Source organism: Cololabis saira, chromosome 10 (assembly GCF_033807715.1).
Source record: "Cololabis saira isolate AMF1-May2022 chromosome 10, fColSai1.1, whole genome shotgun sequence".
In the NCBI taxonomy this organism is placed as follows: Eukaryota; Metazoa; Chordata; class Actinopteri; order Beloniformes; family Belonidae; genus Cololabis; species Cololabis saira.
The window spans coordinates 28,470,914-28,605,726 of NC_084596.1; the positions used below are offsets into that span (position 1 = coordinate 28,470,914).

The 134,813-nt window shown below is 40.6% G+C and overlaps 6 protein-coding genes across 8 annotated transcripts in view; 1 reads left to right on the forward strand and 5 right to left on the reverse strand.

The window, feature by feature from the left end:
• Positions 1-1,644: 1,644 nt before the first annotated feature.
• On the reverse strand, positions 1,645-9,801 carry LOC133452792 (serine/arginine-rich splicing factor 11-like). 3 transcript variants are annotated; one of them, XM_061732436.1, is made up of 12 exons: positions 9,504-9,801; positions 7,995-8,128; positions 5,559-5,674; positions 5,017-5,097; positions 4,870-4,907; positions 4,636-4,769; positions 4,245-4,323; positions 4,051-4,164; positions 3,871-3,963; positions 3,565-3,651; positions 3,090-3,255; positions 1,645-2,275 (listed from the first exon to the last, which is right to left on the reverse strand). In XM_061732436.1, the coding sequence occupies exons 1-12, from the start codon at positions 9,623-9,625 to the stop codon at positions 2,084-2,086; spliced, it is 1,356 nt and encodes a 451-aa protein (XP_061588420.1). In that variant the 5' UTR covers positions 9,626-9,801; the 3' UTR covers positions 1,645-2,083. The 3 variants fall into 3 exon arrangements, with proteins under 3 accessions (XP_061588420.1, XP_061588421.1, XP_061588419.1); XM_061732437.1 differs by having other exon boundaries at positions 1,645-2,179; positions 4,045-4,164; XM_061732435.1 differs by having other exon boundaries at positions 4,045-4,164.
• A 2,817-nt stretch (positions 9,802-12,618) lies between these two features.
• Positions 12,619-16,405, forward strand: rpe65a (retinoid isomerohydrolase RPE65 a). The gene is made up of 14 exons (XM_061732430.1): positions 12,619-12,760; positions 12,890-12,972; positions 13,138-13,288; positions 13,586-13,693; positions 13,829-13,970; positions 14,078-14,225; positions 14,558-14,639; positions 14,737-14,869; positions 14,955-15,094; positions 15,173-15,302; positions 15,385-15,499; positions 15,594-15,688; positions 15,766-15,877; positions 15,989-16,405. Exons 1-14 carry the CDS (start codon positions 12,750-12,752, stop codon positions 16,132-16,134), a joined length of 1,596 nt encoding a protein of 531 aa, XP_061588414.1. The 5' UTR covers positions 12,619-12,749; the 3' UTR covers positions 16,135-16,405.
• Positions 16,406-18,325: 1,920 nt separating this feature from the next.
• Positions 18,326-27,400, reverse strand: LOC133452811 (RING finger protein 11-like). Its single transcript, XM_061732463.1, has 3 exons — positions 26,815-27,400; positions 21,124-21,293; positions 18,326-20,276 (listed from the first exon to the last, which is right to left on the reverse strand). The coding sequence occupies exons 1-3, from the start codon at positions 26,935-26,937 to the stop codon at positions 20,105-20,107; spliced, it is 465 nt and encodes a 154-aa protein (XP_061588447.1). The 5' UTR covers positions 26,938-27,400; the 3' UTR covers positions 18,326-20,104.
• A 2,835-nt stretch (positions 27,401-30,235) lies between these two features.
• On the reverse strand, positions 30,236-104,302 carry LOC133452776 (voltage-dependent R-type calcium channel subunit alpha-1E-like). The gene is made up of 44 exons (XM_061732401.1): positions 104,207-104,302; positions 102,050-102,189; positions 69,825-69,928; positions 68,651-68,809; positions 67,612-67,802; positions 67,417-67,520; positions 67,209-67,324; positions 64,379-64,432; positions 63,996-64,076; positions 62,143-62,352; positions 61,934-62,046; positions 61,591-61,703; positions 61,326-61,457; positions 61,003-61,072; positions 60,479-60,596; positions 59,700-59,767; positions 59,514-59,581; positions 57,025-57,792; positions 55,619-55,839; positions 55,278-55,410; positions 55,021-55,150; positions 53,751-53,810; positions 53,547-53,653; positions 52,422-52,518; positions 52,159-52,319; positions 51,567-51,704; positions 50,882-51,083; positions 50,625-50,789; positions 50,005-50,115; positions 49,821-49,901; positions 49,471-49,590; positions 49,306-49,371; positions 47,820-47,911; positions 47,536-47,710; positions 46,614-46,741; positions 46,255-46,351; positions 42,622-42,727; positions 42,406-42,513; positions 42,221-42,321; positions 41,754-41,860; positions 41,572-41,671; positions 40,084-40,219; positions 38,626-38,774; positions 30,236-31,634 (listed from the first exon to the last, which is right to left on the reverse strand). Exons 1-44 carry the CDS (start codon positions 104,297-104,299, stop codon positions 31,110-31,112), a joined length of 6,318 nt encoding a protein of 2,105 aa, XP_061588385.1. The 5' UTR covers positions 104,300-104,302; the 3' UTR covers positions 30,236-31,109.
• A 4,109-nt stretch (positions 104,303-108,411) lies between these two features.
• On the reverse strand, positions 108,412-117,507 carry LOC133452218 (voltage-dependent R-type calcium channel subunit alpha-1E-like). The gene is made up of 2 exons (XM_061731438.1): positions 117,425-117,507; positions 108,412-108,709 (listed from the first exon to the last, which is right to left on the reverse strand). The coding sequence occupies exons 1-2, from the start codon at positions 117,481-117,483 to the stop codon at positions 108,412-108,414; spliced, it is 357 nt and encodes a 118-aa protein (XP_061587422.1). The 5' UTR covers positions 117,484-117,507.
• An 8,221-nt stretch (positions 117,508-125,728) lies between these two features.
• The window catches only part of klhl14 (kelch-like family member 14), a 13,166-nt gene continuing 4,081 nt past the window's right edge, over positions 125,729-134,813 (reverse strand). The window contains exons 3-8 of the mRNA XM_061732427.1: positions 131,593-131,682; positions 130,677-130,755; positions 130,274-130,464; positions 129,843-130,001; positions 128,643-128,800; positions 125,729-127,141 (exon numbers count right to left, since the gene is read on the reverse strand). Of these exons, the coding sequence (XP_061588411.1) occupies positions 127,001-127,141; positions 128,643-128,800; positions 129,843-130,001; positions 130,274-130,464; positions 130,677-130,755; positions 131,593-131,682 (818 nt within the window). The 3' untranslated portion in view covers positions 125,729-127,000. The remainder of the gene's footprint in view (positions 127,142-128,642; positions 128,801-129,842; positions 130,002-130,273; positions 130,465-130,676; positions 130,756-131,592; positions 131,683-134,813) is intronic.

Here is a 134,813-nt window from a genome sequence, read left to right on the forward strand (position 1 = left end):
ATGTACTATCTATTACAATACAAGTTGACAAGTTAGGCGTTTTCCAGAGACCCAGAACATGACCCCCAAGAAATGATGACATAAACAATGGCAGGCAAAAACTCCCCTAGTGGGAGAAAAACCTTAAAGCCAAACAGTTGCAAGGAAAAACTCCCCTTTATGAGGGAAGAAACCTTGAACAGGACCAGACTCATAAGTTGGGACCCTCCTGCCGGAGGCCAGCCGGGTAAAAAAGGGAGATCAGACAGAAAATGAAGAACAGAGAGGAGAGACAAAGACACAATGGTGAGTTGGTGTACTACAGGGATGACTACATAAACAGATGTAGACAGCAGACACTGGGATGATCAGAGGGGGGGACTGCAGGGCAGCATGCAGCTCCTGAAGCTCTGGCCTGCAAACATGCCCAGAAGAGAAAAGGAGGGACCAGTACAACAAACTACAAGAACAATTATGGTGAAGCGATACTTCTAATTAATATCTGAGGGTTGATCTGAGGAAAGGAAAGAGGAGAGGAGAAGAGTGATTGGCACCATTAGGTGGATCATGTTGGTGTCCCCCTGCAGCGTAGGTCTATAGGGAAGCTTTGCGTTAGTCTTGACCTGTAGCTGCTGCGATGACTACTGGCCCTAACACATTAAAGTTTAAACTAACTACAAGCTTTACTAAACACAAACATTTTAAGTTTGGTTTTAAAGGTGGAGGTGGTGTCAGCCTCATTAACCCAAACAGGAAGTTGGTTCCATTGTAACGGTTTCTGATAGAAGGCCCATCCTCCAAATCTACATTTGGAAACTACGAGTAAACCTGCACTCTGAGAACGTGGAGCTCTATTAGGAATATAAGCTACTATTAGGTCTTGCAAATATTGTGGGACTAGGCCGTTATGGGTTTTATACGCAATCACATTTTGAATTGGATCAACTGCAAGTGTTCAACTGCAGAGCTCTCTTTGGACATCTTCCATTCACTCAATTTATCTTTAAACAGCAACAAAGCGGTCCGACACTGATAGACCTTGGCCTTAGAGTTCACGTGAATCTCTGGAAAGTCTTCTGGGTTCTTTTGTTGTCATTTGTTTCAGCTGTCTCTTCAATTTGCCATCAGTTCTCCTCTTACATCCACATTTATTGAGGTTGGTTACAGTCCGGTGGACCCTAAAGTTGTGATTGAAATTTGCAACTGTAATCGCAGGAACAGGCTTAGGAACCGTTTGTGTGCTGCTCAGTGTCAGTTTTTTTTTTTTTGTTGAACCACAATTCAAAAGCAGTGTCTAATTTTAATTAATCAATTTTTAGTAAATAATCCATTAGTACTTATCACCAGGCAGTATAAGTAGCACTTGAGTGTACTTAAAGGCATGTCCCACCATCCTTAACAGGAAACGCTGAATATTTTAGAAATGTAGGATTCTGAGCAGTTTTTAATGACAATTGATTTAGAGTCGGTATGGTGTACTGATGCAAAATTAAACTCTGGTATTTTATTAATGCCTAATTTTTCATGCAAAATTCAGAAAAATCCAGCCATCCTTCAAACATTCTCTTCTGTCCGTCTCTCTTGCTTAATTCTGTCTATAGCTATTACCATTTTTCTACAGGTCTTGTCACTTGAGATAAAAAAAAAATTAAAATATCAAAGTCATTGCTCTTTAAACAGGCTTTATTATATAAAAAGGTATCCTTGATAAAACACTTCCACATGAGCAAGATGCAACTTCTATGTGAAGGAGGGAAAAAAGACCCGACATAACAGCAAACACATATGAAAAAACACAAGATACAATACAAGAAGTGACAAAGTTTGATAACGAGCTCGACAGAAGCAAGTCCAATCTAATTCCAGTTTTTACTAATCACAGCTGTGGTGGCAAAGAGCCACTGAATACTTACTATGACAAACCGAGAAAAAGTCATTAGCCAAACAATTCTGCAAAAAACAGTATTGTCATCAGCACAATTAACAGTTTTTTTTTATTTCTCCAACACTTCACATTTTAGATTTTTGGAAAAAAAAAAAAACACATAGTATATTTACAAACAAACTGGAGGGATAATGTGGGGGGTAAAGTGGGGCAGACCACTCAGTCACTGACATCCATGTCCTCTTCATGGTGATCATCTGCACCGTTAACTTTGGCCTGCTTCACGAGCCGCGACGTGCCGTTACCTTCTACAGACTGAGGAGACAAAGCAGAATCGTCTGAATCCTTCCTGTCCTCCCTCTCCTTCTCGCTGTCATACCCTTGTTCTTCTTCATCATAATCTCTGGTGATCTGTGAAGTTGACACCAGTGGGTTATGTGACATTTTTAAGGTGCACAGTCTAGAGATCGTCAGAACAGTGACGCCCTTGCCGTCTAAGACATAAGTGCACAGCAAATATGAGGGGTGCACCATATCATTTTTCTTTACGGTTAACTGCTTCTGTATGGCCCGGTACCGATAACCACTAAGTTCATATTTTTATATTTGATATCTGCAAGCGATCTGCAGTGTGTGCATCCAGGAGAATAAATAAAAAAACATTCTAAGATACAGTTATGAAAAACTAATATTTTAGTAGCTATGGCCAAACAGTAAGTGAATACAACTTACAAATCTTTTTTATAGTTCTCAAAAGCTGCTGAATGGAAATACCAATACTTCATGGTATCGTTTCAGTCATAATACTATAAAGCAGCTAGTTCAGGTTCTTTCAATACAGCTTTGCTGCCATGATGACCGTTTGTGTGAGATTCAAGACTGGTTGTGTGTGAAAAGAAGGCTTTCTTTGAAATCAGCAGCAGTGTTATCTGACAAAAACAACCAGACTGGTGAAGACGTGTTAGCTCCAGTATTGTGATGCCAACGCTCATTTCCAGTCAGGCAGATACAGTGCCATACATGGGTCCTACCAGGGAAGCGCAGCTCACGATGTGATGAGCGAAACAGCCCGTTTTAAAAAGGCACTACCTGCTAGCCAGCAATGTCACCATTATCATTACTTTATTAGATCCATGTGTCAGATTTATTTATCCAACAGATAAAAATGTAAATTTCCCACAAATCTACCCATAATTTACATCCTCTGAAAATATAACGAACCAACCTTCACATCTGCTTTATCTCCATCGGATTTCCTTTCTCGCTCCCGTTCTTTGTCTTTACTTTTCTTTTTCTTGCTGGTGGAACGCTCTCGTTCTTCACGGATGCGCTCTTTATCACTCCTGCGGTCCCGTTCCTTTTCCTTTTCCCTCTTCTTTTCCTTCTTATGTCTGTACAAGGTGAAAAAGAAAACATTTTAAAATTAGACATATTAGGAAGAAAAAAATAAGTAATTTCTTTAAGGTTCGAGCATTACGGTTTGGTATTTGGGGCCTTGCCAGAACATAAGAATGTCTTTAGTTTCCTTCGGGATGAATAAAGTATCTATCTTTCTATCTCATTAGATCACTCAAGAGTACGCTGCCCCAGTCAGGAGGAATGGTAGAAACTGAGCACGTCAAATTTTGGTCCCGTTTCTACTTCACACTAGGATTTTGTTATAACAACCAATACTACCACTCAATAATGGACACACAAACCTCCGAGGAGATGGAGTTGGAGAGGTTCTCCTTTTAGGAGACTTCTTAGGAGGAGATCTGCTGGCACTGCGACTTCTCCTGCGTCTCCTGTGTAGCAAAATAGGAAAAAATATAACTTATTCAGACCAAATGACTGAAAAACAAAATACTGTTCTTAAAGCAGGGTATACACAAAAAAGTACTCCACATTTGACTTTCATAGCAGTATGGCCAAGTCAGTATTTATATCGTCTGTGTGATTAAGTTCACCACATTTAAACTTCAATGGTGAAATAACTTGTACTTGAAGACATGATCTGTACTCACCGGCTGATGCTGCGAGACCGCCTGGCTGTGCTGTAGCTTTTGGGTGGTGTTTTGGATTTTTTTCTCCCGCCACCATCATCCTTCTTCCTTTCTCTGTAGATTAACCCAGCACTAAAATGTCAGAAGGCTTTAATCTCACAAAGCACAACTCTTTCAGAGTATAGTTTAAACTACCTGGACCTGCTTCGAGATCTTCGTCCTCTGTCTCGAGAGTGGGTATGTCTCCTACGTGGACTTCTGGAGCGCCTTCTGTTTCTTGAGTTTGATCTACGCCTTGATCTGCTCCTGGTTCGCCTGCGATTCGACATTCAGAGCATATCAGTTAAACGCACATTACAAAATATCTGCATACAAGTTGTTCCAGTTATAATTACCTGTGTCTTGAACGAGACCTGGATCTTCGTCTTCTGGACCGGGACCGAGAGCGAGAATGCTTCTTTTTGCTGTCTTTGTCTGCAGCATATCAAAATCAAATTTGCTTAGACAATTTTTCTGGGTACATTGATGGATCTTTAACAATATCTGAACATCAGGAATTAAGAAATAAATTAGAAATGTCTAAATGAATGACAAAGTTGTGTGTGAAACTTTAGAACCTATCACACAATAGTGTGTAATCTTTTACCCATTATGACCAGAGCTACATGCATGTTTTTACATTTCAAGCTTCAAGTCATGCACATGTGCATCATCATTTTTAAAGACATGAAAAGTTAAAAGTTAGAATTTTAATTAAGTTTTTTATGAATTTATACTTCCACTTACGTCCAGGTTCAATAGCAGCAGAAATGAGCGACTGGGCCTCTCTCACTCTCTTCATGGCCTCTTCAATCTCTTTATTAGATGCGTCAGCTTTCAGGCTTGCACTCAGGTTTAGACCAGCAGCCAAGGGATTAAGTCTTATGGATAAATATTAGTTAGTTGACTAATGATAACTTTTAAAAAACTGTCAAATCTCCCCCCAAATTGCAAGAGGTAAACATCTTTGCAGAAACTTACTTTGGATCCGTCATCATTTTTAACAGTTGGTCAGCAGCCTGTATGGAGACAGAAGGAAAAAGATGGTCACGCTTAATTCCACAGAATATTCAGGAAATTTTGACAAACAAAAACTGTATTTAAAGCACAGCGATAAAAGGTTCCAACCTGGGGGTTCATGTTGGGTCCTGGGAATCCAAATGCTGCCATTGGATCAATGCCTGGACCACCAAAGGGGTTCTGTCCAAGCTGAAATGAACAAATAACTTGTTATTCCAACACAGTCATGGTTTACATTTCAAGTTAAAAGTCGCTTATTCTTCTCAACACAAATTATTAAAAAGTATCTTGATGCAAACTTAATCACTACCGTTTAAAACTTTTTAATTCCATGAACTCAATAAAATGGATGTTAGCTTCACCTATTATGTTAATTAACAACCTGCAACACCAAAGTTGCTCCCTGGTGGACTTTTCAATTAAAGCAAACTTATTCCTGGGTCAAGTGTTGCTCTATGCAACAAGTTGTCTTGATCAGCAAAATTCTCTTAAATTATTTTTTAAAATATATTTATTTCTTGTTTGTAGCAATAAATCCAATTTTCAATATGTCCAGGTTATAAAGACGTTTAAAAAACATGAATAATGTGTTTGCTGATAAAGAACATGTTGTGATCAGAACATGTAATAATGAACATTGAGCTACTTACACCTGGATTAGGCATGGGATTCGGTGTTGGAAGAAGGCCGCCTCCAGGCAGAATTCCTGCAACAGCATTGGCCGGTGCCAACAGGGACAAAGCTTTAGCCTCATCTGGAATAGATCCTATAGGAAAATACAAAGCAGGTATTAAGAAGGGATGTATAAACACAACATACACAGAAGACGCTGTGGAAAAGTCAGAAAAAAAAGTCTTCTCACTGCATTTCTTGAAATTAGTTTCAATAAAATGGTTACCTTACAGATCAGAGTTCCCTCTATTCAAAATAATCATTGCAGTGACATAACTATTGCTGGAATAAATCAGACTACTCCAATGAACACTGCCAAAAATGTATCACCTGAATGTGTTTTTTAAGTCATGAACCAAACGTTAGCAAGAACAGCTGCTTCTCCAGTTGGGTGAGCCCTCAATTTTCATTTAGATGCTTACTGAAACAAGCGACTCACGCTGGCGGCTTCGCTACTAAAAGCACACAGAGAAAAATCGAGATACAAACAACAGAGAGAATTTTAGGGAATTGCCAGGAACACTATACAAGCTATCAGTGTCTACTTACCAGAAACACATTTCGGAGGGTTAAATGGTTTGTCTGCTAAATGGAAATAAATTTCAGGGTAGGTAGCCTGCCCGCTGTGCATCATTAGTTTAAAATCCTTACTTCACACTGCATCAATTGACTTACATATGTGTCACTTCCTTTTTTGCAACCCTTTTACAATAAAATTAAACTTCAGAAGAAATGTGCACTACCTTTTGGTTCTTTTATTTTTCCCCCCAAAGAGAGACACCTCGTAATCATTTCGCCCATAATCTTATCCCAATAAAACCTTTACACAAAATGAAATGACCTAAATATGGACAAAACAGTGACAACATTTAAATACAAATGTACACTGGAGAGAGAAATTGCTGCAGGACACAAAACTGTTGGATGGTATTTTCAGCAGGGCCTGGTATACAGGACTGGCTGAGCCAGGAAAAAGAACTGTAAAACACAACAACAAAAGGAGACCACTGTTAAAAGAGAATATGGCACCAACACTATATCATGTCGGTTGGCTATCTTAAACAATTTATAACAATGAGTTGTTTAATAATTTGCCCAAAACATGAAAACCATTCATCTTTTTTAAGTCCGAGATTAGCTCATACTATTAAGAAAATAAGGTGATTTTTTGTTAATATAGCCTGAAGTGTAGGCTACCTAAACACTGCAATTTTTGTAGTCTTTTTCTACAACCCCTTGTCACTAGACTCAAATAACTAGCAGTATTTCAAAGTTATTTTTGTCAATCCCTTAAGAAAAAATATTAGACAGGGAATCAGGTCACAGAAATACAAATTAATTGTTTATCTTAGGAAAAAAAACAGCTAAATCCTAAAAAAAAACTAAGTAATGTAGGAGGGGAGGAAAGGGGGAAAATACAGGGATAAAAAAACAAAAAAACCTGATGTTTTGAGGAAGCATTTCAATTACAGATTTTTAAGACATTTGGTTCTCCAAATGTCTAAGAATCCAAATATGTTGTAGTTTCTAGTCATTCTGTCTTTGAGAAACTTTACATTTAAAAAACAAAAGTAACAATCTTAATAAAAATCACTGGCCACCCAGTATTCAAGTGTTTGAGTAAGCTGCATTATAAGCAGCAGATCTGAATAGCCCTCATATGTAACATTTTTGCTTTAAATAAAATCACCTAGGAAAGAAAAAAAAGAAAAAAGGAAAAGAGAAAGACCAGGCAGAGACAGAATAGAGGACAAAAGAGAGGGATGGGGCTTGAATGCTTGTTGGCCCTTGCAAATGTCTACAATTCCCTGTTGGCAGGCAGAGGACCACTTTCAGCCATCAACGAGGGACCTGCTTTTGCCTTCTTCACTATAAAAGTCACACACACACATACATACACACACACAAATAACAAAGAGAGGTTTAACAGTGGATAGTCCAATACGGGGGAGAAAATAAATATGCATCTGGTTAAGTGCCTTTCTACTTCACCTCTGAACGCAGAAGCGTCTGTGCCCAATGATGGGGAATATTCAGCTTCTCACATGTAAAGCACATTTTGTGTACATTTTGAATGTAATCCAAATGATTCTATGCTAAGGCCAGAAAAAAGGTCTGTTGTATTGCTCCAGTAAAGTAAAATACACTAAATGATAAATGCAAAGTGATGCATATAAAATGTGTTATCAAAAAAAAAAAGAAAAGAGTATACACTTCATATAACCAGGAGGAATTACACTTGTAGCTTCCAATCAAATTATCTTTAAAAAATGTAGATGTAGACTGGGGTGTGCTGGTGTGAAAAAAAGGGGACAAATGGAATATATAAACATTTTTTTAAACTAATTTACACTGTCACAGGTCATGCCATTCAATCAAATAAAGAGCACAACAGACAAAACGATGAGACAAACCTTCAGCAAATGGGACCACGATCAAGGCTCTGTCCACAAACACAGTGTTAGTCAGATGCTGAGACACTCCTACAGACTCGGGCTCCTGGAACTTCACAAAGCAGACCCGCGATGTAACTGGCATCGGAGAATCACTGTTGAGATGGATGAAAGTAAAATGTCATAAAAATTACAGTTACAAAAGCCAAACGACAAAACAGTTGCCATATCTGTAAATTGGGAGTTAAGGGGAGTTTTTACTTGCCACTGTTTGGCTTAAGGATTTACTCCAACTAGGGGAGTTTTTACCTTCCATTTTTAATGTTATGTTTATGTAATAATTGCTCGGGGGTCATGTTCTGGGTCTCTGGAAAGCGCCTAGAGACAACTTCTGTTGTAATAGACGCCATATAAATAAAATTGAAAATATTCTGATTCTTTAGCTTGGAAAAAAGCCCTCTTTAATGCAAAATCTGGTACAGACTGGAAACAATAGTGTCAAAACATTATCCAAAGGTCAACAATTTGTGTGGCTGCCTGTAGTAGAGAGAAACTGCAAAGCAGCCGAACAAACATTGTAAGATTCTTGATTTAGAAAAGTGATATTTGTGTTTCTTCGCCAATTAAAATATTTAGATTTTGCAATCTAGAATACGGTATGCTTTATCTTTTCTTTTCAAAAAATGATTTATACATCAAGTAATGTTAGAACACTGAAATGTGCATCAATTTGCGCCCAAAACAAGATGGGGGAAGTTGGATAACAAGAAGATCAACTTTTAACACGTCTCCTCTCTCAGTTGTCTGTCTGTGAGTATATATATATATATATATATATATATATATATATATATATATATATATTGTAGCGATCCTCTCTGCCTGTCACCGGGAGGTTTAGAACTCCGGGGTTTCCTTCTTCTGTTGTTATTGTTAAGGGGTTGTTTTAAGTTCTACCGGAGACGTTAGACGTTAGAGTGTTAGTCTGCCGTTGGGATTGTCAGAGAACCTGGTTGTTTGTTTTCCTGCTCGGTAATAAACTGGCAAGAAAGTACGAGCCGTCTCCTCCCTGTCTGTCACACATTACAATATATATATATATACACACACACACACACACACACACATGAATATATATACATATATATATATATATATATGTATATATAAAAACATGGTTTCAACCTTTAACAGTTGATCAGATACTTAATAACTAAATATAGATAAATTCTAAGAAAAGTATAAGTTAATGGTGCAACACGAGACTACGTCAGGTCCAGCTCTTAAGCCTGATTTATGGTTCCGCGTTACACCAACGAAGAGCCTACGGCAAAGGGGCGCGTCGACGCGTACCCTACGCCTAGGGCTCTGCGTCGATTTAACGCGGAACCGTAAATCAGGCTTTAGCCTGGTTAGCATGGGCCTGCCCTCCGCGAAAACAAGCATGCGTTGCTACAAAAAACCGTAAAACCAACCACATCCTATAATTAACGTCGACTTCAAGCAACTGAGAGACATTTTACTACTCACTCTGGAGGAAACAACTTGAGTTCTTCAATGGTTCCCAGGAAACCGAACAATGTCCTCATCTGCTCGGACGTGGTGCTCGGCGACACATTAGTCACCTGGACCACCTTCGTAGTGTAGCTCATCTTTGCGACAGAAACCGTTTATGCAACAACAAATTCAGAAAACGAGAATTTTTAACTATCGTAGCCGATATCCGTTGGTTATTAAGTAGGTTTTTTTAAGTAAATCGTCTGGCTAAGCTCTGTTCATCGACGACAACGACAAACGACGGTTGAGCCTCGCCGCCATATTGGGTAATGCCCGAGGAAGTGCGCATGCGTAAAACTGACCATCGCTCTGAATCTCTGGTCTGCTTGTGAAGCTGCATCAAACATTGTTGTCATCAAAAGGTGTATTTTTATTGAGTTTTTAATGTGCAATGCACCTTTAGTTGTTGTTTGCTTGAAAACGTGTTTCATAAATAAATAGAGTAAAAAAAAAATTAAAAAATGTAATTATTTCACGTGTTTACGAGATTATAGACGGCTAATTCCATGGGAAAAGGGATTTATTTAAGAAGGAAGGAAGGAAGGAAGGAAGGAAGGAAGGAAAGAAAGAAAGAAAGAAAGAAAGAAAGAAAGAAAGAAAGAAAGAAAGAAAGAAAGAAAGAAAGAAAGAAAGAAAGTTTGGCCCCCAATAACCATAAGAGGTCGCCCTCCAGGTGACAGCAGGACCTATGATCAGGGCACATAAACCTTGCAGCATGATTATCAGAGGTGTCAAAAGTGTTCACATTCATTACTCAGGTAGAAGAATAAATACTAGAGTTTAAAAATACTCATGTAGAAGTTGAAGTATCAACTCAAGTTTTTTACTCGAGTAATAGTATAAAAGTACTGGTTTCAAAACTACTTAAAGTATAAAAGTAAAAGTAATGTAAGGGGGGGGAAAAGCCATTAAGTATAATGCAAATATATTAAAGAACCATATATGTGTACTATTGAGCATTAACATGTGTTTCAGAGAGCAGGAGATATGATGACTAGTTGCCTATAAGTATTGTAATGGTGCAAAAAGTCAAACTTCAGAGGCATGTTATCATTTATCCTAACCTTTATTGGAATGTACATCCAAGTTTAGTTGCAGGAATCTGAGGGAACGGATGAAAGAACAAAACTGGACAAGAACATCTGTGCCACAACCACAACCAAAGTCCCTCTATCCGGATGGAGCAATTTAACTGGATAGTTTTATTTTAAAGGCCGAAATGAAATAGAGTAACAAGGCTGTTTTTAAAATGTAAAGAGTAAAAAGTACAGATAATTACGAGAAAATGTATAAGAAGTATAGATAACAGAAATTTCTACTTATGTAAGGTAACGAAGTATTTGTACTTCGTTACTTGACACCTCTGATGATTATTGATTGAACAATTCCACATCTATAGATATTAAAAAATGGTCTTTTTAAGTATTCTGGTTGTTCTTCTGCATTTATCTCACATCGCTTATTGTGTTTTGCATGATCTGTTAAGGGGTATATGTATGCCCATTGGACTTAATATGTTCACGTAATACATAGCCTGCTTTGGGCATTTTATTTACTTTTCTTTTTAGTTGAGGCAAGGCAATGGCAAGTTGATTAACGGTATGTAGGACAATTGATTGATTGACAATTTAAATCAATTGATTGATTTATATAGGACAATTGAGGTGATTAAAAGTGCTTTACTTAAAGACATTAAAACATCATCACATAGCCGAAAATCAAAAGCATGATTTAAAATATAAACAAAAAAGTAAGAAAGAAAAGAACAATAGATAAAAACAGCAGTTAAAATCTGAACATGGTATTAGGTTTTTTATGTATGTCTAGGGATTTTTCTTTCCTATTTCCATTTCATTTTACTCATTATACATTTCATGAAATAGTTAAAATGAGAATCATGTGAGCCAAATGCAAAATCAAAGTAATAAATAGTATTGTGACAATACTCAGGGTTATTCTTTAAACCTAAGCTAGTACTTTTTATACTGGTTGATTATATTTTAAGACTTTATTTCTAATAGGTAATGTAAAGTGAGGCATCTGTGTGCAAATGACGATGATAATAATAATAATAATAATAATAATAATAATAATAATAATAATAATAATAATAATAATAATAATAATAATAATAATAATAATAATAATAATAATAATAATAATAATAATAATAATAATGGTTTTGATACATCCTCCAAGGATTTGTATGATAATAAAGCCAAAAAAAAGTGAACTTGTCAGTTCACTTTGGTCAGGGATTTCTTTATTAAACTATGCAAACATTGTTGTCTCAAGGACCTGAATTTAGTTACATGTAAGCTTTTGCATGCCAACAACGTCACAAACTGCTTCTGGTGAAACTTTCTTTTCTAATGGTGTTTTTTTGCAGCAGAAACAATGCAGAGTCTGTTTTCAGGCTTATCCCTGCACCTAGATTATAGTGGCAAGGAGACAAGTAAGTCCAGGCATTTTGAATTGAAAGCAGCCAAAAAGCAGGGCACATCTTATCTAACTAGCTTTACATGTAACAGTCATTGTTATATATCGCCTAATTATAACGGTGGCAGTTCACTGAGAAGAGATATTATAATATTTATTCTATAAGACATTTTTTATTTTATTTCATTTATTATTTATGTGGATTTGTTTTCAACAATTCCTTTTTCATGTTAATTCTTTAAAGGTCTAAATGTGTTGATGTCACATATGTGAAGCTAATGCTATTCATTTCTATTGACTTTCAATGCTGATTATACAGATTATAAAATAATTCTGCTTTAAATTGTCTTAAACATTGTTCTAAATGCTATTTTGTATCCCATTATCTGAAATCGATTTTGCTATGTGTGATACAACATAATCATACCTTAACAGAGAGCCCTAAACAAACAGTTGGGGAAACAAACAAACAAAAAATAATCACATGCATTATTGCAACATTTATGCCAAGCACTATTTTCTGCAGCACGAGTTCTCCTCAATAAATCCGGCTTCAGAGGGGCAGCCATTGAGTCATCAAGGCACAATAGTATTCTTGTTCATGTGACATGTGTGACACGATTGGCCAGAAGAGAGATTTACTGTTCAGAGCCTTACGTTTGAGGGGGACGGGACAAATAAATACCCCAAAGCTACTGGGGGACTGGAGACTTCCATTTCAGAAGTGGCCACAGGCTTTTCAACAGTTTCAATTGTGTGTTGCAACAACAACAAGGAAACATGGTCAGCCGGTGAGTATTAAATAAAGAAAGTCCTAACATGTCAAAGATGCAGCTTCTACTTAAACTAGCAGATATGCACATTTAACCTACTGAAAATTTGTCAAATTCAATGCATGTGTCCTTACTATTGGATAACAGGTTTGAGCACCCAGCTGGTAACTACAAGAAGATTTTTGAGACCTGTGAGGAGCTAGCTGAGGTTCTGCCAACAACGATTACAGGTTTGTTCTTTCACTCGGAATTAGACAATACAGTTATTCACACTGTGGACTTTTCAGTGTGTTTACTTGGGAATTTAGTTACCAGTCTATTCTAATCTATTATTGAATGTGTTTTTTCCGTGTAAAACATTCAAAACCTTTTTTCGGTTTGTGTCTATTCTGCAGGAAGGATTCCTTCTTTTCTGAAGGGAAGTCTTCTCCGTTTGGGTCCTGGACTTTTTGAGGTTGGAGATGAGCCCTTCTATCACCTCTTTGATGGCCAGGCCTTTATGCATAAATTCGACTTCAAGAATGGCCAAGTCACATATTACAATAAGTAAGATTTCAAGGATAGTATTTCAGCTTTGTTGGTTTCAGGATGTGCATAACTGACAATAATTACAATCAAGCTTCAGAAATTGAAACTGCATGAACAGTATAATTCAAAACACGCTTATTTAGAGAGAACACACTGAAAAATGTTATACTTGCTGCATACACATTGTAGTAGTCATTTGAACAAATTACCTCAATTTATAGGATAAAATCATGCAAGATTAGTGAGGAATTAATTTGACTGCATCTTTTTGTTTCTCATATTTTGGGATGAAAATCTTTCTTTGTTTTTTTCCAGGTTTGTCAAGACAGATGCGTATGTACGAGCCATTACAGAGAAGCGTGTGGTGATAACTGAGTTTGGTACATTTGCGTACCCAGATCCCTGCAAAAATATCTTTTCCAGGTTGGTTGGATATGGAAATTTTTCTATCACTGTTATTTGTTCAAAACAGTTGAAGTGTATAAAATTGGTGATTCATTACATATGCAATTTGTTGCACTGATCTGCAGAGTATTTTCGTTTATTCTGTGTTTACAGGTTTTTCACATACTTCAAAGGAGTTGAGGTCACAGACAACTGCTTGGTGAATGTCTATCCTATTGGAGAAGATTACTATGCGTGTACAGAGACCAACTACATCACTAAAGTGGATGTCGAGACCTTGGAGACACTCAAGAAGGTACATCAGTACAATAGTACAATTTGAGGAGGAAGAATGTGATCTAACTTCTTTAATTCTCAAAAAATGTACGTTTGGAATAATGAAAGCCCTTTTTTTCTGTGCAGGTTGACATGTGCAACTACGTCAACATTAACGGAGTGACAGCACATCCTCATATTGAGGAAGATGGCACCGTATATAACATTGGAAACTGCATGGGAAAAGGTGCAACACTGGCCTACAACATTGTCAAGACCCCACCTACACAGAAAGGTTTGGAATAGCACTGTATCAAACTGAAAACAAACGCCAGGCTGAATGTGCTTACTGTATATAAAAAGACAGTCAATCAAAAAATGTGTACTGTTTATGTCACGTTCAAATGAAACACAACTGTATTGCAACTTTTTATTTTCACTTTTGTGTGTGTACACAATATCAACATTTTATACAGGGTTGGAATTGACTGATACTGTTAAGACAGTGAGAGACAGGGATTTTAATAAATGTCATGCTCTTTGCAGGTAAACGAAGGGATGGAAGTGCATTTTAAGAGGCTTTAACGCCACAGCCATGTCTTCTAAATATCCATATTTCTTTCTCAGATAAGTCTGATCCCATTGAGAAATCCAAGGTGGTGGTGCAGTTCCCGAGTGCTGAGAGGTTTAAACCCTCTTATGTTCACAGGTGTGTGTGTTTTTTGTATTTTCTTTTTTGTGTGCAAATATGTCACAAATACAGTTGGATTAAGTCTTCAGTTCTGTTGTCTTTTCTTCAATTTCAGCTTTGGTATGTCAGACAACTATTTTGTCTTTGTGGAGACTCCAGTGAAAATCAACCTCCTGAAGTTCCTGAGCGCCTGGAGCATCCGAGGCTCCAACTACATGGACTGCTTTGAGTCCAATGAGGCCCAAGGAGTAAGATGATGGGCTAGATCCACTTTGTTATGCATTATAGCCACTCCAACCAAATTTAACATCTGTCTAAATGTGCTTTTCGTAGACCCTTTTCCACATTGCCAAGAAGGATCCAGGTGAATACATCGACCACAAGTTTAAAGGAGCCCCCATCGGCATGTTTCACCACATTAACACCTATGAGGATGATGGATTCATCGTTTTCGACTTGTGCTCATGGAAAGGGTAACTGAAACGGTTATTTTTTTCAAAGCCTATTGAAGATCTGTTTAATGTAGACTCACAACTCTCTCTTCCTCCCAGTTTTGAGTTTGTTTATAACTATCTCTGGTTGGCCAACCTGAGAGCCAACTGGGATGAAGTGAAGAAGGCAGCCATGATGGCACCCCAGCCGGAGGTGCGCAGATATGTCATTCCCCTGGATGTCCACAAGGTGAGTCACCAGAGGCATAAACCTGCCTCCTACAGAACCAAAGTCCCTTATCGTCACTCACTTTGTTGTGTATCTGATGCAGGAGGAGCAGGGGAAAAACCTTGTGAGCCTGCCATACACTACAGCTACAGCTGTAATGCATGCCGACGGGACGATCTGGCTGGAGCCCGAGGTGCTATTTTCCGCGCCTCGCCAAGGTGCCAATACACCCACTCATGAACACATATGAGTTTTTGATAAATGCTGTGGATGCCTTTATTGTGTGTGTTTTTTGTATCGTTTTGTTTGTAGCATTTGAGTTTCCTAACATCAACTACAAGAGGTTTGGTGGGAAGAATTACACATACGCCTATGCCCTGGGTCTCAACCACTTCATACCAGACAGGGTAAGAAAGCATAACCCTGAGTATATAGGAATATACTGTAGGCTCTATTGCTGATTTATTTTCTAACTCTCATGTAGATCTGCAAGTTGAATGTGAAGACCAAAGAGACCTGGGTATGGCAAGAGCCCGACTCTTACCCATCAGAGCCCCTGTTTGTGCAGAGTCCTGATGGCATAGATGAGGACGATGGTAAGTCAACAGAAATTCAAGTAAAAGGTGGTACGCGGGAGCCATTTTAAGGTAAACTATTTTGAATTTGGGACTATTGTTAAGTGAGTCTGGTGTATGGTGTTTGTGCAGGAGTGCTGCTCACCATTGTGGCGGCTCCTGGTTCCCAGAAACCAGCATACCTCCTCATCCTCAATGCCAAAGACCTGTCCGAGATTGCCAGAGCAGAAGTGGACTGCAGCATTCCTGTTACTTTCCATGGGATGTACAAACATTGAGAATCCAGTTCAATCTTATCAACTGTCAAATAGTATTACAATGATGATAAAGATTAAAAAAAAGAAAAAAAAGAACTATCAATCTGCAGAAAAGATGAAGTTTTTTTAGTTGAAAAGGTATAGTATGTCTTCGTTTACTGTACATTAAGTGTAAGTTAAGTGCATCCTGAAGTATAATTGTATGGATTTGCTCATAACATCTGTCATATAAACAGGTTGTGGTTGCAAAATATAATGAATCAATATCAATAAATGCTGCTGTTCCTAACTTGTTATCAGTGTATCTACATGAGGAGAGATCCTAAATGGCATTATTGTTTTAAAATGATTTAGTAAATTACAGCAGTTCCAGGACTGCACAGTGAGACACAAACACATTTGTTATTTTATGACGAGTAAGTAGTTTATTAGCAGAGGTATTTCTTTTGAGAAATGATTGATCAGCTGACACTAAGGCAAATCCTCCGGCCTAAATACTTGACATATTTACAGAGATCTAATATGTAGCTGCACAAAACCTCATCAGGGACATATTTCGACCAATAACCTTTCAACACCAGACCTCTCTGGATCTAATCTGAAACGTTTAAGCACACACATCATGCTGCACTGTAAAGCTGATTAACTGCATTGGTTTGTAATCTGAAGAAAGGATGAAGCAAAGGCCCTGTTGAAATCAACTGTTCTTTTTAAGTTCATTAGAATGGATACAGCCTCTTATGCAGGTTCATAAGTTTTGAACTGTGACACAAAGGTTTTATGTATTAAAATAATAAGAGAATAATAGAGTTTAAGAATGATGGTGTCTGACGTCTAAACAGGCTGGCGGTCCGTTTTACAAAGTCCTTTGAGTTCTGACCACCGTAAATACATTAAAGATACCACTTTTCCCTCACATTTTCACCGTACTATCACCACCAGCACTGCCTAACAAAAACAATAATAAAGTGAGGAAAGGTTTAAGCAGACCATTCACCAATGCCACAGAAGGAGGGAGGGTTGGTTCTTGAAAGTTCCAGGGCAGGTGAAAGAGGTCAAACAAAACAGGGATAGAACTGCCAATGATCCTTTTAAGATCCTTTCAAGATCCTTTCAATTATGTTCTCTTGTCAAAATTGTTTTACTCTGTGGTTGAAACTGGCTAAACAGGGTTTTTTTTTCTTGAGTTACTTTCTTTGTATCTACTATCATGGAGGCATTAAAACAAGACACACGCAAGAGTGATGGGAAAAGTATGTAATAGAACTGGAAGTATGGCATATACTCAAACAGTGCAATGCCTTAGGAAAGCAAGGATGTTTATGGGACTAGGTCAATATTGTTTGATGATGTGACTGTTCATGAAAGTGGCCAACAGAATTTGTAGAAGTTTTTTAAAATATTTTTAACGGCCACTTAAAGCAAAGTAATGCAATATTCATAAATGACGAGCTAAGTCATCAGACCTCAGCAACTGAAGTTTGGTTTTCACTGACTGAAAACAAAGACCCACAAATAAGCATCAACTGCAACAAAGGTATGGTATGAGTGCGCAACATGACGGTGTGAGCTCAACAGTGGTTGACATTTGAGTTCTGGATTATACACAGTATTTATTCATCAAGTGAATGAAGTGACAGCCCAGTTGGAAATTTTACTCTGAGATGTCACAAAATCTTTAACATTATTTATTTGTAATGTATTCTTGCATATTCAATTACACTTTATTCAACAGAGCGTGTGAATGTTTTGCAACCAAAAAAATACTTAATACAATTATTTCTTATACTCTTTGAAGTAAAGCCGAAAGTTAATACAATCAGATCTTCAATTATTCATTTCTAAGCTGATGTGGTGATATTAAGCATACATTCTTAGATTTTGTGTCTTTTCTTTACAAACGATGATTATCTTTTATGTCTTGACATTTTAATGTTGAGAAGATAAACATATGACTTGTAGGCCCTACAGCCGGACACATGAAGAAAGGCATTTCCATTCACGTGTTTCGAACGGCAGAACATCAATTATATAGTCACACTTTAAACTCCAATGCAGGATAATTCATTAAAAAAAGGCTTTGAAAATGTTGGGCATTCACACATTCTGTAATCACAAAATTTAGAAATGATGGCAATAAATCTCTGTGTGAATTAGTGCAGTTCAGTGCCAGACTGGAGATATATTTATACAGTATAAATAAAACCACATATAACTCTCCTCTTCTTTATTGTTTACACGAGGGCTTAGCCTTGAAAAATAAAAGAAATAAAAACACAATTACATGAAATATTAAATGAAAAACACAACATAAGGACATTTCAGTGGAAACTATATCATCTCAGGTTTTCTTTTACACGACAAGAGATGTCTCACACAAATGGGACAGAGGTTTGCGCAAGTTGAAACAAATGCAGTGGATTAACATAAATGTAACAATGTGTAAAAATGTGAAGCAAAATCAAATGAGACCAAAAAAAGAAAAAAAACAAACAAAACACAAAAAAAGAACACACCAGAAAAACTACCAACTAATGCAAAAATTAAAAAGAAAACACTGACTGTTAGCTACTGCTATAGTGAAGTGGAATAAAATAATGCTAAATCTTAAATAAAAAAACGAAAAATTAATACAGAAAACAGTTAAATACAGGAACAGTTCCACTCGCCAAGAGCTCTCACAACACAGACAGATGAGATAGCTTGTGCAGCTTTGTCCAGAGTTCAAAAACATGTGAATGTGTTGGTAATAAACATTAAAAGCATCTTTCTGACTTTAAAGAGAGCCAGCTCAGTTTTTTATCCTTTTGCTGCCTAAAGCCCAGACTTGAGTAATTTTGGGGTCCAACTCTTAAAACCAGACAAATGCGAAAAGGGTTAAAATATTCCTTTAACTCTGAGCTAGCCTCTGTCCCTTCATCTGGGAGAATCAAAAGCAATAAAAGAAAAATTGCAAAAAAATTAAAAAAAAGAAGCAGGTTTTCACACTACTCAATCACAGATCTTGTGAAATGCATCATCAGGCTTGCCTCAACGTGTTAAATGACTACTGACAATTTGGGAAAATATCTTTTATCAGTTACATAACTTTTGCATCTCGGAGAGAAAGGAATGAAGTCTTGATAGTGCAAGGTTATAAGGTACATATATTAATATATTGTTTTACATAACATCCTTTAAGTAAAGTGCAAATTCTGGATCAGTTGGAAAGTTGTGCAAGCGTTTCTAATGTCTGACTGACCCATCTGCCCATGCACAAATAAGCCCTTTATATTGGCTGGCAGATAGTTTACACATCAGGTGAAACATTCATATAACAAACAATTTTTCCCTTCAACTCAAAAAACTGGCCATGGAAAATTATGCTGTTCTGATATCCATGATATAGAACACTGTATACTTTTTTCCACTTGGGGTGATTTATAGCATGGGGCAATATTTCTTTTGTAACGCTGACCAAAAGGAGAGTTATAAGGCGAAGTTTTTTTCTACACAAAAAGTGTAAGTATCAGCTGTGTATTATATCACATAAGCAGAGGGCTGTTTGTCTTGAAGATTATTGTTTTAAATTGCTTTGATTACTGTGGGCACAGGAAAACTTGAATGTCAGCCAGAATATCTAGCATCATCCCTCAGCAAATGTTTCATTTGATTCATGATCAACTGGAATTATGGGAACTGCATTCATAAACACCACCGAGACCAGCTCAAATGGAAATGCCCATTCACCAGGTCTTAAAAGATTCAAATATAATGTACTTGGTGTTCATGGTTTCTTACCGACTCATAATTGATGCTTTAAGACCAGCTTATAGAGCATCAGAACTGCAGGGGTGGGGAAAGAAAGAAAGAGTCCAAAGTTGGACGAGGGGAATTTTGAAACTTGAAAGTGCAACACATTTTTAGCTCCTCTCAGTCAAGAGGGTAGCTGTTAGGTGTGAGTGGTGGAGGAGCTGAGTGTGATCTAAGTACTGGGGAGGAATTGGAGGAATCAGTTGGTCTCATAGGTGGAGAGTAGGGCAGCATCCACGGGCTCCATGCAGGAGGGGCAGGTGAAGGATCTCATCAGCCAGTCGTCTATACAGTCCATGTGGTAGATGTGCATGCATGGCAAGAATCGAATAGGATCCCCATAAACAAAGTCCAGCATACAGATAACGCACCTGAAAGTGGATGAAATAAATTTGATAAATACACACGATTTCCAGCTGACAGATGTCATCTTAATATGTATTTAAGATTTCTGCTCCCTTTTTGTGCTTCTAACGGCTGCAGGACAACACAGCTGCACTGACTGTGAATGTCTTCTAATCAAAAACCAAATATATCCAATGTAAAATAATGTAACATGGATTCTAAAATAAAAAACTATAAAACTTTGTAACATCATAAAAGCTAGAAATGTAATTTGTCAGGCATTTTTGCTTGATAGTCAAGTTACTTTAAATCATTATGCTCAAAATCAATTCAGACTAAATAGATTACCAACTTGTTTGATTTTTCTGTTATTGAGCTTCTTTTGTCATGTCAAACAATAAAAAGGTTAACTGCAGCTTAACATTCATGCCTATAGACACTGGGAGGCATTATTAAAATCTATGGAAATTTGTAAGATGTGCACATAAACACACCACCTTACTAAACACCTACTCTGCAGTCACAACTGTTGTGAAAGACTTGGGAAGGGTTTGATATAAAAGTTGAATACAAAACAAAATGCATTTCTCAATGTCAACAAAATTCTCTGCTGCAGATCTGTGTTTACTATCAGAGAGAATTCTTTATCAGGAATCATACAAAGTAAGCTTATACTGGTTACATTTTGTTATTATAATGCTATGCCTTGTGGCAGCTAAGGGGTGTATTGCTTTTATCACACATCTGAGGAAATGATTGGTAGGAATAACATTTATAACTCATTAGCTAAAATTCTATCAAGGAGAAGTGTGTTGGCCCACAAACTTTGATCTATTGGGGCATTATGCAAAGCTAGTAAGTTAAAATGCTTACTCTCTGATCTTCTTCTCCGAGCCATCTTTCCCTCCATCATAAACGCCCTTTGGGAGGTGCTGGATGAGGCCAATGCGCTGAGCTATGCGGATCTGCTCCTCCTCTGTCAGCTGGGTGGCCAGGCGGGCCTGGCTGGGTGTCGGGTGGAACATGGGCATGTGAGCCTGCTCCTGGTAGAGAGCAAACAAGCACCAGAGTTATGATCTCACCTTGACCTCACAATGTGGTCTGACTGGTAACACTATGTGGAAATGAAAGAAAAACAACCACAGAAACAGTTTCCCCCACAGTCAAACCTGACACTTTTCAAAACTTTTTATAATTACGGCCCGAGCACTGACAGTGCGAAGGCCCTATTGTATCTGTAGGAATTTTTTTTTTCTGGTTTTCTTCCGATGAAATGAGGGCCTTTTTGCCCCCCAAAACGTGCCCCAAAAGTCACCAAATTTTGCACGCAAGCCAGGCCTGGCGAAAACTCAACAGCGCCCCCTAGAAAACTTTGTGCCTCAATCCCCACAATACGGTTTGACGTACATGCACGAAAATCGGTACACACCTGTATCATGTGGCAACTTAAAGAAAAGTCTTTTGGCGCCATGGCCGAAACTGAACAGGAAGTCGGCCATTTTCAATTAATCGTGTAATTTTGGCGCAATTTATGCCATTTCTACAGCCGTTTCTTCGCCCGAACCGTAACGTGCACCCAGGTGTGTTATACATCAAAATGTGTGTCTCGATCCTGCGACGACGGGTATTACTTTTCTCAGTCAAAAGCGTAACCATAGCGACGATAGACGCCAAAAAGCGCGCCCCCACCCCTTCATCTGATTGGTCCATATTTGATAGTTCCTACTTTCTTCCATAATTTTTCAATGGTTTGACATAAAGAGTCATTGGACTCGGTATTGAGTCCTTGAACATAATTGGTGCAAATTAGCCCCGCCCCTTCTTCTGATTGGTCAATATTTGATAGTCCCTATTTTGTGCTGTAACTTTTGAATGATTTGACATAGAGACTCGTGGGTGGTGTCATCGGACTCGGTTTTGAGTCCTTGACTTTTATTGGTGAAAATTGCACGCGCGAGGGCCTGTTTATCGCTGCTTGCAGCTTTAAATAAATTAGTAATTATTATCAATATTGAACATCTGAATCAGATTAACACCTGAGCTCTCCAAATCAGAGTTTGCACCATCTTCCTCATGGGTGCAGATCCCGGGAGGGACGGGGGGGACATGTCCCCCCCAATTTCTGAAAAACACGAATTGTCCCCCCCAATAAAAATACCCTAAATTATTCAAAATTGAACAAATGTATTTTCACTTAAAGGTTGAATATGTAGAATATTTATTAAAAATATATTTCTAAAAAAATGTTGTTGTGTCTACTGGTCAGATTGATGATAAAAAGGGCAACATGGGTACATTTAGTTGATAAATTTCATGATTTTGTGGTCTTTTCTCTAAACGAATGACTATATAAATGAATGAATATGAATTTATTGTCAAGTTGTATTATCCATGAGTTGTCTAGATACAGATAAGAAGATTTATACAGACAAGAAAAGTTAGCCTATTAAGATACAGGATCTCTTCTTCCAGGGAGTCCTGGAAAATGAAAGATGAAAACAAACATGGACATTTATGTAAATAAATGTGATGTTGGGTCAACTTGTGCTGTGTTTATTGTGGTCTTAGCAATTGGTCCTTTTTTTCCTTTTTTGTTTTAGAACTGTTTACCACCATAACTGTGTTAAAACATGATCAGTTAGTTTAAGCAACTTGTTTAGGGCTCCATATTTCATCCATATATCTATTGATCGTGCATAAAGTAGTCCCATAGGATAAAAGGAAGATGGTGAGAAGAATTTGAGATGAGTAGACACTACATGCCCACCCTTATAATAACATTATAATAACAAACCCTTAAAATTATGATTTACGAATATAACAGTTAAGTAAGCAGTGACACACACTGTAGGCTGTTTAGGACAAATAAACAAGAAAGGTAAGCACAATAAATGATTCCCTGTGCAGTATTTTTTTCCTTTAAGATAAGATAAGATAAGAAATCGTTTAATAGTCCCACAGAGGGGAAATTTCCAGATTACAGCAGCAAAGGGGATAGTGCAAAACACAAGAGGCATCAATATCACACAATGATAATAAAAACACTATAAACAGTATATACAATAATAATAATAATAATAATAATAATAATAATAGGAAGAAGGAGAATAAAAATAGTAATAAGAAATACTAGTATATAAAAAGAATAACAGATGGATATTTGCAGATGTTATTTACATAATTGCACGTTGCAGAGAATAAGATGAGTAGACACTACATGCCCAAAACCCTTAAAATTATGATTTACGAATATAACAGTTAAGTAAGCAGTAGGGCTGTTCGATTAATCGATTTTAAATCGTAATCGCGATTATGTAATTAGAACGATGTTAAAACGTGAAACTCGTAAAATCGATTTTTCACTTTTTTTTTTCCAATTATTAGGGCCCGAGCACTTGCAGTGCGAAGGCCCTATTGTATTTGCAGGAATTTTTATTATTAATATTATTATTATTTTTCTTCTGACAAAGTGATGGCCTTTTTGCCCCCCTTAACATGCCCAAAAAGTCACCAAATTTTGCACCCAAGTCAGGCCTGGCGAAAAATTTGATATTTAATGGTTTGCATTAATGGGCGTGGCAAAATGGCTCAACAGCGCCCCCTTGAAAACTTTGTGCCTCAAGCCCCACGATACGGTTTGACGTACATGCACGAAAATCGGTACACACCTGTATCATTGGACAACTTAAAGAAAAGTCTCTTGCCGTCATGCCCGAAACCGAACAGGAAGTCGGCCATTTTGAATTAACCGTGTCACTTTGGCGCAATTTATGCCATTCCTTCGGCAGTTAATTCAGCCCGAACCGTAACGTGCACCCAGGTGTATTATACATCAAAATGTGCGTCTCCCTCCTGCGACCACACGCATTACTTTTCTCTTTCAAAAGCGTTACCGTGGCGACGCTAGACGCCAAAAAGCGCGCCCACCCTTCATCTGGTTGGTTCAGACAGAAAAAACTTTGCGCCTCAAGCCCCATAATACGGTTTGACGTACATGAACGAAAATTGGTACACTCCTGTATCATGTCGCAACTAAAAGAAAAGTCTCTTGGCGCCATGGCCGAAACCGAACAGGAAGTCGGCCATTTTGAACATTCTGAATTAATTGCGTAATTTTGGAGCAATATATGCCATTCCTTCGAGAGTTAATTCAGCCCGAACCGTATCGTGAACCCAGATGTGTTATACATCAAAATGTGCGTCTCCATCCTGCGACTACACGCATTACTTTTCTCTTTCCAAAGTGTTACCTTGGCGACGCTAGACGCCAACAAGCGCACCCCCCCTTCATCTGATTGGTCCATATTTGATAGTTCCCCAAAAGGCACCAAATTTTGCACGCAAGCCAGGCCTGGCGAAAAATTTGATATTTCATGGTTTGCATTAATGGGCGTGGCAAAATGGCTCAACAGCGCCCCCAGGAAACCTTTGTGCCTCAAGCCCCACAATACGGTTTGACGTACATGCACGAAAATCGCTACACACCTGTATCATGGCACAACTTAAAGAAAAGTCTCTTGGCGTCATGCCCGAAACCGAACAGGATGTCAGCCATTTTGAATTAGTCGTGTCATTTTGGCGCAATTTATGCCATTCCTTCGGCAGTTAATTCAGCCCGAACCGTAACGTGCACCCAGGTGTGTTATACATCAAAATGTGCGTCTCCATCCTGCGACAACACGCATTACTTTTCTCAGTCAAAAGCGTTACCGTGGCGACGCTAGACGCCGAAAAGCGCGCCCCCCCTTCATCTGATTGGTCCATATTTGATAGTCCTCCAAAAGGCACGAAATTTGGCATGCAAGCAAGGCTTGGCGATAAATTTGATATTTCATGGTTTGCATTTATGGGCGTGGCCTAACGGCTCAACAGCGCCCCCTAGAAAACTTTTCTCTGCCATAACTTTTGAATGGTTTGACATAGGAAGTCGTGGGTGGTGTCATGGGACTCTGTAATGAGTCCTTAAGCTTCGTTGGCCTTAATTAGCCCCGCCCCTTCTTCTGATTGGTTGTCCCGATTTTCTGCTATAACTTTGGAATGGTTTGACATAGAGAATCGTGGGTAGGGTCATCAGATTCTTTATGGAGTCCTTGACCTTCATTGGCCTGAATTAGCCCCGCCCCTTCTTCTGATTGGTTGTCCTGATTTTCTGCTATAACTTTGGAATGGTTTGACATAGAGAATCGTGGGTAGGGTCATCAGATTCTTTATGGAGTCCTTGACCTTCATTGGCCTGAATTAGCCCCGCCCCTTCTTCTGATTGGTTGTCCCGATTTTCTGCTATAACTTTGGAATAGTTTGACATAGAGAGTCGTGGGAAGTGTCATCAGATTCTTTATGGAGTCCTTGACCTTCGTTAGCCTTAATTAGCCCCGCCCCTTCTTCTGATTGGTTGTCCCGATTTTCTGCTATAACTTTGGAATAGTTTGACATAGAGAGTCGTGGGGAGTGTCATCAGATTCTTTATGGAGTCCTTGACCTTCGTTAGCCTTAATTAGCCCCGCCCCTTCTTCTGATTGGTTGTCCCAATTTTCTGCTATAACTTCGGAATGGTTTGACATAGGAAGTCGTGGGTGGTGTCATGGGACTCTGTAATGAGTTCTTAAGCTTCGTTGGCCTTAATTAGCCCCGCCCCTTCTTCTGATTGGTTGTCCCGATTTTCTGCTATAACATTGGAATGGTTTGACATAGGAAGTCGTGGGTGGTGTCTTTTCTGATATGCTTATGGGGGTGGTGGCCGTGAGTGCGAGGGCCCGTTCATCGCTGCTTGCAGCTTTAATTATTATTATTATTTTTTTTTTACCTTGTCTGCACACATAGTAATGATTGATACCATATTAATGATTGATGGAAATACCTGTCAATACCTGCGACAAGTGCCCCATGGGAGAGGCTCTTTAGTGTAGGAGGGGGCGTTGTAACATGCCACCGGGTAGACCGGCTCGTGTTCCTTGCAAAAAACTTGCAAATGTGAACAGCAAATGTAATGAGTGACATTACACACCTCTACCTCCTTCATGGGTTGATTATTATTTAGCATGCAAAGACCCAGTTTAGTTTAATTAGAAAATGTCTTGTTTTATTTAATTGGAAATATAACTTACTGTATGTTTGCAAGTGCTGATTTGCTGATTTTTTTTTTCCAGAGATAAAACTTTATATTTTATTATATTTTTTAAAACTTTTTTTCAACTTATTTTACAGAGTTTTGCACTTTATTCATTCATTTTTGGTTTAATAAGAGCAAAGTTTGCACTTAAAGCCCAATGGGGCAAATGTTCAATAAAAAACAGCATATTTGAAATCATTTCTTTGCCTTTTGTCAATTCACAAAATAATCGTAATCGAAAATCGGATTTTGAGAGAAAAAAATCGAGATTTTATTTTTGGGCAAAATCGAACAGCCCTACTGTGCAGTATTTTTGGCGAGCCTTTACCAATTTATGGCATGGTATGAGTTGCATATTGGCTAAAAATTAAAATCACGTTGGTGTCCCCCCCGATCCTGACATAGATCTGCACCCCTGATCCTCCCCCAGCAGAGCCGTGTCGGGTCTCTCTCACCTGGTAGGGCGGAGGCGGCTCCAGGTCCGGGTCCGACCCGTCCCCGAAACTCGCCCTGTCAGACGGAGACTCGTGCAGCAGAGAGATGTCATCGGAGGTGGGAGATTTCAGGCAGTTGCCCATATCTTCTGCAGTTTTCTGGCCCGAATCAAAACACCCAGAAACCCAGTGGTGCTGAAGTTGCTCTCGGCAGCTAATGTTTATTTAGGTAAGGTTTAATAAACCTCTCTTTCAGGATCTCCCACAGAACACGCAGCTGTATTCACGTCTAGGATCCCACACGCATGTTAGAGGAGCTGGTAATGTCCACACTAGTTTGGTTTCATGGTTGCAGCCCAGCTGGGGAAGAAAACAAAGAACTGCTAACGCCAGTTAGCAACCCAGCTAACTGCTTTTTCCTTATCTAGTTGAGGGATTTCATCGATAAGTAACAATGATTCCCTCCTAGGTCGAACAATGTTTACACAATGTCCACCTCAGCATCAGCTTTGAGCGTTACACTGAGCTGTCTGAGGAGGAAAAGGAAAGGACAGCTCCGCATTTTAACTTCGTGAGTAACTCACAATTTACTTCCTTACTAGCTCGCTGTTCATCTTCTTCTTAATGGATATGCCTTGGTATCAGTTTTACATTATGTCAGAAGTGCATTACCGCCGCCAACTGGACTGGAGTGGAATGGAAGATACAAAACAAAAAAACCAACATTTTATGTAAAGGTTTATCCCTTTTTAAGACCATTAACTTAATTTTCTTTTGTACACGCATGCCAACTCCCGCCTACACCCCCCCGCCCAAAAAAAGCACAAAAACATACACAAGAAAGAAAGAAAGAAATCAAAATAAATAAACTGGGGAAAAAAAAAAAGAGTGAATAAAAATAGGGAAAATAACATCAGTAAGTAACAGTAGGGGCATCAAAACTCGAATACCTACAGATACATAAAATACATAAAGTAAATGACAGCAATAAAACAGCAATCAGCGTACAATGAAGTTCTCTAAACCAGAGAATAATGGGAACCAAAATTCTTGAAGAAGATGGCCACGGTTATATTTTTCCAATGTTAGTTTTTCTAATTGTAGAAATGCTGTGAGTTGATCTATGAAAGTCTTATAAGATGGCAGGGAATCGTTCTTCAAAAATAAAACATGCTTGTTGACAGAATACAAATATTTGTCCTGTTTTGCATTTCCTGATACAAGAGTATCAGTATTTCGCTCTTCACAGGGCCCTAAGCAAATAGTTGGATTATAATCCACATTCAGTCTGATTAAGGAGAGACCGAAGAAAAGCCTAATACATTTACTATCCTTCCATTTTCTATACTTGCTTTATCCTTTGCAGGGTCACGGGGGTCTGCTGGAGCCTATCCCAGCTCATTTCAGGCAAGAGGTAGGAGTTCACCCTGGACAGGTCACCAGTCTATTGCAGGGACACATAGATACAGTATATGCGGTTGTCTGTTGGGGTGGCAGCCTGACGTTGGAGGACAGGAACAGGATTAATAAACTTATTAAAAAGGCCGGATCTGTCATAGGTATGAGCCCTTCTTCTCTGGAGGTCATAACAGAGCAGAGGAGGACTAGGAGGAAGCTCAGAGTTATCCTGTCCCAAGACGATCATCCCCTGTACAGCTTCTTTTCGAGAAGTAGCAGAAGTAGACAGCTTCTTTTGCCCAGATGCTCCACAGAGAGATTTAGGAAGTCCTTTGTTCCTGCAGCAACCAGACTTTTTAACTTGGACTGCTGATGTCATGTCTTGCTGCTACTGTATATTAACCCTTGTTCTGCACATTGCACTTTAAACTGCATCCACTCTTTTAGACTCTTTTGCTGCCATATTCTTTTGTACAGTGCACTTTAATTGCAGCTATATTCTTAGCTGTTTAATTTAATTTAATTCTGCCACCACAGAAGAAGGGCCTAAGGAATGGACACTGACAGTCTTAGGTTATATACTACAGGATGTATTCAAAAAAGTGACCTTCAAAACTCCTGCAGCTCAGTCTGACTTGCTGTATGTCAGTTTCTGAGCTTCATCCTGACTGATCAAGGTCTATTATCAATGTGATCATAATATGTCATTTTTTGTTTATCCACTCATAATTTTTTTTCTCAGGCTTGACCAATAGTTCATTGAAGGGGATCCAGTTCCGGGAAGTTCCTTGACCACGGATCCAAAATTTCAGTGGATTCATTTCTGAAGCAGTTTGTGATCATTTTGGCTCTGTGATATGGTGATTTAGTATGCGTGAAAATCCGATCATCACACAGGACCGCTGGTCAAATTTGCTCCTGGAAAACATTATGAAACCATTCTTTATTCACGCCAGTGTTTTGGGGAAGTGATGTTAACCCGTCTACGTCCTCAGATTAGAAGCAACCTCAACCGTGGGTTATCTAAGGTTTTTTCCACTGCTGGCATGATGCAGGGCTCATGTTAACGTTTACATCTTTGTCTTTAGATGACTGAAATTAACTTTGTGCTCTTCAATTTTTGCATTTTCTGCATGATTTTCAACCTGTCCTGGATGTTTTTTGATGGTGAGGAATGCTACCCTTCTCGACACTAGGTCTTTGTTTTAAAGTTTTCACCCCACTGATGTATTCACAATCACCAGCTGCCACTGCAGAGGAAACTTTTCACTGGTGGTGACACAAGTCCTTTGCATAATCCTCTCAAGGAAACAGTTCTGGATCTTGCTGTAAACTCTTGGACAACCTGAAGCTTTCTTCATTGCAGGCTTGAACCTCTTTCTTTGAAGATCTTGACGACGTGGTCAATGATTCTTTAAGGTGCAGTGAAGAGTTGTGGGATATGGGACCAAAACTTTTAAGCGCAACTATAGAGTAAATGCAGATATTGAACGTTCCAATGTCATTGTTTTGGGGTTGTTATCCCCAGATCCAATGATTTCCCAGCTTTTTCACGTCTTCCTGGGATTAATTAAAAAACACCCCAACAAAACAGACATCTAATAACAATGGCAACTTGAGGACACCTTTATTAGTATTTACAGCTATTTTACACATAAAAACCCACAAAGTATTTGCATTCCTGGAACGTATGATACAAATCTCCATGTTTTTGGTTAAGTGAGTTTCACAGATTTAGCCTACTGCAGGCAAATAAAACAATTACACCAACCTTAATATCAATATTTTCATAATCCCTTCACTGTTAAAGGTCTTCAGCTGATATACTGTTATTTTTCCCCTCTCTAAATGTTACAAACAACATATTTTCTCTGTACATTATTAGCAAGTGATAGAGTAATGAGACTTTCATGGCATGTCCGCAGTGTTTCTACAGTAATCATCCATAATGGTTCATAAGATATTCACAACTTTGGAAGTAAATAAAAAAGGAAGAAAGAAAAATGAAAACAATAAAGATCTCTTTGAGTTGATGGTAAAAAAAAAAACACTCTGAAAATCAAATCGCTGATTAATAATAACTGCAGGGAACTTTCTTATTTAAAGGGGTTTGAGAGGTGACAAATAAATCAATCAAAATGAAATACCGTTCAAAGGATAATTAAAAATGTTGAAGGTCTGTAGTTTGGTGGAGGCGTGTTTTAACAATAATGTTGGGTGAAATCACAAATAAGCATCTTTTCTATGTTCTATTATAACTGTAACCATATTTCACAACTCAGTATGCTCAATACCAAAAAGAAAAATGACGAGGGGAAATCAAGCAGTTCTTCCCCTGCACATTCATTCATACTGTAGAAAAATCCAGCATTGGAGAGAATCCACATTATCTGGTAAAGCATCAGATTTGCCTCTTCACGATGGCTTGTATTGGTAAATGTCAATGGTGAGATGATCTGAGTGTATTTACAAAATGATTTCTAAGAAAATGTAGTTACATATTCACACACCCCGTGGATAAATATTGCTTAGAGCAACACCGAATCTTTTAAAAACATCTTTCGAAATGGAAATACCTAGTGACACACATGACATAATCTGGTCATTCATTTCATTTATTTTCTTTATTCAGTGACTACTTGAGACACATTATTACTCTCTATCATCAAGTACAAATCAGGAAATAGACCTTATTGATTGTCAGTGTTCTGTGTGAATTGGCAACTACAGTTTCAGGAAGTATCGATCTTCATCATTTTGGGTTTTTTTCCAAACATCCGGAGCGCTTGGAGCCCTCTGGAGATGCAAAAAGAGTCAAATGAACTTTTTTTTACTCTGGATGCTGTCGAAGAGGGTCCTCCAGTGGCTCTCTGGTGTTCACCTTCCTCTAACCGGTGCTAAGGACTTGTTTCCCATCCCTAGCACCTGTCGTCCTCCTCTGTGTCACTGAGGGGGTCGCAGGCTGCAGCCGAGGCCGTCTGCACCAGACGCTTCCGAAAGTGTCCGTTGGGGACCTGCCAGCCGGACCGTAAGCGCGGGCGGGCTGTGCTGATGGTGTTTGAGCGTCCCAGGCTGCAGGCCACAGCCGCCTCGAAGGTTAACGTTTCCATGGGACCAGAGGGGTCCGGGCTGTGGTCGTCCTCCTGTGAGGTCAGGAAAGGCTCGGAGGGGTAGCGCCGAGGCGGGGACGGGTGCAGGCCGGTCTCGGCCCGCCTCTCGCCCTCGACTCCCTCTTCTGTCTCCCACGTGGGTTTGCTCCGCCTTATGGCCTCTGGGCTCCCCTGCTCGTCCTCGTCTTCGCCGGCGGAGGCTTGTGTGCGACACACAAGCGGGGAGTAGGAGATGTGAGGGCGGGAGCGGGTCGGGGTCTGCGACAGAGGCCGACGGCCACTGGGTGTGCTGGACTCGGAGGTGGAGGGCACTGGGCTCTCCGAACTGTTGCCCTGAGAAAAAAGAAGTAAACTTTCAGTCACATATTATCTTCATCATTTGGTAAAATGTCCCTCGTCATGTAACTGCATAAGAAGTGGCTAAAACGCCATGATTTTATGATGATTTGAGAGACCCTCATATGTCGACAAAGATTATGCAGCTGATCAGGGCAGCTGACAGTCTTGCCTGGGCCCCGGACAAAATAATCTAAGATGGGCCCCCCTGCGCCCGGATCTCTCCTTCTCCCTCTTCCTCTCCTCTCCCTCTGCTCTTCAGGTTTTTATACAAGCTAATGGACGTTCTGTTTCATTCCTTCCAGACTGCCAGTGGCAGTAAACAGAGTGGATATGTCTCCTCGCGCTCCGCGCAGGTCGAGATTTAATAACAACAGTGTCACGTGAGTGACGTGTAGGCTACCTGTGCGTCTATAAATACCGCCCGGTAGACTACATCCAGCCTCTTGAATCTTCTCGCTGTTAACCTGACGTACATCGCTGGTTAATCGCTCCGTAGATCCGTGTTTCGGATCTATATTTTCTGCAGGTTCGGGGAGGTAAGCTCAACTCTGGTTGGTGGTGTTTGACAGCCTGCCTGTGACTCTTGGTCGGAGCGCACGTTGTGCCCTCTAAGGCTGTGGCTGTCAAGCCATCTTACCTCTCCCTTTCTCCATCGGGAGGATCCGAGCGCCCGTGTGTCGGGCTGGCTCGCTCCCCAGCCACACAAACGGTCTTGAATTGTTTGTGCTGAGCTGATTCCTCCACATGCTAGATGTCCCAGCCGCGTTCAGTGGTCCGCCCACTGCTCTCGTCTGTTGGTTCCTAGCCTGGCTTGGTGAGTATTTTTTACTTAAGCTTTAAAAAAAAAAAAAAAAAAAAAAAAAAAAAAAAAATATATATAAATTTTAAAAATATATATATATATATTAAAAAAAAAAAAAAAAAAAAAAAAAAAGCTAGTCCAGAGGTTCCGGACGCGTTCTGTGGCGGCCACAGTTCTCGCTTGGATTGCCTGGCTCCACACTGAATTGTTTGGATTAAGAACAGTGGTGTGAGGAGTCTGTTAGATGTTCTGATCGAGTCTCGGTTCTCGCCCAGATTTCCTAACTTGACCCTTTTATTTTTTGGAGGAAGCGATGATGGCTTGTACATCATGTGGCACTCTACTGTCGGTAGAGGATGGCCATGAATTGTGCCCCCAGTGTCTGGGGGTGGGGCACCTGAGGGAGGCCCTCTCCGACCCCTGCATCAACTGCAGCATTTTGCCGCTCTCGGTGAGAGAGGACCGGCTGCGTCAGGTGGAAAGCCTCCTCTTTAGGAGCGACCTCCCACCCTCTGGGCCCGCTCATGTCAGTGCAGGTTCCCGCAAAAAGCACCGGGACAAGCGCAGAGCGGGGCCCCATGACGAGCGCAGTGGCCCTACGCAGAAGAAGACGAAGGATGCTCCCTCACGCAGTGAGATGGAGGATTTACGGGCTGAACTGGAGCAGCTTAAGGCCTTAGTGAGGGAGCGGGCTCTGCCCTCCCCACCTCTGGCGGTCCCCTGGGAGTCAGATTGTGGAGACGATGCTATGTCTACCAGGGCTTCAAACTCCATGTTTCAAGGCCGTGACAGTGTGTTTAGCTCTGGCGAGTATCCCTCCCCTGAGCTGCCGTGTCTGGTGGTTGACCCAGCTAGCATACAGGCAGAGGCTGGCTCGGAGACGTCCCTCAGGAGCTCTGGGAGCACTGAGCTGGGAGAGGGCCCCTGCCCTTTGCAGGCAACACTGCGTGCGGCCCTGGCTAAGGTCGGGCTGGATGATGCGCCCGCTGCCCAACCGGCGAGCAACCCATTCTTTCGCCGGACTCCTGTAGCCCCGCCCTTTGATGTCCCGCCCTCGCCTGCTTTTTTGCAGGAGCTGCGGCGCTGCTGGGCAGATCCAAAGGCGTTTGCCTACCATGGCAAGGATGCGAGGACTTTGGCCTCCATGCGCCAGGCGGAGCAACATGGCCTGGTTCACATGCCTCCCGTGGACCCGTGTATCGCCTCACTGGTCCTTTCACCAGATGAGGCGCTCAAAGATAAGGCCCGCTGTCCTAGGCCTCAGTGCCGGGTAACGGATAGCCTTCTCTCGACGGCTTATGATGCGGCAGGCCGCATGGCTCGCATTGGGAACTCCCTCTCCGTGCTCCTCCTCGCCCAGTCCCAGATGTTGCAGTCGGAGCATGAGGGCGGGGAGTTGGGTGACACTAACGACGCTGCGCTCCAAGCCTTCGGGCTGATGACCAGAGAGCTTGGCCGCCTGATGTCCACCCTGGTGGTGACGCGGCATCAGGTGTGGCTGGCGCAGGCACCCATGTCTGATGATTGCAGGCAGACGCTACGGAAGCTTCCGGTAGTGCCGGGCCAGTTGTTTGGGCCAGAGGCAGAACAGGCGTTGGAGCGCAGGAAGCAGTCGGGTCAGGCATCAGAGGCCTGGGGTCGTCGGAGTGCGAGCATGGGACCCCCAGCTCAGCACTCCAGGAGACGGGGCGCACAAGACCTGCGCCGCTCACATCCCCCGAGCCCCCCTCCGCAGCCCTGGCAGCACAGCCGGGTTGCTGGGGGTGGTGGGCGTCAGCCCAGGGGCGCACACCCTCCACCTCGCCGGTCTCAGCGGGTGCAGGGGCAACACCAGCGTCCCCCCAAACCCCCAAATAATCCTCGAGGCACTCTATGAGGGCCTCGGGCCGGCAGTGGGCAGGTTTTCACATCAGCACCTGGCCTATTGGGCAGCCCATTCTCCAGATGTATGGGTTTTGAGAACACTGTCCCAGGGCTACAGGTTGCAGTTCCGCCGCCGGCCCCCACCACCCTCCGGGTTCAGGGAAACCTCGGTCAGAGACCGCGGGAGGGCCCTGTGTTTGTCACAGGAGATAGCCAAACTCTTGGACAAAAAGGCCATCACAAGAGTTCACCCACATACACAGAGCAGTGGGTTTTACTCAACATACTTCCTCATTCCGAAGAAAGACACTTCTCTTCGGCCTGTGCTGGACCTTCGGGGTCTGAACCAGTACCTGAAGGTCCTCCCATTTCGGATGCTGCGTACACGCGACGCCCTTCAATCTGTCACTCCAGGGGAGTGGTTCACCTCCATAGACCTCAAGGACGCCTACTTTCACGTCCCAATACACCCAGACCACAGACGGTTTCTCAGTTTTGCCTTTCAAGGCCACGCCTACCAGTTCACCGTCCTGCCTTTCGGCCTGTCCCTGGCTCCTCGCATCTTCACCAGATGCATGAGGGCGGCCTTGACATCGCTATGCCTGTCGGGAGTAAAGATTCTCCCCTATCTGGACGACTGGCTTATATGCGCCCCCTCGCTCCAGGAGGCGGAGCTGATGACATCCAGGGTCCTCACACATATCGAGGCTCTGGGCATGTCGGTAAATTGGGAGAAGAGCTTGTTGCGTCCTACGCAGCAGACCACCTTCATCGGCCTGTCCCTCGATTCCGTGTCAATGCAGGCACGCCTTACTGCAGAGCGGGCACAGCGGATTCAGGACCTGCTACGGTCCTTCCGCCTCGGGATGAGGTTGCCCGTCCACGCATGGCTCCGACTGCTGGGGATGCTGTCGGCGGCCTCGGCTGTGACACCTCTGGGGCTGCTGCACCTGCGCCCCCTGCAGATGTGGTTCAACAGCCTCCAGATGGACCCTCGCCTTCACAGGTGGGTCAAGGTCAACGTTACCCACCAGTGCCTTATTCATCTCCACCGGTGGCGGGACAGCACCTTTCTATTGCACGGTGTTCCTCTCGGCTCAGTCCCTTCGAGGCGAGAGGTGGTGACAACAGATGCCTCACCTCAGGGTTGGGGTGCGGTATGGCAGAAGAGGTCAGTCCAGGGGGTTTGGGGCCCTCTGTGGCGGGGACGGCACATCAATGTCCTAGAACTCCGGACTGTCTACTTGGCGCTGAGGCACTTCTTGCCCTTTCTCAGGGGCAAGCATGTCCTCGTCCGGACAGACAACACTTCGACAGTGTTTCATGTCAACCACCAGGGGGGAACCAGGTCGCTGGACTCCCTGAACGAGGCCCGGAGGTTGTGGATGTGGGCTCATCCTCAATTGGCCTCCTTGAGGGCAATGCACCTCCCTGGCAGAGCCAACGTGGTGGCGGATTCCCTCTCACGCCGGCAGCTGCCCCCAGGGGACTGGCGGTTGCACCCCCAGGTGGTGCGAATGATTTGGGATCGATACGGGGAAGCCCGTGTGGATCTGTTCGCCTCGGAGTGTACGACTCATTGTCCACTGTGGTTCTCCTTGGCAGAGACCAGTGCCCCGCTCGGGATGGACGCTCTCGCCAACACTTGGCCGAGAGGCCTCCTTTATGCGTTCCCTCCGATTCCCCTGGTGATGCCCACGCTTCACAGGGTGAGATTATCGGGTCACAGGGTCCTCCTGGTGGCGCCCAAGTGGCCCTCGAGGATTTGGTTCTCCACGCTCCTCAGCCTGTTGGACGGGGAGCCTTGGCAGCTCCCAGTACGGTCGGACCTCCTGTCCCAGCTGGGCGGGGAGGTATGGCATCCCTCTCCGAGCCTCCTTCAACTCTGGGCCTGGCCGTTGAGAGGGAAGGGTCATTCTTGACGCACCTTGAGCCCTCGGTATGTGAGACCTTGCAGAATGCTAGAGCTCCTTCCACAAGAAGGGTGTATTCGCATTGCTGGGCCGCTTTCTCCTCCTGGTGCAGGGACGGGGGTTTTGACCCGATCTCCTGTCCGTTACAAATTGTACTGCGGTACCTGCAGTATCTGTTTGAGGCGGGCCGGGCAGCCTCGACCTTGAAGGTGCACGTAGCGGCTATTTCTGTCCACCATGGCCACATCGATGGTAGACCAGTTGGTGCGCATTACTGGGTGGCACAGTTTCTGCGGGGTGCCAGGAGACTGCGCCCCCCCAGAGTGCAGCGTGCAGCAGCATGGGACCTGCCGCTGGTCCTGCAGGCCTTGGGCGAGGCACCCTTTGAGCCTATGGCAGGGGGGTCCTTGAGGACGACGTCATGGAAGACCGCCTTTCTGTTGGCTGTTACGTCTGCCAAGCGTGTGAGCGAGCTCCACGCCCTTTCAGTCAGTCCTACGTGCCTTCGGTGGAAGGCAGACAGCTCAGGAGTGACCCTGTGGCCAAATGTCGCTTTCCTGCCAAAGGTGTTACCCCCTGACCATGCCAATCAGGCCATAGAGTTGGCAGCATACCATCCTCCCCCGTTTGAGTCCCGGCTGGAGGAGCGGGCTAATTTGCTGTGCCCAGTCCGGGCGTTGCGGCTCTACCTTCAGGCAACACAGAGCTTTCGACGCTCTGAGCAGTTGTTTGTGTGCTACAGGGGGGCGCACAAGGGCCGTGCCCTGTCGAAGCAACGTCTCTCCCACTGGATTGTTGAAGCAATCAAACAGGCTTATGACGTGGCAGGTAGACCTGCCCCTTCAGGCGTTGTCTGTCATTCCACCAGGGGTGTGGCCACTTCCTGGGCGGCAATGAGAGGGGTACCGTTGTCTGAGATCTGTGCAGCGGCATCCTGGACGGTGCCGTGCACCTTCTCCAGGTTCTATCGCCTTAACGTGGCCTCTGGGTCCACGCTGGCTTCGGCCGCTCTGCCCTTGGCTTCTGCGGCTGACCACTAGGTGGGTGTTGTTCCTCGTGACAGTGCTGGTATGAGTCATCCACTCTGTTTACTGCCACTGGCAGTCTGGAAGGAATGAAACAGAACGTAAGTTACGGATGTAACTATGGTTCTGTGAATTCCTGGATGACTGCCAGTCACACCGGTCACTCCGAACTTCCTGCGAGAAGATTCTGGGAGGCCGGATGTAGTCTACCGGGCGGTATTTATAGACGCACAGGTAGCCTACACGTCACTCACGTGACACTGTTGTTATTAAATCTCGACCTGCGCGGAGCGCGAGGAGACATATCCACTCTGTTTACTGCCACTGGCAGTCATCCAGGAATTCACAGAACCATAGTTACATCCGTAACTTACGTTAACATTAGAGCTAGCCAGTTAGGTTAAGTTACAAGGTTGGTAAATGTTGGCTGCGCTGTTTCTTACCATCTACGCTGACTTTATTCATTCCAGCTTCACCGTCACCACCCTTTTTAAAATATTTGTGTAGAGAATCTATGAGGCCTCTATTTTCTTCTTCTCTTCTTCTCTTTTCTCTTCTTTTCTGAGCACCGGACTTGTGCTGACCGGACATTTTATGAATATGAAAAAGCTTTAATGTCCCCGAAGGGCAATTTGGTTTGCAACCACAGGACAACATACATATATATCCCACTTCAAACACACAATACAATAAATAAATAAAAACAGTCATCACATCACATTGTTCCCCCTATAGGCTGTTTAAAAACTTTACCGCAGATGGGATAAATGACCTGAGGTACCTGTTTGTTTTGGCCCTACAGGGAAAAGTGTACCTTCTCTTGGAAGGTAGAAGCTGAAACTCAGCATGAAGAGGATGGTGAGGGTTCGCCAGAATTTTGACCATTCTAATGGTTGAATTAAATGATAACATCAAATTTTGATCAGCGGCCAAACGGTTTTTGTGTTGGGGGTTCTTGACCACAAGGACAATTAGGAAGAAAACAAATAACAAGCTTTTATGTAACTCAAATACTACATATTTTTTCCACAAATAGGCATATTTTGAAACATTTTGAAAAATTATTCCATTATTTAATGAGAATATATATATATATATTTTTTTTTTCAGTTCTGGGCCCCCACCCCTACCCTGGGCCCAGGACAACAGACCCGTTTGTCCCACCATATCGGCGGGCGTGCAGCTGATAATTACCAGCAGACATGGGAGCTTGTATGTTAGCGTTTTGCTTAAAAAATACAATAAAGCTGATTTAAACGTTCAATTTGACTGATGGGAAAACATTAACGTGCAGCATCTGTTCTCAGTGGGTTTTATGGCTCTCAAGGGGTATTTGTGTTTTACACGTGTACTTCTGTCTTCTCCGCGGGTTTCTGATCTACCTGCTTGTCCTGGGGCTGTGCTCTGTCTACGCTGGACGAGCGCGACGGCTGCAGGCTCCTTTCCTCTGAGTTACAGCGAGACGTGTCTGGAGACAGGAGGTGGCAGCGCTCCTTGGACCGGCCGCGCTCCTTGTGCTCGGAGCGAGACACTTCGAGGAATCATGGACAGGAAGAAAAGAGCAAATGATGTTACGATTTTTTTTCAACCATTTCTAATCACCAATTTATGAACACAGCCACTTTTCTTCACAAAGTCTTTCAGTTATTTGTTCAAAAACATATCTTTTTGAGCTCATTTTACCTTAGATGAAACTGCCTACAGCTCTGCACTTCATAATCAAAGGTGTTAATTCCTTTAGAATCACATTTACTGTTATTTCAAAGATATCTTTCACATGTAAATGAAATCCAGAAAGGTTTGCTTTGGTGTGGTTTGGGTAGTAAAGGGGTGTTCTGATTTAACTGAGAAACTGAGGCTGAAGGTGATTTTTCATGCACAGGAATAAAACTTTGCTCAGTGTACAGTATGGGCCTGATTTACTAAGATCCTAAATAAAGAGTACTAAATTGCGTGTGCACTGAAAAAGTTTGCACGTGCTGTTGTTGTGTGTTTTGCGGGTGATCTCCTAAGAATGCTTGCGCAATTGATAACAGGCGCAAACCGCAGTATTTAAATGAGGTGTTGCGTGTCTTACGGTTTGCGCCATGGAGAGTCTGGATGGAAAGCAGGATAGTCGCAAGCCCAAAATGAAATTTGACGAGTTGGAGTTAGAGATATTAGTGGAAGAGGCAAATAAACACATTCATGAACTACAGCAAAGAAATTTAAACATTACCAAAAGAAACGCAATATGGGAGAAAATCTGCGATAGAATAAATGCAGTTGGTAAGAGAAAAAGAACGGCAGATGAGGTTAAAAGAAGGTGGCAAGATATAAGGTGAAGAACTAAAGAAAAAGTGGCCTTTAATAAAACTTGTGCAACCATTATTAAAATAGCATGCAGCAGAATAAAGACTCTCTGCGTATTCTTTGATTTTGGCGATGTCGCCTCCTTCCCACAATAACAGCAGCCATCGGTGCGTAATGCTGGGCAGATTAGCACCTTCCTTTCGAACTTATTAAATACAGACGCAATCACAATCCACGCAAAAACTTTCAGGCTTGGTAAATCTCATTGCGTGTGGTAAATTAACCTATTTGCATTTTCCCCTCCCAGTATTTAGCGCTTTCTGGCGGGTACGCCCCATATTGATTATTCATCAGGGCAAAAGTACTAAATGAACAGCGTGTGCTATTTTGCTCATTTGAGAGGCGCAGTCCTCTTTGCACGCTGTTAGTAGATCAGCTTGCACATTGGTTTGCGGGTGATGTCAAGTTTGCACACGTTTTTACGCACGCAAACCTTTAGTAAATCAGGCCCTATGTGCACAACCCAGTGTGCTCACAACAGGACCAACCTGCGGCCTTGTAGCTTTTGTGACGAGGCCGGTACACTCGCTCAGGACTTTTCTCCTCCTGCCAGAGTCCGTTCACACGTTCATCTGCAACTGTGGAGACCGAGCGCTTCATGGAGCCACTTCCGACCTCTGCCTGCTAGTGTGTCAACACAAAACCAACACAAACAAAAAAGGAAACAAATGTGCAAGTCACATTCAGATGATTTAAAAGAGCAGTGAAGAGTCTTTTTGCATGCTTTAAAAGCAAGCCAGAGAAGTGCAGGGAATCCTTAAAGACTTGTAGGTGTTTGAGCTGTCTCGCCTCTATTTTTGTGGATGGAGAAGTGGACATAACAAGAAAAGGGTTGGCATTCAAGGACCACGGCCAGTTCGAGCAATTCACTGAACCTTAGTCACACTCCAAGAGGAGCAAATGTCAAAACAAAACTACTAAAGGAAACCTGTGAGCAACCCATGCCAGTAGGGAACAAGACTTTGGCTTGACAGCCCATGCAGCCACCGAGGCCCGCCAGGTTCATCCCAGAACCCGTGTCATGGAAGATGTGTGTACCTGCAACTCTACAGCCAGACGGGGCATGGAAGAGGCCCGCAAACACAGACCCCTCCCAACAGGAAGGTCCAGTGGGGCTTCAATCCCCCAATTGGACTCGCCCACCTAGGTGTGTACAGAAACAAGAGAGGAGGGCAAGGAAAGACAGAGCACCCATCAAGCTCATCTTTGCTCGGACCGTCTCTCTATAAGGATGCCCACTCGGGAAAGGGGGGGGGCAAACAAAGCTTATCATCGCTAAGTGTCTTCTATCAAAGCCATCTCAGTTGCCATCCAATCAGAAGCCATTCCAGCCAAGAACAAACAGATTTATTATAACTAACAACAGGAAAATTGACTTCGAGGAGGAAAAAAAACAGTGAGGTTGGAGAAGTGGAACACTGAAGGAAGGAAAACGGGAGGAGACGACAATTTACAGGGAAACATGGAGCTTATATTTCAATCTGGATGTGCATTCATTCATGCATGATCAGGTCTTAACAGCTACACAAACAGAGCCAGACAACATCTGGCCAGGTGCTGAACAAGATTCTTCTGTGCACTACCACCCGAGTACTTCAGAAATGTGATATTATTCAACCGGCAGGCAGTGTAGACCAGTAAAACCAGACAGCAAAGACACAGTAACACACCAGCGGTTTGACAATCTGCCTCCGCTATTCCAACCTCCACAGGACTAAAAGACAGGAGCACAGAGAGCAGCGATGCAGTGCTCTGCAAGGTGCTGAGAGAACCATGTCAGTCAGAACTTATTTGTAACATGCCATGTTTAAAGCTTTTCAAATAAAAATCTTTGGAGCTCTAGACTCTGTAGAAGTAAAAATATAGGATATATAACATGAGAAATGTGCTGTACTTATTGTGAATTCTATATCAAATACATTCAAAAGAATAAAAATGAATGAATGATGTGGGATCATTTCGGTTCTCTGTTTCACCGGATTCTGCTGCTGACTGGCATCCCCCTCTGAGCTTATGGGCTGCAGAAAGAGCTCCCCCGGAGAGATGGGACTCAAAGCCACGAAGCCTCCTCTGGTCCTGCAGTTGAGGGTTAGAGGAAAACAGTAAGTAAATACGTACGCCCATTGATATAGTATTTTTTAAACATTTGGGGACTCACAGGGCCGAGCCAGCGCTGTGGGCCATCATTGGCAGCGGCTGGGTGTTTGACAGAATGTCCTCGGGGAGGGTGGAGGCATCCAGACGTTTAAACATCAAGTTACTCCTCTGAAATGAGACAAACACACACAAGAGTTGAGAGAGAGGACAGATACAGTAGCTGGTTATCAGCACACATTTCAAAAGGTACAGTAGTTTCTAATGGTATGATGTTGTAGCAGCCAGCATGGCATGGGAAATGCTTAATCACACATATTTACAATATACACAAGTCCTGGTCGAAAATATATGCTGATGTCCAGAACACAAGGAAGACTTTTTCTTGTGAGGAATCCATATTTATAATAAACGTTTATGTTTATATCAGTCACGCCTGTAATGAGCTGGGACAGGCTTCAGCAGACCCCCGTGAGAAAACTGGTGAGGAAAATGGATGGATAGATGTTTATATCAGCATGCCAAGCTGACCTGAGCTTCCAACTGTTGTCTGAGTTTCTTCGCTTTGTTCTGTTTGAAGTAATCCATTATCATCATTGAAGCGTAGATCTTCCCCACTGTCAGGTCATCATCTGGGAGGGCAGACACAGTACATTACGCGCACCGCTTGTTTCTCAGCAGCACGCTGAAAATTGCTTTCACAGTCTGAGCCAGACCTTTGTTGATAGGTACCAAGAGGTCCAAAGTCTTCTGGGGCAGATACGGCCAGATGATACTGATCTCCTTCTGGAGCTCTGTGTCCAGAGCAACTCGATCCTCGCCACCTGCAACAAACATCCACGTTCTTTCACTTTATATATTATGCTGTCGAAACAAAACATCCCTTTGTCTGTTTTTTGAACTGTCCTTAGGACAAAATGTGAAATGATGACCTCGAGCTATTTTGATCTCCAGAGCTGTGCGGATCAGTGACATCAGAGTGGAGGTGAAGTGGACGGTCATGTCCTCATCCACAGGCATGTTCATCAGCACCAACCTCTGAGAGGAAAAGAGTGATGTAAAAAGGGACATTTAGCACATAATATGGCCATGCCACTCTGAAGTTTCCATATTTATTTAAAAATAACAATATTTGACATGAATAAGACAAATATGGTCCAGATTGAAACATGAAGTAACTTTGGTTTCATGGCGTTGTGGACTTTTAGAGTATGAGAGACCTGCTGCATTGAGCGCACTAAAACTAATTAATTTACTTTATCTCAGTTAGGGAGTGTTGCTTCTCCTGCCACCATGTGAGATGTATACGTGTGTTTCTCTCTCATTTATATAAGTTCAAATAACAGGTGCAAGAGACTTCCAGTCGATTTTCGTAGTCCAGCAACACACACAGCGAGTCTCCAGTCATATCAAAGAACAGAGTGGCGTCATCAGGAAAAATGAACACAGAACAGAGGAGAGTGTTGATCTTTTGAGGAAATTTGGAGCTATTTCAGATTTACAATTTTAAAAACATAAACACGGTATGGAAAAAAAAAAAAACTTGCATGTTTTCTTAGAGATAAACTGTTCTGATGCATCGACAAAGGTGGAAGGATTAGAGTCAGGAAGAAAGCCAGAGACTTCAAATGGCAGTTTCCCCCTCAGCATTTGCTCTTGAGAGACCTATTCTGATTATTGCCCCTCCAATGTGAAATGCAATTTCGGACCATGCTTCCAACAACATTTTAAAGCACACACATAAACATTGTATGTTTATACAAAGTCAAAGTATTATAATTTTACACTTTTTTTATGTGGTAAGCTTGCTTAATCTAAACTTAAGCTATGTTTTAACTTTAAAACTGACTATAAAAAAAAAAAACAAAAAAAAAAATCAACTTATATCAGCTGTTGTGTTTAGTTCAGAAGATAAGAACCATAGGAGGAAATTTGATTTTAAACATCCGTTTGCACGCACCACTTTAAAACAAATGTGTATTTCCGTATGTGGTGTAAAATTATGGAACTCCTTAACAACTGATTTAAAAGATTGTAAAAATATTCAACAGTTCAAGAAATTGTATAAAGACCACACAATTAGACAATATGAATTTAACGGGTAAAATATAGGTCCGTGTATCTTTTGGTCATTGGATTTTTCCATCATGAGTGGGAATCAAAAAACAAAAAACGATTGGTTTATTTGATTTTCCTTTTAAAACAAAAAACAAATATTGAATTACACTGCATTTTTTCTTTTTCTGTGTTAATATGATTTAACAAAGATTCAAAATACGCTTTTATTTTCGTTTTCTATTTCATATAAGAAAAATGACATCACTAGTAAACAGGAACGAAAAACGAACCAAAAACAACCGTTTATTCATATTCAGTGCAGTGTTTGGCGGGTGTGCTTGTGAGAACTGGGGTCCCTGGAGGTCCTGGAGAGCCAATGTCCCCGTAGCGCGAGGTGTCCCCGGCGAGCTGCAGTGTTTGGCGGGCTGTCTGTGAGTGTCCTGGGGTCCCTGGAGGTCCTGGAGAGCACAAGTCCCCGTACCGGGAGCTGTCCCCGGTCCTGGCCGGGATCAGTGCAGTGTTTGGCCGGTGTGCTTGTGAGAACCGGGGTCCCTGGAGGTCCAGGAGGCAAAGGGAACGCCCAAGTAGCCTACCCCCCGTACCGGGACGTGGTCCCGGTCTTGGCCGGGATCAGTGCAGTGTTTGGCGGGCTGGGTGTGAGTGTCTGGGGTCTCTGGGTGCCTGGGTCCTGGTCCCGGGACTCGTGGGTCCCTGGGTCGGGTCCCGGGACTCGTGGGTCCCTGGGTCGGGTCCCGGGACTCGTGGGTCCCTGGGTCGGGTCCCGGGACTCGTGGGTCCCTGGGTCGGGTCCCGGGACTCGTGGGTCCCTGGGTCCTGGCCACTTTCGCCCGATTTTCAGACACTTTGGCCGGCTTTCGGCTTCCTTCGGGCCCGCCTGTGCGGCGCTGCTCCCCCCGACCACCGGGGGGTTTGCAGCGCATCCCTCTCGGTAGCGAGACCGAGTCGACCCGTCCGCCCCAGGGGTCCCCCCACGGAGCCCCGCCGCCGCCGGGCAGGCCGACCTCCGACGTCGGCTGCCGCTCTGGCGGTGGTGTTAGTCCTCCGGGAAAAACAATGTTTCTCAAACCCTACCACGCCGCAGACGGCTGAACCGGGCCCTGGATTGCCGGTCACCCCCAGCCCGAGCGGACCCACCCGCCCGCCCAGAAAACGGTGCGTCGAGGCGGGGCGAGGTTCCGGCCGCTCCCGAGGTCTCCCCGCACGGGGCTGCCGAGACCCGAGTCCCGTTGCTGGTGGATCGGAGGTCGGCCTGCCCGGCGGCGGCGAGGCTCCGTGGGGGGACACCTGGGGCGGACGGGTCGACTCGGTCTCGCTACCGAGAGGGATGCGCTGCAAACCCCCCGGTGGTCGGGGGGAGCAGCGCCGCACAGGCGGGCCCGAAGGAAGCCGAAAGCCGGCCAAAGTGTCTGAAAATCGGGCGAAAGTGGCCAGGACCCAGGGACCCACGAGTCCCGGGACCCGACCCAGGGACCCACGAGTCCCGGGACCCGACCCAGGGACCCACGAGTCCCGGGACCCGACCCAGGGACCCACGAGTCCCGGGACCAGGACCCAGGCACCCAGAGACCCCAGACACTCACACCCAGCCCGCCAAACACTGCACTGATCCCGGCCAGGACCGGGGACAGCTCCCGGTACGGGGACTTGTGCTCTCCAGGACCTCCAGGGACCCCAGGACACTCACAGACAGCCCGCCAAACACTGCAGCTCGCCGGGGACACCTCGCGCTACGGGGACATTGGCTCTCCAGGACCTCCAGGGACCCCAGTTCTCACAAGCACACCCGCCAAACACTGCACTGAATATGAATAAACGGTTGTTTTTGGTTCGTTTTTCGTTCCTGTTTACTAGTGATTTCATTTTTCTTATATGAAATAGAAAACGAAAATAAAAGCGTATTTTGAATCTTTGTTAAATCATATTAACACAGAAAAAGAAAAAATGCAGTGTAATTCAATATTTGTTTTTTGTTTTAAAAGGAAAATCAAATAAACCAATCGTTTTTTGTTTTTTGATTCCCACTCATGATGGAAAAATCCAATGACCAAAAGATACACGGACCAATATATTTTGTTGTTTTTGTTTTTATATTGTTGGTGAGTTAGTGTGTATGTTTTCTTATTTTTTTGTTTTGTTTTTTCATTATTTCTTTTTTTTGGTATTATATAAGTAGTGATTGTTGAACAGATGGACAGACCATCTTCATACGAATTGTTTTATTTTTTTTGAGAAAGGGGCTTGGTATAAGGCTTTCTTCTTCTTGCCCCTTTTCCATCATGGAATGGAACATATGTGAACTATTTCCATGATATGGAATAAATAAAAATGAAATGAAAATGAAATGAAAAAATAGATCAAACATATTCACTAAAATGAGCCAGCCTCCTTTTACAATAAATAATCTCCTATTACTTTTTTCATTCCAACTGTCAGTCTATCTGGTCCTGTTGTTTATAAGAACACGGAAGTGATCAGGTTGCCCTTACCTTGTAGGCAATCTTAGCGGGACATTTCTTCCCCAGGCCCAGGGGAGGTGACATGTGTGTCAGCGTCTCATACATAGCCGTGTAGTGAATACGCCCACTTCAGAGGGAAAACAGTGGAGACAGAAAGTAGAGTGGGATTAATGAAAAAGGGGATTTTAATTGTCCTTTACAAGCGTTTGCTTTTAGCATGCTGGGTTATTTTAATGTTGAACTGAGCTCTACATGATCGCTCTCTGCACGGAAAGTTAGGAGTTATCATTTCACGCTCTTTGGCCGCCCCCTGCTGGATAAGGACGGAATGAACGTTGAGGTCAGTCAAAAACTGACATGCATGCAGTATAAAAGAGGTCAAGGCTCACCACGCCAGTCGATCATACTCCCCCCAAATACGGACAAACTCATCCAAGTGATGGGGACCAAGGATTGAGGAGTCTCGTGTCAAGTACTCAAAATTATCCATAATCACAGCCACAAACAGATTCAGCATCTAAATGGACAAAGATACAGCTCTGAGAGGAGAGGTAGTGTGCAAGACAATCTGCAAAGACAATTTAAGTAAGATGAATAGATGTTGAGGGAATGCATTTTTATATATATATATATATATATATATATATATATATATATATATATATATATATATATATATATATATATATATATATATATATATATATATATATATATATATATATATATATATATATATATATATATATATATATATATATATATATACCGTTTTTTCTGGACTATAAGCCGCTACTTTTTTCATAGGTTTTCAACCATGCGGCTTATACAAAGGTACGGCTATTCTGTGGATTTTTCTTCCACCGCTCGGGGCGCTCTAACCGGAATCAGAATCAAAACTAAGACAAAATAAATGCAAAGAAAAATACGCTACTTCTTCTTTAACAGATAGAAGTAGGTAGAAGCAGATTTCAAACAGATAAATAGATAAATAAATACCGGTTATTTTCTCTTGGTTCTGTCCCGTTTTAATCAGCAAAGTTGCTGCTGTGTTAAAAGACACTGTTAGGAAAGGATCTATTTAGGTACAAACATGTACATCATTTACAGTTCAAAATCCTTCTGTACATGTAGTAAATATCTAATCTAACAACATAAATATCTGCGGCTTGCATATCTTTTTTTTTTTTTAAATAGAGCAGATGCGGCTTATATACAGGTGCGGCTTATAGTCCAGAAAATACGGTATATATATATATAATATTATATTATTAATATTTGATATATATAGATTTTTTTTTAATGTCTGACCAGGAATGAGCTGAAGAAAATGAAGGAGACAAAGTAGCAGTAAGCAAAGTCGGTCCCACATCCTCCTTCATGGTCTGGAGACATGGTGAGGGGGGCGATGGAGGGATCTGGCTCACATTCCTGTCCAGACAGACAGGAGAGCATAATCTCCTGCCAGGACTCCCCCGTAGCGCTCCTTGAGGTTCAATCACAAAAGAAACAGTCAGCCTCCCTCACAAAAAACAAGCATTAAAACAGACTTCTCTGAAATAGCAGCTTTGTCCACACGATTAGAAGAAGCTCACCTGAACAGAAGCATCAGTGCACTGAAAAAGGTCTTGAAATTGTTGTGCTGATTGATGTGACTCTCATCATTCAGCTTGATGTTTCCAAACACCTGAAGAAAACAGGCCGCTTCAGTGAATTTGTTATTTTTACAGGTCAAGCAGGTGCTAATTCTCCAGGGTCCACATGGCAAACATATCACAAAATGTCCAATAAAACCTCAGAGCATCATAAAGAAAAACGGATAACAATTAAAATAGACAAAATACTTGTACAAATCACAATACAGATACATTTACAATCTGTGGAAAACATTAAAGCATAAGTTTGATCACATTTCTTTCTTAAACCTGTGCACACTATTGACTCTTTCACAGTGTTTGGTAACTTATTCTAGTCAAATGGATTCACATAAGGTGTCTAAAATGGCTCTTTTTCAAGGAGAGTTTGGCTGTTTTCAAAGTACATACTAGCACAGCCGTCATCATTAGTAAGTAGTCTGCCACCTTGAAAAGTGACTTAGCTACTTTAACCTGGTCACAATAGTCACATAACCTGCTTCAAGTGGCCCCATGTGATGAGTGGCCACCCATCATGGTGGTGACAACTACTCTGGTAATGGACTGTAACAGTATGCTGGTCAGGACAGTTATTACCAGGTTAAACAGGAGACCTGGACCATGATACCAAGAGAATGAGAATGATGACAACGATAGGTTGCACGCTGTCCCTACTTTCAAGTCTTGAAACTGAGGCTTGAACATTTTTCTGAAGTGGCACGCCGTCCAGGCAATTTTTGCAAGTTGTGGATTAGGCAATTGTTTGCATCCTGCATACCAAAATGTTGGAAAAGTCAGTACGAACTAGTAGTATAACACATCATTTCAAAATATATCATCTCTTATGTTGATTTGTTTTATCCAAGTATTACCTCGCTAGAGAATCATAAAGAGAGATGGTATAATCAAATTGATTTTTTCACCTTTTGCACTAATCACAGATAAATGCTTATTTTGTTTACATTTCAGTTTTCCCAAATACAAATCAACTATGTAAACTAATTTGTCCTGAAGAATAAATTATCCCTTTTTATTGGCAAACACAAACGTTATAACTTTTTTCCTTCCCTTTTGGTTTGGTTTGGACTCAACTCTCAGTTTCTCATTTCACATAAACATAACCACCATCCTTAACAAAAGTTAATACATGGGGGAATGTGTGTCTATACAGCTGTTAGTCTGATATACTTGTGAACCTGGGGATGCATGCAAGAGCAGCATTGAGTTTGAGGGCATTTGGAAGTAAGTTTGTATGATTTTGAGGCTCGTTGAGAGTTGTTAGCCGCTGTCACCTCTGTCACTAGGCAACATGAACACCTATGCTTGATGAGTAACCTGATGGAAGTTAGGGAAAAAAATACATCTGTGACTACAATGGCATGCAACAGAATTCATAAAAATCACATTTAACCGCAAAAAAGTAACTTTTCCAAGAGGAAAATTATACCTGCATTCCAATTATGGCATATATGAAGAAAAGCATGGCGATCAGAAGGCAGACATAAGGAAGAGCCTGTTAGAGAAGAGACAGAAAACACGTGATCAAAACTTCTGATAACGTCTTACCCTAACACAAATACTTCATCATCCTTTCAATTGTAAAATGTCGAACCTTGAATGATTGCACGAAGGTCCACAGGAGAATGCGGATGGTGTAGCCCTGCCGCAGCAGCTTGATCAACCGGGCTGCCCGGAAGAGCTTCAGGAAACTCATGTTGATGGTGTTCACCGACTTGAACACACGCAGTTAGAGAGGGTGACACAGACACAGAGGGAGAGCGTGGCAGCCAGACAAGACAGACAGGATGTAAATCACAGATGGCCAAATTTAACACAACAGCACTTAAGTTGTGTGTGCAAGTACAGACTGAAACGTACGAGGAACCTTGCAAAGAAAAGGATGCTGCCTGTGGGTCACAACATTTTTTCTTTTAGAAAAGAACCATCTACACTACGTCTTACCTGCAGATCCACAATTATTTCCGAGATGCTGCCAAGAACAGTGATGAAATCAAAGATATTCCACGTGTCTCGAAAATAGTTCTGCAGGGGGAAAAAACAATAGCTGTAGATGAGCAGTGGCAAGAATTTGCAACTTTAGTTTCTAAATTGCTTCAAAATCTTTTCTGCTTGCAGTCACACTCACCACGAGACCAAATGCCAGGATCTTGAGTATACACTCCAAGGAGAAGAGCACGGTGAAGGCCGTGTTCAGGTGTTTTAACACTGTGTCGTAAGCTGTCGGGGCCGAGTGATACTGAAAAAAAAACAAACAGATGAACCCGGTCTGACATTATAATCTTTCATTTGGGAACTTCTTGTTAGAAATCAAGTTGAATTTACAGCATTTGAATACGTCTTACAAAGAGAAAACTCTGTTCAAATGTTAGATTACAGGAAACAGTTGCTCTCCATGCACTTCCATTACTATAATACATGTTTATAGTATCTTCTAGTAAAAAACACGTTGACCCAATCTGCAGATTATCTTCTTTCCCATGTTTACACGAGTCTTTTCCCCCTGGAGTGTTCTCAAATTTTCACATGTATCAACACCATATTTCAGTTGCTCATGTGGTGGATTTTCTTCCAACAAAACACTCCCCTGCTTTTACCGTGTGACCTCCCCAAGAGGGTGCAAGTCTCTGTGAGCCGATTTTAAAATGTCACATGAAATAAAAACACGGGAAGGAAGTCAATCTAATTTTCCAAAGTAAAGAAGTGATTCCAGAGCTGAATGTTTAGCTGCGATTTGAAATGAATTACCTTCATCATGAGAACAACAGTGTTGAGGGCGATCATGATGAGCACGGTGTACTCAAAAGAGGGCGACGCCACAAAGTGCCACAGTCTGTACTGGAAGGTTTGTCTGTTCTGGGGCATGTAGCGGGTCATCGGCTTGGCGCTGATTGCAAAATCAATGCAGGCCCTCTGATGGGGAGAAATTTGGACAAACAAGGCTAAAGATGATCCTTTACTGCAAAAGAAATCTGTTAGTTCAGGAGTGTTTTACTGCTCCACACCTCATTCTTCTCCAGACTGCACTCCTGAATCATCTTGTCACCCTGCTCCTGGAAGGTGATGATGATGAGAGCCACGAAGATGTTGACGAAGAAGAATGGGAAGACCACGAAGTAGACCACGTAGAAGACGGACATCTCCATTCTGTTCCCGCGACTTGGCCCCATGTTCTCCTCTGTAACATCAGTAGAGTGCTGGAGGACCCTGGATGAGAAAAAGGTGATGAAACAGATGATCCCTCATAGAAAAGAGCCAGATTCCCAGAAGCATTAGTGACATTTTAGTATATCTTTGTGTTTATTTGGCATCTTCTAGTGGGTGTACGCATTATTATCTTTAATCAGTCTATGGTGTGGTTGTGCATGCTTTGCATTTAGTTGAAACCGTTTTACATCTCATTATGGTTGATTTTGATTTGATCATAGTTTAAGTCTCATTTTGAAACTTGTTTAATTTTTTTTAAGCTCGTTTTGGGTATTTTAATTCTCTTTGTGGAGGCTGCATGGGTAACTACGTTCATACTGTAAAGATGATGGTCTATTTTTGTGTCTTTGCGGCTCTAGTGGATCCTGTTTTCTTCTATTTTTCTGTGCCCAATTGATTCATTTCATCATCCATCAGCTGGTATTTCATAGCAATGTCAGCATGTGTGGACAATCAACAGCTTTAAATTCCATTTGCACGTACTGAGGCCATCCTTCTCCAGTCGACACAGTGAAAAGTGTGAGCAGGGCCCAGCAGACGTTGTCAAAGTGAAACTCATGTCTCCTCCACTCTCTCCTCTTGACCTCCTTCTTGTCTCTGCTGTAGTCAATGTAGAAGCCTCTGTAGGGAACAGAACAGACTAGAGGTCACCATTTCACTTAATTCACAGATTAAAGCCACACATTTAATGAAAAGAAAAGTTACTGAAGCTTTGGTTACAACTACAACTGCACATTTTTGAATGTAATTAACAGATTTATCGTACAGAACAGAGCCGACAGCTATTCTGCTTTGCTTTCAGTCATGGCGTTAACTAGAAGATATGGGAGCTGTGGAAGGTTTTCAGAATATATTGTCAAAATCATATAACTCCATTTAAAAGTAATACATATAAAAAGAGGGGGTTTGACTGTTCAAACTAAGGTTTTATGTTGACACTTCAAACATTATATAGTGTGACAATATATGCTCACTTTTGAGTGACAATGTGTTGGAGGACTTTCAGACATTTACAGCGAATATCTATTCAAAACATCAGTGTGAGACTGTGAAAGTGCTTCAGATATTTACTTACTGACATTCCTTCTCTGTATTCATGGAGCTGTCAGTGCAAAAGAAGAACTTCCCCTTAAAGAGCTGCACGGCGATGACAGCAAAGATGAACATAAAGAGCTGATACACAATGAGGATGTTGAAGACGTTCTTCAGAGACGTGACCACACAGTCAAAAACCGCCTTTGGAGGAGAAAAGGCGAGAGAGATGATCAAAGCGGATAAAATAAGCCAGACATCTAAACAACAAACAACAAACAAAAAAAACACTTGTTAACATCAGACCTTGAGTTTAGGAAGCCTCTTGATGGTTTTGAGAGGCCGCAGAACTCTCAACACTCGGAGGGATTTTATTGTCTTGATGTCCCGGCCTTTGTTGTTACTGTTGACATTTCAACACAAAACTAAGAAAAGCCATTGTACAAGAAGATTTAACAAAAGATTGGAATAAACAAGGACACAGTGAAAGCAAAATGCCAACCACAGTGTATAAAGGGGGTACATGATGAGACACAGAGGTTCGACTTGAGAGTGTTTCTTTGGAGGCTGGCAAATTTTAGGAGGAAGATTCCTGCTAATTTATGCAATGTTATATCCTTAAATTAGCTACCTGTGTATACAGAGGCAATGCATTTCCATTAACAATGCCTGCTCTGCTTTTTACTTGCCATACTTTGTAATTGCGTTAAACTCGAGCTTGATCTGTGACAGAATGTAGTTTGAAATAATCGTTTCATTTTGAAGAACATAATTGCTGCAAATAAAAGAAAAATCAACAATGAAGTGTCATCTAATTTCTGTGGTTGCTCGATTATCTGTAATTTCACTCCTGATGTCTGCCAGACTCCTCAGCTCTGTGAACCAAAAACAACCGGACAAAAAAAAAAAAAAAAAACATGTTCAGTAAAAAATTGGGAAATCAAGATGCATGGAGGTAAAAGAATGACGTGGGAAGTTTATGGGAGTTTACATTGAGTTTGACTGAAATTTTTACCCCATCACATTCCTGGTAGCCCCAACAGTGATAAAATCCACAGGAACAACAGAGAAAAAAATTCAGGCATAAAGAGAGTTATACTCTGAGCAACACAGAAAGGATCACAGATATATTCACAACAGCGAAATCAATATAAAACAAGCTGCACAAGAGGATTAGTTAGGTATCTGCCACATACATACCAGGGAAGATAAAAGAAAAAAGAAATAAATTAGTGACAATATATCTTTTTAATATTAGTCATGACGCGCTCCAGCCCTGTGTAAACCCCCAAAGTCACGCAGAACTCCATCTTTTCCTCTGGTTTGTCTTTGAGGGAGGGTCGTTTATAACGGTACTGTATGTTAAGACAGTTATCTGCTGCAGTGAGTCAGCCATTAGTCATGGGCAGGCTGCACTGTATAGTGACTCACGTAAGAGCAAAGGCGATCAGAGCCCCCACCACTACAATGAAGTCCAGCAAGTTCCACATGTCTCGGAAGTAGGAGCCGTCATGCAGAATAAGACCCTGGTCTATCATCTGGAAAATGAATATGGAAACAATTCAGTTAAGTACAGTAAGTGGCAAAATCTCCTAAATCTTGAGTAAAGTGTCTCTCTCACACACACACACACACCTTTATGATCATTTCAAAAGTGAATACTCCAGTGAAGACGTAATCAAAGTATCGCAACACCTGAAAAATATAAAAAACATGTTGAAAAATGTCCCCGCACATTTAAATGTTTTTGTTTTTACAAATGAAGGCTTTTCCGATGCTGCACTCTCACTCTCAGTTACAAGTCCACACAAATGGGTGGATGATTTGGTTGAATTATTTTAAGAAAGGTGGTGATGTGTGTGGTGAATGGTTGTTGTTTCAGCGTGGTTCAATTGTTTTCGGTCTATCATCAATTTAAGTGATTCCTAGCGCACTAATGTGTGCTCTGCGTACTCCTGCCACACTCCACAACACCGCGAAAAGGGAAAAGTTGTGAAAAACAAACTGTGCAACGATTTGCCAAGCAGAGCTACTGATTCTCACCTTGCATGTGCGTGAAACCAAATGTGTTCTGACACATTGTTGCTGACACTGTGTCATGTCAACTACAACTCAAACCTGACAGTCGCTGAGCTAAAACTTCGTCTGTAGTATTGTATATTGACTACGCTCTGACAGATAAAAGCCTGGAGCTGTGGCAGTTGAACCAATCTCCACTCCTTAGGGATATATCGGGGGAGATGAACATAAATCGTCCTGCTCTTTCATAGATTCTGACCCCACAGGTGGAAGCTGGAGAGGAGGTGGAACTTCAGGAGCCGCAGCAAGCTCAGTGCGTGACATCACAAGCTATGTGAGGGAAAAATAGCTCTAAAAGACGTATACGTGGGTTTACGTAACTGCAATAAAGAATGGAGAGGGGTGAGACGGAGGACAAAACGCTACCTGGAGACGCCTGCATGAGCAAGCACCCAAAGGGTCGCCTCACTAATCAAATTAGCTGATTACTTCATCAGCAAGTGGTTAGCGTAACATCATTATCACAACCCAGCACATGTTAGTTACTCTCACTCAAAGCATGTTTATTATTTACACTGACATTGTTTTAGTGATTTTAATAACAGTTGTGTGTAGCATTTACACTTTATTTTAATGATTTTAATAACAGATTTGTGTAGCATTTACACGGTACCTTATCAGACCTGCGTAGATTAGAATTTAAGCAGGGTTTCTACTTTACAAATTTCGTTTATTTCAGTTCCTGCGGCACTTTCATTCTTTCATCCCCAACGAACAGCTGTGGAACCTAAGTGTTCATGGGAACAGGGCAACGTCAACCTAACACAACCTATAAATCCTTACCCGAACCTCAAAAAGTTCAAGGAAGGGTGCACGCTGAGCTCACCTTGTTTCTGTCTGAATTGGTGCACACGGGGTCCTCGGCCGCCAGCGCAATGCTGCTGGCCACGATCACGAGGAGGATGGTCATCTCAAAATAGCGCATCGTGACCACATAGTGACAAATCCTCCTGATACTGTAGTGCAACAAAGAATATGGGGTTTACTAGTCATTGGTGATTTTTTGGATGCAAAAACTACAACAAAAGAGAAAGAAAACTCTTCATTAAATGTGCTGCTTCATCATTATGTATAGCATCTTACGGGTTAGAAGCCTTGAAGATGAACATGCTGTCTGGAGCTACAGGTTTAGGAGGTATCGGGGGCTCCTCATCCTCTGTCTCATCCTCTTCCTCCATCTCGTCAGACTGGTATGACTCCAACTCCTTACTGTTCACTGAATCCCAGACAGAGGGGAAAAAGGATAGTATTTTAGATGTACACGGACAGCTATGACAAAGACAGAACAACTTGAGTCACCGGTACGTCAGCAAGATACTAGTGGCTGCCAGTAGCTTTTAGAGACACCTACACAGGGCAGAACAGCCGCGCTGACACATCTTCATGACGTGCGGTGCCACAGTACAGGCGGATCATAGAGCTACCTGTCATGGGCGTTAGCTCCAGAAGTGGTTGTGCAGACATTTCGATCGCCACGCTGCCCTCCAGTTTGGACTTTTCACGTTTGATGGAGGCCTGGTGTTTCTCAGATTCAATGGCACACACGGTGAACTCCGTGGCCTCTAGAGCCGGCTCCACGGGGCTGAACTGATCTGTGTGGCCGTCCTCACCCTGCTGTGACCAGTCACCGTCCTGCACTGCATCTCTGTCACAGGAAATAAAAAAAAACACTGCCTTTAAAGGAAACCAATTCAGAATCAGAATCAGAATCAGAATCAGAATCAGAATCAGAAAAGGGTTTATTGCCAAGTTTGTTAACACACACAAGGAATTTGATGTGGTGATTGGTGCAATACAATACAAATATAAAAACAAACAAATATATAAGAGATAAGATAAAATGTAGAAACAGAAATGTACAATATGAGGTTTTAAAGTGCCGGATATGAGTCTGTACAAAAAGTGACTTAGGATGACTTAGGACAGATAAAATGTATAAACAGAAATTTACAATATGGGGTTTTTAAAGTGCCAGATATGAGTCTGTACAAAAGTTACGGGATTGGAATATTTACTTAATATTTATTTAATTATGTAAATCTTAGAAAATATTTACACTGATAAACTTGGCAGTTACTTAATGTTACATTGTTGAGACTGCCACTGTAAACCCCTCAACATACCCTATTATCAATTTGTTGCTAATTTATTTTCATTTTCTTTCTTTTTTTTCTACACTGATATTTCAGCAACGGTATGTAGAAGATATGCGGGACAAGACACACAATGCCTTCCAAGTGTTTGACTCAGTTGCTCTTAAGGTAACTGGACACACAATAACAACAAAACTTTTCTTGGCAGAGAGATATGCAAAAAAACTACAGCTTACAATTTGCAATGTAGTTCCATTGGCAAAGCACTAAGCCACTGTGCTGCCTCCAATGTACTTATTCTTAGTAATTCTTCACATTTTTTTCATTTTTTTTTTTTTAAATATGGATTTCACGTTTAACAGATATATACACAAAGAAACAAGCTCCAAAGCTAATTATCTTCTTTGTAAATATTTTAGTTCAAGAGTCCATAATGTGAACAGTGAGAGCCAGTCTTGATGAGTTGGCTGAATGGTTGAAAATGGCAGAGTGTGAGGCAGCTGCTCTCTTTAACAGAGTGTCAAATTAGTCTCTTTAGGCGTTATGCAAACATGCGACACAGGGTGAAAATAAAGGCCTGAACTATAAAAACGGTATTTCAGGCTATATCTCCCTTTTTCTTGTGGGCCTTGTAACTTTTGAGACCTTTGACGTTGAAAAGCAACATGAAACACTGTAGGAATGGAAAAAAAAAACAAAACATGTTCTGTTTAAGAAATACATGAAAAATGCCTTACCGTCTACCGTCTTCTCCAACTTCTGCGTATGGATTTGTAATGCAGGTTCCTCCATCATCTTGGACTGGTCCTCCTTCTCCCTCTGCTCTCTCTCTATCCTCTCTGTCTTCCCTCTCCTCCCTTTCATCCAGTATCTTCCTCTCTTGGCTGAGCGACCGCCTGACATGCAGCACTTCATGTGGCGACTTGGTGAAGTCCAGACTCTTGACCTCAGTGCGAGCCTCTCGGTGACGGTGACGTCTGTGCCGGGCGCCTTCTTCTGGTGCCTGACTGGACCTGAACTTCCGAGCCACCCTGTGTCTGCCGCCGCCGGTGGTCCGGTGGTTTGCTCCCGCTGCTTTCTCCTCACTCAGGTTTACCAGAGGTTCAGCCGCCGGAGGCTCAGGCATGGGAATGGAGATGGACATCGGGGGTTCAGGTATTGGCATCCCTACTGACATGGGGGACTCCGGCAGGTGACCTGGGCTGACCTCCGGGGAAAGGGCCGGAGCGTGGTGGGGGATGGTGGGAGTTTCTGCCGTGTCCTCAGTGGGGCTTGCAAACAGCTCCTCTCTGCTCGCCATCTGACGACGTTTGCGCAGCTGGTTGGCTCTCTGCTCCCACACTGAGGACTTTCCTTTCCTCCTTCTGTCGCGACGGTTGGCAAAGGCATTGCCAACCGGTGGCTGCTCGTCTGCGGCGGCCATTGCACCGTCAGCTTCTTCTGGGAAGGTTGGTCGCCCTCTGTGGATCGCCCGTTTCCTGTACAGGTAGGGTCTTCTTCTGCCACTAAAGACCACATCATAATATGCACATCAATATGGGGCAGCAACAGATAAGGATTTAGTGACAAGAAACATCAAGAATTGTGCATTAGCAAACCAGTTATATTGAAAAAAATCAAATTAAAACAGTAAAAAAAAAGAAAAAAGAAAGAAGGACAACCCTTTTCTGTGGACTTATCATGTTACGTAATTGATAACACAAATTATTCCTATGGAAAACAGTGCAAAAAGACATTCAAAACTAAAATGATGTAAAAAAGAAAACAAGAGGAAAGGGCAGGCCACAAGAACAAAAGGGTAAAGTGCAAGATAAAAGTGCAAACATTGTGTACCATCTACAAAATAATCTCAAGAATCGAGTAGGGAAACTCAAGAGCGAAGTCTGTGTGACAGAAATGCATACAGTTATACTTACTGGTATTCAGACCCTTTAGTTGTCCATGTAATCAATGAGTGATCATTTGAAAACAAGACATTAGTGTTTTAAAACATACACATAATTTTAGTTGTGGCAAAGAACAAAATATGGCCAGGGAAGCAAAAGGGACTGAATTCAGCTTATATGAGTCATAATGTAAAGATTTCACAAAAGGTAAAACTCAGTTTAAATGAGTTCAGTGGTAAATACACTCTAACTTCAGGTGTCTTGAGAAAAACTGATTCTAAAACTGATAGAATATAATCAAACACAATATTTTGTTCAGTGCCACATGACAATTATAAAACAAGACAACATGATGGAGCCAGAAAAACTCTGTAAAACACATCAAATCATTGATAGCTGCAACGCTTACAAGACTTACATTCATATATGCAACAGACAAATGATACATTCAGTGTCCCACCTGGAGGAGAGTCAGAGCCAATATATAACTGAACATATTTGATACTGAGAAATGGACAAACCAAGGTAACCTTTCAAAAGAATGAAGCCAATCCAGCTACTAACAGTGTAATGCCTTGTGAAAAACCCATTTAAAATGGTATTACCGCTGATGCTTTGTGTTTATCGGAGCCAGAGATTAGTTGGGGCCATTGGCGATACTGCACTTTCTGTACAGTCTTGGTGAGTTATCCTTTCCGAAGCAGCAGCTGAATCTTTCTTTTGTATAATATACGATAAACTGATCTAATCTAGCTGTTTTAGAGTTCTCAGTGAGAGACTTCATGTGTGTTTTCAGGACACTCAAGTATATGGAAATGCTTTGTAAAAGTGTTACTCACTCTCACATAGGTCAAATCCAATTTTCCAGATTCAAAACACGCAGAGAAAGTTGGGGAAAAGTGAGTAACAAACTGAAATAATACAAATAAATAAAGCCAAACCTCTTCTCAACTCAGGCTGACAGGAAGGCTGCCAGGTTACTAAGAAAAGCAGGAAAACTCTTCCGTACCTCCAAACTTTTAATCAAGGAAACATTTTGACAACAGCCTACTAAGTCTGACAACTATTTGAAAAGTTTAAAACACACTGTTTAAAATTTCCTACCAGTATGCCTGTAACTCATTTGCAGTGACTCTTAATAATAATCTTTTGGAAAATAATTATCTTTTTGGCGTATCTGACCCACATTATTCATATATTAATTAGGTCAATTCATTCCATCTTTTGCTTTGAAAAGGTCAACACATTAGATGAATTGTGGCAGAGAGATGCTGTGCTAAACCTGATTTGAAAATGTCATTAAAAAAGGTGAGTGTTTCATAAGTTAACCAGTAACTTACTCAGATATTAAGCCGTCTCTTCCCCTGGCGTATCTCTGATTGAAGAACTCCTCTTCCTCCTCTTCATCCTGAGGAACCAACACAAATACAATTGATGTATACGAAGGACCACATGTAACTTGGGCTTCAAAGTACCGGTAAGTAGCATTGTATCTGTAAACAGGACACAGGTAAATCAATGCAAACCTTTGTTAGTTCCTGTGCGTTGGCCAGATTATCCACAGCGATGGCCAAGAAGACATTCAGCAGTGTGTCTGTCATGAAGGCAGTTAATGACAAATGACACATTTGGAGCAACATTTTTTCTATCTCTGCTCTTTCAGGGAAGACTTTGCTCACATCAGCAAGTCAATGCTAAACCATACAGAAATAATAACAGTATTGGCATGAATCTTAAAGAGTCCAGATGCTAATCTAAAACTAAACACGTGTATTATCAGGTTATAAAGCAAAAACATTTCATTTGAAAAATCTCAATAGGAAGACAACCATCTAGATGCATATTTATAATCCAGCGGGTTAATATTCAGCAGTACCACTGACCCGGGTCATTTTAATTCATTTTGCTTACAACATTTTTGATTGTATTACATGCAGGTTCACATGTAAAATCACATATTGAAAAACTGGAAAAAAGTGGGGCAGTTGTGGAGAAAGTTTTGCCAGCAGAAACTAGTTGCTGCAATAGAGCTCTAATTAGTTTCTCCCTCTATTTTTGCAGTAGTGTGCTAAGGTCTAAAAAAGGAAAGACCTGCATCTTACAGACTTTGTGTTTCCAAATGACTAATGTGGTTCTCTTGAAGAAGAGTGGAAAAGACGGAAACTTTTAATATCTGCTGTTTGAGCCTGTGTGTGTCGCGAAACAACTCACAGTAGCTGGAAAAACACAACTTCCACATTGATCATGTAAAGGGATTAAAGTTATATACAAACTGTCTGACCACTTCTGAGGTCAACAAGGATACAATTTCCAAATAGCGTGAGGACTATGAAGTAGATGGATGACCACATGCCAGATTGAACACCTCCCTGCGAGCGAATCCCATCATACATCACCTCGTTCCAGTCCTCACCAGTCAAAATCTGTGGGTAATTAAAGGCACAGAACATTTAGCAGAAATAACTACATGTCTCACACCGGATTCCAGAGAACATTGGCTTAAAAATACACCCAACAGGAGACAAGCCCTCTGTCTGTGAACAATATGGTATTATAAAATGTAGCAACATAATTACTATGTGTCCTGATCAAAACATTCTTTGACAGTGCAGTTGGTTTCAAGCAGATCTGATGTGGACTTGTTCCCGTTTCCCTCGTCTGATATTCATGTGCGCATATGTGTGCATGGGATGCGTGGGATGATAGCAGAGGCAGGGGGCGAAGAGCGATTGAGCAGAGTTGTTTAATCTGTGCCCGGGGTGAGAAATATCCCAGGATGCAATGTGTCATTGAGAGCAAGCAGGATGAGGGGATCTGTGGGAGCCAAACCTGAAACACTGTCATGATGGCAGCTGGAAACGTGTCAAAGTTGGTGGGAGTGTAATCTTCAAAGATGAACCTAGAGGGAAAGCAGATACAGAACATGGTCAGATATGACCAAGGAAGAATAAAAGGAGGAAGAAGAGGAGGAGGGCGATGCAAAAAGATATTCTTATCCGGACGTAACGTTTCCTCTACTCATTATCTAAGATAAGCCATTGAGGAAATTGCTGTTGATCTCACAGGAAGTAGATACTGTTTCAGGTATATAGATTGTTGACTACAGAAAAAGTAGGGATTTGTTTCCTTGAATTAAGGATAATGCTACGTACCTCCCTCCAAAAAGTTGCATCCCCAGCAGAGCAAACACCACGGTGAAGAGGAAAAGAAGGAAAAGCAGGCTAATAATGGACTTCATGGAGCTCATGAGGGACACAACCAGGTTCCTGAGAGATGCCCAGTATCTGGAAAGAAAGATATGATGGACCCTCAGGATATTTTTCATTGGAAAAACAAAAATAAGTATCAAATATCAACTTCTCTAAACTTAGGCAGGAATGTTGTGGTTTAGAAGTTAGGAGGGATGGCCAAACCCACTTGGTAATCTTGAAAATTCTCAGGAGCCTCAGCGCCCTCAGTACACTGATCCCAAAGGACATGCCAGGCCTGAAGAAGCCCCAAACCACCTCAAAGATGCTGCCAACAATGACCTGAAAACATTTCACGTATGAAGAACAAGAAAATATGCCTGAATTACTTATTGAATTGTTCATATTGTTTCTTTACATATTAAAAACTAAATAAAACTGCTGTAATTAATTGTTATAAGTAATCTTCATTCAAGCTTAATCATGTAGATTAGGTAGGTTACATTTTTTTGTGTTTGATGTATAACAGAGAAATGTTTTTTCAAGTCAGAATAAGAGATGGAGGACCTCACCCCACAGTCGAAGCAGTTAAAAGATGAATGGAAGTAGAGTCGGAGACCCAGACCATATATCTTTAGAAACATCTCAGCCAGAAACAGCCCCAGGAAAACAAACTCTGCATAGTCTGGAAATTAGAAAAAAAAAGACTAAAGAATCTTTTTTATCTAATAAATAAAATAGTCAAGAAAAAAATTAAATAAAATTCACGAGTGAAACCCACAGAGGAAAATGGTGAGCCAATCAGGCTGGTCATGGTGCACGATGGCCACGCAGACGGTGTTGAGAGCCACCAGACTGAGCACCATCAAGTAGAACGTGTCTGTCTTCACCATGCGGCGGATGGAGATGCGCAACATGCGCTCTTTACGCCGCAGATAGGCAGCTGGGCCACGACGACCACTGCGAAAGTTCATTCTTGATCGTGACATGCCTTGAGGAAAAAGAGAAGTAAAGTCAATACCTAAAAGATAAAAATCTTACACAAAGAAAGAAAGGTAATGAAAGAGTTAGTTTAATACAGGTGAATATATACAGTATGATTTATGATTTATTATTGAATTATATACAGTATGAAGTTAAATTTTGCACGTTATGGAAGTTCTCAAAATGTTACAGGCCAATAACGACCCTTGTTCATATGTAATGTGGCTAGTCATTTTATATAGTATCATATTGTGATAACGCAAGTGAAATGAGTATAAACTGTGGAGTATAAAATAAAATTTTCCTATAACTTCTGGTGTTTTCCGAACAATCAATGTTCATTCAGTCAAAACACCTAGAATTGCTTAAAGGCCTCAATAAAAACTAACAGCAAGGAACTAAATAATCCATCTCAGTTTATATTCACACAAATAATCTTACAGTCCTAAAACAATAAGCAAATAAAAAGAAAAAAGAAATACAACAAGTATAATACAGAAACATACATATATGTAAAACATCAAACTTAGATCTATGTCCCAACCTTCACAGATGGTCGTGACCTGTGATCTGACGAATGAGAATGTGAGAACAATTTGCCAATTAACTTTATTTCAAGGATGTCTGGGCTAACCCTCACAGACACGAGGAGGAGCTCAGTCATCCAGGAGGGGTTCAGATTAAAGTCCCAGGGTTCCATGGCCTAAACAGGAGACAGCTAAAGTACTTTGGGCATTTTGGCATCTTCTGGAAGCTTTCCAGGGGAGGACTTCCAGATATTTCCAACCAGAAGAGATGACATCTCTCAGGTGCTCGAGAATGTTGTGGTGATTGTCTGGTTTAGCTAGAGGAGGCGGTTGGGGACAAAGCATTCAAAGATGTTCTGCTCAGACCATTTACCCCTGGGACCCGGTCCAGAAAAATGAGGAATGGAAACAACACGATTTACATTTTCATCATAACTTGTGTCACTGTTTGCTAGTATTTGAGGGTCACAACAAATTGTGATACAAATTAGGTTATATCACTATTACAGTTGCTGTTAAGTAAAGCTAAGTAAAGCAGTTCTAGCTGATGTCAAATGGAGAAGCCAACACAGTTTGTTGGTCAGGAAAAGAGTCGTAAGGCTAAAGAGAACCTTCTTTCCTCCAGTCCTACTCAGGGTCATGGGGGGGCTGAGGCTTGGTAACCATTGGACAGGATTATTGTTATTTACAATAACTTATCCATTTAACTTGCATGTTTTTGAGCAGTGGGATGAAGCTGGAGAACCTGGAGAAAACTCACACACACATGGAGAAGATGCTGACAGTTCCCAAGAACCAAGAACTTTTTTAGCTGCACGGTAACAGTGTTAAGCACCATGTCACCATGCTGCCCTTGAACAGAAACAACTAAACTCATCTGACTTCCAGTCAACCTTTACAAATCTTGCAAAAATTGGTGAAGATGTGTATCCTTTACATATCAAAGTGCAGCAGTGCATTCAGTTATATAGAGTTCTTGCAGGTTGTTTGACGCATAAATTCTGCTCAATCACAAACTGACTCTTCAAATTGGTCCTCAGTCAGGATGACTTTGAGATCTCCTGCTGAAAAAGGAAGAAGGGTAAGGAGCATTGGTGGAGAGACCGAAACAGCCTTCACTCACTGGCAGTGGACATATCTGTATACTTTTCGTCTCCTGGTGCTCCTCTTCGTGCACCAGTCTTCTTACTTGCTCTCTTCAGCACTAAAACACAGAAAACCACAACTTTAAAAAAAAATAGAAACAAAACCTTACTTCTTCCTGATTCAGTAGAATCAAAAACAGACACTAAATTCTTTGTTGAAGTGAAGTACAATAATCATTTTCTTTGTCATAATAAAGAATAATGTCCACTGGCACTTATCAATACAGATCAGCATTGTTAAGTGTTTTTTTCTTCAGCAAATGATTATCAACTGATAAAGCTGCAATGCAATGAAGTGGATAACATGTTGACTTGTTGAAAGTCAAATTGAAAAGATTTGGTTCCTAGTGTGTGGACTTACCATCTAATGGCGATCTCCCGGAATTTTTATTCTCCTCTGCAAGCATCACTTCCTCTGTAAAACAATAAAGCTGGAGGTTACACATAAAGGACTATTTAAATGATCAAACAGGGAAATATACAGTTGTCAAGGCTGAGATGTTGAGGATGTCTGCAAACATTTGCTGTAACTGATGTAAGTGCTGCTTTGAGAGGCTGAGGTGACCTTTGAAGAGAGAGCTCTCATTCTCTCTCACGATACCCCCCCTCCTTCTTCCCACACGCTCCCACTTCCATGCACATATGCACAGCACTGCTCTCGCGCGCACACACATGCATGTAAACAGAGAAACGTGTGTGCACACACATGCATGTGCACAATTTTAAGCTAGTGAGTCAGTATCACCTTTTTTTCACCCTCTGCTTGCGTGGGAGACTGGCAATAGCAATTCCCATTACAGCACTGTGTGTTTGTGCTTCTCAGCTCAGCTGCTCAGCTGAAGATCTCAAACTCTGACAGTGTCTGTAGCAAAGCTTTTTGAAACAGAAAAGCTGCCTCTCTTTCCATCCCTCCAAATTAAATGTGATGAATAATCAAAAGTTATTATTTGACCTAACAAAAAAGAAAGTCCAGAGTGCTCAGAAGGTTCATCTAAGTCGTGTGACGAAGGTGCTCTTTGGTGGGAAAAAGGATATCAAAAAAGAAGAAAAATCCAAGGCACTCATCTGCAAACATAAAAAGGCTTTTAATATTTTTATATTTGCAGAAGAGTGCCTTGGATTTTTCTTCTTTTTTTATTATTTGACCTGTTTAAACAAACACTGACGTGAAGGGTATGTAATGAACTCTGTACATGTACATGTCCTTAAAGCCCTTTTGCATTAATAGGAGGAGATTTACACCAACATTTCAGGGAGAGCCCTAAATGTGGAACCTGTGGACAAAGAAAGAGGGTTTTATCATCTCCTACGCAGTGTGCTTTTACTTCAGCTGTTTTCAGTTGTTGTTTGTTGGTCTTGGTGCTACAACAGCAAGTTAAGTGCAACTTGCTGAGGAGTTGAGATCATATGACTCATGTCTACCTAATATCCCACCTCTCTTACCCTCAAAAAAGACTTGGTTTGTTTTTTTCAGTGTGCTTAAGGTCATTTCCCATCTGTACTGCTGCATTTGAGCAGACGTTGTGTGACTGTACTCAGAGGTCCTCCAACTCCTCTGTCCTCTTCACTACGTAGTTACAGTACTAATGGAAACCATGTACACTCATGTTCTCACACTGCATCCATGTCTGTTATAGATGATTTTATCCTCCGCATCCTCCACGTCATTCAGATGCAGCTTGAGCTTACTTTTATGTGTCCAAAGAATATTATGTCAGAACCATTCTGGATTTTGAAGATCTTTTGCAGGCTTTTTAATGGCTTCCCCCTCAAATTAACCCTGTTGGCTCTATGTGAAGCTCTTCAAAACATGAACTAAAAAGTGTTTATCAACTGGCTGGATGAAGTAGTTTTTTGTTACGCTTTTTAACCATGGAAAGCTGCTTGTCATCAGGGGTGGAAAGTAACGAATTACATTTACTCACGTTACTGTAATTGAGTACTTTTTACGAGTAATTTGTAATTTTCTAAGTAGTTTTTGAAATATGTAATTTTTACTTTTACTCGAGTACATTTTCACCCAAGTATTTTACTTCGCTACATTTGAACCCCCTCACGTTACTGAGTACAAAATGTATGGTGAAGGTGTGCCGATTTTTCCCAGTGGCCAGCCGCGGTACTGCAACAAAAAATCCCATGGGGCCCAGAAAGCTTTTTTCCCATAGACCGCAATAGTAAAAGAGAAGCCTCTAAAACTGTTCACAGGAACCTCCAGCTGTAATCACCGTTAATTACTAATCTTTGTATTCTATATTTTTAAGTCATGGACTTTATATCCGTCAAAAATGTTTTTTAACGGCCAGAAAAGTCAAAGAAAAGTCTCTTTCTGGGCGTGACGTCACGGCTGACGTCACAGCCGTGTCCGTGCATTCCACGGATGTATTATATTAATATGTATTATATAATTATATTATATTAATACATTAATAATATATGTAATACTATACATGTAATAATATGCATGAATTAATATATTATATTAATACATATTATATTAATACTCGCGTCATTGCCCCGGGGCATGATGGGAGGCCCCAGAGCATCATTGATTAAAACAACTTGTGTTGGATTTGATTCGTGACTCATCCTTTTTTTGCACTAAATAACTGAAAGTAACTTTTACTCAAATTACATTTTAAATGAAGTACTTTTGTACTTTTACTCAAGTACATTTTTAGATGAGTACTTTTACTTTTACTTTGAGTAGAATTTAAGCAAAGTAAAGATACTTTTACTCAATTACAATTTTTCAGTACTTTTTCCACCTCTGCTTGTCATCCCCTTTACAATCTATCTATCTTATACTGTATATGCTGCTGCAATCACAAGCGCAACCTTTTATCTTGTTTTCAGAATGTACTAAACTTTTCTTTGCAGCCTGAAAAGGAACTTTATATATATATATACCGGTATATATATGTATATATATCCACTGTCATTTAATAGAACCTTTATCAACAGGTCAGTGTTCAAATGTTTCCAGATCTTAAGTACAAAAATAGCCATAACCATTGATTATTTCTGCACCATCTGAATATTGTGGGAAAAACGATTTTGATGATTTTTGGACACCTGATTGAAGTTACCCTTTATCAATCTGATCTTAATCTGTCCATCATTTGCATATCAATAGGAGCCCACTTGGTTAACCAGTGTAATATAAGATGTACTGTTGTCGTGCTGGCCAGTACCTGCCCTGTCTATCCAGGCTCGGTAGCCATTCAGTTCTCTTTCCACCTGCTGCTGGCGTCGAAGCTTCATGAAGGCTCTCCGATTCTCCACCCTCTCCCTCTCCTTTGCAAATTCTCTGGAGAGAGCATCATGAACACGGCTGTCATTCTCCATAACACAATCACTGACAACCATCAAGTTGATTAACATAAGAAGCAACAAACTCACCCTGAAAGAACTCCCAACACTAAATTCAAGACAAAGAAAGAGCCAATAATGATGAGAGGAATGAAGTATATCCAGTTCCACATAGGACCCAAGGCATCATTGGTCTGCAATCCGTAACATTTACATCGTCAAACATTCAACAGCAATCACTGAGATGCTTTGCGGTTCATTTGCTAACCGACTACTTCAGCTCACATTGTAGAGCACAGCCGTCCATCCCTCCATGGTGATACACTGGAAGACGGTGAGAACGGCAAACAGGATGTTGTCAAACTGCGTGATGCCATCATTGGGTCCAATCCAGGTGTCGTTGCAGTCATACTTCTCTGGACATTTCCTCACACCGCATGCAAATTCCAGCTCAGTTGAGTCAAGGGTTTCATTATCTACAAAAATAAAACATGGCTGTGATGCTTGCATAATGTCCCCACGAGCATAACCAGCCTACTGTAGCTGACTATACTAGTGGTTTTCATGTTAAAAAGGAAAAATACAAGTGAACCTCAAGAATATGTGAGTTAACACTAATCTAGACACTAGAGTGAAAGAATATAATTTAAATATAAACAAAGGAAAAGCCAGTTTTCAAAATGACAAGGTGCTCATGCATGCCATTAAAATGAGAAACAGCACATGACCGAAAGGGCTTGACAGTTAAATGTTTGAAATTAAATGTACTATGTTTTATTAAAATTAGTTTGAATAAACAGAGAAACCACTACATTAAAACAGCTGAGGGACCACTGCAGAATAAAATGTTGGACAGATTTATTTTTCCTGCTCTTAGATTCTGTGAATTTCCTCAGGCATTTGCATATAATCCATGTCAGACTTGTGTCGGGCAATGACAGTAAATGCAATGGTGTGGTGCATGATTACAGAGCAGTTGTTGACTAATTAAGCAGTAGCTAACTCAGCCAGCAACTGCTCTAATAATACCTTTGAGCTTGCTTATACTGTAATCTGGGAAACCATCAAACAAAGAAAATCACACCCTCTCTTTGAGAAAATTGAGTAAACTACACATTCAGTATACAAGGTGCTGAATTAGTTAGTAATAAATAGTCAAAAACATAATTTTCTATTATTGATGCTATAGCACCATAATTAAAGAGGATGCACTTAAGAACAAACAGTTCTTGTGTATCCTTTCACACTAAAACGGATGTTTCATAGTGCTATCCGAGTAAATCCAAGATTCTCATTCAGTGCTCGTAACAGGTGCCGATCCTACCGAAGAGTTCGTCCGATGGCAGACAGGTCTGGTGAAGCTTCCCGCTGTAGAACTCCAAGCCGATGATGGCAAACATGAGGATGGCAAAGAACAACAGAAGGCCGATCTGTAGCAGCGGGATCATGGCCTTCATGATGGACTTCAACACAATCTGCAGGCCTAAAAGTGGTGACAAAGAAATCATGATGACAAAAAAGGACTTTTCCCCAACAACGTAAAACACAATTATGTAAAAACCATAAATGTTTTCATTTGAAAGAACTTCCACTTCAATTTAAAATGCCAACTATTTGTTCTTAGAAAGATATCTGTCTTACTTTTAGAAAAAAAGAAAAAAAGATACACTTGTAGTTTAGCTTGAACCATTCCAAAGATTCAAGTACAGATTTAAGCCAGGTTTGTGCCTGGCACAAATTCTGATTGAGCATTTAACAATAAAAAAAAAAGGTACAGTCGTCCCTGAACAGTGGTGACACAATAATCTTTGTGCCTGGCCCTTCTGCATATGTATTGATTGGAGTGTTCCTTTCAGGGGAAAATATTTGTGTAGGAGTGTATTTAAATTATTATTATTATTATAGGGTAATTTAACTCAAATTTGTGCTCAGATTTGTCAGGAAAAGGCATCATTTTACTGTCCAAAAAATGTATGACGACAAAAATCTGGCTGTTGCAGCAATGAGGACAAACATGCCTTCATGTTCTGTAATCATTGCAATCTATTTACTAATTATTGTTATTTGGCCATATGTTAGGCTTTACTGATTCTTCATAATGAATGTGTGCTGTCTAAACATAACAAAATGTCATGAAGGAGTTAAAATATGATTATGACACATCTACAAACAGCTATCACAACAGATTAGCTTTCCTATCTACTCTTCAGTTGCAAAAACCATGAAAGTTAGTTGGCCTTTTGGAGCTATTCAGTTGTGGAGCTCCTCGTTTCATAAAAATATGGATGAAAAATATAAAATAACAAAATGCATAAAATAAATCAAAATTTTGAAAAAGGCATAAAAATACTAATCCTTGATTTTAAAGAACTTCCAGTGGCTAACTTTAGAAAAGTATGTTGTACTAACTTAGCATTTAAATTTTTTTTCTTCTTCTGCATTTTACCAATGTGGGTTTTGTAAACAATGGCTGTGCTGATGGTCAGCATCTGACTCACTGGGGATCCCAGAGACGAGTTTGAGGGGTCTCAGCACTCGCACGGCCCTTAGGGTTCGAAGATCGACTGGGATGTTCATGTGGGCACCGGCCGTTGCCAGGATCCTAGTGGACACAAACATTATTTACAATTATATGGATTTTAAGGATATACAAAGTTTTTTTTTTTTTGTATTCTTGTAACAGCTACTTTCCTCTTGGCCCAGAAGCAAAAAAATAAATAAAATATTTGGGTTTAAAGACATTTACCAGGGACATATAAAACACATCCATTTGCGGCTAAATCTGGAAGCAAATCCGTCTTTCTTTTCTCGAGATTAATGGCCTCTGTCAGTGATGTCTGAACATTTTTATCCCAAAATAGACAAAAGCAAGAAATAAATGTCACTGCAGGACAATTTTTGGAGGCGAATAATTCATTTTGAAGGGAAAAAAAACATATTGCAAATGATAAACTGATTTTAGGTGTTGCAGACAACTGTACAGACATGGAGTGGTACAGTATATCCATTAAAATGTACCAGACCTGCACGGTGAGAGACAAAGAACCCATCGTCACATACACCTGGCAGGCATCTCTACTCACATCTACCCACGCACACATTGATATGCCTCCACCTACACACAAACACTGGAAAACCGCATTGGGAGCAACTGACAAGCAGTAGCTTCCAACAGAAACCACATCTGGATGTTTATCATAAGATAGCAGGAGCAAAATGTCACTATTTTCAGGTAAGAAGAAGCTACCACCACATCATTTTTGTCATAATTGATACAATGATTTATTGATGAGAGGGTCAACATAGACAGGGATTGTTTCCAAACAGCTGCGGAAATGATCCCAGGAATCATGATTATTTTCTCTACACAAACACACACAGATAACACATAGATGCATAATACAAACTTACTAAATCTTTGGATATTGTTGGGAAGTGTGGAGGAGGGTACGGATGTGTGTGTGTGTTTGTGTGTGCATCTAGCTGTGTATGGATGTGTGTGTGAGTGAGCAGGGGGTAGAAAGCACATGGCAGAAACTCAAGTGTAAACCCACGCAGAATCTTTCCTGAAAGCAGTGGGAGGGAGAGAGGCCAAGTGAGTGAGTGAATGAGTGAGACCATGTTAACACTAATGCAGATACATCTCAAAATGCTCTCAAAATGTTCAGAACCTTTTCTCAAAGTTCATTGTAGATCCTGAACACTGTGCAAGGCTGGTGCTGCAGTCAATCTTCATATTGGAACATATTTCAGGATCATTACAATATAATTACACCAAAGCAGCCTCCTTCGGCATCATTTACACAAGTTTGTGGCAGATTTTGCAAGTTTGTGGACCAGAGTTCAAGAAAATCTGACCTACAGCGCTCAAGGCTCAAAAACTATTCAGAACCGGTCTGTGACATTATGGTGGCTACATGCATCCTCTATTCCTGAAGTAGAACACAGCTCACAGGTCAAACCTCTCAGGGTATGTCATTGAGATTGACCTCCAGTCAGTAGCCACTTTACATAGGTTAGCACAAAATCAAATTTGGGTTAAACACATCTTATAACCCTACTGAGTAAAACATATTTGTATTCTTACTGCGACAGTAAAATCATTACCGGGCTTCTGTTAAGCTTCATCAAGCATATTCATTGTGGAAACAATTCATATAACAGACGCCCATCTTTTGTTTTCACCGCTGAACAATATCTTGTGATGAAAAGTATAATTTTTTTTAAAAATGGGATGCATTCAGTATGAGAGGCCGTTTAGAAAATAATTCATATTTGCTCTCACATGTTACATCATACTCTCTTACAAACACTAGTATAGTCACGCACACATACTATCATACTCTCACACATATACTAGTATAGTCACACACACTTACTACTATAGTCACACACACACACACACGTACTATCATACTCTCTCACAAACATTAGTATACTCACACACACTTACTATCATAGTCTCTCACATATACTAGTATAGTCACACACACTTACTACTATAGTCACACACACTTACTACTATAGTCACACACATATACTACTATAGTCACACACACTTACTACTATAGTCACACACACTTACTACTATAGTCATACACATATACTACTATAGTCACACACACTTACTACTATAGTCACACACATATACTACTATAGTCACACACACTTACTACTATAGTCACACACACTTACTACTATAGTCACACACATATACTACTATAGTCACACACACTTACTACTATAGTCACACACACTTACTACTATAGTCATACACACTTACTACCATACTCTCTCACATATACTAGTATAGTCACACACACATACTATCATACTCTCTCACATACACTAGTATAGTCACACACACTTAATACTATATTATTATTTAATATTATTATATTATTATAATAATATAACATAACATAATAATTAAATGCAATATGAAATTCATAAAATGTATATATAATATTATATATGATATATAAATCAAATTATTATTTATTATTATTAATAATAGTATTATTATTATGTTATTATTAATAATATATAATTATTAATATATTATTTATTTTATATATTTCATTATATATACATTAATTTAATATTAATTTAATATTATTAAATGTATATATTTATATATACATATATGTTGAGTCCTAACCCAGGAGAGCAAAGATCTCTATATTGAACAGGACAATCACCCAGAAGACTACAACTCCCACAATGCACCAGCAGCAAGGTGGCTGCTGGGAGCTCGTTTGGCCAACCCAGAACACCTGAGAAAGCTGCTGCCATGGGCATGCAGACACCCACCAAACGACAAGCAAGCAAGTTTACTCCTGGAATTCTTCTCCAAGGCTCTAATGGTCGGTGAAGACTGCTTTGTTTATTCTGTTCAAATCTTCCTCTGTGGCTGAATGTATTGTTAGTATAACATTAATTATAATTATACTTGACTTATCTAGATAAAAGTTAATATGGTATATTTAAAAGCTTGCAGTATACTTTAATTTGAATTATTATTATTATTAGAGGTGAACTTAGTCAAAGTTACATTTCAGCACGTTGGCTTTAATGCTGCTTGACATTATTACTTTATAATTTATAAAATAATGTGATTAAAATGCTGACTTTAATTTATATATTGGTTAAATAGTTGAAGTTAATACTTTAATTAACTTTAATTTCAACTGAATTTAATTAATGATGATTTTGGATAGAATTGCTTTCATTTAAAATATGGTTAATAATTTAAAACTAACTTTGGTAAATGGTTAGTATGACTTTAATTTAAAAGTGTCTACCTTTCATAGTAAAAGTAATTTAAAGAAATGCCTTTGTTTAAAAAACTTTATTGTTAAAACTTATTTAAAATTATTGTTTAAAGGACACTTTGTTTAATGTGTTTGAAGGCACTTTAATTAAAAGATGGTTTATTGTAATTTAATTCGACCATTTAAAATGTAATTGTTTAAAACAGTTAGTTTGTTCAAAATGACATTTGTTTAAATACTTAAATACTCTAAAATAATTGTTAAAGAGTTTGTTTAAAAATACTTTGTTTAAAACCAAATTGTTTATTTAAGAGACATTATTTGTTTAGAAATGTTTAAAAATATAACTACTGAAACAGGACTTTTTTGTTTAAAAAATTATTGTTTATTTTGACAATGTTGTTAATCATATGTTTTCTTGTTTTAAGGTTAACAACCTAACTACGCTACTATTCGAAGACCCCCAACAAAGACCAACAAATTGATTTGAAAAGTTGGAAAAATAAAGTTGGAAGAGGTTGGAAAGAAGCTGAGTTGTTGTCCTTGTTGTCCAGTTGGAGAAAATTGGAGTTGACTTTACAGTTGTTAACCAACTGCGGACACCCCCTTGCTGAGGATAAAGGGCTTCGGCTAGGAGGAAAGCCGTGGACAAGAAGGAAAAATGGCGGAGAAAACGACCAAGGATTGTAAGCAAGAAAGGACCACGGCAAAGAGCCGTTTTACAAGGCAAGCCAACTTCATTGTGAGAGAAGCAGATGGCATGCTCAAATCCGAGCTTCTTGAGCAGTACAAGGAGCTCACAGACTGTTTCCGAGCTGTGCAAGACTCCAACGATGACTACAGGTCCAGCCTGGAGGCTGAAGTCAAAAAGGAGGAGGAGGATGAAGAGGCAGAGCTCAGTGAACAGCAAGAAGCCGACATTGAGAACACTCTGAAAGAGGCCAAAGTAAAGATGACCGCAATCGAGGACACAGTCCGACAAATCCTGTGGACAAGATATGGAGGCTATGAACTCGAAACTGCCATTCGTGGGGCTGAGCGAGCAAATGGGGCTGCGGATAATCTGCCAGTGACGAGTGAGAATTTGGAGCGATTCGAAAGGCACCTAACCCTCTCTGAGAAGATGAGGAACGAGGCCACCACTGCAATGTTGACGTGGGAGAAATGGATACCGGAGGATCACAGGGATGGAGTGAAGGCAAGGCTCAGGGACATAGACAGAACTCTTCTCACACTGAGAATGAGAGAGCCTGAGTTTGCAGGTGCACGGACCCTGCTGGTCGCTGGTAGAGGAGTCACACCACCACCAACACCCCAACCAACAACACCAGTCGTGAGGATAAAGCCGACCACCCTACCTACCTTTACTGGTTCCAAGAGAGACTTTCACAGATGGAAAAAAGACTGGGAGAGCCTTCAACGGCAGGGAGAACCATCTGGATCGCCTGTAGTAAAGAAGATACAGCTCCTAGACAGCATCGATGAGAAAATCTCAAAAGACCTCAGACTTTCCACATACACCACGGCAACAGACATGTTCAGAGTCCTTGAGAACAGATACGGCAACAAATCAAGCATCACTGTGGAAATCCTGGAAGAACTTGACAAAATACCACATGTGAAGGGGCACCAGCCCAGAAAGGTCATTGACCTAATACAGTCCGTGGAAAAGGCTCTAGCAGACCTTACTGAGCTGGGGAACTCCGGGGCCATAAACAACCCTCTTGTCATCAAATCCATCGAAACCAAGTTGCCCGATTTCATCAAGACCAACTGGCTGATTTTCATGGTGGATCCCACAAACAACGTCACACCTCAGAACCATTTCGACCAGCTCTTGACATTCCTAAAAAATCAGGAAGACGTACTAGAGAGACTTGAGCAACTCCGAGTTGTGGAGAAGGGTGACAAACCGGAGCGAGCAGACAAGAAGAATGGAAGGAAGTCTGCCTCCACCAGAGCCACCAAGAGACAAGAGCTTGATGGATGTGTCATCTGTGGTGACAGCGGTCACAATAATAAAATATTCTTCTGCAAGATGTTCAAGGGACTAAAGCTCCCAGAGAAGACGGCTGCCTTAAAGAAGCTTGGAGCATGCAGGAAATGCCTTGGATGCCATGAGGAGGGCGGTTATTGCAGAGACAATTTCCTGTGCCGAAATTCGGACTGCAGGAGGGGAGGAAGTGCTGCGGACCACCACTATTTTCTCTGTCCGAAGGGAGAGTCTAGGCCACGGAGTGGAGATGGGAGAAGTGGAAAAGGCGGCAGCAACAAAGGCACTCTTACGGAGGAACAAGAGGCGTGCTTGGCTGATCTTCCCCCAGAGATGGCTGAACGTTGCAGGAAGGCATTCACCAACAAAACCACGATGACACTAAAAGCATCTGGCCAGTCTGAACTACTGCGGCATAGTGGTCTCACCGAGCTACCTGTCATCATGATGCTCATGAACGTCACGGCGAACGCTGGTCAGAAGATCGGGACCCTGATTGACCTAGCATCCGACACTAACTACATCACCCATAAGGCTGCTGACAGACTGCGGCTGAGGAGGGAGAAGATAACCCTGGTGGTACATGGAGTCGGTGGTATGGTCATGAAGGTGGACACCCTAAGATACCTCCTGAAAGTCCGAGTCAAAACACCAAAAGGAACTGTACGAGCTCATGAACTGGTCTGCTATGGATTGGATGAAATAGCGAAGGTGCATCAAGCTGTTCAGCCAGAAACTCTGCACAGATTCTTCCCGGAAGTCAAACTCGAGGAACTGGAGAGGCCAGAAGAGGTTGAGCTCCTCATCAGTCACCGTGAAGGAAGGCTCGCTCCCCAAAGTGTGAGAATCATTGATGACCTCGTCCTGTGGGTAGGTCCACTGGGGACGACGGTGGCCGGAGCGCATCCTGACCTGCACGAAGAAGTGGAGATAGAGGCATATACATCTCGAACTCACTTTGCCCGCTCCATGAGAACCGCAGCAGTCAAATATAGAGAGATCCCAGGTCCAGTGGATGACATCAAGGCCACACTCACAGCTGCCAGCAACCGGGAGTTCCTCGAGTGGTGGCACTGGGACAGCATCGGAGCTGCATGTGAGCCAAGATGTGGAGGATGTCGATGCGGGAACTGTCCACCTGGAGGAAAGGAAATGACCCTGGCGGAGGAGAGGGAGTATGAGATCATTAAAGGAGGCCTCACCTACAAGGAGGAGGACGATCACACAAAATCCTCACACTGGGATGCAAGGTATCCTTGGACAGTGGACCCTGCCTCTCTCCCCAACAACAAAAGTGCAGTCCAGGCCTGTTTCTTGAGGATGGAGAAGCAACTGTGCAAAGAGCCAGAATGGAAAGCTGCATATGCCACCCAAATCCGTGAGATGGTTGAACGAGGAGCAGCCATCAAACTCACTGAAGAAATAATTGACAGGTGGAATGGCCCAAGGTGGTATGTGAGCCACCTGGTGGCGCCCAACCCTCATTCTGTGACAACACCAGTCCGAATTGTGTGGAACAGCAGCCAGAAGTACAAAGGTGTGAGCATGAATGACATCCTTCTGAAGGGACCAGATGTACTCAACCCTATTCGAGCTGTTCTGCTGAGGTTCCGCGAAGGTGTGCATGCAGCTCTAGGAGACATAAAGATGTACAACTCTGTGTGGCTGGAGCAGTGTGAGATGCACCTGCACAGATTCCTCTGGAGAGACAGCCCAGAAGAGGAGATCAGTGAATATGCAATCACCAGAGTCAACATCGGAGACAAACCTGCAGGCTGCATTGCACAGTTGGCCATGAGGGAAACGGCAAACCTGCCCAACTTTGTTCACCTAGAAGATGAACGCAAAGTAATTGAACGAGACAGCTATGTGGATGACCTTCTGACCTCCCACAACGACCTGGACAGACTTGACCAAATCACGGCGCAAGTTGAAGAGATTTTGAAAGCCGGCGGTTTCTTCCTCAAGCCATGGGTCCGGTCGGCGCAAAGTGGGAGGAAAGGAACAGACACAGAGGCCACCAAGTCTGGACGAAGTCAAACCTTCATTCTCCCAAACCAAATGAGGGAAGAAGACAACAAAGCCCTGGGCATCGGCTATCAAGTTGACGAAGACAAGCTCTACATATTGACTTCAGTGAACTTCTCCAAGAGGAAGAAGAAGATGAGAGTTGGCAAAGATCTTCTCACAGAGGAGGTGAGAACCGAAACCCCTAACCCACTGACCAGAAGAGCTCTCTTAAGCCAAGTAGCTGGACTGTACGACCCGATTGGCCTAGCAGCACCGGTCAAACAGAAGGGAGCAATTCTTGTGAGAAAGGCGTTCCAAGAGGGAGGTGGCGGCAAGCTGACCCAAGAAACCTGGGACCTTCCACTCTCACAAAGCCTCAGAGAAGAAGCCATACAGCTCTTTGAAGAGTATGTGCAGCTTGGCCAGGTGAAGTTCCACAGAAGCCTCACACCTGCTGACTGGAAAGGAAACCCTTGGGGCATCACATTCTCTGATGGAAGTGACAAAACAAAAATCCCGGCCACAATTCTGCATAGAGATGTCAGGCGACTGGTCATTCTACTTCCTATTGAAGAACAGAAACGTGAAGGACTTGAGTGACCTCTCTGTGTGGAACCCAAGAGCTCAAGTGGGAGGTGTTGAGTCCTAACCCAGGAGAGCAAAGATCTCTATATTGAACAGGACAATCACCCAGAAGACTACAACTCCCACAATGCACCAGCAGCAAGGTGGCTGCTGGGAGCTCGTTTGGCCAACCCAGAACACCTGAGAAAGCTGCTGCCATGGGCATGCAGACACCCACCAAACGACAAGCAAGCAAGTTTACTCCTGGAATTCTTCTCCAAGGCTCTAATGGTCGGTGAAGACTGCTTTGTTTATTCTGTTCAAATCTTCCTCTGTGGCTGAATGTATTGTTAGTATAACATTAATTATAATTATACTTGACTTATCTAGATAAAAGTTAATATGGTATATTTAAAAGCTTGCAGTATACTTTAATTTGAATTATTATTATTATTAGAGGTGAACTTAGTCAAAGTTACATTTCAGCACGTTGGCTTTAATGCTGCTTGACATTATTACTTTATAATTTATAAAATAATGTGATTAAAATGCTGACTTTAATTTATATATTGGTTAAATAGTTGAAGTTAATACTTTAATTAACTTTAATTTCAACTGAATTTAATTAATGATGATTTTGGATAGAATTGCTTTAATTTAAAATATGGTTAATAATTTAAAACTGACTTTGGTAAATGGTTAGTATGACTTTAATTTAAAAGTGTCTACCTTTCATAGTAAAAGTAATTTAAAGAAATGCCTTTGTTTAAAAAACTTTATTGTTAAAACTTATTTAAAATTATTGTTTAAAGGACACTTTGTTTAATGTGTTTGAAGGCACTTTAATTAAAAGATGGTTTATTGTAATTTAATTCGACCATTTAAAATGTAATTGTTTAAAACAGTTAGTTTGTTCAAAATGACATTTGTTTAAATACTTAAATACTCTAAAATAATTGTTAAAGAGTTTGTTTAAAAATACTTTGTTTAAAACCAAATTGTTTATTTAAGAGACATTATTTGTTTAGAAATGTTTAAAAATATAACTACTGAAACAGGACTTTTTTGTTTAAAAAATTATTGTTTATTTTGACAATGTTGTTAATCATATGTTTTCTTGTTTTAAGGTTAACAACCTAACTACGCTACTATTCGAAGACCCCCAACAAAGACCAACAAATTGATTTGAAAAGTTGGAAAAATAAAGTTGGAAGAGGTTGGAAAGAAGCTGAGTTGTTGTCCTTGTTGTCCAGTTGGAGAAAATTGGAGTTGACTTTACAATATATATTTGATATTTCTATTATTTATATATTTATATTAATTTTAATTATTTAATATTATTCATACTCTCTTACACGCTATTATGGATGGAGCAACATGATAGTGAATGCATGAGCAACATGATAGTGAATGTATGAGCAACATGATAGTGAATGTATGAGCAACATGATAGTGAATGTATGAGAAACATGATAGTGAATGCATGGGCAACATGATAGTGAATGTATGAGCAACATGATAGTGAACGCATGAGAAACATGATAGTGAATGTATGAGAGAATAATATGTGATGTGTGCAAGTATACTAGTATGTGTGTGAGAGTTTGATTGAAATGGAAGTCAACTTGAATTTCCAGTTTCTGATTGGCTCATCACGTGTCGGTACCGGATGTGTCTCTCCAGTGGGACAAGGTTTGTCATTACCCGATGTGAGTCGCTACCCGATTTGAGTCACACATGCACAGTCGCATTGAATGTAAAATGATTGTAATGTAATGTTAAAAATGTGTTAGTTTATACCATTCCCAACATATCTATGCATCTCTCTCTATCTCTATATATTATTTTTATTGTCTAAATTTTTGGGGGAATATTAAACTAATGAAAATGGTGTTTCTTCTCATTCATCATTAGTAATATCAAAGGGAACTTGTCTTATTTCATTAAAATTCAGACCAAATAGGAAAAGCAATCATGTAAATAATAATATCCCTAACTTATTGTGAGTAGTGTAGATCGAAACAAGTGTGTGTTTAGATCTTGTCTATCAAGTCTGGCGACGTAACTGTACTTTGTCCAAGCGACTGCGCATGTGTGACTCAAATCGGATAGCGACTCACATCGGGTAATGACAAGGTTAACATGTGAAAATGGTCGACCGGGACCGTGTCAATGTGGCAATTGGACTTTTAAATAACATTTTAACCCGTTCAGATGTGATAACCACAATGTCGGAAATTTCGAACCGCAACCAACAGCCGTCAGGCAGCGCGGTGGATGAGCAGATGCTGCGGCTCTTCAGACCTGGAGCTGCAGGTGTATCCGGGCAGAGCGGGTCCTCTAATTGCAACCAAGCAAATCAACCTCGATTTCAAACACAACAGTACTTCGGCGGATGGGCTTCCAGCAGGTCAAGGAGAAGGTAAGGTCATTTCATTTAGTGGATTAATTGATCCTAATGGACTTCTTAATAACATTAAAGCGCGAGCTGCGGTTCACGTGGGTCTGTTATCTAGGTCTCGTACAGATCAGCAATGTTTTTGCTGCCACATTAAAACTTTTCTCTAGTAGGCCAGCCTATAACACAAGGGCAACTGTGGTAAACCTCCCGGTCGTGCTTATTTTCAGTGGTTAAAAATCAATCAGCGGAGGATTTAACACCCGATCCTACGGCTTGATTGAAAGCGGCCGCAAATAATGTAAATAATATCTTATATCATAGTTAGAGCCCTAAGACCTAAAAGACCTAAAAGAACACAACTTAATAATATTTTTTTTGTGTTTACCATATGTGTGAATTTTATTTGGTCATATCAATTTTTCTACATTCATGACACCACAGCATGCATGTTCTTAAAGCTCAGGTTGTTTAAAAAAAAAAAAAAAAGTTAAATTGTACCTCAGTCTTTCAGTATGATTGAAAACCTGGCTCGACTTAAGTAAACCAGACATCTTTTTCATGTAGCCTATGGATTGATTGCTTGTTTGTTCATTCCTTTTAGATTTATGAGACACATTGCCTATCCTGTAAAAAAATCCATTGTATTTTTGTTCTGCTGACTTTTTTGGACATAAGTTGGGGAATAATTTCATATTAATATGGGTAAGCTCATGTTTCACTTTATGATGATTGCCTGGAAGTGGAGCGATGCGAATACAGTAAAATTTTGCAAATGTTCCTGTTTAATGCCAGTGTGAGCATTGCATGACGTCGTACCCAAGGATCGCACTGTACAGTGTGAGCACAGAAATCATGAGCTTGTGTAGCAGTTGTGAAATGGTTGCTTATAGGCTGAAGGATGACAACACCATGCAACCATTTCACAACTGCTACACTTGTGCCTCACATCATTAGTCAAGTTCACTATGTATTTTTGCTGGATTTTTTTGGAGAGTTGGAAAACTATATATTTTTGAAAAGTATATTGTATAAGCAATCAGAAAACCAATGTTTCCATTTGCACAGGTGTCTGTATGGCGGCCATATTGGATTTTTCAAAATGGCGTCCAAAAAACCTACATTTTGACATTTCTCAGCTTCTGAATAAGCTAGAACATTGATAGTAACTTCTAAACCTACATTTTCAGGGACAAGGAATCCAATGGCAACAACATACATTGGATAGGTCTTAACAAAATGGATTTTAATACAGATTTTTTCTTTTATTGGTTGTCCTACAGACATGCGCACATGGTCAGTGTAATGGAACGTCACACATAGGAAGGAACATGCCCTTTTGACAGTCTCTACACCTCATCGTCATCATCATCATTGTCACTTTCGTACGTGATGTCTTGAGAGTCTTCAACATTCTGGCAGTGTCTGCCACACTGACAGAGATCTGTACAGGCTAAGTTCTTTGTTCTGCAAGAGCACCTAGCAGAGGAACAGTCTGATTTGCACTGACATCTCACCATCTCAACAATGGCTTTTGGAGCTGGAAGGACCTCTGTGGTGGTAGGTTTTAGCTGACCATCTGAGTCTTTGAAGTACCCATTTTCCAGAGCATCCAACTGTGGAACCTGCTGAGCGATGGCTGCCTGTCCCCACACCCGTGTTTGGATATGGACTCTCAAGATGTGCTGTTTCAGAGCTCCGATTGTTGGAGGGAGCTTGTCACCTTCTGCCATGTGCTTGCAGAAGAGATGCCAACGTAGGTCAGGGATTGTCTTGATGCTGATGCCCTTGGGTGTGTAGGCTGTACATACAAAGGTAGCCAGTGTTGAAAGCATTCCCTCTGTCACGTATGCTTCCTCCACAAGCATCTGCAGAGCATTGATGACATCCTCATCAGCTTTGAGGTACACCTAGAACCATGTTGTCTTGCCTATGCAAGAGAACCTCCCGGTGTTGTCAGCCCCTGTGAAGGCATGGAAGGCAGGCAAAGCCTTTGCTCTTTCTGGAATTAAAGCACGCCACAGTGGTTCAATTTGCACAACACCAGATGCCATAGAAATGCAAGTGTTCTTCAACAGGACATCATAGTTTGCTATGACCAGCACCAAGACATCTGTGTCTGGTGAGAAGAACACCAGCTGTGCATCAGGTGGGTTTCGCTGTGACGCCAGCACTGCCTGGTGGATCAGCAGTGTGTCTGCTTCTTCGTAGTTGTTGTCCTCAAAGAGCAGGTCTTTGTTGCTCCTTGTGTGCCCAGAAGCAGATGTGATGATCAGCTTGGTGGATCCCATGTTGTACTCTAGGATTTTGGCAGCAAGGTAGCTGGTCAAGTCGGCCTTTGTTTTCTCATGAGAGAGGAACCTGCTCATTGGGATGTGCTTGATGTTGGTGTCATCTCTGACTTGGTACTGGACAGCTTTGCCTTGTCTTCGTTTGTCTCTGGTAGCACTCTTCAGAGAGTCTTCTCTGTAGGTGTCAAACACGAGAATTATCTCATCATAATCTTGTGTTAGAGACATCAGGCGGTCATTGAAATAGCCACTCAGATCCTTGACTGTTACTAAAGTCACTGTTTTTTTGGTCAGCGTCTTCACAAGTACCATCCCATCCACAAGTGCAATCTTCTGGCTTGGGGGATCATTAGATATGGAGTTTGTGATTCCCATGTCCCTTGCATCTTGGCTGGTGGCATTCTGAGACTGCTGGGAGTTTTTCTCAGGCATGTCTGTTCTTGCCAGCTTATCCAGGAGATGGATTAACTTTGACTTGTCATGGCATGGCAGGACTGTTCCATCAGGAGCAAAGAGTGCCCTTGGTGTTAGAGTGAATTCATAGTTCCCAATGGCCTCTTTCTGGTTGATGTCTCTGTTTGACCTGGCAAGTACCATCAGCCTCCCATATAGGTCCTTGGTCTCCTTCAGATCTACAGTCTTGTCTCGGAGCTTAACTGTTGTATTCTTATTCCCAGACAGGAACATCTTTTTGTTCTCCTTCACTGGGGCCCAGACACTGACATCTCCATTGATCCTCTCTGCCACATAGTCTTCATACAGCTGGCGTCATGATATTAAGATCTCTGGAAAATGTGCCCACATAGCTACGTTCATAATACTAAAGGGCAGTGCTACTTTTTGGAGATCAAAGCTAATCTGCAGCCCTGCTTAACCATGGGAAATGCATCTGATGTTACAATTATGTTGAAAAACAATGTTTTTGTCACTGAAAAGATGAGTTTTTAAAAGTCGCCAGATCCACCAAAAAGTCGCTTACGTCGCTAGATGAGGTTTTTGAGTCACCAGAGACTAAAGAGACTAAATCTAGCGACTAAGTCACTAAATTATCTAATGAAGTTCTACTATCTCTAATGCGAATCAATGAAGGCAATGTCACACTGAAAATTGAAAAAACACACAGTCACTCCCAACTCATCTCACAACTTGGTCAGCAATATGCTTCACACTTATTGCTCCATTTTTGGATACCACTTCGATGTGTTGTTCTTTTTTAACATTAAGGGTAGTGAAGTAAATTATCTAGTTGGTTGGTGGGCGTATATTTTGAGGACAAAGACAAATGACTTTTCAATTGATTTGACGTTTTAGTTTGATGTTTACCTTTGTGTCACTGTTAGGTTAGGTAACCAAACTACTTGGTTAAGTTCAGGGAAAAGATCATGGCATGGGATACATCCTATTTACAATTTGAATCAAGTCTTTGCCATAAATACATCTCTAGATGCTGAAAAAGATGATGCATGCAAGTGAAATGTTATACAACTCATTCTCACTTTCTGAATAGCACAAAGTATAAAGGAGTTGAATGGAAGCACAATGTGAACAAAAGATAAAGCCCTGCATCACTGAGGAAAACAGATTTTCACAAGTTAGACAGGAACCACCAGGCTTAAAAATACTTCAGCTGAGAAATAAGACTAGATTGTACCAGCAGGAGTGACGGACCCATGCTTCCACCAAACAAGCAACCCCTATAACCCCTAACCCCAATCAACAATCACGGTGAGCATCCCTCAGCCTTCAACCCGGCCTCTTATCCATTGCATAACAGAGCCAAAGCCACCCTTACTTTCAGTCCTGCCCATCTTTATTAGAAAAATACATTATTAATAATTGAATACTCCAAAACATGTCCACAAAGGTACGGATCCACAAAGGGAAGACACTGAGGAGCATAAATCACGTTTCATGTTTCACCTAAAAGGGCTCTGATGCAGCACTTTTATTTTGCTTCTGTTTCTACAGCAACTTTCTTGTCAACATGTATCCATTTGATAGCTGTTTATGGTAAAGCATTATTGTTTTTGGATATTGTCTATTTGCCATTATTCTTTGTATTTAAGATTTTTTCCAAAATAAAAAACATGAAACAGATATACATTATATGATATATGGGCAATATATGTCTATTTGCGTGTATTGAAAGGAGGTTATTAGTTAATTAATCAGAGATGGCAAAGTGGTGAGTATCATCCTCCTGTGAAAGACCTACTATTAGAAGGAATCCAGTTCCAGGTTAATTTAGGTTAAATATGGGACAATTTTAGGCAGGATTCTTTCAGACTGGCAAAGCCATCTCCTGAGCACATTTAGGGAGATGATTAGCCCTGCATAATGACGGTGTCTGTTCTGCTGTCACCTACGGGACAGACAGTGGACCATTTCCCTTTTAGCAGATCGTTAAAGCCTTGTTGTTGTAACATTATTTATTATCAACACCAGCAGCATTGACTATCAGGCCAATCTGTTCACCGAAATGAGTTTTACAATCTTTTTCGTCTTCATCATCTGTCTAAACATACAGTATAACCAGGTTCGTGGGAGAAAACAACAGTGCAAACATCTGTACTTTTCTAAAAACAAATAAAATCATACTTTTTTAAAGTTTCCATAGTTTTTGTGTACTGCACTAAAAGACAAAGCACTCTTAAAAGACTTGTCTTCTAGATGTTGATATAAACTTAAGTCTCTCTTCACTGAGACCAGAAGAACAAATACTTCAGCACTTCAAATGCCATGTAAACACAAGGCCCAAATTATTATCCACGTCAAAAACACGTTGTGTGTTGTGCTAATCAAAAAAAGATACCAAGCTAAGAAGGTACACTAAAATCATGAACATTACAGCTTTAATTATTGTCACTGCAAAAAAAAAAAACAACAGCCTCTTAGCAGAGCATTATAGCCTTTGTGTCATTAAAAGCATTTTTGCAGAGATGAAGTCTAATAGCAAGTAATTAAAGAGGACCTATTATGAAAAACACGTTTTTTCTTGCTTTAACATATATAAAGTGGTCTCCCCTCAGCCTGCCAACTCAGAGAAGGAGGAAAGCAACCAAATTCTGCAGTGTCTGTACAGCCGCCCGGATGAGCCATCCAGTCTGATGTGGCCGTTCAGATTCTGCTCCCTTTCGTTACGTAACCAAAATGCGATTTACAGAGGTTTTTTTTTGGTATTTTTTTAACAAGAACACACATTTATTCAAGCTGCTAGTAGAGGAAATACAATATAAGAAAATAGAACATTTTGGGAGGTATCATGAACAAGAGACATATACACAAAAAATGAGGTATCATTTAAAAAACATTGGAAAGAGGGCTTCATTTTTCTCCACTTACAACAGTGTATATGATATTTAGCCAGTAAGAGAATGACATTAACCTAGAGGTTTTTTTGCGATTTACATCGGTTGGCCTCTGATGCGTGAAACCGCGCCCACAACTAACTCCGCCGGCCGGAGCTTCCGCCATTTTTTCGTAGCGGTGTATCGCGTCATTCAGGCAGCCAATCAGCACAGTGCCTCATTATCATAGCCTCCCCGCCCACTCAGAATCCTGCATAGATAATGAGGTTAGAAACTGGGATGCTAAAGACTTTCCTCAGAGGCTGAATTTCTAATTTATTTGGCAAAAAAAATCAAAAGCTTGTTTTTAAGACATTCAAGGCCTGTTTAAAATAGGTATTAGATGCCATAATAGGTCCCCTTTAAGCATAAATAATAGAAATAATATACATTATAAATGTCCTTTTATTGTTTCTGTGTTGAACTGACATTTTAGGACAAACTTGTTTTATTGGCTGTTGTGAAGATGAACACGTTACACAAAATGGATTGCAATAATATTTGTCAGTTACTACACCTGTCACCTTTCAGAGGGCTCTAGCACATAGTAGTACACCAATCAGTCTGCTATACAGGGTGTAGTGTAGCCAGAGCTGTGCTGCCATTGCTACATATAACATATATAAATAACAGTACAGCCAGTGCAGTGGAATTTCACTTAAAATTAAAATAGACTACTGTGGCAGGGTGGAGGATTGGGCGTGGTCTGCGGGGGAGCAGCACACAGGTGGCGCGGGTCTGGTCCAGCTGATTGGGCACACCTGTGCCCAATCAATCTCTCCTCCCTGCCTGGGTACTTAAGGAGCAGCTGCACACCAGCAGGGGCTCAGAGGGATGACACAGAGCTGCCGAGTGCTGATACACGTGTAGGTCTGCGTGATAATAAAAACCAGCAATTTCTCCACTAAACCCCGTGTCCTCTTTCCTGTCTGGCGACCCCAGTAGCACGAGTAGGCTACAACTACCACAAGACATGGCTTCTTAGACATGAACATTGTTTCTATTCATTTTGCCGCATAACTGACATCATTATTATTTGATGCCAGTACTAAGTGCAGTTAATTAGACTTTATTGAGCATGTGAATTTACCAAGTGAGTGTATGTCAGACAAAGAGATGACACAGCGAGAGACAGTGGGACTGAGAGGGAGCACAAGAGTGGGAGTCTGTGGAAATAGCCTTCAAACCAAACACACCAAACAAAAGCAAGCAGCTGCAGCAGCTCCTTCAAGGCTTCACTTTGAGCGCAAACAATTCAGAGGAGACTTCTTCAAAACTAAAGCAAATATTCTGTCTTTTTGTGGCAGCTCGTGAATCATCCTTACACACAGAGAAAGGTCATTTTTTTCTGTTTAGTTTAGAAATAGTTTTTCTGAAAAAAATGAAATGCACAGAAATGGTTAGATGCTACTGTCATTGTTGATGCTTCAATTCAGTTAGCATGTATGGATATGATATTAGAAGAACTCCAAATTGCATGCAACCTCTTTTAGGACAGAAAATTAAAGTTGTTCTGATTAAAGGTTTTTGCTCTAAAACTGATTTCAACATCACTAATGGAGTTCCACAGGGTTCAGTCTTTGTTTCAATCTTCTTTAAAAGAATATTTTTTTGGGTGCGTTCCTTCCCAATTTCAACCCTGTCAAGCATAATGTTTCCACCTACATGCTTGAAAGTGTTGTCGTCATCATTTTTCTATTTCTAAAGAGTTGTTGCCAAACAGGTCCATTTTGGGTTCTCTAATCACACCATGTTCTCCCAAGAGATCTCTGAGTCATTTTGACTTCATTGGAGAACTTCAGAGGGGCTTGTAGATGTGTCTCTCTGAGCAAGAGGACCTTGTGGGCACCCCAGCATTTGTATGGCACAAGGACCATTGCTTTTCCTGGTGAGTTTGGCTGTCTTGAAATCATCAACAGGCTTCTCCTATGTATATATTGGCTGTTCCCTGAACTTTCTGATAATCATCCTTAAGAGGCAAGATCTTGCATGGAGCGTCAGACTGAGGGCAATGATTATTTTGTAACGATAATTTAGGAAGAAATACAACATTTCTTCCATTTCTAAATTATCGTTGCAATGGTTTTTTCCTTGTCACCACGCTTTTTTGCTTATGACTTTGTAGCCCATTCCAGCCTTATGTACTGTATGTCTACGGGACATTCTTTGATAGTTCTTTGGTCCTCCAAGGAGAGGACCAAAGAGGAAGGAGAGGTAGGAAGGAAAGACATGGATTCAGTGGACAGGTGTTTTTTTATATACATAATGAGTTGAATTACAAGTACTTTCTTAAAGTAACAGGAGTAAACTTTGTGTTTCATAGGCACGTAAACAGTCTGGAGGAGCCAGAAGTTGTTCTGGTATTTCAAACAATCAAATGTAAAAATGTATTAAGGTTTTCTGGATTCTTGGACCAAAAAAATATTTTCTCCACTGTAACTATTACAGGGCAGAACAGTTTTAGAAGCACTTTATTGAATCCAGATAAAATTAAAAGACAGAAGTATCCACAAAGAGCATTTGCTGTTTACCATTAACTTGTTTGCACATGATAAACAGGTAGTCCCCCTATCCAATTAACATACACACTTGACCAGCAACATACAAGAGGTGTAGTCCAGTTGTGACCTGGTTTATCTTGATCATCAGAATCATCTTACTAGCAAGTCCAAGCTCTCGCCGTGACATCCTTCCATTAGAAACTTTAACCTTATCTAAAATAATAACAGGCTTGAAACCATTTCAACCTTTAAAAAAAAAAAAAAAAAAAAAAAAAAAAATCTTCAGTTTTTTGTGGTTTCTTGATCTTAATTTTTTTTCCCTATATAGTTGTTTCTTTAATAAGATATGAAACAAAAAGATACAAATATTTTTTGGTAGTACTTATATGACCATCTTAACAAATCAACAATAAGGCATTGAGACATGAAACTGTGATATTTGTGTTTGTGTGTGTGGCACTCTGAAGATCCAGCTCAGTGACAATTGTGAGCAAATGTTCACGGATAGGCTCATCTCTTCCTCACAGGCTCTTAAAGAGAATCGCTGTTGCTTAGTATTGTAACAAACTGATTCTGGAGAGACTGAATTCATTACAGTCGCAGAATACAGCTTCACCCACACACCTCCACCTACACGAAGAACGCCACCAAAAACTACAGTAATCAGGAGCATCACGTTGTTCAACATTTCAGCACAGCTCTGCAGATGGTAATACACAATTGAAATATCAACATGATGCATCATCAAATGAATGGCTTTAAATTAAATCTGGAAAAGCATAATCCACAAATTTAACATTGATGTTAATACTCTTTTGTTCAATTGTTATCACATGAAAGGAGGCATTAAGTCACTATTAGTCATAGGTTTAATGGCTGGATACAGGTTTACAGAAAAATACCTGATTGAGGTTAAACCCTCAACTCACATGATACTAATTTGACTCCCAAATTCAAGAGTTTGCTTTATAATTTGCCACAATTTTAAAGGATGCTAAGATGTTTTTAAATGCAACAATTTCTTAGTATCACGAACAGGTTTGTTAAGCACTTAGTTTGTACAACTGCCATGCAAACACACACATACACAAGTTTGTGCCAAGGTGAACTAAAATGGATACGCAGAAGCTACTTTTCCAGATAAATGACCTGACCATGGTTGCTGCTTGAAACGTTTTTATGCTTACCAATCATTCATCTTTATTATAGAATATCCATTATACATGTTGATGTTAGCACTAAATCAGTCATCAATACAGATAAAAAGGATCCTTTTCTGTCATGCCGAAATGCTGTGTTTTATGTATCATCTCCTGCCTCGTGTACACTGCAGGAATCATCCAGATTTGATCATGTGTTTTCTCATTGAAACTTCTTGCACACTTGTGAAAAACCTGATTTTCTAGAGTGTTTTGGGGATTTGGTTGAAAATGTATTTTTGTTGGCTTTCCATTTTTGTTGGCTTTCCATTTTTGGGCGTACAATCATGTAAATGGAGTTATATTACATTCACAGTACAGGGGTGGCCATGGTTCAGTGGGTAGGGGCAGTTGTCGTCTGACCAGAAAGTCAGCAGATTGATCCTTAGACCCTAGATACAGTAATGCATTGAATATGCTTGTGAATGTTCTCAATGGGACATGAGTCCAAAAATGAAAGAGCTGCTGTACATAGAGTAACTTTCTATCAGATGGACTGGAGTGTGGGTGTGTTGGTGTGAATGGGTAAATGAGAGAAAAAAGTAAAGTGTTCTGTAAAACCTGAATGAGGTTAAAAAGAAGCTATAGACGCGCAGGACCATTTAAATACATGAATTCTCAAAATGCTATGATAAATTCAGTGTTATAGCATTAATAATGTATAATTTATTGATGCAATGGAAGTGAATTTATCTAGAAAGAGGGTTAAACTTTTTTTTTTGCTGTTCCTCCAAACGTCCCCGGGGGCCTCATTTATAAAAGAGTGCGTAGGATTCATACTAAAAGTGTCCGTGCGCTCAAAAGCCGAAAATGGCGTGCCCACAAAAAAATCCTGATTTATAAAACCGTGTGCATGCACATCTGCACGCAATGTTCCCTTTATAAATCACAGTCCAGCTGGAAGATTGCGCACGTGAATTTGCCTCATATCCCGCCCTCTACACGCCCACTTTCTACCATGAATGGTCAATGCAAAGTACTTGATGACTGTATTTGCATATAAATGAGCCTGCTGAGCATGCACAGCGGCTGCCTGCAGCCTTTCTGCTGTGCGTCAGGATGAATGAGACATGTGTCGAGCCAGGCCACCGTGCCACTAAATTTCACAGAGACCGAGATCGAGATGCTTGTGGATGAGGCCAGGAAAACGACATTATTCGGTGGTCACAGTAGTGGCATCACTAACAAAAAAAAGGCGAGTGAGTGGCAGCACGTCGTTACTGCGCTGTAAACGCCGTGAGTGCCACGGACAGATCTGTGGCAGAAATAAAAAAGAAGTGGTGCTATCTGAAAGTGGAGGCCAAGAGGAGAGTGGCCCGGCACTTATTTGTTATATCCTCAGTCACTCTACAGTTGGAAGCGGTGGGTGACGAGGAGGTTCCCGGCACGGCGTGTCCTGGCACCGCGGCTGCAGCAGCAGCAGCACCAGAGCGATACAAGCGCATGGCGCACCTGGAAGGGGCCACGTCCTGACTGACGCTGTGCTTCAAACACAGAGGGACACGATCAGCGCTATTATATTATAAGTCTGATATGTGTTGACATTAAAAGTATGACATGAATCTGGCTTCATTTCATTTCATTTCAATTCAATTCAATTCAATTCAATTCAATTCAATTCAATTCAATTCAATTCAATTCAATGTTATTTATATAGTGTCTAATACAACAAAAGTTGTCTCCAGACGCTTTCCAGAGACCCAGAACATGAACATAAACCTCTGAGCAATTATTACATAAACAATGGCAGGTAAAAACTCTCCTAGTGGGAGAAAAGCCTTAAGCCAAACAGTGGCAAGGAAAAACTCCCCTTTAGGAGGGAAGAAACCTTGAGCAGGACCAGGCTCATAAGGGGGGGCCCCCCTGCCGAGGGCCAGACTGGGGGGTCGGGGACGTCAACAGCACACAGCAGGCAGGTGGAAGCAGCAACGGGATAACCGGCCAGCAAGCAGCTCCCGAAGCTCTGGCCCAATCAGCAAGCCCCAGGTTAGGTTCAGGGTCGGGGAAAGGTTGAGAAGGGGCAGGGCCATTTCACCACCTCACCGTCTGCGTCGCCAGTTCCCCATATCTTCAAAATGTTCATGCGCTAGGATCAAAGTTTGCGTAAAATAAATTCTGAACAACAAGCACTTTTTAGGTCTAATTGTGATTGAGCACTCATCCTAAGAAAATAAAGGGAGATATTTATTTATTTGATTTTGTCTAATTGTTTTTGAAAGAAGACAAAATTGTTTTCCTTCACTTAATGAAATCATCAGTTAGAGATTGCAATCGCAAAAAAAGAGATTTATTTAAAAACCCTTGAAATTACCAAAAGCTGCATGTCCAAAACTACTTGACACATTCAAGCATTTCGGTGCCACATTTGTTATTCACACCCCAAGTCAGTCACTCCAGGATTGATACGTTCTCCAAAGACTGAGTCAATCACTGTCACTGTTTGGTGCACTCATTTTATTTGCAAACAAACTTAAACTTGTAGGTGGGGTAATTGCCTGCATGCTTGATGGAGTAAGAGACAATAAATCTTAATTCTGTAATTGGTTAATTGAGTCATGCATGTATGGCTTGTCTTACTCCTGTGTGTCTGTCTTGATGCCAGATGTGTGACAGCTTATTCTGATCATGTTATTTTTGTTTTTGTCAGTCTGACTTCTGCTCCAGGTTTCAATGCACTTTTTTGTTTGTCGTTGTTGTCTGTTCCCTGTTTCCACCCTGCACAGCTGTTACTGTACTTCTTTACTTCTTTGCATTAATCCTGTTGGTAGTCAGTTACCTCTTTACTCCATGTTAATTTTGGAGCATTCCTGAGTTTTCTTTTGTGATTTTGTTTGAGCTGACAGTTTGAGTTTCTTCATAAATTCTTAAACGTATACTCCAGCAGCAGAGCCGACTGGGAGATTTGCGAGGCCCTGTGCGAAATGGCCGGGGGAGGCCCTCGCGCGTGACCCAAAAATCCAAAAAATTTGCGCGCGTGAGCGTAGCGAGCGCTCGAAGGTGACTATATGCTCAATTTTAACTGTTCAATTAGCAAAATACTGGAAACCTTCCCCTGCCTCATCATCATCTGGGCTTCCCTCGACGCGGGGCCCCACGGCTGCTTGAGACCCGGTCGGATCGTTGATTTTTGTAACAAATTTATCAAACGAGCCTTTCAGAGAGGCATTAAACTCTTCCCTTCTCTTTAGTTTTTTTCTTTTTTCATCCCCTGATGGAAATTTCCTGAATCTGTCTCGTTCTCTCGACATTGTGTGACAGTTTGTTCCAACTCCACCCGTCTGGTTAAGAGCAGCTTGTGTCTGCGCTTGGTCTGACGCAGTTGTATTGAACAACAGATATGTGCATCATTGCACATATATTTATTGATATGCACAGACTGGTACACATTTAGGTTTATTTTCCCTTATATTTATAAGGGAAAAAAGGAAAAAAAAAAAGGAAAAAAAAAAAATAATTTTTGTTTTTTTTTTTCCCAAAAATGGCCCATAGCGCGAGGCCCCTTGGAGCGCGAGGCCCTTTGGAGCGCGAGGCCCCTTGGAGCGCAAGGCCCCTTGGAGCACGAGGCCCCTTGGAGCGCGAGGCCCCGTGCGGTCGCACGGTTCGCACACCCCTTGCGGCGGCCCTGTCCAGCAGTTTAGGAAGTAGCTTATTTTGCCATCAGTCTCTGAGTTAGAGAAGGGCACCCAATAACCCAATCTGACAAAGCCCCCATGAGTATTTTCTCCCTTGACGTGGATTGATCCATCTAGCCCGAGTGACCAAAGAAACTCCTAAACAACTTTAAGTTACATTTACATTTTTTGACTTGAACATTATGTTATGTTAATGTGTAAAGTGAGACTCAACAACCCTCTTTCTCAAAATGCTGGAGGAGATGGTAGGAGATTTTGAAAACAAACAATCAAAAAGTACAACACTCTTCCTCCAGACTTGTCTCTGAACCCACACCTTCAAAGTACACAAACGGCAAAGACTGTTTACTGAAGAAAATAAAGACAATGAGAGCTTAACAGCAAAGCCAACGGGTGAATGACTTCGTTAGGGGTTTTAGAGCCCTTGTCACTCCCATAGGTGGTTAATATTTTCTGTTTGCATGAGAATGAGAAAGAATTTAATTACATTTTTGTTCTCATTCTGTAAAAAGAACTTCTGGTAAAACAACAGAAATGCTTCAGAAAAACATATCCTACCCAATCTTTTATATATCATAGACGGCAAATTATAAGACTTGTTTATTGTCTGCCTTTTGGGTGATCTGAATCCTTGCTTGCGTATCAAAATTGCTAAATAATCACTACCTAAATACATGTAGTTTTATTGTATCCTCATTTGTATCTGCAACCTCAGAACTGGAGTAATAAGTACTCCTCCTCCTCACACACACATAAGTCATTCGGGAGATGTTTCCCTGCTAATCAAACCACCACATGTTTGTTTGCCGCAGGATATAATTGACCATTTTTGGAATCCCGGTGATTTAAATAGGATTGTGGGTAAATTGTTGTAGCTGAAGTCCCATTTTGCCACACACTCCTCACTCAGATTAAGGGTTTTAATTGACCTTCTTATCCCAGCAGATTAGCTTCTAGCAATTCATTAATATGAAATGGAATGACTGCCGCCAGCACCGGCCCAGTGGCCTCGATTTTATTCCCAGCCGGCCTCTATGACACATGTGTGTTTTCTTTTAAGTCTGACTTACTTGTAATGTGTCACTGGTGTCAGTGTGAGCATCTGTGTGTGTGTGTGTGTGTGTCTGTGTGTCTGTCTTAGAGACAGTGAGTGAAGAGAGAGATGCAGCATATGTGTCACCAAAAAAATGTGTCAGATAAGTGGAAGGAAATCAGGTCGTCTGTTTCCAATTCCAGCCACAACTGGAACTATAACAAAGGAGATCTGTGGGCTGCCGAAACTCACAACTTTGTGCATTTCATACTGTAATTGACATGATTTCAGCTGCTTCCAGGGAGATTAACTCAACTTTTTAGTTTATATATGACCTCCAGAAGCTTTTTTTCCCCACTTCACTGCATTGATGTGCTGTAAAATTAACTATAAACTGTACAGTTTTTTTGTCACACCATAATCTGGGATGGTTTTGGCTCTTATACACTTAGATGACAAAAGGCTGTCAGGAACTTTGGGAGTGTTGGTGAATGTCTATCTCCCCTGTGTTTTTGTGTGAAGCACACCGTCGACTCTGTCAGACGACGTCGATGTGTTTTGCCTGTCAGTGAGAGCGATTGCTGTAATTGGCAACTCAACCTAATGAATGTTAACGTCAGCGACATTTGTTTTGCCGAACAAAGTTTAAACGCATGAATGTGAAACAATATTCCATACTATGTGTAAGTTTAATTAAAGTGTAGGTTTCCGAATCCTAAAAGATTGTGCTAGAAGTATGATGAGTACTAAAATAAGGCAAAGGCTGTATGTTCTTTTGGTTAAAGGGATGTTGTCTTTTATGTGTGCTCAAGAGGTTTGCTCAGACAGTGGTGATGTAAGGAGATACAACTGGACCCTTTGTCACAACTGATCTTTACATTGTATTGGTGGAATAGAGCCCTTATAGATGGGGGGTGTTGGAAACTGGTCTAAATGACTGTGACTGAAGTTATTTAACCAATTAATAGTGGCATTCCTGTGCAAGCAATTAAAAAATGTATTATCATTGTTGTTGTCAAAGATACATTTACTTAGTCTATAATAACAAGGTAAGGATTGTAAACGTTTCTTAGTTGTTTCTTAAAACAAAGTAAATTAAAGTAGTTTTGAGTTATAAGACATAAGTCGCACCAAAATGACTTTAAACGTAAGCCCTAGGTGCAACAGAGATATGTTTAAGCCTTTGACAAGACTCAAAAATGTCCTTCAACTTAAGCGATAATGTGTATAGGGCACCTATTGTCACGTCTGGTGTGGACCCAAACGCTTTTTGCGTAGGAATCTCTTTCTGCGTCGCTGTCACCTTGTCAGAAGTCCATAGAAGTCGATAACAAATAGCAGGACAAAAAACTATTGTCAATACATACGTTATAAACAGCTCCTGGACTCTGCTCTTAACAAATGCCTGTTTGGTCATAAATACTGTAAGTGTTTCATTTGTTGCAATTAGATTTGAAACAGCAAAATAAAAAAAGGCAACCGTATCACAATTGTGACCATATGGAGTATATTGCATGAGTATATTGCATGATGACAGAATTGTCCGTGTAAATGCACTTCGGCCCTCAAAACAGTAAGTGTAAGTGGACAAGTGTGCAATTTGAAACCAAGCCTCAATCATTAGTGGACAATGATACTTTTGAGGAACGTTTTGGATAACGACAGCTTCATGTTGCTCCACTAATGCTTTACAAACACTGCATTTTCCAGTGCAAACTAACCAAATAAAAACAAAATAATTTATTGCAAACTTTGACACATTTCAAATACCTGCTCAGGATGGTTTATCAAAAACTGACCTCAGACAACATCTTAAATCGCGTGCTAATCTGTCAACAGTACAGCTGTTCAGTATTTACTGGTCTGTGAAAGTGCTGCTGATGTCCCTTTCATGTAAGACGCAGGGAGATAGAAGGACAGAGAAATAAGAAATACGGAGAAAAAGAAAGCTGTGGGTGTTAGATTGAAATGAGATGTCAACATGCCAACAGCAATCTTCCTTGTATGTTGCATACTGCACCATAAACAGCATACCAACGGTAACATGAATAACTCCTGAACAATTAATTCACTAAAGCCAGTCCTACAGGGAACAAATTAAGACCCTCATTATGTTTGTCTTTCCATTTTTCATTTTCTACTTCTTTCTTTCCCTGTCCTTTCTTTCCCGTCCATCTGCTCTTTCTGTGCTTTTGAATAACATCTCCAGCGCTGCATTCACATTTAATTCACAGAGGTCCTGGGGGCGAACCAAAGCAGGTTTAAGACAGAGCTGCCAATCCACTTATCCACCCACCTATTGCTGACTGTAGAGCCTGACTGTGCCACGCAAACACTCTTCTTCCTGCATTTATGGATTGTGTTTTCTTGTGAATATACACTGTGTTTAAATCCATGGGCAATAAATGCATACAAAAGAATGTTTGCCCATAAGGTCAGCAAATCATAGATTAGCACACTTTGGACACGGAGAACAACATGTCAGCATTAGAAAGCTTTTCAACTGCAGCACAAGGAAGCGTGTGAAAAATATTGATAAATGTCAGCATAAGCAGTGGCACATGCTTGACTGCAATGACACAACTTGACAATCAGCGCCTAAAATTAATCTTTTGGTTCACTAGCCACAGCCTGGTAAAATAAAAATGAATTCTGTCAAAATTAATTGGAGAATCAGTTGCTGAGTATTAATTTAAAACATTTCTCTATCTCGTACTTGAGCAAGGTTTGTCGTATACTGTTGAGATTGATGTACCTACAAACACAAATGCACACGCACACTTTCAGGGAAAAGAGAGATCCACTCTGATGATTTAGTGTACTTCCAAATTCTGTTTTTGTTTTATATATATATATATATATATATATATATATATATATATATATATATATATATATATATATATATATATGTATTAATGTGTGAGAGAGAAAGTGTAAGGAGTAATCAAATATATTTCTTATAATCAATAAGATCCAAAATCAACAAATAACTAATGTTGCCTGTGGACTCAAAATCGCTGTTTTCCTGTGGGTGGCTGCTCTGGTTTATGCAGCTTATGACATCCTGCTGTTGTAGGAAATAACTGAGCCGTCTTGTAAGCATAACGAAATCCAAAATGTTTGTCTGTGACCAATTTTCAAAAGATACAAAATCTTTCAAAATGAAAAGAGAATGAAACTGTGGCTTTGGGGATAATGTGACAATCATACCATACAGGAGGAACAGACAAAGGTGCAAGATCTCGGAGTAAACTGGCTCCGAGCCGGTAGTGTGGGTTCTGAAAAACTATACACTGGCATAATTACATCATCTCCACTGAATTTAAGTTCAATTACAATGAGCAGAGGCCTTTGTATCGATGTTTACTTGGTTTTCATGTAAACAAGTTAGGCTAAGCAGAAAAACTCTGTTTACTTGGTTTTCACATTCATATATTATAATCTAGTAATTATGATTTGGACAATGTTTACAAAATTTCATTTGAAGATTAGGGAAGCACAGTGAATGCAGCCCTTGCTTTATCCATAAGATTCTTATCAATAAAAAGCACATCACATACCGGTAACCTATTGATTTGTTAATTAGAAATGGCTATGATTACTATGATATTATATTTACTTTAGGGGTTTTACTTGTTTTGAAGATGCATTCATTACTTTCCATTTTTTCCCAGTAGTTAAATTAAACTGTGTCAACAGGTGGGCAGCAAGGTGCTGTGGTTGTTAGTGCTGCAAGCAAGACGGTTCCAGGTTCGGCTGGGATCTTTTCATGTAGAGTTCTATGTAGGATGTTTTCCTCATTCCTGCATGGGTTTTCTTTGTGTAGTCTGGTAGTGCGCATAATTGTTTGCCTGAATTGTCTCCGTGTTAGCCCTGTGGTGGATGTGCCACCTGTCCATGGTGTACCCCACCTCTCAGCTGATGACACCTACCCTAGGACCCTGAACAAGAAGAAGTGGGTATATAAAAATGGATAAATGGGACTCGAAAGGTAACTTCAAAACTCAATTCTAACTCAATTCTAACCAGCTTTAGCAGTATGAACTTGACAAGCTCACTGTTAGTAACAGCTAAAGTAGTTCAAGTCTTGCATTTATTTTACATTATTTGCCTTCGGGGATTATTGAAGTATTATTGAACTGAATCAAACTGAACTGAACTGAACCGAATATGACTTTGGCAAAATTAAGCGAAAAAAAAAAGTGGACAGTAATTTTTGCAACTGACAAAATTAGCAATAAATATGTACATTAATGGCCATTGCAATAATTGCCACTTAGTAAACTGCCACTCAGTTTAGGATACAATTACTATTTTTTTCCCAAATGCTTTTGTTGCTCAATCATAATGTGAGAAATTACTTTTGCAAAGCTATGGACTGTATGTAGCTTTGAGAGCAAACTTATTTTAATAAGTAATATAATGCTCTGTCATTAAATAGACACATACAGTATATGTATAAACTAAAAAATAATCCATAGTCACTCAGTCACTCAAAATACAACTGCAATACCCCCAAAATATGGACTAAATAAATAAAAATACATAAACTCTCAAAAAGGTTGGCATAAGTGATAATTGTATAGGATCCCCTCTTCTTTTAACAACAGTTCATACGCATCTGCGAACTGGAGACCGGTTCCTGTCATTCCATTCTTGTCAGATTTAGGATTGAGTTGAGAGTTGGTTAGCAGTCCTGAGTCTTCTTTGTTATATTTTTCATGTCAAGTGCCAAATGTTTTTTTTAACTAGTAACAGGCATGGACAGGTAAGTTTACACTGTGGCTCTTCTAGTATCAATTCATGCTTTTGTAAATGGATGCAAGTGTTAGGTTCTGGTTTTGGGTGGTTAGATTTTCCTTTTTCCTTTCTTTTGTTGTGTTCCCTGCAGGAAAGGTAGGGTGGCTTGATTCCCACACCTGCAGCCTGTCTTCAGGGTGTGTTAAAAAAGACTATCTGTGGCATCTGCTCTTTGCCAATAATTCTGCATGTTCGGTCTGAGTCGGTGTTCATCACTTTTTTCTCAAGTCAATTTCGAGTAACCTATCTTGTTAACATTTTATTTGTACTTTGATTACTTTTCAGATTTCCGTAGTTTTCCCCGGAGTTGCCTGCATAAGCAGAGTCTTATGTTAATAGTTTTTTTTCTCCTGCTTTGCAGTGATTCTCTGTTGTTACTTTTTTCATGTGTTTTCTTCCCCTGCCTCAGTGCGACGGCAGGGATTGGGTTTTTTGAAACTCACGGATTCTTTCGATACTGTATCTGCGAGTGGATCCAGCCCACCACAGATCCTGACAGCAAGTGTGCAATATGGAATTGTCTTGCTGTAAAATACAAAATCTTCCATTGAAAGGCTGCATGGGAGCATATGTAAGACTAAAACGTGTGTATACCTTTCAACACAGATGTTTCCTTTCCAGAAGTCCACGCTTCCCATTCTTTTTTTTTTTTTTTTTTTTTTTTTTTCTTTTTTTTTTTTTTTTTTTTTTTCTTTTTTTTTTTTTTTTTTTTTTTTTTTTTTTTTTACCTTGTCTGCACACATATTATTGAATTATACCATGACGGTAGAAACCAAAAGTGTATATATGTGCATTATTACTATATGTAATATATACATAAATATACGCACACATATGCGTACACATACATAAACATACACATACAAACCCAGTGTTTTTTTTTTTTTTTTTTTTTTTTTTTTTTTTTTTTTTTTGGGGGGGGAGGGGGTGGGGGGGGGGGGTGACGACATCCGCTGCCAATCCAGGAAGCAGGAACACACGGAGACACACGTCAAGCACTGGAAATCTGCAACAAAAAAACCACAAACAAAGCACGAAACCGGCACGGAGCCAACCAAAACACGAACAGCAATCGACCTAAATCTTGAGATCTGATCGCAGTCTGAGCTAAGCTATCGCTACCGCTACCTAGACCCAAAAACTAGAGAGCCAGCATGCAGGTGAACAAGCCAGTGTGTATGTCTATGTGTGTGTGTGTGTATGTATATGATCATGCGTGTGTGTGTGTGTGTGTGTGTGTGTGTGCTTCCCACGCTTCCCATTCTATAGGCACTAATCCACCCTCAATACATGGCATGAGCGGTTTCCAAAAAGTTTAAAATTTCAATTCATCTGCTTACAGGACTGATTTCCAGACAGTGATGTTTCTGGATCATGTTCACATTTGGCCTCTTCTTTGCATGATAGCACTTTAACCCCTAAAACTGTGTTCTGCCACACTTGATGGAAAACAGAGAAACGTCTGCCACATATGTGACCCAAATGTTCCTGAGTCCATGCTGTCATTTTCCAGTAGTGAAATCAGCGTCCTGTGAGGACCTGATAATCATGGGAATCCAATACCAATATTTGGCCTTGTCCCATGCGCACAGAGATTCCTTCCGGCTGTCTTAAAACTGAATTGCCAATTCACCATCAGGGGAGAGAAACACCCAAAGCTGTTATAATTTACATTGGAACAAAGGACTCTACAGAGTATTCAAATCTGTAAACCCTGTTTGAGTTGTGCACTGATGATACACTAGTAAGTGCAATGTCTTGCAAATGTTCCTGCATCTAAGTTTCCATGTTAAGGACATTCATATGAAATAAATTGGTTGAAACAACATACATTTGTATACCACATTTCGCCTCCAAATACAATGTTTTTCCCTCCTCACTGCCTACTCTGTATTCAGTGTTACCAGTGTTACCAGTGTCTCCTACACCTGCAGACTTCAGTCTCCATCACTCTGTTAATCTATAGACTTCACCATATCGGAACCTCACTCCCCATTGTGTTGTTGTAAAGTCTAAAGTCTATTTATTTATGTGGCAGGATCCCCATGTGTTTCGAGACCCTGTTTAGATAGAAACCTTTTCAACTGAATCCTCAAGTTTCCTCAAGTACAGTATGTGTTTTCTTAGGAAAAATATCTAGAACCTTGTTAGTCTCCCTTCTGGGATATTGGTATAACTTTGTCATTGATCATGCATCATCGATGCATAACACAAACACAATCCACAAAGAAAAAGAAAGAAGGTATGAATTCATATCTGTGTATCAACCCAAAACAAACACAACATACACCCCCCCACCCCCATGATCAATCAGGCTGGCTTCACTGTGAGGCCCCTTGTTTCACTTACATACATAGAAACACTGCTCAGAGTTCATGCAGAGTGAAAAGGCCACTTATTTAAAGACTCAACGTTCACATTTGACTATTGTCATGTATCCCAGGTTAGGCGAGGTGAGAAGGAGTTGGTTCACACTTTTGTCTCAGAAGTAAAAGTCTTGTTCATTTCTCACAGCTGAAGCACTTCTACAGAAAGTCTCTTGGTTTAATAATTCCTACAACAGATTCAAAATACAAAATGTGAGCTTCTTTTACAAAAGGTCAATGTCCTACGTAAATGAAAACCTTCAGGCAGACATATGACACCTAATTGATTTCCATCAAGAAAATTCCAGCCAACAGGCTTAACTGAAGCAATGGCCGCAACTAAAAACAAGTGCAAGCTAAAGATGATGAGGTTGTGAAAAGTGAAAATAAAGTGCAGCATAAAATCTTTTCACTTCTGAATTCTGGGTCAATCGTCCCTCAGAATAAAAATGGCCCCTTAGTTTGCTCTTGACTATAACAGTAAAGAAATGCGGTTTAGGCAGTAAAAGAAGAGGCTCATGGGTATGATTGTCTTAGTCACTGTGCGCCACATCAAAATGACACAAGATTTCACAGAAAAATGACAGCAGTCACAACAACTTGAATTTACAGGACAGCTGATTGGTTTAGAAAAATAACTTGTCTACTTGTCAGCTGCACTGTTTCGCTCGCATTTGTTTTCGCTCTCAGAATACTGTTCCAAAAAAAAGATTTCATCATTCTATTTAACCTGTAATCAATGGATAATGTTTGAAACCTTTTCTCACTTTGATGGCTACTGAGGTTGACAAAGGAAATGATTTGTCACTCACCCACTGAGCACGACAATGAAGTCCATGACGTTCCAGCCATTCCTCAGGTAGGACCCTTTATGGAACACAAAGCCAAGCGCCACCAGCTTGATCCCGAACTCAAAGCAGAAAATCCCAATAAAGTACGGCTCAGTCTTCTCCTGTGGGAACAATGACAGTATAACTATTTAAGCGGGGTGTTAAAAAAGGTTAATGCACAGCATTTAATGTATCACACCAGGGCCCAAGTCACCGGAAGAATATCTTGGCATTTTCATGTTTCTGGAAACCAAAATTGTATATATTGAAGATAAAGATAATGATAAAGTTTATTGCCATTTCTACACTCTCAGAGTACAATCCTAAAAGATTAAAAAGATTAGGATAATATGAGATAAAAGCCGATAATACAGACAAAAAAGTAACATAAATGTACTGGATTAAAAGAAACAATACACTATCAATCAATAAATAAGTGCTACTAAATAGTATGCGTAATTAAATAAATTCATAAATACTATTATACAAGTAACTAAGGCAATTCGAGATTTGCACAATCCCCTTCTTTTTTGTAATATCTATGCTCAGAGGTAGACAGGGCAAAGTAATGGTCTTTTTTTGAATGATAATACTGTCTGTTCTGCTGTGTCTGAGGTTGTAAGTGGAATGTTTGTGTCTCAAAAAGGTGTGTGTTGGCTGCGAGGGTCTCTGGTGATATAGTTTGCCTTTTTCTTGCAGCATTGTGTGTAAATGGCATCTATTGGAGGAGGTTTTGTCTTTATGATCTTCTATGCAGTCTTTATGACCCTCTGAAGAGCTTTCCTCTCTGCCTGAGTAATATTCCCACACCAGACTGATACCATCTGTAAGAATGCTCTCCACCACATCTCTGTAACACTAAGCAGAGACGCTTTTAACACCATTTGACAAAGGGATGGTTTCTGAACAACATGCAGGTGTAAACCTCCATCCCTAACTTTATCCAGGTATTTAATTTCTTATGCCCCACCAAACTGCATAAATAAAGAGGGGGAGATGGTGGATATAATAAAGAGTGAAACAAGGCCCCTTTAAAGGAAGAAGAGAACAATTGCTTTCCAACAAGAACTCACAGCGGACGTATCAGAGTTATACGTACGTCCTAAAAAGTAGGTGAAATAAGAACATAATGCGTGAGGACATTTACATAACTTTAGTTTCCTGACAACAAGAAATAAAATCTCAACATATATTTACTTCTGGAGACTGGGTACCTATAACAGTAGTATAATTACCTAATGACATGTGAGATGTCTTTACTCTTTCCAGATTAAAATCTATGACTAAGGCTAAAATCATGTTGATGCAATCACATTTTATTCACATTAACCTTTTATTACTAAGACTCAGATTACAGATAAAATGTTAATTGCCATCTTGCCAGTAGATCAGTCAGCTCTGTCTTACTTCTGAAATGAGAAATGCATCGCTCAGCCTTTTACCAACTAGTCACCTGTACCAAAGCCTTTTTTTTTTCATTTTTTCTGCTAATCACATGCACGTATAATCTCTTTGTTGCTGGTTGTGTGATTCACTATTTTATTAAATCATGTAAATCAAGTATTTAGAAATGTATTGAATTTTAATCTTTCAATTTTTTCCTTGACATCATAATCTAATAGTTCATGGATGGGAGGTATTGTACAACAAAGCCACATCCTCTTTTGAGAGCCCTATTATGAATAAATCTTGCAACCAAACCCACATTGTGTTGCTTAATTTCCATTTGCTTCAAATTACAGACATATAATTCCTAAATATTCTTTCTTAAACAGACCTAATGCATGAAACTGTCTGATGCTAAGAGTTAAAATTCACATGGTAGCGTTCTCCCGAACCACTATAACGTTCATAAAGATTGACTCGTTTTCAGTAGTAACAATTTGCTCCTCTCTGACTCACTCTGAACAGCTGTTAACTTTGGTCTTCAAAATTTCCAAATGAAAATCGCTTTAACTGTGTAGCGTGGGAAAGATATCCCTTTGTGCAAAAGACTTTAGTGGCTTGCCAGCCTGTACATGTGCATAACACTGCAGATTAAAGCCTTAGAACAACCCTGAACTCTCACATATTTGTTTTTCTACCCTTCTCAAGTGTTTACGTCACAAAAAAACATCTGAAAACAGACTTTGTCCTCACCAGTCTCTTTGCCATGGGGGTCTTATCCTCTCCAGGGAGGTGCTGCTCCAAGGCCAGGACAACACAGTTAGCAGTGATGGTGGCAAGGATCATGTACTCAAACGGTGTAAAGGCAGCGTGGTTAAGGACAGCTTTTTCATCACAACTTAGTGACATAAAGACAGACAAACTACATTTAGAAAACACAGAAAACATCCAAAGTTGGAGAATGAGTCATAATGATGATGTAGTGATAATCATCAATAAACCTTACACAATGTAGCTCATATTTTTTTACAATAATTTTGAGGAAAAAAATAAAAACATCATACTACTGTTAAACAAGTCACACATTTTCTAAAGTATAGCTTAAAAATGTTCAACACACTGATGAAAATTGATGTTTGGTTTACATATATGTTGAAATTTTGGTTTAGTGGAATTCAAGGGAAAATATATGGATGGATAAATAACTGACAGATGAATTATGACATGGTTCGTATCCTCTGGCACTGAAAGCAATCTGTTAGAGAGGTTGCAGTATCCATGGCAACATGCTTTTAAAAGTGCTTTTCATGAAGAGAAAGAGAGCAGGTTAGGCAGGGAATGAGTGTGCTGTAAAGTCACCTTGGCTTGATGGTGTAACTGCACAAAACTACAGGCAAACACTTGTCATGGCTCCTTCCCCTGCCAGTTGCTGAGAAAACAGCAGACTAGATGGTCAACTTTACACGTACACGTCAGTGCCTCTGACTCTGTGTTCAAAGATGTAGAGAAGCAGGTTTTTGTTCCTTTGGCTATGACGGTTTCAGAACTCTAAATTTAAAGAGGAAAACTAATACTGTATGTGTTCAGCAATATGTAGATGAAACAATACTGCACAATGTGTTAACAGAAAATGAGTTTGATAATTGTTCAGTCGTTTACAGCAGGTCCTTTATCCACCAAATACATTAATATTTCATATTTAACTTTTTGAATTTAATCTTTTAGTGTCACAAAGCTTAAAATCCAATTTGGAGTTTTGGTCAAAGAAAGCAACTTATTTGACGATATCAACTTTGACACTGAGAAAACTCTCAGAAACTACACTCAATATGCAAAAAAGTCTTAAGACATTTAAGAGATCAAGTTAAGATTATTTGGTAATTATTAAATATGAAAAGCTTTCTTTCAGTGGTTCTGCAATTATATTTCATGATGATTTTCATATTGTTACAAAATGTTTTATATTTTATATTAATAAATTAGTTGGCTGAAAAATCATCTTTTTTGATATGGTAATTGTTTGGTAATGGTAACTACATAAGACATTTTTAAGTAAAAACAGAATAACTTCTTTTAATTTTTCCCTTTGGGAGATCACCACAGCAGATCAGTGAATTCCACATATTGATCTGGCTGAGGTTTCACTAGATGCCCTTCCTGATGCAACCCTCATTTATCTGAGCTTGGGGCTGGCGTTATGAGAACACTACAAAAAACCACTTTGGCACGTGATGAGGCTGTAGGCTGATTTTACAGGCTTCATGTTGGAACTCTCCCTACTAAACCATGTCCATCCAATGAGTCTTCATCTTAAAAAGTTAAAATAATATATATTTTTTCAAAGTAACAGCCTCCATAGGATAATTAGAGAGGATTTTATTTTTATTTTTTTATGTGAAAATAGTGGAGGTGCATTGACATTTGATATTTAGCTTCATGTTTCAAGATTTTCTTTGGGTAAAAATAGAATCTTATAGACTTTCTAGCATTTGAAACATTTTGTATCAGCCAAGGGTAACAAGAAAATAATAATAGGTACATTAGTCCCAATGTCCAAAATATGGTTTTGACACAGTTCATGTGACATGAGACTGTAAACATGCATTTAATACGTTTAACCTTTTATAGGGCATAAAATACTTGAATTTTTAACATTCATTTCTAGAGGGTTATTGGAGAATATTAGAGGACCATTATTAACAATGTAACTTTTTTTGTAGTAGAAGTAATCATAGAATGTAGTTCTACTGAATTTCCAAATATGGCCACCTGTCCTGTAAAGGGTTAACCATGTTTTTTGTTTTATGTCTAACTTTACACAGCAATGAGTGACAGTGAAGTTGAAAATCACACAGGCTTCCATATTGGTTGCCTGGCATGCCAGTCCAGGTTTACACCACCATCCATCTCCCAATAATACTTTTATAAGTGCTTTTTAACTAAAACATTTTTTAGTTTGTGAAGAAAAACAGTTTTACTTTATCCAAATTACAGGTAAATTTGGAGACCAGAAAGTGTCTTTATTTCTCTCCACATTTTCTTTTTGTAAAATTTTGAGCCGTTATGGTGAAAGACTGCAACATTTTGACAAAATGAGCCCCCAACAGTTGTGACTTTCAGTTCGGCAGTATTCCCGTGAGGAATGTACTCGTCGTTATTAATTTTTCCTGCCTTGAGTGAAATGAGGTCACTGACTCACAGAGGAGTGCTGAGATGAAGCCCTCTGGGACCCACACTGAATCACATTGACCACAATATGGCCATTGAAAGTGGCTGAAAATAGCTAGAGTGGGAAATACTTCATAAATCTCGCCCACTTTGTTATTTGTAACCATGCACACCAGCCATTACGCAAGTTTTAGTTCGTTTATCCCAAGCTACATTCCCTGTTTTCTGTTTACACATCATGCAGCTATTAAATCTTTTAAATATAATTAACTAACCAAACCTACTTATTGATTAGAAGTCAGAGGATAAAACAGTTCATTTACAGAGAAACAACCAACTAAAAATGTCAGTTCAAATTATTTTCACTGCTTATTAATTTGTCTCTTGCCTATTATTCAAAGTCTAGCACCTCGAGTAATTTGTTTTGTACACCTGACAACACATAATTCACACATATTAAGTTGCTTGGTGAATGGCTTCTCAGTGTGGCTTCTCTTTTTTTTTAAGTTACATTAAGATTTTACATTTGGCAGTAATTAATCTAGTTTGATGAATGACATATGCAGCTGTATTGAATCTTTATTTTGTAAAGCAGCAAAATTCAAGGAAATTACTGAATGAAAGTCATGTCAAACACATTAACAGTTAAGAATAGTTCATTATAACTATTAAGCAACTAACTGGAGCCAAATTCAGTTTGTCAGAGTAAATATAAGAACACGGGAATTAAGGGTGGTGATATAAATATGCTGTAACCAATGCTATTGATGCCTAAAAGTGGACATGAATCTGTTTGCACCTAAAATTTCGGAATTTGAACATTATGAGTCTCACTCAGTCAACACTCTTACACGTGCTGTTTCAAAAACCCACGATCTACTATTGCCCAGCTCTCTCCCACATACCTCTGCATCTCTGATATCCACAGTTGCATTACTGTGCTGCCAGTGGCCAGCTAGTGTTGACCACTAGTCCCACTCCCACACACCCACAGAGAGCCTGTGGTTAGGTAACAGTGGGAGACTGGCACGCTGCAATGTAGGGGGTGTAAGGTAGGAGGAGCAGTGGGCAGATGTGGCAGCTCAATGATATCGCTGAACTAATGACACTATCAAAACATTTACAAAACATTTGATAGGGACAGAATTTAGCAGAAAAAACGAATTGAACCATATGTTGGGGGGAGGGATGGGACCACCTCAAAAGCCTCTTAGTCACTTAGTTTCTGATAACTTCTGGAGAAAGGAACTGCTTCCCAGAACTGCAGCAGGGTACGAGAGAAATGCTGCCTGATGGATTTGAACTGACTCCTACTCATGGCCAGGTTCATATTCCAATGAGCGCACTAAGGCAGGAGAGATGTGCCTACATTCCACCCCCACAGTGAGCAAAACTGCTTCTAATAATCAGCACATGCTTATCGTTGTCTTGTGCCACCACTAAATCATAAGGAGTCAAAATGCGAGTAAAGGAATTACTAAGGAAAATTAGGAAAATTCAGCTTTGCAGAAGAGTTACAGGAAGATTTTGTGTCTTCTATTATATTGTTTAAGCAACTCCTGGAATTCTGAAGGTAATTATAGAGATGTAAATACACTAAGCAAAGACGTATAGTTTTAGGTCGCCTATATACAAAGAAAGAAGAACAAAAAGAGAAAATACCTATAAGAAGCTACACTGTAAGAGTAAATGGAAGTTGAAGTTTTACACTGCAGCCTGTACTTAATGACTATCGCTGTCCGTGGTGCTGAACTGACAGCCCCTCCCCAACAACTTCATCACAACATCTTTTAAACACAACCACTTATGGAAGGATATGGCCATTCAATTATTCGCTTTGCGGTTTTCCTGATGATGTTGTCCTCGGCAAATATGAAGAGCGACCTGTTGACGGTGAGGCAGTTGTCTCGGTGCGGGACGGGGTTGTACAGAGCCATGGTGCGGGCGCGCTGCGCCGTGGCTTGTTTCATGGACGCCGTGAGTCCCGCCGCCGCCGCCGCCTCGTCCTGCGCGCCGTCGCCGCGCTCCGCATCCCCGTCCCCGGAGTCCACCGCGGCCGGAGCGGACTCGTCTCCAAACCGAGCCATTCTAGAAAGATATGAACAGCTTAAAGCCTGAATGATGGTTCCGCGTTAAATTTACGCAGAGCCTACGCCGTAGGCTCTGCGTTGGTGTAACGCGGAACCATAAATCAGCCTTTAGAGGGCTTTCCTACAATGAGCGCAAATGTGGAGTACAGCAAAAGGAAAAAAAAAAAAAAAAAAAAAAACAAGCAAAAAAAAAAATCATCCACCTTCAATCCACTGTCAGGTTCTCGAGCGTCAAGATTCCCCCAAAAAAAGTTACAGAATCCTTTTCACTCCATATCCAAAAGAAAATGCTTATATCGCTTGACTTGTGTTTCGGGAAACTCTTCCATGTACCTAAAGATAGTTCAAGTGCAGAGGCTGTAAAAAAAAATCCATCCACTCTGAACAACCTTTAATCGCGGACACCAGAAGAACAAATCTACACCGTTTTCTCTCCTTGTAATGTTCTACTAACATCCAAGTACCTTGTGATCACGCGGATCGTGGAGATCCAAAACTAAGGCGCGCTCCTCACACAGAGAGGGAAGTCTCCCAAAACTTTGTGCGTCTTCTGGACTTAATAAACTGGTCGGAAAGACGACGTGAAAGCAACCCGGTTTAACGCATCTGCGCGCACAGTCTCGGTTTTGTGTCGCTGGAACAGCCCAGATCATTCAAATCCTCTCACCTGCCGGAAAACCATCAGCCCCCTCCCACAGTGCTATTTCATGGCGATTTCAAAATTCAACTGAATGAAAGCTGCATGGAGAGGAGGGACATATATTTTGTTACCATAGCAATTAGAGTTTGTTGAGGATGAATACACACCCCCACCCACCCCCCGGCTAAAAAAAAAAGAAGATATGTGTATACACCAGGCTGTGTGGGTATGTGCTTAAAAAAATTATGTAAAGATAACGGTGGGTGCTTTGGAAAAGGAGAGAGGTGCGAAATCTAAATGAAATAAGGTGAAAAACTAGACAAAGTGTGTTAATGAAGAATCTCTTTAAATGAGCTTGATTTAGTTCCCCCCTTTAAACGTGTTCACTATATCAAAGTTGTACACTATTGTCATATTTTCATTAATGAAGACACACTTGTACTATTAAAACATTTAAAAACTAGGCCGTTGTGCTAATATTGGAGTAAAAGTCAGGAGTAAAAATAGAGCATGAAATAGATCTTAGGGCTGCTCCCTTTTGAGGGAAAGTAGAAGAAAGCAGGGTCTTTTCACACTCAGTAAGTGAGACCTCATTAGGCAACTGGGCGTTCTCAGTCCATCTGCTGCTCCTCTCCCCCTCCCCACTTTTTCCTGAGGATGACCACTTCAGCCCCCACAGATAGGAGATTATTCAGCCCGGGGTTGTTTCCTTTCCAAGGCAGCTATTTGTCAAAATTAAAATAAACCACAGCATTAGTCCACTTGATATCCCGGTCAGACTCCGCTTTGCAGAGGGACAACACAGGTATCGTACAGTGCAGACAGACAGGCAGCCTGTAAGCTCTTATATGGGGGCTTGTGAAAATGAGCTGAGAGAGAGAAAGTGACAAAATGCTTGGCAAACAAGTTAGTGTCTGGGGGAGAAGGGAAAAACATTTAACAGGATCAATGAATAAGGCTCTAATTGAGCTCCAAAGACTCATCCATGACTTTTGTTGCCTCCTCTTCCTAATCTGCATGAAGCAGGCGGGCGTGTCACCTCATGTAACATAGCCTTTTCTGATCAAAAGCAAAATGTACAAACACCAAAAAGATGATAAATACAGTGTTTATCATAGTAGACAACATTAAAAGTTTGCTAACCAATAACACTGTATATACAGCACGTGCATGTCACATTCACTATCTTTCTTCTTAAAACAAGGAGTCATTACTGAGAAATCACACCTCTTTGTGTGTTGACCAACAAAAGTATTTGTCCATCTCTGCAAACGGTAGCTTACATATCTCTCTCTGTGTGCTTGTGCCTCTAGCCCTCTCTTTCTTGTCGTTTCCATAGCGACATAGCTCCCTTGAATTCCTGCTCTGTTCTTTTCATTTTTGCCAACAAAAGCCATGTTGCACAATAGAGCAACCTCTTCCTACAGAAATCTGTTTCTCCCAACACACACATGCGCAAACACCTCCCCATCGGGGTCACTGGACATCTTGAAGAGGGAAACTGACAGAGTTGTGTGCAGCACTGTCAACACACTGATGCGCCAAAGTGCTGCGGAGATTACCAGGTGCGGTATGCGTTGAGGAGGCTGTTAGGCTTTTGTTCTGCTCTTTCTTGCAGCTTTCTTGAAGGCTTACGAAAATAGCTGTGTAAAATATCACAAGACCTTTTATCGTTTGGTCTGTGCCAATCTCATTGAGTATGCCTAACCACACTCAATGAGATGAAGCTAGCAACAATGGCAAATAAGATTCAAAATCAAACTATTTATTTAATTTTTTTCACTTTATAATATGTATAGACTATAACAAAAGCCACATATAGAACATTAGGTTACAAAATAATAAGAAAACAAGCAGCGCTCTCTGCGCTGAGAGTTTGGAGGGTTTTCTTCTGTAGATGAAGAAAAATGATGAGCGTATTCGCAGTAATCCTCAGCTCAGCTCTATATCAACAACTTTGTCAAGCTTCAATATACACCTTTTACTTGGATTCTCTGGTTAGGTGCATAGCCCTCTGAACTCTGCGGTGCATCTTAGGTCCTTCAAGCTTATGACATGCATGCCTTTCCATGGAAAATTAAAACACAGTATAATTCACAGGTTATGTGTTATTCCAATAACTACTTACATGTACAGTCCTTTGATACTCGTTGCACAAGATTTTAAACTCAATCCGCTGATTGTAGGTCTGATTCTGTGAGCTTGTGTGTAGCCCCTCTGACATCTGAGGTTGGTTTTACTCATCACTTCATTCTTTACAACTTAAATCCAGTTCTTCTTCTCATTATTCCAAGTCTGCTAATTCTGGCACTGAGGGAAAATTCACTTCTGTGATTAATGCAGAATGGTCAGCTAGATGCCCTGTAAACAGCTGAAAGGCAGGATTGTCTTATCTGAGGATAAATACACATAATAGGCCAGACTTTAATATGAAAAGAGGAGCTCAAGGTTTCTACGCATTATTTTGCTGTTCCTAGGACTGGGCACTTCTGCACTTCAATCTCTGTTTTTGTTCCCGAAATCTGTGGGAGCCAAGCTGGGAGCCACTCTCCCAGCTTGGAAGTCACACCTCCAAGTGCTCCAAATACAATTGGCACCACTGTTGCCTTCACCTTTACATCTTTTTTTCAACCCTTGGTAATTTTCAAGCGTCTCATATATCTTCGTCTTAATGTTTTCTGACTCTTGGGAGTGCTACATCTATCACCAATGGTTTCTTCTGGAATTTGTCAACCACCACCACCACAATGTTGATTGTGCCAATGCAACTGCATACATATATTTATATTTATATATATATATATATATATATATATATATATATATATATATATATATATATATATATATATATATATATATATATATATTTATATATATGTTTTAAGAAAGTGTGGCCTGATTTGCATTTACATGCATATTTCTGAATTTGCTTCACTTTCGCTTAAAAAGAAAACAAACTATTACATGTGAGGGCGTAGAGAAAACAGTAACTTTCAGTACATTGAAAGAAAAGAAAACAATCTTCAACAACGTACATTATATAGGGGAAGAAAGCACTTGGTTCCAGCATTCTGAAGGGCATTTATATAATTGCAGACAAGCTTTCAACCAACATTGACTGGAGTGGTTTTAGCATTTTATTTCGATCTCTGTTACCTAGCAACAGACATCTACTGTACTGAGTTATGTCAGTTGGATTTGACCAGTAACAGCTTCTCATATTTCTGTGGATTGGCACAACACTGAGCCAGTTTACATTGACGTGTAATTATATTTTGTTTATGGTGTTAGAGCAGTTGTCCAAATGTGTGTAGCTACTAGCGTTGCTCCTTACTATACTTGAATCTTAAAGAAAGTTTTTGTGGAAAAAAACAAAGGTTACAATCAAAAATCAGTTTTGCATCCATGTCATATCACTCATTTGATGGCGTTAGAGGCCCTTTAACATGTTGAGGGAAAGCTCAACAGTTTCTAAACTCTACTGCTTACTTCTCAAGACATCTTGCTGCTTCCCTACTGCTTTTCTACTTTGATTCCCTAGCATCCCCTAATGGACAAATAACCACAATACATGTGCTGTGGTGTAAATATAATTTACATTTGTTAAACTAGTTGCCCCTGCAAACAAGTCATTTAAAGCTGTGTTGTTGTTTTCTGAGCAGGCTGGAAAAATACAGAGCAAAACACAGAATGTGGCAGTGCACTAATAAAGTGGACATGGAGTGAAAGTACAGAAGACTAAATATAAATCAGAAGCAGGGGGAAAGAGGAGAAGAATGAAGGAGGGTTATACACTGATGGAGCACCACTTCACATTCAAGTGGTGAGAAGCAGACAATCAAATCGAGTTCAGAGGTTCACAGGTAAGCACCCAGAGATTTACCATTAATTACACCATAAAGCATTTTGCTCCAGTAAGCCATAGCCAATTATGATGCATACATAAAAATCCACTGATTAAAGTAGTAGTTGTGATTTGGTGAACCTACAGCAACAATATTTGTGGCAAAGAGTGCTGTTTGTTGACTGCTGCTGTGTAGATACATAGGAGGTTAAAAGTTTGTGGAGCCTTTGAAGTTCTTTATATTTTTGCAAAAAACAGGTTAATTTTCGCAAAAGTCTTAAAGCGCATTAGGAGAAGCGTGCTAAACAATTAAAGAAAAAACAATTTTGGTCATTAATTTACTGAGAAAGATGACCTACTGTTATTGTTAATCACAAAAGTAGAGGGATTTGTTCTAATCTTCACAGCATGTTTGAGTGGACCTTGGTATGGATCAAGGCTTCTGGGGACATCAGAAAAAGGGTTATCGGTTCTCATCACAATGGAAAAGGTCAGAAAACCATATCTAAAGAGTTCAGAGTCCATCAAGACATGTGAAGAAGACATTTCTTTGACTGTTGATAAAGAAATACATAAACTGCCTTTATAGTCAGAGACATGTGAAAGTCATTGCTGCCCTGCCCAGAAGTGGTTGACCAATAAAGAGAATTCCAAGACCAAGATGTGTAATAGTCTGTAGAGACACAAATTAATATAGGGTAACTTCTAAAAAACTAGAGGCATCTGTCACATTAGATAATGTTAATATTTATGATGAAACCATTTGCATGATAAACAATAATGGTGCATGTGGAGTATGACATTTACAACATAAATGTCAGCCTTGTTCGATCTTTAATTCCATCCATCCGTCCGTCCGTCCATCCATCCATCCATCCATCCATCCATCCATCCATCCATCCATCCATCCATCCATCCATCCATCCATCCATCCATCCATCCATCCATCCATCCATCCATCCATCCATCCATCCATCCATCCATCCATCCATCCATCCATCCCCTGCATGCCTAAGTATAGAAGCCCAGGCTTCCCTTTCTCCAGTCACTTTGTCGAGCTCATCTCAAAGGATTCCCAAGGCTTTCCCGGGCCAGCTAAGAGACATTAACTCTCCAGCTGGGTCTTCCCTAGGGTCTCCTCCCAATTGGATGTGTCCGGAAAACCTCACGACGCATGCTAAATAGATGATCAAGTCACCTCATTTGGCTATAATTTCTATAATCTGAGCCCATGCTGAAGGACTGGGCTTCTTGCCCTACTTCTAAGGGAAAGGCCAGACACCCTGCAGAGGAAACTAATTTCACTAACCACAGCTTGTGACCATAGGCAAGGGTAGGAACTAGACTGGTAAATTGAGATCTGAGCTAAAACAACAGCATGATGTCCGCAGTCGCATTGATCCGCCTGACAATCTCCACTCCATTTTTCTCTCACTTGTGAATAAGCCCCCCAGCTACTTAAACTCCTTCCTCTTGGAGCAGGACCTGAACCTGCGAGGGCACTCCACCCTTTTTCACCTGAAGATCATGGCCTCAGATTTAGACATTCATTCTCATCCTGGCTGCTTTACATTCGGCTCAAAAAAACGCTCCAGCGAGAGTTGGAGGTCATGGCCCAATGAAGCCAACAGAACTACATCATCTGCAAAAAGCAGAGACTTAATTCTGAGCTCACCAAACCAGATAACCCCTACTCTCTGGCTGTACCTAGAAATTTTGAACATAAAAATTCTAAACAGATTTTGTGACAAAGGGTAGCCCTGGCGATGTCCAACTCTCTTAGGTCTGACTGGGCAATAGAGGACTTTGATTTTATTTTTCTGAAGTTATGTCTTTGTTGATTTTGATGTGTACTTTTCGTCATTTTCGTGTTGGAATGGGCAATTCTTCTTCATTTTCAGCTTTATGGTGGACGGAAAGTTTTTGAGCCAAAATATTTTGGTATTTGGAGTTATTAATTTCCCTTTCTTTCCTGCAACGCAGCAATGGCCCAGCTGAAGAGAAGCATCCCTAAACATGATGCTACCACTACCATGCTTTACTGTCCATATGGTGTTCCTTAGATGATACTTTGTTTGCAATTCTGTCCATTAGAATGACCAAAAAGCTGAACCTTTTCTCTTCAGACCATAATACATTTTCAGACATTTTTTAAGGCGACTGAATGAATTGTTTTGCGTAAATCAGAAGGCTTGCATGTTCTTTTTCTTAAGAAATAGCTTCTGTATTGCCACCCTACACAGCCAAGGCACGAGATGCCATTCACGTGCAGGTTGCTAACCTCCCTGATAAGCTTTCTCCTCGTCCTCTCGTCAACTGCGGTGTTATTGTCATGATCTTTGCAGTGTCTCTATGATGCCACATTTTTCTCCTCTTAATTGATGATGGTTTTGACAGTGTTTAACAGCACATTTGGAGCCTTCAATAGCCTTTTTATATACTGCTCCTGATTGGTACATTTCAACAATGAAGTCTCACCATTTCTTTGATAACTTTTTGCAATCCCCGGCTGTCAGCAGAATGCAACCCCAAACATTCAAGAAAACACTACAGCAACTGTTGACTTTTATCTGCTTTTAATCAGAATAACTTAAACCTACAGAACTAAGCATATATTTTTTTTTGCCCCAGGACTTATGTTTGTTGGAAGATCACATTAAATATGTGATAATTCTGACATTTATGTTTTTGTTACTTCTATCTTTATATTTCAAAAACTTGGAATTTTGTAAAGGTTTTAAGTATAAGTCTTCTGAAACTCTGGGATGCTGTAAAGCGATACACAGTTGGAATCCAAAGTTACATTGGCTGTTTTGTGTTTATCGTAAGGATGGGAGACTGCGATAGCTACACAATAATTCCTTAAAGTACACAAATATTCCTTCAAATTAAATAAAAATTGATATACTAGCATGAAGAAAATCCTTTGTACTACTTTAATAAAAAAGAAAAAAAAATCATTTCATATGTTAATTCTAGACATGTCAAAACCACTGTATCATTCATTCATTCATTCATTCATTGCTTGTTTGTTTTCTTTTTACCACTGAGGGAAGATGAATCCAAGCATGACAGCTGTCATAGTTATCAGTTCAATATCTGCTATGCTTTCTTTTTGACAAATCCAGCAGTTACAAAGCCTCATTTTTCTCCGGTCGCCATTTTTCTCATGCCATTCAGCTTTAGGGTCAGAATCCCTTGAAATTAATATCTGACAACCGTCAGCTTCTTTAGTTACTGCATACATGGGCTCTTGCAGTTTCTAGACAGATGTTAGCACTAGATTTAGTCTTAAATGAAGCAATTGTTTTTATATAATATTCCAATCAAGATTCCTATATATTTGATTTGGAGTCAGTAAAACCAGTCAGTGAGTTATAAGCTGTCCAGTGTACTTGCTTAGATTAGTGTTGCTGGTTTCTGTTATTATCAAAAACTATTTAATATCATTGTCACGTGATCCTATTTTTCAGTTGGTGGAGACGGAAGGGAAGCTTGAAAACATAACATTTTTAAACAAACAAGTAGACACAAAGCACCTGACTGTCTGCCAGTTGCTTGATGATGAGTAGCTTACAGTGAGTTCATCACAGCTTACTATTGCAACAAGTTGGTCAGACTGAAGCAATGTGCTAAAAGATGTTAAGATTACTCTGTAAAGCTCATTTGAGCCAATTTAAATGATAAAGAAATGATGACAATGCTGCTTCAGGGAGAACAGTATTGTCTTTGTTTTTTTTCTTTTAGGTATCTGCTTATCATGCATCTCACCATGTATGTCACACCTACTGTAGTTCTCCCGATAGATAGTTTGACACATTGCAGCAGGAAGTGCAGGAGTAATTATAAACATCAGTGTCAGATACATTACATTTCCAGGTCAACTGCACTGTTATTATTCATGCTTGCTCCCTTGCATGAAATGTTAAGACTCTTTGATGGAATGAGTTCCTGAATAAATGTGCTTTTTTGCACAAGCGTCTCCCAAACACATAAAAGCATATTTACGAAACTATGTCAATACAATTAGCATTTACCTCCAAATATTAAAAAATAAATAAGTGGCGGACTCTGGCAGCTTATAGGTTAACAAGTTAAAGTGCATATTCAGTGTTTATATGTGACCTTTTATATCACTCCTCCTTTCATCCTCCTTTATGGAGATTAACCATTTTAAACACTTAGTTAAAAGGAATCCTTTGACTCTGAATCTCTTTTGTACTCACTCCCACTCCTTCCTCCGGGCTTGTGGCGTGCTCTGTATTTTGTGGGCCTGGTGGGCCATGATGATGTCCTTCTGCTCCACAAGTCCTCCGCGTCGCCGCAGCATGAAGTGGGGGCTCTGAGATCCTGAGCCCTGATCGGAGGAGACCTCCTCCTGACCGCAGGAGACGTCAAAGCTCGCTGCTCGAGGGGGCAGGCCCAGGCATTCAGGGACGGCATGAGGCACCTGTAGTGAGCAGGAGCGAGATCCTTGTGCCAGTCCTGGACGAGCAGAAGGGCTGAGTCTTCTCCAGTCCTCGGGCTCTGGCAGAGACAGGGACGACTGGACAGGAGTCCCTCCACGCCGACCACAGCTGGCTGGAGAGTGAAGATTGGGAGTGAGGGAACGGGAGAGAGACTGATCTGAATTGGTGAGCATGTTGGCAGAGGCTGGGAGTTGGCAGTTTCCTCATAGTTCTGAAAAAGAAATTCAAAGGAGGAAGAAGATGGTGGGTGAGAGATTGTAATATAGCAGATAAAACATTTCCAAGCCAATCACTGCACACCCTGGTGGATCCAGGCTTGTTTTCTGTACAAATTAACCACATCAGTGTGACTTTAGGGTTGCTTTTCAAGCACTTTTGTCCAGGCTGATAAATGTCAACAACTCTCAAACAGACAGACTTCCCCCCTATGATGTCAGCTCACTGAATGACAGTTTCAGACTCAGGCTGCCAAAACTAAGTGAAAGGGTTATATTCAATGTTTATGATTTGGTAGTGACTTCAGACACCCAACTGCATGCTGTCAAGCACAAAAAATGTCATGGCAAGTTTATTTCTACAGCCTGTCCAGGGCCTCTCCTGGTTACATTGTAATATATATCTGTGTGTCTTCTGCAATTAATTATGCTGTTGAAAAAAAAATGCATTTTCAATGATTTTACTTAAAAATGGGAGAGTTTAATTTAATTTAATGTATTTTATTTAATAGGGACAATGCAGGTTTACATGTGATCACATTCACTCATTACAAACAAGCCAATGTGACTGATGTTCTGCATACAGAGATTATAGCTATTGCTAGTTTCCATCTCCTGTCCCTAGTTAGGCTTTTAGTAAAAGAAAACGAAAGAAAGGAGAAAAAGAATACAAAAATACATTAAATTTTCAACATGCAAAGCTATATCCTATTTACAATTCTCAGCTTGCAAGAGAGCACCCTATTAGCGGTTACAGGTGATTAAAAATGCGTACATTTCTGATTTTGCTTCAACCAGTCTTTGACATTTTTAGTAAAAACCTTAAAATCTTGAGTTGTTTTTATCTCAGTTGGCAGTGTGTTCCACATTTGAGAGCCCTTTATAGAGAACGCTGACTGCCCAAAGGAGGTCTTACGGCGTTCAACCTTACAGTTACCACTTGTTGTTCCCCTGGTGATCCTACCACTATTCTGCCTGCTAACTAACTTACATAAAACATCTGGTGCTAGGTTCTGTAGACACTTAAAAACCAGTTTGAGTGTAGAAAACTTTAAGAAATTATCAAAACTAAGCATGTTGTACTGTTTCAATATGTGACAGTGATACCATCTCATCGGTTGAAACCGTCCTGTAGTTGTTCATTTGTGCCTTCTCAAGATTGACCTTTTTTAGCAGAGGTTTAATTACAGCTATTTTTAGTAGCTGTGGAAACACCTGACATCAAGGATGAGTTCACGATCAGTAACAGGTCTCACTCCTAAATCTTTCTAGATGTTTTTGAAAACACCTTTTGGCAGGATGTTTACACAAAATTTGCTTCAAATTTTAAAGTTTGGTTCAGATATTCATGGGGGTAGAGGGTCACTGTTATTGACTTTAGTCAGTGCCCCTGGTACATCAGCATGATCATACCTTAGTGAAATGTCTTAAAATGTACTGAATAAATAAATGTTTTGTTCCAAAACAATAGTTCCTGAGTTTGGAGATCCTTTGACTGTTCATTAATATATCATTTATCTCATTTAGACAAAATCATTCATGTCCAAGACAATGTATTATGACTAAACTGAACCCACCTTCAGCATCAGCTTCATCTCCTCTATGGATTTGGCTCTAATAATTAGTCATGATAAGACATGATAAGACACTACACTATTTCCAGGTTCATAGTCTTATTTTGCTGGTCTGCTACAAATTCCCTGGTTTATTATTAAAGCAGTAAACCCTTTATATTAATTTGTACTGCACAGTGTTTCATACCCTTTTTTAGTCTAAAATGTAACTCCTGTTGAACCATCACCACCATCCCAGTACCCAGACATCTGCTCCAGTAGGTCAGATAACTGCAAAAAAATTGTGAAGCATGAGTCACCTGTTTATTGTTTGGTGGAATTGTGTCAAACAATCTACTAATAATGTGTTCCAGACACAGACTCAGCACACAGAAGTCAGAATTTCTAAATTTCTCATCTGAGGTTTCTTGGAATTCTAATTTGTATAATCAGCTTGAATGCAACACGGCTGCAACATGTATCAACAAAGTAAACACAGCTAATGTTGCTATTTATAACTGTTGCACTCAGCTTAGGTGTGACGTTATTCCTCCGACTTCTGAATGGAAAACACCACATCCTATAAGGGGCCCGATAATTGCATGAAATAAATTAAGGAAAGTCTAGACTGCTGCTTCTCCTGCCACTGCATATTTTGTGTAGGTTTTAAGTGAATACTGAATTATTAGGTAGCCATGTCATTTTTCGGGGCAGAAACAATTAAAGAATGTCTTCTGTAGTGCCAAAATGTGATACAATCTTTACAAGAAAAGATGCAGTGCTGATGAAAATATTTCAGAATGGTGTCATCAGGAGAAAAAAACAGAGAGAGCTGGACTCAGAGAGATAAGACAGCCAGGGGGAGACAGAGAATATTAGGTGATGGTCTTATCTTTAATCAGTGTTAGGAAATATGGTGCGTGGATGCACCCACGTTGTCTAAATAGCTGGATCAGGTACTGGAAAAGGGGACAGATCCATCAAGCCCATCTATTAAATTACATTTTTTTTCAATTGTGTGTGTGATGCTTGTACATTTGCACTACAATGTGATCTGACCTTCATCTAAGTCCCAACAATATACAGGCACAATTTGCTTAAGCTGATAACAGTTATAATTGTGGTGTCTCTATTAAACATGTTTCCCTCCAGCATTATGAATGTTTAATGGGTGTGTTTAATAAAGTGGAAATAAATGTAGAAAACCAGCTCATTCCAAATGGTTCAGATGGTTTCTCTTGCCACTATTTTACCATTAAAACGTCCTAGGATAATGTGCACCATAACATGTCAAATATATTTTACAAAGTTAGAAAGCAATGTTTAATTCAAGCCTGATTCCTTCAGTGTACTCCACACATCGGGGGGTAACATGTCAATATCGAGTGTCAGCCAATATGAAAGAGTATGACAATTGGAATAGAGACTGTGAAAGCCAGATCGGTGCATTTCACATTTAGAAATGTGAAAAAATACACCATTAGTCTTGCAAACTTGCAACTAAAAGACACACAGACTCATTGAGAGAAGCTTAAAAGTTAGAGAGAAAACCTGACACGTTACATGACATGATAAGGAGCAGAGTAGATCCTGACAGCAGCATGGCTCATAATATTTGTTCTTGATGATGCTGTTTTGAAATTAGGTTTAGTAAAGGTCATAGAAGACTGAGGAGAAAATAAAACATGGTCATGTTCATGTTTAATTCCTTATTCAGATAAAAAGAATCAACTCAAACCATGTTCATGTTGATGCGGTTGTCCAGTCAAGTGTGCATGTGACTTAGACAGAGATATGGGGTAAATGAGGAGGAAAGGCTGAGAAACATTAAGTTTGTGACGAGCCAGCCAGGAGACAGACGAAACAAGGCTGTTTTCATTGAGCCGGAGCTGAAAGGAAGATGACTGAGTGTGGAGGAGCTAAAGCAAAGGCTCAGTGACTCACTCATCAGCAGCAGGGGCTCCTCAGACATGAACTGGACGCAGTCTGAGCTGAGCTCTGCCCTCCAACACTCAGCAGCACCCGTCTGAGAGCCGGCAGGGGCTGCAAGGTCAACGCACACATTTACACGGGTGGCCTGATGTCAGCTTTATGCACCCCAGCAGTGAGCCCACTCTCATTTTTAGCACAGCCATGCGAGTTCAAAAGATGTATGATATCTTGTATTATCTGTCTGCTTTGTAACCACAGCCATGGTGAAATTAAATGTCAAAGCACTCAAATCAACTTAGACACCTTAGAAAAACAGCAGGGACAACAAACCGGGATGAAAAGGAGGTGGATCCCTGACATGTGGATGAATAATAATAAAAAAAAAATGAAAGAAAGAAAGAAATCCGGAATTGGGGTTACATTTACAGATAGGAGCATGTACTGCTGCAGGCGTCCAGCTTATCTGTTTAATTTATTAAAGTTCTAACACTTGTGTGGAGATGCTCTTGTGTTTTAAATGTGAATTTCAGCTCCTGGCTGTGATCTCCTACGCTTTAATTAGAGCAGCTTCTGTAGAGCCTAGTGAAACAACAGGCGGCCCCCTCGTCTAATTTGTGCACGTCAGCTGCAGGTCGGCAGTCGCCTCAGAAATGCATTAACGAGCCTGTTAACAGGTATTACTAATTAGCTGCTGTGTCTTTATTCTCCTGGAAGTGTTTGACGCACAAGCAAAATTAAGGAGGGGGGGTTAAATGTGCAGTTTTAGATGGACAGGATGCTGAAAATGCACACTGGAAGAAGAGGGTGGATGCAGCACTAGCGACAGGAGGTAAAAAAAAAAAATGAATTAAGTCATGCAATGATCAATAAAGATGCGCGCTTTACCTCCTCGAGCAGCCGCGCGCCCCTCCATCTCCATCGTCAGCTTTGCCCGGATCAGGTGGATCCACAATCCAGCCAATCTTTCTGTCACTCTTGTCAGTCCAAGTTTAGCGGTGAGAGGGATGTTTCGCGAGGATTCCTTGAGTGCTGATTACCGCTGGGCGACTATAAATACTGCGGGGCGGCTGGGAGCCAGAGGAGTGTGTCAGAGACGAGCGTAAACACGCGCGGGGACAATACAGTGATCCCTGCCATCTCCAGCTGCCTGCTGCCTGCCGCGATAATATGACTCACTTTGTGCAACCCGTGCTCTTCAAACTTCATTTACGGACTTGATTGAATTGTCTCGGTTCTTATTGTGTGGAGGGAGTTTCTTTTCAGCCGTCTGTTAAAGTTAAAGGTTTCTCAGTGAAGGAGCCGAGTGCAACAGGTCTCCTTCGGATGGGTGGTCTGCTGCTGGCGTGGAGGAGCACATGGATTATGGTTCTGCGTTAAATCGACGGCGTAGGGTACGCGGCGACGCGCAGCGTATACGCCGGCGGCTCTGCGTTGGTGTAACGTGGAACCATAAATCAGCCTTTATTCAGGTGCATGTACCACTAGATGGTGGACTAAAGCCACGTACTCGGTTCACGACGGCGTCAGTGAATATTGATCATGAAAACGGTGAAATAGAGACGTAAACTATTTGTTGCGCACTTTAACAACTGCAGACACAACCAGGGGCGAAAATCCCGGGGGGGACAGGGGGGACAAGTCCCCCCCATTAGTAAAGCTGTCCTCCCCTAGAATAATTTGAGACAGAATTAATAATTTTGGAACAATGCAGTAGTATTTACTAGTGATGCACCAAAATTAAAATTTGTGGCCGAAACCGAAATCGAAAATAATAATAAACAGTAAAATCTCATTACACTTAAAACAAGAGTCGTCACCAGAAAAATAACTTGCTATTTGACCATTTTCACCTGTTTCAAGTAAATTTTCACTTGAAATAAGTAGAAAAATCTGCCAGTGCGACAAGATTTATCTTATAAGCAAAACAATCTTGTTCCACTGGAAGATTTTTCTACTTATTTTAAGTGAAAATCTACTTGAAACAGGTGAAAATTGTTGTTTTTTTTTAGTGATGAGTCTTGTTTTAAGTGTAATGAGACTTATTTTTAACTAAAAATGAGACATTTTAACTAGAAATAAGACAAATATTATTGTTAAGATTGTGGGTTTTTGCAGTATATTATGTCAGATGTGCTGTATTATTGCCACCTTCCACCTAATACCATTGTTTTGTATTACTCTAAGAAAGGTTTTCTGCCTGTTTGCGAGATAGAGTTGAAAATGTCAAAATGCTGTATTAAAGGAAAGCTACAACTTTTATTCCTTGTCCCCCCCTGGATTTATTCTCTAAAAGTTTACTGTTTATTGTCCCCCCCAACTATGAAACAGGATTTTCGCCCCTGGACACAACAATTTGACTTAGCTACAAAGAAACGATTAGACAAACAGATTAAACAGCTTGTTAACCATCAGTTAACGATCGACTCCTACTCGTCAATAAATGCTGTCCTAATAATTCACGTAGGACTAAACCTGAGAGGTGCAGATAATGACCATACAGATGTGAGGATATCTCACACTTAGTAATAAACGAGCTATGATTTAAAAAAAAAAAAAAAATGGTAATTTCTCATTAAAAACCTCTGTCTCATAACCTAACATAACCTGCTGCATCATCATTACTGACAAGTGCTTAGTTATCAGCAGGAGTGTCCTATTATTCTCTTATTATCATTATTATATCCGTTTGCCTGTCGACAAAAGTTTACAAAAAAAAATAGAAAAGAAACCCTCAAATCCTAATTGTACACACATCTGCATTGCACAGTCTAACTATTATGTGACTTTCCCTGCAAGTGCATGCATGCACTGGTGACCTGTCCAGGTTGTACCCTGCAGGGAAAGCTGGCACTCCAGCAGATTCCCATGAACCTAAGTAGGAACAAATGAGCTCAAATAATGGGTGGATGGATGAATAGAGTGCAGCCATCACAAGTAGTCAGTCATTACATTGGCTGTTAATGACAAATCAATTACTACCCGTTTTCCAACTTTCATGACAAAAGGACAAGCAATTCAGAGTGATGACGTCTTAGACAAATGGGTTTCCTTTCCGTTAGTTAGCTCAAAACGTTTCGTCTTTGATTGAAACAGAAGAATATGTAGTTAATTAAAAGGTCAGCTGTGTTCATTTTAACCAATCTTGTTATTCCCCAGACTGAGGAAGACTGGGACTTAGAGCAGTGCCGAAACCATCTGCCGCCACCAACACTGAAAGGTAAATGAAGACTTCAAGTGCCGCACTGTCAGATTAAATATGTATTTCTCTGTTTCAACCTCTTCATTTTCCTCCATAGAGGGCTCTCTGTGTTTATATCTTAATCAAGATGTTGTTATTCTTGCGTTGCCCAGTCGTATAAATTGTTAGCCAAGACATTTAGTCACACTGACCAGAGGAATCATTTAGATCTCTTAAGACTCTAGCTGTTGTCTGACATGTCTCCAAGGCTTTTGGGACACAAGGATCGCTCCAAATGTCCTCATGCCATGTTGTGAGAATTCAACATGGATTTATGTAATCTAGCAGAATCATCTCATGTGAGGAAATAATTGCCATCTTATCCTCTGGGCACCCGGCCAAGTGGATGCATGAAATGGTGACGGGAAGCAGACAAAGTGCTTCCACTGAGACCAGAACCATCAGGTGTACGAGCAGGGAGATGAGCATGTTTTTTGCTGCACGAGACAGTTGGTAGTAAATGGTTGGAAAATTAAATCTGGTCTGGCATGAGGAGGCTGCCCTGAGGGTAAACATCAGGTCTGCTTTGCATTCTTGTGGCTTCACGTTTCACAAACCACTGCATAGCGGTTTGTTTTTGCCTATCATAACGTGTTTTAGGCTCACATTAGGAGTCCTCTGTGAAAGTAAATCTGCGAGAGGTGCAATGGGTTGAAAATTGACCTGCAAGTTAGCCGATCTCTCCAGCCAAGACAAAGAATTTAGCATCCTTAAGTATCAAAGATTATTACAGTTTGACAAACGACTGGAGCAGTAAGTGAGCATATAATAGATCTTAATGTCATTCTTCATTTAGAGGCTTTGACATGTTTTCATATGGACTTCAATTATAATGCAACTGAATATCACAAGGAGCTAAACTGTTTAAAAACAGGAGTAGTGTGCTATATCTTTAAATTGAGTCATTTGGACTTTGGAACAGAATTTGTACAGATGACTACCTCATACATGTGCTACGTATACCATTTTGTGTCAAAGACAAAGATTTATTTTAATCATCAAGAGTCATTTTCTTCTAAAATGCAAAGGACATAACAGGATTTGAGAATAAATCCAAAGTTGAGTGCACAAAAATGTTCCACTGCAGGCGACTATGTACAAGAAGCAAATCAGCAACTTTTTTTTTACAGGATTCAACAAGTACTGCATCAATATTTAGAATAAAGATATCAATCCTAATAATGTAGACAAGACCGGATTCATTTGCACTGGAGATATCTTTTAAACACAGCACATTAATTAAATTTACAATTCAGTGAACTTTGTCTGCTGAATTAAAAGTTCATAGTGCATTAAGGACCACTGTATGCTAGTTTGTTTTCCATATATTAAAGATTAAAATCTCAGTAATTCTAAGTGGCCTCATAAACAGGCCTGTTCACATGAGAAAAAAAAAAACCTACACAAGTGTTACATGTCAATTCATCCATTTACCCAAACATGCTACCAAGAAATACCTTGGCCAGCGATCGCAATTTGATTGTACAACATTTTATAACATTAGTTTGTCATGTGACTATTAGGAATCAGTGGTAACTATTTCATTATCTCGCCTGTTGCACAAAGAATAGTTGCCACAAACGGCTGGCAAGATTTCTGTGTCAAACAGATAACTTACAAAAAAAAGGAAAGAAAAAAAACACATACACAACATTGGTCTCAGTGTACATTATTAAGATAATAATAATTAGAGCTTGGTATACTGTTGTTTTTACATTGTCCTTCTGCTTGCTGGTTACTTGGACCCTTGTATAGCTGCTTGCAGGTATATTTACAGGATATGTCCCCTAATACCTTCCCAACTGGTTGGGAAATCTCTCCTGGAAATGTCCCTTTTTAAAAGCTCAAATACAACATGCTCATTTCCTGACAGAGAAAACAGTTGCATACATATGCAACTCAGCAAGAGAACAATGAGTATTAACAAAACGTATGAATATTTATACACTGTTTTAACCCTGCCCCTGTAGGACTCAATCTGCCGATGTCAGAGGGCCAAACAACACTTCATTTTTCAGGAGTTTTGCCGCTACTGAATACAAGATACAATGGATCTGAAAGCTATAATTCAGTTAAACACTATGCGTGCTATAGAAGAGAAGCCAAAAAACACTCACTAACTGTTTGAATAAATTAAATATGGAAGCGACCATTTCTCAGAACACAGATGAGTTTAAATACACAAGTTAAACAATAAAGTTTTTTTTTCTTTTCTCAATCCTACAGTAGAGAATAACGAAAGTGCTCTTGTCAAACCGTTAAAAAAATAATTTATACACTCCCCGGTGGATGACTGGAGGGTTTGTCACCAACGTGTTTTTTGTGTTTATTGATGGTCCTCCCCCCAATCACTCTGCTGTTCCTCACCCCCACCGCCCACCGGTTGCTTTAGTTGTCATTTGTTAAAAGGAAGGCAGGCGGGCAGGATGACGTTGGAACAAGCTGGACCCGCCAAAGGCTCTGCAACCTCTCCCTCCAACTCTGTCCACGTTCCTTTCTCTGGGCTGTAGCAGATGGTTGAAGACTTATAGGCTCCCTGAGGATAGAAGAAAATCAAATCATTCTCTTCAGTCCTCTAAGTGCTGCTTCGATTTCCAACTGTGCAGCATTTTTATAAAAGTCAGCGCTATACAGTCCAGTTAGTCAAGAACAGCACAGTAAATACATGGTACTGTGCTATCTTTGTCACAGTCCTTAAGAAAAAATAAAAATACTAAGGGTGTCAAATAAGCGTGTTAATTGCGATTAATTAATTACACGCATAGTTAGTGCATATTTTTTTTAATCACTTAATCTTTTTTTTTATCTCTAATTTTACTTTTTCAGTTTGTGAGTTTCATTTATTTTGGACATTGATTGGCTGTCGCTGTGTTCGGGCGTGGTTAGCTACACTGGTAGGCTCCAGTAGCGGAGAAGAGAAGTGAAAATGGAGGAGCATGTGAAAGTTGTCAGTCCACTGAATTTACATTTCTAAAACGCCCCGACGGCACCCTTTATAAAGGTAGAGTGATATGTGTTCTTTGTGGAAAGGACTTTGCTTACCACCGAAGCAGCTCAAGTTTAGCTACCACATAAACGCAAAGCACCCGGTCGCCACAGCTAACGTTAGCAGCAACGATGTTGCCACAGCAACGCTCTTCCCCAAACTAGACTTATTGTATTACTTGTTACTGTATTTTTTTATTGTGACCTGCCAAGGGACTGCACATGCAAATTAGCTTAAAGCTATAATCTGGTACAGTGCATCAGATGGCAACATTTATGTTTTAACTGTACACTGTCCCTTTTTAAATAAAATTAATTGAATTGAAGACTCGAGGAGAGCACCGCGCGCATGCACACGTCTGCGACCGAGAGGCTGGCGAATGTTCTTGCCAAGTGGATGTAAATGGCTAGGACTGCATCTGTTCAAGTCTGTTAAAAAAATACAAAAAAATTACTTAATAAACCCACTTTTTTTGTTGAGGCAATTTTAAAGTGAGATTAAAAAAGAGATTAATTAGATTAATTATTTACAGATTTTACTTAAAAAATCTCAATTTTTTGAATCACTTGACAGCACAAAAAAAAACACTGCATTCTGTATTCTCAACCTACACGGGTATTAAAGTAATTTTATTAGAACAAGTTTGTAATTTTAAGAGAAATAAGTCGAATTATGTATTAAAAATGAAGGTTAGGCTGCACTTCAGTTTAGGATTTACAAATAATATAAAACACTTCATCTTTTCACATATTAGCATCAGGACCCTAAAACCGGATCTCTCCAGAAGTATTGTAATGAATGTTTGCTTTGTGTCCAATAAGTTTACAACTTAATTCTTGTAATATTACGATTATTTCTCATAAATTTAGGACTTTCTCCTTGTAAATTTACAATTTTACTCACATAATATTGCATGTTTATTTTAAAATAAATAATACTTTTTACTCGCAAGATTTTTATTTTTTTTTTCAAGATGGCCCTAATACTATGACCTACTAGCCAGCATCACAGTAAAGTGTCAGTAACAATAACGTGAGCCTATATTCAGTACCATGCTCCAGCTGTAGCCACCCACGAGGAAGATGCTGTCATCCAAAACGGCACAGCCTGGACCGCTGCGACCTTCCAGTATTGGTGTCTGCAGGATGTTCCACTGGTCGGCTTTCGGGTCGTAACACTCAACCAACATTACATCTAGATGAGAAAAGCCTGTGTAAAACAGAGGAGCAACACAGATTCAAATATGACCCACCGTTCTAGATCCAGGTTAGCAATTTATTTTTGTAATCAGCCTCTTCCTCCGAATGATAGATTCCTTTGTTGATGTAGCGTCTCAGTCATCCAGGTCATGGGGAGCCTCACAGGCTTGAATCACAGACAACTAGAAATCTTTTCCATAGTTCGCAAAGATGTTATGCCTTCCATGCAGAAAACGTCCACAGTTGTTAGATACTCAGGAAGCTTTCTGGATAGAAGGTGAACTTTCTTCAGGAACCAGCTAAATAAGTCCTTTGATTCAAGCCTTTGAGGATGGAGTCCATTAGAGTAAAAACAATCAAATAAATTCTACCAGCAATAAACAACTTAACTTGTTTTTCTGCTGTTTTGTATGTTAGCGGGTTGAAAAGGGTTATATTGAGTATCTCTGAGTAGCTTTCAGGATTTAGAGATAGCTATATAAAAGATGTAGTCACGGTTTCTGCCTAGGAAATGAATTTTGAACTGGCAAGATACTTAATATGTTTCCTTGTGAGCTCTAATTTAATGCACTTTGAGATTAAAATACTGATATCGGGATCAATCCAAAGACTCTTGCCTCCAGAGCTCCTGAAGTAAACTGCTACTTTCACTTGGAACCCACGTCCTCCCCAAAGACATAAACCACAAACAAAGACATGCACAGAAGCACGCCTACAGTAAGTAATCATCAGGATCTAAAAATTGAGATTTGAATGAGGACACGACAATCTCAGGGCACTTAGCAAAGTTTTCAACTGCTGAATCTGGTGCTTTGACCAAAAAGAGCCAATTGTACATTTAGAAGTCTTTTTAGATTAAATTTAGTGGACTATATTTCAGAGAAACATGTCTGGTGCCATTAATACTAGGGAGCAAAAAAGTAGAGGGATTAGAGGTTGTATTGGATAATATAAGCCGTCACTTGCTCATAATGGCAATACGATTTCAGCCGGTAATGAAAAAAGGTACCAATCTTGACCTCTTTCATTTCATGAAATGCTTGAATGCTTACCTTTCAAATGGTTTCCACCAATGGCATAAAGACGGTCGTTCATCCCAGCCAGGGCGTGAATGGCGCGCTTTGTGTTCATGTCCTGTTTTCTAGCCCACACATCCATTACAGGGTCATAACAGTAGAGCCAGGACACGTACTCGCCATTGTGCACTCCCCCTGCAACATGTAAACACAACACTGTGATAGAGGCAAAAACACTGCTTACATGTACAACGAGCCAACATCCCAGTGTATGTCAGTGAGTGTTAGCTCCGAAAAAACATATTGATAATTCAGAAAGATTTATATGTGTACGTAAAATATCACAGATGCAAGGCTACCGTTTGTCAGCTGTGTGTACTTGTTTGGGCTAATGTGTGTGGCACATCTTTGTGGAAACTACTGTGGCGTGGATGATGTGTGTCTCAGTGACAGCCTCTTCCCCTGACCTGATATGTAGATCTTGCCGTTGTGCACTGCCCCGGCGTGGGCAGCCAGAGGCTGCGGCAGGGATGACACATAGTTCCACTCATTCGTTTCCAGGTTGTAGGACTCCACACTGGAGAGGTAGCCCGACTCATTCCTGCCCCCAATCACATACAGGTGCTTATCCAGGCGGCAGGCGAAGAAACTGGCTCTCCTGAGGAGAAGGGGCGTGCCAACCAGACAACATCATTAAAGTACCAACGACAACAATCACAATTGGCTGTTCTGTAGTTTCTAAGGAGGAGATTCAAGTGAAAATGGGCTGATTTATACAAGGTGACTGAAAAAGGAGCTAAATGGCAGCATGTACTGGGTTGCTGGATGGGATGGAACAGAGGATATTCCTGATTAGTATTAGATACTCACCTTTCCTGCATGGGGGGCAACTGGATCCAGCTGTTGAATCTGGGATCATAGCGGCTCACAAAATTAGTGCTGTGCTTTCCTGCAGGCAGAAGTAAAAATAATAATGAGAACCTTTATTGTCATTGTACATCGGGAGACAACAAAACTTTGGTTCGCAGCAATCCCCTACAGCAGATTGGCTTAAGGCTTCTCTGACACCTAAGAGCTGGGATACATCTGTTATTATTTATTTTTCATTATGATGAACCCTACTACACATCTCCTCCCACTTGGTAGTCATTTTGTGGGTATTTTTGTAAGATCAGGCACAGTTATGGTAAAACTTACACTAGTGTAAGTAAAATGTACCTGAATTAAATTTAAATATTTTTTTTTCTTTTTAATGCACCACATCTGAAGTTGCCATCAGATCAGCCGCACTCAGCTAGTCAAAAACAATCACATCTCTTGTTTTGTATTATCATTTCAACTGTAAATATGTGTTTCCTTTAATTGGTGTTTGAGTTACAAAGTGTTAACTACAACCATATTATTTTAATCCTTGATAGAAGAACAAAATGATAACTTTATATACTTTATAATCTTATACATACAAGGTTTTTGTGTTACTACAGGAGTGTGTGTTGTTACCATTTTCCAAAAAGCACTGATTCTACTTTGACACGTATTTAAGTGTTAACAACTGCTATTTTTTCATGCCAATTATTGACAAGTGTTGGTTGGAGTGTTGTTTGTCCACTTTGAGCCGATCTGGCTCTAGGATGAGTGCTTGACTCGATCTGAAAGCATTTGATTCATTTTGACAGTTGTAAAGTTGGATAAACTCTCGTCATTCCCTGGTTCACAAAACAATGACATGTTTGCCACATGAAACCAAAGACTAAGGACTGAAGAACCATTAAAGAAGATACTGTACCGTTAGGATTCCACTGGTCCTCTCCACCCATCAGCAGCAGGAAATTCTCCACCTCCACCACACAGTGATGAGCGCTGTTGTAAGGCATTACTAGATGACACACAAAGGGGAAACGCCATTTACTCAACCATGTGGATGATATACAGTAGTCAACACAAGAAAATTCCAGGTTCGCAGGTTCAATGGTGGCCCTTCCTGTGTTTGCCAATGTGGATTCTGAGTCCGGTCTTGCGTTTTTTTTGGTGGGGCCTAAATGGTTAAAGTTTGAATGTTCCCCACAGTTTGCCCCTTCCTTAGTCCATGCCCATTTAGTCAACGTTTATCCATCATGGGCTATATGTATTTGGTGCAGATAGACTTCCCATTCAGCCCCCATACTAGTGAAATCAAAGGAACCCACACCATTTGGCCATTTCAGCCCACTCTGTACCCAAGTAACCACCTTAAACCCTGACAGGTCCAGGTGCACACGCCGACTGGGCAAAAATCATGTTTTCTACTTTAACCAAGATAACTCCATAAAAACAAAGATATCATAAATGTATCAGAATGTTACACTGTACTCAATTTTTCTTTAACACTGGATCAGAATTTCCTATATGGTAATTCACCAAATAACTGAAAACAGTGAGCAAATAACTTCTGCATATCAACTCTTAGAGTGGAACAAAGAAGACTCTTTTATTGATTGGTGAATTTTTACCACCTGAGCAACATTAAAATATGCTGTATTTTTGTAATTACTCCTACAAAAGTACAAATTGCATCTATCTTGAGATATGTATACAGTATCTGCAGAAATACGCTGGCGAGTTATGAACCAAATGACAGAAATAATCACTCTAAAGCTGACACAATAAAAAAGGATCACTGGCTGGTTTTTAAACAATTTCGGAGCAACAGCTAAAAAATATATGTTCTGGCAACACTGAAAAGGTATTAAATACAGATTTTCCTCCTATTTACAGATAATAATCTGCACGTTTTTGGACTCTGAAGTTTTCCCTATTTTTGATATTTAAAAGACAGTTATACAATTAGCTCTGAATGATAATCTCAGATTGCTCAGTGATTGAAATGACTGTCAGTCGCTGTCCTGTGTCTATTCAGCTGCTGTCTTTCTATGAGCTCTGTGCATTTCTATTTTGGGAATTTTACTCAACTGTTAGCGAGCACTGCTACAACTGAATCCCACAATAACAGTGTTGATTTTTTTTCTGTTGAAATATTCCATGGCAATGATTCATCGAGTAACATACGTGTGCGTGTCTGATGAATTCATCTTTAGCGTGTCATACCCCCTTTCATGTGTTAGTTCAGTTTCAGCATTCAAATTTCTACAGCTGCCGCAGGACGTTTAACATGCCGGATTTTCACCCGCATGTGTTTTTGTGGTCTCCTCTCTTTCATCTTCTTCTGCTAAAGTGACCCCATTGAGATGTAGAGAAATGGTCTTAGGTGACAGTCATAATGAACATGATCGTGTTCACTCAATAAATCTCAGGCCTGGTGCTTTTTGAGCACAAATCAGTGAAATGTTAAAGCCCACCTGTCTGTCTCCATCAGTCATTTCCACTGTCACCTCCCCACCGCCTGATGGATCACAGTTGCTGCAAAATTAGACAGCCTTGAATCTCATTTCTTTCCAATTGGCCTCTCCCTGCAATCTTACTCAAGCTGGCTGACATGTGCTGATCCTCTATGGGAGGGACGTCTCAAATAGGAACTAATACTACATACACTAAACACAGCTTTATCTCCAACGAAGGGATTAGGTTTCCTGCCTCCAGTGCACCTCAAAGACGAGCGCCATACAACTGCTGAATTCCCTCACATGCTATTTACATTATCATTCACTCAGCACTATATAGGACAAGGGTGGGCGGCTTTTTATTTGACGTCTACTGACTTGTACTCGTACTTGTAATCATCTTGTACCCATGTAAAAAGATTATTGGTTCACTGTATGTCACGGCACGGCAGGTACTCTGGGAGGATTTGTAATTCTGATGAATAATTAGATAAAATGAGTGTATAATGTAATAAAACTTCTTGAATATTGCTTTTGCAGCAAAGAAAAAGCATATCAATCCTTCCCCCTATTGTAATCATAAATTATAACTTCAGGAAGTCCTTGACAGATATCTAGTCATTCATCCCCTCAACTAAATCCTCCACTAACCCCAGGGGCTGACCAGCCATATGAGGGCAGGATGAGCACATCCTCTTGGAGATGGACGGCATCACTTCAGCGTACAGTGAGCTCTAGGGCTCACTAGAGGGAGTCAGAAACCTCTGTATAGAAGGCACAGTCGTGGTTGGCTGAACGACTCCACAGCTAATGCACCACTGCTGCTTGAGCTCTGACGTGCCTTTAACACCATTACAACTGCATCCCAGCGAGCCGAATTCCTTTGTCCTAGGCCAATTTATGAGGTCATGCAGTCCACATCTCAGTTCTTTATAACACATTTGTTTTAAGTGGAATAAAAATGCTGTCCTGTGTTGTGGCTGATTCCCTGCCTGCCTTTGTCTTGTGCTCGGCCACGCTGCTGTGGGTACACTAGATGGCAAACTTTACACTCCAATCGACGAGCAGTGGATCTATCTGACACAACGTGAGGGATCAGATTCTGCCCAAATTGTGTTGATGAATGTCTTAATCAAAGGCTGTCCCTCTCAGGTTTCGCCTCATTGAAAAGTTATGATTGAATGTTAATAATCTTCTATTCCACATCCATTGTGAGGAGTCTACATCAGATGATCACTGATGTGTTAAGGGGATGATTTTGCAGTTTTGTCCTTCCACTTGGCCACGGACCATTTGAGTGTTAACTTTTTTAGTTTTGAGCGATGGAAATCCCCATTGACCTTTTGCTTGTTGCAGTTTATACCCATGAGCGTGAGTTTAATGAGAAAATGACGATATAAACACTAGTGAGCTTCAAGCTGTTGTGTATGCAGGCCTGCTTTAATGAAAATGAACCCTGGCAGTTTTGGACAAATGTGAGCTTAAACAGCAGACTGCTGGCGATAACTATAGAGGATTTGAGCAGGAGAAGAGACCGTGTCCTAGACTGCTAGTGAATTTAAGACACAGCGAGGAAAAACATCAAAACAGATTCATTAAAATTTAAGTCATAAAGTCAAGGCAATAAACTGCAAAGGACCGAGCTGACAGAACACAGACCTATGGATAATTTGTACGAATGAATAGAAGC

Excerpts from the sequence above, each read along its gene's own strand:
- LOC133452792 (XM_061732435.1), bottom strand. The coding sequence starts at position 9,625 with ATGAGCTACACTACGAAGGTGGTCCAGGTGACTAATGTGTCGCCGAGC. Across the intron at positions 4,908-5,016 it reads GACCCAACATGAACCCCCAG|GCTGCTGACCAACTGTTAAA; the intron begins GTTGGAACCTTT and ends GTCTCCATACAG. Across the intron at positions 4,165-4,244 it reads AGGTCTCGTTCAAGACACAG|GCGAACCAGGAGCAGATCAA; the intron begins GTAATTATAACT and ends GTCGAATCGCAG.
- LOC133452776 (XM_061732401.1), bottom strand. The coding sequence starts at position 104,299 with ATGATCCTTGCCACCATCACTGCTAACTGTGTTGTCCTGGCCTTGGAG. Across the intron at positions 67,803-68,650 it reads GCCATCGGACGAACTCTTCG|ATAATGAAACCCTTGACTCA; the intron begins GTAGGATCGGCA and ends TTATTTTTGTAG. Across the intron at positions 55,840-57,024 it reads GTTGGAGAAGACGGTAGACG|AGATGCAGTGCAGGACGGTG; the intron begins GTAAGGCATTTT and ends TTCCTGTGACAG.
- LOC133452811 (XM_061732463.1), bottom strand. The coding sequence starts at position 26,937 with ATGGGCAACTGCCTGAAATCTCCCACCTCCGATGACATCTCTCTGCTG. Across the intron at positions 21,294-26,814 it reads AGCCGCCTCCGCCCTACCAG|GAGCAGGCTCACATGCCCAT; the intron begins GTGAGAGAGACC and ends GCTCTCTACCAG. Across the intron at positions 20,277-21,123 it reads TCGGAGAAGAAGATCAGAGA|GTGCGTTATCTGTATGCTGG; the intron begins GTAAGCATTTTA and ends ATCCACTTTCAG.
- rpe65a (XM_061732430.1), top strand. Across the intron at positions 15,095-15,172 it reads GACTTGTGCTCATGGAAAGG|TTTTGAGTTTGTTTATAACT; the intron begins GTAACTGAAACG and ends TCTTCCTCCCAG. Across the intron at positions 15,303-15,384 it reads TTCCCCTGGATGTCCACAAG|GAGGAGCAGGGGAAAAACCT; the intron begins GTGAGTCACCAG and ends TATCTGATGCAG.
- LOC133452218 (XM_061731438.1), bottom strand. The coding sequence starts at position 117,483 with ATGGCCCACCAGGCCCACAAAATACAGAGCACGCCACAAGCCCGGAGG. Across the intron at positions 108,710-117,424 it reads GCCCGGAGGAAGGAGTGGGA|AATGGCTCGGTTTGGAGACG; the intron begins GTGAGTACAAAA and ends ATATCTTTCTAG.